Consider the following 121,896-nt stretch of genomic DNA (forward strand, 5'->3'; position numbering starts at 1 on the left):
CAGAAATGCTGCTCAAGTCAACTAGTTCCCAGAGAGAACTCGGAAAGGCCAAACAGGTGGTTCACTGCTGCTCAGCGATAAAACATAAAAATATCATATATACTCTTGAGAAGCATTAAGAAGTAGTAGAAATACTGGAGCCATGATGATTATGATGGCCTCCGCTGGACAGAGGGAATTATGTTGTTCTCCTGTTAAGGATCCGGCCTGGACACTGGGTTGAAGGGCCTCTGCTGGTAGCTCTGGATCACGCCAGTCTTTAACTTCTGTTATCTTTCACCTGGCCATGTGGGTTCTGGCCCAGCCCCTTTCCTTTTTGGAATTTCTCCAATTACCTGCTCGTCTCCTCATTTGCGCCCACCTGTTTCTAATTTTCACTCATTACCCCGCCCATTTCAACCCCGCCTTGACTAGCATTCTCTGCCAGTTCGTCCCAGTTCTGACCTGTGTCGTTCCAGCCCGTCATCACGGCCTCTGCCAACCGATTTTGCCTGATTCTGAGTCTTGGATTTTGCCCGTTCTTGGACCTGATTTTTGCCTGTGCGCTCTGGATTTGTCTGCTCTCGCCTGACTACCTTTTCTGGTTAAGACCTCTGCCTGCCATTTCGGATTCGTGTCTGCATTCTGTTTTTGAAAGACTGTTGCCTTTGTGGTCGCTAATAAATCCTGGTGAAAAAGTATTCATTGGTCTACACTTGAGTCCCACCGAAACCCGACACGTCCATAATTCAAAGAAATTGAAGGATAAGTTTTTAGGGCGACAAAACGTGACGGGAGCACTTGGAACTAACAACTAATCCCTATCGGGAGAAAACAGCACCTGTTTTTTTGTTTTTTTTTCCCGCACTTTTTTCCGGCAGTTTAAGGATTAAGTCCAGCCGGAACATAACTCACAAGCGCTCTTGAAAGTCAGGTATTAACCCTACCTGCGAAAAACCAAGCATTGCCATCCGGGTCCCCTTCATGATCGCTTATGAAGAAGCATGTGACTTCCCTCCCAGAGAGGATAGGAGTTTGTGCACCCGGCTCTTGAAGGCTTGGACCATCGTCGCAGTTGTTTCCAACCACAGCATCTGGAAGGCTGTTCCACATTCAGATCGCACAGTGAAGGAAGCTTCTATCCAGTGTCTCGCATCAGGCACAGAAAGAGCATGAACATGCACAGATAAACTAGATCGTGCGGTGCGCCGTCTCTCAGAAGCTGAAGACAGCATGACGCGAGGTTCTGCAGGGCTGTGGCTGGTCTGCATTTCGTATAACACAGCAGCTGCAGCAGGCTGTCGTCTGTGCTGGAAGCTGCTGACAGATAGATTCTCTCGAGCTGTTCTGACTAGAGATAATCGGCCCTTAGGACTGTGTGGCCTCCCACGATGGGGATGGTTTAATTTCTTGTGTGTCCGGGAGCCTGGGTTCGATGGCTTTTGTTCGAGAAAAGATGCCGAGAGACGATGCCAGAACGGGGAAGGCGGAAACTGCAGGCTTGAGCGGACTTGGAATGGCGTCGAGAGGTGACGACGCCCGTGGGAAATCGATGGAGAACGAACAGACGGGAAAAGAGTGAGCTACAGCGAGCGCTTTAGACTGTTTCGTTAAAATGTGCGCTTTTTCTCTTTGTTTTCGATGTTAACCCTACAGTTAAATTAAGAACCCTGAAGCTCTATCGTTTAATTGCATACGGTGCACTGCTCGCTATTTCGTGGGATTGATTTGTAACCGGGCAACACACGTCAAAATACCCTCGTCAAAATCAGAGCAAAACCCTCTCCCTCCCCGGCTCTCCGCTTCCACCAATCCTCAGCATGATTTTTGTCTCAATATTTTGTGTGCGTGGACTGGATGTGATGACTCAGCACACACATGCTGTCAGTCCTAATCACCAACTCCAAATCCTGGGATATCACATCTTTCAACACATTTCTAGCTATTTATTATTTTTAGTAAAGCACCTTAATTTTACATATTTGCGCCATACTGATGCTGTAAAAGAACGCATTTCAGGCCATATAAATCAAAGCTAATAAAGCGGATCGTGATTCCGGTAGAAAACATGCGACAAGGGGGATCGTACATCGACTCGCTGGCCTACATCAGTCAGGACACTGAGCACGGGAGTCCGGAGGTCACGTTGCAGTTGTACGAGACGTCGGTGCGGCCACACTTTGGAGTACGTTCAGTTTTGGTCGCCCTGCTGTGTGAAAGAGGCCACTGAGCTGGAAAGAGTGCAGAGGGAGATTTACGAAGATGTTGCCGGGACTCCGGGAACTGAGGTATAAAGAGCGGGAAGGAAGTTTGGGACTGAACCCCCTGTGATGGAATGAAGGGATAGGTAAATAGGGGGGAAAGCAGAGGACAACAATTAACTTATAATCGATCAACCTGTAAGCGCCTTAGCTTACTGCTTTGGACAAGTTTGGACAAGTCAGAAAGAAGCTTCACTCTGCAACGGGTGACGTACCAGTCATTATTGTCTAAAGCTCGGCAAGGGCTCAAATAAGGAACTATCCTCTCTTCAGAAGCAGCTCACGGTGTAGCTAAATATGGGAAGTATACTGTAAGGGCTGGAATGTTCTGGAGAACAGGGGAAGGGTCCGAATGAGGAACTGATGAGCTAGCTTTGGCTTAGAATAATTATAACTAACTGACCAATGATTATTTTACATCTAGTTGTATCTTAGCATGTGATTGAAATGATTCTAATATTGTGTAATCTTGCAATCGTAAGATTTTCTTCTACCTGATCAGTGTTATAAATTGTGGGGAATTGTGTAATTCGGGGGCAGTGTCTGGACTGGTTCTTTTGGGAGATCAGTCTGTAACTTGCCCTATGGCATGTTATGAGTAGAGAATGAAGGTTTGAAAAGAATTACGTGTGTCAGTGTATTTGTGGTACAATTGCTATTGCATCGGCTCCGATCGAGAACGACACCTGGAGCGTATTTGTAACCTCACAGATTTGCGTAAAGAGAGGGAAATCAGGGAGACGGAGGGGTGAGGGAAAACGGAGAGCGGAGTAAGAGAGTGGGGTAGAGCGTGAGGAGAAAGGGGGAGAGATAGGGGTGAGGGTTAGACAGAGGGAACGGAGAAAGACAGCGGGATTAAAAATGCGAGGAAACAGTGGGAGAGGTGTGGAGAGAGAGGTAGAGGGAGAGGAGAGGAGCGGGACCAGGGCGGTGGAATGACGGGAAAGAATGGGATAGCTGGGGAGAGCTCTGTAGGTGTGTAGTGGGGAGAATTGGGGTGAACAGGAGGAGAGGTATGGAGTAGGGGGAGGGTCAGAGAGGGTGAGGATGGAATTTGAGAGGATGGAGGAGTGAGAGTGGACGAAGGGAGAATGGGGAGAAAGAGGGGTGGTCTCTTGTTTCAAATCGGCCCCACTGTCTGTTGACAGAGACCCTGGATCTTTCCAGGAACATTCGGGAACAAAGATACCGACTTCTCGCAGATGAAACCGTGATATCGATTGCAAATGTCATTCTCTACGTGCGAGCCGCAGTCACTGCAGGCGTACATTCGATCATACACCACGTCCGGGAGACCAGAGGCCACTTTCCTGTCAAAGAGCGTTAACTAATTTCAACAGAGACAAAACAGCTCTAGCAGTCAATCCGCAAAAATAATCCCATCAAACAGCTCTCTCCCCACAGCCTGTGTCATCAGTAAAATAATCCCTGGGCACTGATCCTGCCAGTCCGCAAGATATCCAGTATGCAGGGATATGCGTGACATGAGAGTGGTAAACAAAATTCTGTGAAATTAAATTCCTTTGTTAAATGCCTAAAATGGAAAACAATCTACGGAGCCTCCCTTGGAAGATTACAACAGGAATGTGTGAAGGCAGAGTGCGGAGAGAGCTGCACTCTCTGTCTGACACCAAATTCTGTGATCGGACGGTCTGGAGAGGGCTTCATTCTGTGTCTGACCGCGGGACTGTGTGTTGAGACGGGGTGGAGGAAGCTTCACTCTGTGTCTGACTCCGGTAGTGTTTGATGGGAAGGTGCGGAGGCAGCTTCACTCGATGTCTGACCCCGGGAGTGTGTGCTGGGACGTTGTGGGCGGAGATTCACTCTGTGTCTGACTCTGGGATTGTGTGATGGGACGCTGTGGAGGGAGGTTGATACTGTTTCTCACCCCGGGACTGTGTGGTCAATCCGTGTTGTGGAAAATTCGCTCTGTGTCTGACTCCGGGAGTGTGTGATGGGACGGTGTGGAGGGAGCTTCACTCTGTGTCTGACCACGGGAGTGTGTGGTGGGTCGGTGTTGTTCCGAACTCGCAGGTTTCGTTTACTGTGGACTGTCGCTTTAAGAGCGCCAGAGGGAGGCGGGGCAATGACGTCAGTCACTGGCTGCCGTGGTTTGTGAAGATTAAACCCAGTGAGACAGAGAGGGAGAGAGAGAGAAGGAGAGAGAGAGAGAGAGAGAGAGAGAGAGAGAGAGCGAGAGAGAGAGAGAGAGAGACGGAAACAGTGGAAGCCGATACCTCAGCTTGTCGCAGCTAAGACTTCGAACTTTCCTCTGACCACAAGAGGGGGTTAAACATCGGAACACGGTGCACAACGAATGTGTGACCGTCACTTTGTCGGATCCATAGGAGTGGATTTTAGATTGCCTGGGTATGCTGTGTGGTAACCTCTGGAAGACGATATTCCCGTGACAGGTCACTTTCGGTGATAATTCGTATGTGCATTTGGAACGTCATGTCAGACAAGACCTACGGCGACTGTCATCTCGTTTTACCAGCGTGAAGCCTGTGGAATATTTTGTACTCTCTCCCATAATTTATTTCGTAGATTACTGAACATTCCTACTTTAACACCTCAAGACATTAAGACTTCCCACGCCCCACGCTCCTTCCAAGCTGAATAGTTATATTTACTCACACACCTACACATAACATCGTTAACTTTTGTTCATCTTGTTAAAGTTACTATATTATAGGTAGCCACTAATAAAGATAGTGGTTTTAACATCAAAACCGGACTCGCACATTTCTAGGGATGTACGGTGTCAGCATTTTGTCTTGTCGCATGGTCGCGTGGTGTGGAGGCTGCAACGCAGAGGGTCGCCATGGACCATAGAAGGTTCTAGACTCAGCCAGCTCCATCACGGACGCAACCCTCTCCTCCATCGTGGACATGTTGAAGAAGGAATGACTTGGGAAGACCGCATCCAGCAGCGAGGACCATCTCCCGCCGGGAAATGCCCTGTGCTCATCGGTACCACCGGGGAGGGGTACAGGAGCCGGGAAACTCAACAATTTACAAGCAGTTGCCTCCCCTCCGACATCAGATTGCGAACGCTCCCTGAACACTTAAACACTCCCTCGGTATTCACCTTTTTGCAGTATTTATTAATTTTCCCAATTGTCGTGAGTTTTATATCTTTGTACCGCGCTGAAGCCACGTTGTGGTTGTACAAAAGGTCGGTGAGGCCGCGCTGGGAGTTTGGTGTTCAGTTCTGGTCGCGCTGCTGTAGGAAAGATGTCACTGAGCTGGAAAGAGTGCAGAGGGAGATTTACGAGGATGGTGCCGGGACTCGAGGGTCTGAGTTATGGAGAGAGAGCAAGAAGGATGGGACTTCGTTCCTTGAAGCGTAGGTATGAAGCCAGGAGAGGCACATACAGGGTGAATGTGCACAGTCTTTTTCCCCCGGGTTGGTGAACTGAGGGCCAGTGCGCACAGAATTGAGGCGAGAGTGGGTGGAGGGAACCGAGAGAGGAGAGGCGGAGAATGGGGTCCGAGGAGGAGAGGAAGAGGGAGAAAGGGAATGAGTTAGAGAGAAGAAGGGGAAGAAGAGAAGAGGATTAGAAAGGGGGTGTAACTGCGCGGGGGCGGGGGAGAGCGGCACAGGGAGGGGAGAAGTGTGGAGCAGATGGGGAGAGTGTGAGTAGTGGGGGAGAATGGCGATGCGAGTAGAGGAGGAGAATAGGATAGGAGGGAGGGTAGAGAGGGAAGGAATGGATGAAATTATGGGGGAGTGAGAATGGGGTAGATTGAATGCGGAGACGTGGAGTGTCGTCACATGATTGAAGTCGGCCAGTCAGGTTCTGGACAGAGACGTTGGATCTCTTCAGGAATATCAGGGTATAAAAGTGCAGACTTCTCGCAGATGAATCTGTGTTTCCTTTCGAAAATGATACTCTGTTGGTACGAGTGGGACTTACTGCAGTTGGGTGATCCATGGGACATCTCGTAGAGAAGATAAGAGGTCACATTCCTATGAAAGAGGGTTAGACAGTTTCAACAGAGACAAAACAGATCTAGCAGACAACCGGAGACCGTCGCCAAACTAATCCCACTAATTTGCGCTATCCCCACAGCTCCATGTCAGTCTCTAACTAATCCCATAACACCGCGCTCACCCCACAGCCCTGACTACATCGCCGTGCGAATCCCACTGCATCACTCTCTCCGACAGCACCGAGTCAGTTTCCAAACTAATCCCACTCTACCACCCTTTCCCGCCAACCTTGCATCAGTCAGCAGACTAATCCCACTGTCGCACTCTCTCTAAAACCCTGCATCAGTCTCCAAACTTCTCTCACTGACCCACTCTCTCCCCACAGATCTGTGTCAGTACTCAAACTAATATCAGTGCCCGACTCTCTCCCCACGGATCTGTGTCAGTACTCAAACTAATATCAGTGCCCGACTCTCTCCCCACGGACCTGTGTCAGTCTCCAAACTTATCCCACTGACCCACTCTCTCCCCACGGCCTTGTGTCAGTCTGAAAACTAACCCCACCGTCCGACTCTTTCCCTACGGCCTCGAGTCACTCCCACACCAACGACCCGTAACAGTCCAAACCTCACCCGTCTGCGCATTTTCCAATCCAGTAGGAGCCGTGTTCATCGTCGATAAAATTGGAAACAAAATCCTGTGAAATAAAATCTCTTCGATTACTGTGCATGTAACGCCCTGGGAAATGTTACTGCTGATGCAATGGTTTCTCTGCAGCAGCAGTGTTTTGGGGTTTTATTGTTGTTTAGTGCGATCGTGAACAATAGCCAGATCAGAAATGCTGCTCAAGTCAACTAGTTCCCAGAGAGAACTCGGAAAGGCCAAACAGGTGGTTCACTGCTGCTCAGCGATACAACATAAAAATATCATATATACTCTTAAGAAGCATTAAAAAGTAGTAGAAATACTGGAGCCATGATGATTATGATGGCCTCCGCTGGACAGAGGGAATTATGTTGTTCTCCTGTAAAGGATCCGGCCTGGACACTGGGTCGAAGGGCCTCTGCTGGTAGCTCTGGATCACGACAGTCTTTAACTTCTGTTATCTTTCACCTGGCCATGTGGGTTCTGGCCCAGCCCCTTTCCTTTTTTTGGAATTTCTCCAATTACCTGCTCGTCTCCTCATTTGCGCCCACCTGTTTCTAATTTTCACTCATTACCCCGCCCATTTCAACCCCGCCTTGACTAGCATTCTCTGCCAGTTCGTCCCAGTTCTGACCTGTGTCTTTCCCCATGTCATTGCGATTTCTGCCAACCGATTTTGCCTGATTCTGCGTCTTGGATTTTGCCCGTTCTTGGACCTGATTTTTGCCTGTGCGCTCTGGATTTGTCTGCTCTCGCCTGACTGGCTTTTCTGGTTAAGACCTCTGCCTGCCATTTCGGATTCGTGTCTGCATTCTGTTTTTGAAAGACTGTTGCCTTTGTGGTCGCTAATAAATCCTGGTGAAAAATTATTCATTGGTCTACACTTGAGTCCCACCGAAACCCGACACGTCCATAATTCAGAGAAATTGAAGGATAAGTTTTTAGGGCGACAAAACGTGACGGGAGCACTTGGAACTAACAACTAATCCCTATCGGGATAAAACAGCACCTGTTTTTTTTTTTTTTCCCCGCACTTTTTTCCGGCAGTTTAAGGATTAAGTCCAGCCGGAACATAACTCACAAGCGCTCTTGAAAGTCAGGTATTAACCCTACCTGCGAAAAACCAAGCATTGCCATCCGGGTCCCCTTCATGATCGCTTATGAAGAAGCATGTGACTTCCCTCCCAGAGAGGATAGGAGTTTGTGCACCCGGCTCTTGAAGGCTTGGACCCATCGTCGCAGTTGTTTCCAACCACAGCATCTGGAAGGCTGTTCCACATTCTGATCGCACAGTGAAGGAAGCTTCTATCCAGTGTCTCGCATCAGGCATAGAAAGAGCATGAGCATGCACAGATAAACTAGATCGTGCGGTGCGCCGTCTCTCAGAAGCTGAAGACAGCATGACGCGAGGTTCTGCAGGGCTGTGGCTGGTCTGCATTTTGTATAACACAGCAGCTGCAGCAGGCTGTCGTCTGTGCTGGAAGCTGCTGACAGATAGATTCTCTCGAGCTGTTCTGACTAGAGATAATGGGCCCTTGGGACTGTGTGGCCTCCCACGATGGGGATGATTTAATTTCTTGTGTGTCCGGGAGCCTGGGTTCCATGGCTTTTGTTCGAGAAAAGATGCCGAGAGACGATGCCAGAACGGGGAAGTCGGAGACTGCAGGCTTGAGCGGACTTGGAATGGAGTCGAGAGGTGACGACGCCCGTGGGAAATTGATGGAGAACGAACGGACGGGAAAAGAGTGAGCTACAGCGAGCGCTTTAGACTGTTTCGTTAAAACGGGCCCTTTTTCTCTTCGTTTTCGATGCTGACCCTACAGTTAAATTAAGAACCCTGAAGCTCTATCGTTTAATTGCATACGGTGCACTGCTCGTTATTTCGTGGGATTGATTTGTAACCGGGCAACACATCACGGTACATCCACACAAACGAGATTTCTCAGTTTGGCCGGGCCGGAGGCAGTGTTGCCCCCGACCCCCAGCCAAACGCATGCTGGTCGAACCTGAGGGTAACAATTACCCTCTCTCCATGCCTGACGGCAGGAAAAAGTGAAGAGATGGGACAGAGATGGAATGACCCAGCGTCTGATCCTTGGACTGTGTGATGGGACTTTGTGGAGGGAGATTCACTCTGTGTCTGACCCCGGTACTGTGTGATGGGGCGGTGTGGAGGGACTTAATTCTGTCAGACTCAAAAAGCTCTATATTTGTACCGTGTAGAGCATTCTGACAGGCTGTATCACTGTTTGGTATGGAGGGGCTACTGCACAGGACCAAGAGGAGCTACAGAAGTCCGTAATTCTAGTCAGCTCCATCTTGGGAATTAGCCTACAAAGTACCCAGGACATCTTCAGGGAGCACTGTCTCAGAAAGGCAGCGTCCATTATTAAGGACCTCTACCACCCTGGGCATGGCCTTTTCTCACTGTTACCATCAGGTAGGAGGTACAGAGGCCGGAAGGCACACACTCAATAATTCAGGAGCAACTTCTTCCCCTCCACGATCCGATTCCTGAATGGACTTTGAGGATTTGGACATTACTTCACTTTTTACAACATTTTTTCTACACAATTTAAATAATTAATATACGTGATTGATTTGTTGTTGTTTTTTTCATTATGTTTTATATTTTTATTATTCTCTCTCTCTCTCTCTGCTGGATTATGTGTTGCATTGAACTGCTGCTGCTAAGTTAAGTTTCACGTCACATGCCGGTGAAAATAAACCTGATTCTGATTCTGATTCTGGAGGGAGTTCCACTCCGTGTCTATCCCCGGGATGTGTGGGTGACGGTGTGCAATGATTGAATCTTTGTTAAACCCCGGGAGTGTATGATTGTTCTCCATATCGCTTCTCACGGTGTGACACATACCTTTTCCTTGTTTGAATTGATTTCGAGGAGACTTGCATCAACGTTTGAACAATGATTCCTCGCTGCATCATAAGATTTCTCCAAGGTGGATATGAAATAACACCGATCTGCGCTTTCGGTCCAGTTCCCAGGACACCTTTCCTCTGCAAATCAGGAACGAAGAACAGTGAATCTCCCTCCATTGCTCCCATCGCACACTCCCGGAGTCAGAGGTGGAGTGAAGCTTCCTCCACACCGTCCATTACAGACTCCCAGGATCACACACAGATTGAGGCTCCCAGTGAACTGCCCCAGTACACGTGCCCGGGGTCTGATACAAACTCCCCGCACAGCCTCCTATCACGCATTCCCGTGGTCGGACTGAAATTGAAGCTCATGCGCAATGTCCCATTACACTCTCCTGGTGTCAGACTCAAATTAAATCTCCCTACACGACACCCAATTACACACTCTCGGAACCCGTCACAGGGTGTCGGTCCCTCAACTGCTTCCCATCACAAACTTCAGGAGTCAGTTACGTGCTCCTTCCCGCCATGCTGTCACAGATTTCCTGAGGGATAGACACAAATCGAATTTGAATCCACAGCGTCCGGTCACACACTCTCGGAGTGAGAGCAGACTTTAGCTCCCTCCGCAACTTCCAATCATGCAACTCGTTGCCAGACACCGAAGGAGTCTCCTTCAGCACTGTCCCATCACAGAATCCAGTGGACAAACACAGAGTAGAACTCCCTTACACTGTTACATCATACCCAGCCAGGGTCAGGCACAGAGTGAAGCTCCCTCCACTCCGTCCCATCACTCACCACCGTGGTCAGACATAGATTAAGATCCCTCCACACCTTTCCATCACACACTTCCGGGATCAGACATGGAGAGAAGCTCCCTCCACACCGTCCCATCACACACTCCCGGTGTCAGACACAGAGTGATGCTCCCTCTGCACCGTCCCATCACACACTCCCGTGGTCAGACACAGAGTGAATCTCCCTCTGCACCGTCCCATCACACACTCCTGGGGTCAGACACAGAGTGAAGCCCCCTCTGCACCGTCCCGTCGCACACTCCCGGATTCAGAGTAAAACTCTCTCTCCACGGTGTCACAACACCATTCATTGATTAGACATGGGGTGAAGCTCTCTGGATCCTGTCATATCATACAACCCGCCTGTCAGAAACAGGGTGAAGCTGGATCCATACCGTCACATCAGTGATTCCCGGAGCCAGACATAGCGTGAAGCAGTAATGTTACGTCTCACAATCCCGTGGGGAGACACAGAGTGACACCACCTCCACAACGTCCAATCACACTCTCCTGGGTTCAGTAATAAAGTGAAACTTCCTCCACGCAACACCATCACACACTCACCGGTCAAACACAGAGTGAATCCCCTTCCATAACATCTCTTCACTCACTCCCGATGTCAAGCACAGAGTGACGCTTCCTCTCTCTATGCCTGGTCTGTGGTGAAGAGCGGGTTAATGAGGGGGATGACGCCTCACCTCTTCTGCTGATCAAGAATTCACAGATTTGAGCCATGCTGTTCTTGACGGATCTGAGCTTCGTTTTTATCTCAGTGATCTGGTGCCGGAGATCGTTGTGCATTCGTACAAGAACGGACAGATTGGTTTTGAGCGCAGTAAGATTCTTGAGACAGGTTTTCTCGGAGTGATTCAGGTGGGATATCTCAGAGACCTTGGTTTGAAGGGTTGAGTTTAACTCATGGCAGTTTTGGTCGAGGGCGGTCTGAGACTGACGAATCTGTGATACTGAGAGAGATGGTGAAGGATGTTTAGCGTTTACAGTAACACGTGAGTCAGCATCATGCTACCGAGCGGGTCACAGAGAGTGTTATGCCAGTGTCACGGTGAATGGTGTCACAGTGAGAGGCGTCGGCGTGTCGTTTCACGCTGAGGGGTTTATCAATGCCCCAGTGAAGGTTTTGTTGTTATATTGGGTGTCTGCGGCAGTATCGTGAGGTGCATATTCGAGTTGCAGTGAGGGACGTGTCGGTGTCACTGTGATAGGTGTTTCTGAGCCCCGGCGAGAGTTGTGCCGGGTCACAATGAAGTGAATCCCGATGTCACGGCGAGGGAAATGTCAGAGTGAGGGACCTTGTGACGTCACGGTGAGTGGAGTAACTGTGTCATGGTGTGGGGTGTGCTACTCTCACAGAGAGGGGTGTGTCTGTGTCACGGTGAGAGGCATGTCATGGCCACGGTGCGTGTGACAGTGTCAGAATGAGGTGTGGGAACTGTGTCCAGTTCTGGTCACCTCACTATAGGAAGGATGTGGAAACATTGGAAAGGGTACAGAGGACATTTACCAGGATGCTGCCTGGTTTAGAGAGTATGCATTATGATAAGAGATTAAGGGAGCTAGGGCTTTACTCTTTGGAGAGAAGGAGGATGAGAGGAGACATGATAGAGGTGTACAAGATAATAAGAGGAATAGATAGAGTGGATAGCCAGCGCCTCTTCCCCAGGGCACCACTGCTCAATACAAGAGAACATGGCTTTAAGGTAAGGGGTGGGAAGTTCAAGGGGGATATTAGAGGAAGGTTTTTTACTCAGAGAGTGGTTGGTGCGTGGAATGCACTGCCTGAGTCAGTGGTGGAAGCAGATACACTAGTGAAGTTTAAGAGACTACTAGACAGGCATCTGGAGGAAATTTAAAGTGGGGGCTTATATGGGAGGCAGGGTTTGAGGTTCGGCACAACATTGTGGGCCGAAGAGCCTGTACTGTGCTGTACTAGTCTGTGTTCTATGTTCTATGTTCTGTGTAATTGCCTCAGTGAGCGGTGCATCGGTGTTATGTTGAGCGGTGATACTGTCTCGGTAAGGGCTGTTACAGTGACGTGTGGGTCTTTGTCATGAGGCGGTGCTGAGAGGATCACGTTGAGGAATGTGAAGGTGCCACGGTGTACGGTACCTCAGTGTCAGAGTGAAGAGGGTTTCGGTGTCATTGTGAGGTGCGTTTCGGTGTCGCCTTGAGGAGTTTATCAGTGATACGGTCAGGGGCATGTCGATGTTACAGTGAGTGTTACGTTGCGGTCAGTGTGACTGCCACGTGTTGTCACGGCGATGTTCCGCATCCGTGCTGCGGTCAGCAGTGTATCTGTGTCTCGTGGATGATCGTGACAGTGCTACAGTGACAGCATTGTTCATGTTATGGTGAATGGCGTGACGGTGTCAGGGTGTGTCTTCATTGTGTTCAGGTGAAGACCGTGTCTTTATCACGGTTAGGGATGTGTCCGTGATATGGTGGTCGGTTTTAATCCTTGTTACAGTAAGGGACGTGTCGGTGTCGCTGTGGTGTTTTACAATAACAATTTATTCCACTCTCTTTATTTATGGTCTGACTCCACACGGAGATCGTTCCACTCACCATGGATCGAGAGTCCGATCACTATCAAGATGAGGGCGGACGTGACTAGACAGAGTAGGCAGATCAGACGGAACGGTCTATTTCCGATCTTCAGTTTCGACTCCTGTTCATGCGCACCTGTGGAGAGACCATACGGCCATAGGACCATATGATATGGGAGCAGACGTAGGACATTCGGACCTTCGAGTCTTCTCGGATATTGAATCATGGGCTGATCTAATTCTACCAGTCATCCCCACTCGCCTGCCTTCTCCCCATACCCTTTGAAACGTTAGCTAATCAAGAACGTATCTATCTCTACCTTAAATGCACCCAATGACTTGGCTTCCACAGCTGCTTGTGGTAAAGAAAATCCACGGATTTAACACCCTCTGACGAAACGAATTTCACCGCATCTAAGTTCTAAAAGGACGCCCTTCAATCCTGAAGTCGTGCCCTCTTGTCCTAGACCCCGCTACCATGGGAAATAACATTTCCATATCTAATCTGTTCAGGCCTTTCAACATTGGAAAAGTTTCAATGAGGTCCCCCCTCATTCTATTCAGCTCCAGGGAAGGCAGCCCAAGAGCTGCCAGATGTTCCTCATCGAGATCTTTTCTGAACCATGTCTTATGTCAGTATATATCAGGAGCCGAAAACTGCACACAATACTCTAACTGTGGTCTCAGGGGTGCTTTTTGATGCCTCAACATCACATTGCAGTTCTTACATTCTAGACCTTTAGAAATGAATGTCAACATTTCTTTCGCTTTTTCCACCACCCAATGAACCTGGAGATTACCCTTTAGGGTACCTTGCACCAGTACTTCCAAGTCCCTTTGCATTTCGGCATTTTGAATTCTCTCATCATTCAAATAGTAATCTGCGTGCTTATTTCATCCACAATAGTGCATGATCATACAGTTTCCAGCATCGCATTTCATTTGGCACGTCTTTTTCCATTCCTTTAAACTGTCTAAGTCTCTCTGTTTCCTCAACACCAGCTGCTCATCCACATATCTTTTTATCATCGGAAATTTATACAAGAAATCCATGAATCCTATCGCCTAAATCATTGACAAACATCGTAAAGATCAGCCGTCCCAACACCGCCCCCTGTGGAACTCCTGATGCCTCGGCAATCTCTCCGCCCAATTCCTTCACAGCCCGAGGGTGTATTCCATCAGGTCCAGGAGACCACAAGATTATGATACATGCGATCTACGGACTATTGGCCGTCTGGATTCAGAGATTATTATTTGTTCACAGTTCTATTACTGTTTGCCCGCTTTGTTCTTTTTTTCACACTTTGGATACATGACGGACTTAACTCTGTCATTTCTCCAACCGTATCTGTGACTGATTTATGTCCCATTGAATATTTTTGCCAGTTTTCAACACGATCCACAATGACACCCATAGAACATAGAATAATACAGCACAGTACAGGCCCTTCGGCCCACAATGTTGTGCGACTCTCAAACCCTGCCTTCCACATAACGCTAAACATTAAATTCCGCCATATACATGTCCACTAGTCTCTTAAATTTCACTACTGTCTGCCTCCACCATTGACTCAGGCAGTGTATTCCACGCACCAACCACTCTCTGAGTAAAAATACTTCCTCTAATATCCCCCTTGAACTTCCCACCCCTTACATTAAATCCATGACCTCTACAATTGAGCAGTGAGGCCCTGGGGAAGAGGCACTCCATCTATTCTTCTTGATATCTTGTATACGTCTTTCATATCTCCTCTAATAGTCCTTCTCTCCAAGGAGTAAAGCCTTAGCTCCCTTCATATCTGATCATAATCCATACTCTCTGAACCAGGCAGCATCCTGGTAAATCTTGCCCGTACCCTTTCCAATGCTTCCACGTCCTTGCAGTAGTGAGACGACCAAAATTGGACACAGTACCCCAAGTGTGGCTTAGCCAAAGTTTTATAGAACTGCATGGTTACCTTACGACTCTTAAAACTCTATTCCTCGACTGATGAAAGCTAACACCTCATACGCTTTCCTAACTACCCTATCTACCTGTGAAGCAACTTTCAGGGATGTCTGGACATGCACCCCCAGAGCCCTCTGCTCCTCCACACTATCAAGTTTCCTGCCATTTACTTTGCACTCTGCCTTGCTGTTTGTCCTTCCAAAGTGTATCACCTCACACTTCTGCGGGCTGAACTCCATCTGCCTCTTCTCAGCCGACTTCTGCATCCCATAAATGTCTCTCTGCAATCTTCGACAATCCTCTACACTATCTACAGCACCTCCAACCTTTGTCTCGTTTGCAAACTTGCCAACACACCCTGCTACCCCAACATCCATATCGTTATCACGAAAAGTAGAGATCCCAGAACCGATCCTTGTGGGACACCACTAGTCACAACCCTCCAATCAGAATGTATTCCTTCCATTATGACACTGTGCCTTCTGCAGGCAAACCAATTCTGAATCCACCTGGTAAAACGTCCTTGGATCCCATGTCTTCTGACTTTCTGAATAAGCCTACCGTGTGGATCCTTGTTAAGTGCCTTACTAAAATCCATATAGATCACATCCACTGCACTACCCTCATCTATATGCCTGGTCACCTCTTCAAATAACTCTATCAGGATTGTTAGACACAATCTATCCTTCACAAAGCCATGCTGACTCTTCCATGATTCTCTAAATGCCCATAGATCCTTTCTCTAAGAATCATTTCCAATCGTTTTCCCACCACCAACGTGAGGCTCACTGGTCTACAATTAACCGGACTATCCATACAACCTTTTTTGTACAAGGGGACAAACCTCATTGCCTCCAATCCTCCGGTGCCATTCCCTTAGACAACGAGGACATAATGTTCCTCGCTAAAGGCTCAGCAATCCCTTCCCTCGCCTCGTTAAGCAGCCTGGGGAATATTCTGTCAGGCCCCAGGGACTTATCCGTCCTAATGGATTTTAACAACTCCAACACCTCCTATGCCTTGATATCTACATACTTCAGAGCATCAACCTCCCTCATGTTGTCCGCACCGTCATCAAGTTCCCTCTCATTGGCGAATACCGTCGAGAAACATTCATTGAGGACCTCTCTCGCTTCCACAGACTCCAGGAACATCTTCCCAACTTTATCTCTAAACGGTCCTGTCATCCTGTTGTTCTTCATATCACTGAATCGTCGCATCGTGCAACTCATGAAACTGAGCAACGCACCCATCTACAAATTAATCCCGATTATTTATAAACAGCACAGTCTGGAGGTGCAATGAGCTCCCAGGAAAGTGGTCGAGGCAGATGAATTATTCCAGTCAAAGGGAAAAGAATAGAACAGAATAGAATAGAAAACCTACAGCACAATATAGGCCCTTCGGCCTACAAGTTGTGACGTACATGTCCTCCCTTAGAAATTTCTGGGCTTACCTATACCCCTGTATGTTACTGAGCTCCATGTCGCAATCCAAAGGTCTCTTAAAAGACTCTATCGTATCCGCCTCCACCACTGTTGCCGGCAGCCCATTCCACGCACTCACCACTCTCTGAGTGAAAAACATAGCCCTGACATCTCCCCCGTACTTACTCCCCAGCACCTTAAAACTGTGTCCTCTTGTGGCGACCATTTCAGCCCTGGGGGAAAAAGCCACTGACTGTCCACACCATCAATGCCTCTCGTCATCTTATATACAAGATAATAAAGGGAACGATTACAAAAGGTTCAGAGAGCTCGGTAATGTTAGAGCTCGAGAAGATTATAAGTCTGATAGGAAGAATCTTAAGAAGGAAATTAGGAGACCCAGAAGGGGGCATGAGAAGGCGCTGGCGGGCAGGATCAAGGAAACGCCAAAGGCATTGTCCAAGCATGTGAAGAGCAAGGGGTAAGACGCGAAAGAAAAGGACCTATCAAATGTGACAGTGGGAAAGTGAGTATGGAACCGGAGGAAATAGCAAAGGAAGTTACTGAAAACTTTATTTCAATATTCACTACGGAAAATGACCTCGGTGATTGTAGTGATGACTTGCAACAGGCTGAAAGGCTTGAGAATGTAGGCATTAAGAAAGAGGATGTGTTGGAGCTTTTGGAAAACACTAAGTTGGATAAATCGCCGGGACCAGATGAGATGTACCCCAGGCTACTGTGAGGCGGGGGAGAAGATTGCTGAGCCTCTGCCGATGATCTTTGCATCATCAATGGTGAGGGAGAGATTCCGGAGGACTGGAGCGTTGCGTATATTGCTCATTTATTCAAGAAATTGAGTTGAGATAGCTCAAAAAAATTATAGACCACAGAGTTTGACCTCAGTAGTTGGTAAGTTGATGGATAAGATCTTGAGAGTCAGGAATTATGAACATTTGGAAACGTACAACATGATTAGGTGTAGTCAGCATGGATTTGTCATAGGCAGTTCATACCTTACAAGCCTGATTGAAATTTTTGAGGATGAGACTAAACACATTGATGAAGGAACAGCAGTAGGTGCAGTGGAAATGGATTTCAGCAAGGCCTTTGATAAGGTACCGCATGCAAGGCTTATTGAGATAGTATGGAGGCATTGTATCCAAGGGGGCATTGTTTTGTGGATCCAGAAATGGCTTGCCCACAGAAGGAGAAGTCAGGTTGTAGACGGGTCACATTTTGCATGTAGGTTGGTCACCAACCGTGTGCCTCAGGGATCTGTGTTGGGTCCCCTGCTATTGGTGAATTATATAAATGACCTGGATCAGGAAATGGAGGGAAGGGTTAGAAAGTTTGCTGATGTCACAAAGGTTGGAGGTGTTGTGGATAGTGTGGACGGCTGTCAGAAGTTACTGCGAAGCATTGATATGCTGCAAAACTGGGCTTAGAAGTGGCAGATTGAGTTCAACCCAGGTAAGTGTGATGTGGTTCATTGTGGTAGGTCAAATATGATGGCAGAATATGATATTAATGTTATGACGCTTGGCAGTGTGGAGGATCGGAGGGATTTTGGGGTCCGGGTCCATAACAAACTCCAATGAGCTGCGCGGGTTGACCCTGTCGTTAAGAAGGCGTATGGTGGATCGGCCTTCATCAATAGTGAAATTTAATTTAGTAGCTGCGAGGAGTTGTTGAAGCATGTATTGGACCCCGGCCAAACTTGGAGTACTGTGCTCAGTTCTGGTCGCCTCAATACAGGAAGGATGTGGAAGCCCTAGAAAGGGTGCAGAGGAAATTTACAAGGATGTGGCCGGGATTGGGAAGCATGCCGTATGAGAATAGGTTGAGTGAACACGACCTTTTCTCCTTGGAGTGACGGAGGATGAGCGGTGATCTGAGAGAGGTGTATAGGATGATGAGAGGCATTGATCGTGTGGATAGTCAGAGGCTTTTTCCCAGGGCTGAAATCGTTGCCACAAGAGGACACATGTTCAAGGTGTTGGGGAGTAGGTACAGAGGAGATGCCAGGGGTAACTTCTTTACTCAGAGAGTGGTGAGTGCGTGGATTGGGCTGCCGGCAACGGTGGTGGAGGAGTATACGACAGGGTATTTTTAGAGACTTTTGGATAGGTACATGGAGCTTAGTCAATTAGAGGGGTATAGGTAAGCGTAGTAATTTCTAAAGTAGAGACATGTTCGGCACAACTCTGTAGGCCGAAGGCTCTGTATTGCGCTGTAGGTGTTCTATGTATTTATGTTTCTAATTATAAATTTGAATATCTTGAGCGAATGACATCACTACTGTGAACTCTGACCTGTTTGTGCAGTGGTTGGCATCCCTCCGGATCCCGAGGCAATGGGAGGATCCTCGCGCTCATCGATGTCTTCCCCAATGTTCAACTCTGGGCTGGTGGCGGTCAGGCCGTCTGGGAGAGAAAGTCAGACAGGCAGATTAGGGAGAGATTGAGAAAGGGGTAGAAAATGGGGGAGAGAGTCGCGGAGAGAGAGAAGAGACAGCAGAAGAGAGAGGGGGTAAGCGAGGAGGATGGGGGCTGAAAGAGAGGGTGATTGAGAAGGGAGAGTGTGCGGAGAACTGTGGGAGAAGGATGGAGAAGAGAGAGAAGATAGTATTAGAGAGGGGAAAGAGCGAGAGGAGAAACCATCGGGGAGAGGGAGATAGAGCTGGATAGAGCGGAGCGGAAAGCGTGGAGGGGAGATGAGCGGAATACAGGCACACAGAGAAGTGGGAAGAACGAGTGTGGTTCAGGAAGGGATGACAGTGAGCGGAGAGGGTGAAGATAAGGGAACAGTGTGAGACAGTAGGGGAAAGAGTTTGAGAGAGGGACGGGGTGATAAAGGAGGGGGAAAGGGAGAGAGGGAGAGAGGGTAGGGAGAGAGAGGTAAAGAGTGAGAGAAAGGGACAGTGGCAAGTGAAGGAGAGAAAGAGAATGAGGTTAGAAAAGGGAGAGAGTGTTTTAATTTATACTGTGCTCCCTCCTCACCGTTTCTCCCACTGTCCTCACTCCTCACCACCCCGGCATATACATCACAGACAGAAGAGGTCCCAGCGGAATGCCACAGATATAGATCCCTTCATTGGAGTAGAACAGGGTAAAAGAGTAACAGAATGCAGAGTAAAGTGTCACAGTTACAGAGGAAGTGCAGTTCATGCAGTCAATAAGGTGCAAGGGCGACGGCGAGGTAAACTTTGAAGTCAAGAATACAACTTATCAGAATAGTGGTCTATTAAATTGTCTGATGAAGCAGGTTAGAAACTGTCTTTGAGGCTGGTGAAACGTGCTTTACTATCTTCCACCGATAGGTGGTGATATAGGGTAATACAATTATCCAGGGTGGATGGGAATCTTTATTCGGCTGTCTGCTGTAGCGACGCAGCGGGAAGTGCCGAGAGAGTCCGTGGAGCTGAAACTGGTGCCCCTGATCTGCTGAGCTGTTTCCTGGACTCTCTGCAGTTTAGTTGCGGTCACGGACGGAGTAGTTTCCCTCAAGTCGAGCTGCATTGTGATTGGATGCTTTCGGTGGTGCCTCGAGAAAGATGGGCGAGGTCCTACAGGAACATACCAAGCTGACTGAGGAGCCAAGAAGGCTGACGAGGGCAGGGCAGTGGAGATAAAGTATAGGGACTCTAGTAAGTCTAACTAATTCCTCCTCTTGATAGGCTATTCTGTATAATGGTGTGGAGCCCAGGAAGATTTGACTGACTAATTTGTTTTCATATTCCAGGAAGACAAACAAAGGTAAAGGTTCACACTGAACTGGAGGGTCCCTGGAGAGAGTTGAGGAGCAAAGAGACACGGGTCTGCAGGTACATGGATCTCTGAAAGTGGAGTCACAGGTACACAGGGCGGTGAATAGGGCGTCTGACACGCCGATCTTCATCAGTAAGGACACCGAGTAGAGGAATGGGGAGGCCCCGTTGCAGATGAACATGGTGTCGGCGAGGCTGCACTTCGAGGACGGGGTCCAGTTTTGCTCGCCCTGCTGTCGGAAGGATATTATTTGCTGGCCAGAAAGAAATGCAGTTGAAGATTGGTGATATCAAATGAATCAGGGACAATAGATGCAGCTGGCTTTGCTCCTGTCACGATGGAGGAGAGGGAGGCTGCCATTTCAAGAAGAGATTGTGTTCTCCATTTTGTGTGTTAGTCGCTTGGTTGATGCGAAATTTAAAGTAGACACAGTGATGTCACAGGCAATCTCCTGAACTAAGGGATCATTTCCAAATAAGACGTCATTTGTGAGGCGTTATTTGATTGGGTAGAACACGCGGAATTGTGAATGTTGGTCTGCGAGCCATAAATTACAGATTGTGACTTGCTGCTAAATGGAGATTAAATGGAGTAGGGCCAATGGAAATGTGTTAAAGTCAGACACGTGACCACTAGCCAATGACACTGGAATGCAATTCATGATTTCGGAAAAAAAGACGTTTCAAGTTTGCTGCCAGAGGTCACTGAGAAACAGAACAACTAAATCTTGGACATGTGGAAAGTCAAAACGCCTACGAAGAACATGTGGCCAGCAGCAAAAACTCCTTTGTACCTAGTAATAACTTTTCTGTACTTTGACCGAGCATGAAAGGTCAGGATAACTTCGCTGGTACGGCGGCCGGCTAGTGACGCAATAGCATCAGCGCCGGATCCGGAGCGAAAGTTCCCGAGTTCGAATCCAAGACGGGCCACATCCACCAACACCCCACCCCCCGGGCACGCTTTCCATCCGTGCCGGGTTGAGGGTGAAAAAAAAAGGCTCGAGGCCTGGTTAATCTGAAAGGAGACCAATCCTGACACCACGCCAAACAAGAATGGCTGACTGCCAAACAAGAATGGCTGGCTGAAAAATAAGCTGGTGCGGAGGAAATATTTCGTATTTTATCTATTTGTCAGATTAGACAATACGGGTACTTGACGGCAAATACAGATCGCCCTGTGCCTCCCTGATCATTATTAGCTGAGTCTTGCAACACTTTGAGCTGGAAAGAGTTGCAGATATTGACTGGACGCCAGGGACTGAATTACTGAGAGAAGTCGGGCAGGTTGGGTCTTTATGTTGAGCTCAAGGATGACCTTACTGAGGTGTACAAAGCACGAGGGGCACAGATCGAGTAAATGAGCACAATCACATTCTCCAGGCCTGGAGAATCGAGGACCACAGCGTCCAGGGCGAAGATGAGAGGGGAAACAGATTTACTTGGGCAGCCGAGTGACAACTTTTTGTTACCCAGATGGTGGTCCGTCTATGGAACGAGTGCTCTGTTCAGAAGCATTAGGTATTGGAGACTTGGGTGCATGACTCGTGAAACGCTCCAGAATGACGTCATTACTGCGACCTCTGACCTGTCTGTGCAGTGATTGACAGTTCGCCGGGCCCCGGGGCGGTGGGAGGATCCTCGAAACCGGGGAATTATAGACCGGTTCGCCTAACATTGATGGTGGGGAAAATGCTAGAGTCAGTTATCAAGGATGTGATAACAACACAGTTGGAAAGCGGTGAAATCATCGGACAAAGTCAGCATTGATTTGTGAAAGGAAAATCGTGTCTGACGAATTTATAGAATTTTTTTGAGGATGTAACTAGTAGAGTGGATAGAGCAGAAGCAGTGGATGTGGTATATTTGGATTTTCAAAATGCTTTTGACAAGGTCCCACACAGGAGGTTAGTGTGCAAACTTAAAACACACGGTATTGGGGGTAGGGTATTGATGTGGATAGAGAATTGGTTGGCAGACATGAAGCGAAGAGTGGGAACAAAAGGGACGTTTTCAGAATGGCAGGCAGCGACTAGTGGGGTACCGCAAGGCTCAGTGTTGGGATCCCAGTTGTTTACAATATATATTAACGTCTCAGATGAGGGAATTAAATGCAGCATCTCCAAGTTTGCGGATGACACGAAGCTCGGCGGCAGTGTTAGCTGTGAGGAGGATGCTAAGTGGATGCAGAGTGACTTGGATAGGTTGGGTGAGTGGGCAAATTTATGGCAGATGCAATTTAATGTGGATAAATGTGAGGTTATCCACTTTGGTGGCAAAAACAGGGAAACAGTTTATTATTTGAATGGTGGCCGAAAGGAAAAGGGGAGGTGCAACGAGACCAGGGTGTCATTATACACCAGTCATTGAAAGTGGGCATGCAGGTACAGCAGGCGGTGAAAAAGGCGTATGGTATGCTGGCATTTATAGCAAGAGGATTCGAGTACAGGATTAGGGAGGTACTACTGCAGTTGTACAAGGCCTTGGTGAGACCACACCTGGAGTATTGTGTGCAGTTTTGGTCCCCTAATCTGAGGAAAGACATCCTTGCCATAGAGGGAGGACAAAGAAGGTTCAGCAGATTGATTCCTGGGATGTTAGGACTTTCATATGATGAAAGACCGGATCGACTAGGCTTATATTCGTTGGAATATAGAAGATTGAGGAGGGATCTTATCGAAACGTATAAAATCCTAGAGGGATTGGATAGGCTAGATGCAAGAAGATTGTTCCCGATGTTGGAAGTGTCCAGATCGAGGGGTCACAGTTTGAGGATAAAGGGGAAGCCTTTTAGGGCTGAGATGAGGAAAAAACTTCTTCACACAGAGAGTGGTGAATCTGTGGAATTCTCTGCCACAGGAAACAGTTGAGGCCAGTTCATTGGCTATATTTAAGAGGGAGTTAGATATGGCCCTTGTGGCTAAAGGGATCAGGGGGTATGGAGGGAAGGCTGGTACATGGTTCTGAGTTGGATGATCAGCCATGATCATACTGAATGCCGATGAGGCTCGAAGGGCCGAGTGACCTACTTCTGCACCTATTCTCTATGTTTCTGTGTTTCTATGAATACAGAATGGATCTATCTCTCCACACCCCCCCCCCCGCCTCCGTTTTACTGCCCCACTCACCGTTTGAAGGAGACTGCGGGCCCATTTCGGCGAGCTCCACATTCACGTCCATCTTGTTCAGGACTCTCTGTGTCTCTGAGCTCACGAAGGGGAAGGAGCCGTTATTAGAGGAAGTCCGTGTCGATAAGGCGGTCCGACTCCAGCAAACACCAGATGGACAGCTGACACAGAGATGAAGGCAGAGCAGGGAGAGGAAGTGCGGGGAGCACAGAGAAAGAGGATGTTGGAGAGGGAGGCCGAGCGATATTAGACTGGAGGGGAGTGGGGAGTGTTGAAAGTGTGGAGTAAGGGGAGGGAAGGGAGGAGACCGATTGGGAATCTGCAGAGACAGAGAGAAGTGGGCGGCAGTGTACAGATGCTACAGGAGCTGAGAGGAGGGAGACTGTGGAGTGAGAGATGGGAAAGAAGGGAAAGTAAGTGTGTAGAAGATGGTAAACGGGAGGAGGACGGAGTGAGGTAGAGAAATAGAGGGTGAGGAGATTTGGAGAGATTGGGAGAGAGAGAGAGAAAAGATGGCGGTGAACTGGAGAACAAGAGGGAGAGAGAGAAACGGAATGAGAGGGAGCGGGGAGGAGCAGAGGGAGGGGCAAATGGAGCACTAAAGAGAGGGCAGAGAGATGCGTGGGGAGGGTTGAAGGAGAGAAATGTAGACGAAGGACGTTGAGAGGAAAAAAATGTGTAGGGAAGGAGAAAAGAAATGGAAAGGAGGGATAAGATAATAAGGACAGTAGGAAATGAAGGAGAGACTTGTGTCACTCATATCGAACCTGTGTTTTCGGGGAGATGTGCATCCACCGTTGGTTCCTGGTTTACGCGTCCGACGCAGCCACTGCTCCTGCTAATCGCCGGACCGTCAGATCTGCAGTCTGCGAGAAAGCACGGCCCCAGGTCAAACCCCCACCGTGGTGAATAAGCCCTCCTCCTCCGAGTGGGGTAACATCTCCCCTCGAAACTAGTTCCCTCCACAGACTTTCTCCGCCTTCCTTGTCCAGTGGCGCACTCTCTCTTTCCTACTTTATACCATGGCATTCTCTCTCTCCCCTCTCTCTCTCTCTCTCTCTCTCTCTCTCTCTCTCTCTCTCTCTCTCTCTCTCTCTCTCTCTCTCACTCTCTCTCTCTCTCTCACTCTCTCTCACTCCCTCTCTCTCTCTCTCTTCTTTTTCTGTCCTCTCTCTCCTTCTCCTGTATCTCACTCTTGTTCTTCTCCAACATCTCCTCACTCTCCGCTTTCCCTCCCAGCATTCCTCCCTCTCTCTTTCCCTCCTACCTCTCTCCCCTCCTGAGTGAATGAGTGAATACAGTCCCAGGTGACTCAGTCTCCCCTTATTGTCTTATCCCCTCATCTCTGGAATTAACCTGGTGAGCTTCATCTGCACCGCCTCCAAATCCGCTACATTGTTCCGCAAGTACGGCGACTGGTACTGCACGCATACTACAGGTGTGTCCTCAGTAGTACCGTGAACAGTTGCGGCATAACGTCCCTGCTCTTAAATTCAGCCCCTCTCGCTATGAATGCCAGCATTCCATATAACCATATAACTATATATGGTTATCTGCCTTCCTGACAGCCTGCTGCACCTGCAAACCAGCCCTTTGTGATTCATGCACAGGAGCTTGTGAGTCCCTCTGCACAGTAGCAAGCTGCAATTTTTACCATTTAAATAATAAACTGCTCTCCCATTTTTCCTTCCAAAGTGGGTGACATCCCTTTTACCAACGTTGTACTCCATCTGCCAGACCCTCACCCACGCAGCTTAGCGATTAATGGGTCCCTTTCGGAATGGCAGGCGGTTACCAGCGGGGTACTGCAGGGTTCAGTGTTGGGCATGCAGCTGTTTACAATATATACTAATGATTTAGATGAAGGGATTAAAAGTAACATTAGCAAAATTGCTGATGACACAAGCTGGGTGGTAGTGTGAAATATGAGGAGGATGTTCTGAGAATGCAGGGTAGTTGGACAGGCTGGGTGAGTGGGCAGGTGCGTGGCAGATGCAATTTAATGTGGATAAATGTGTAGTTATCCACTTTGGTGGTAAGAACAAGAAGGCAGATTATTATCTAAATTGAGTCAAGTTAGGAAAAGGGGAAGTACAACGAGATGTACGTGTTCTTGTACATCAGTCACTGAAAGCAAGCATGTAAGTACAGCAGGCAGTGAAGAAAGCTAATGGCATGCTGGCCTTCATAGCAAGGGGAATTGAGTACAAGAGCAAAGAGATCCTTCTGCAGCTGTACAGGGCCCTGGTGAGACCACACTTGGAGTACTGTGTGCAGTTTTGGTCTCCAAATTTGAGGAAGGACATTCTTGCTATTGAGGGAGTGCAGCGTAGGTTCACAATGTTAATTCCCGGCATGGCGGGACTGTCATATGCCGAAAGATTGGAGCTACTGGGCTTGTATACTCTGGAATTCAGAAGGCTGAGAGGGGATCTTATTGAAACATATAAGCTCATTAAGGGATGGGACACGCTGGAGGCAGGAAGCATGTTCCCACTGATGGGTGAGTCCAGAACCAGAGGCCACAGTTTAAGAATTAGGGATAGGCCATTTAGAACGGAGTTGAGGAAAAAACTTTTTCACCCAGAGAGTGGTGGATGTATGGAATGCTATGCCCCAGAAGGCTGTGGAGGCCAAGTCTCTGGATGCTTTTAAGAAAGAGATGGATCGAGCTCTTAAAGATAGCGGAGGCGAAGTATATGGGGATAGGGCAGGAACTGGATACTGATTGTGATTGATCAGCCATGATCACAGTGAATGGCGGTGTTGGCTCGAAGGGCCGAATGGCCTACTCCTGCACCTATTGTCTATTGTCTATTGTCAACCTATCTATATCTCTCTGCAGACTCTCAGTATCTTCTACACACGTTGCTTTTCCAATCAATTTAGTATCATCAGAAAACCCAGATTCACGACACTGGATCCCCTCTTCCAGACTATTAATGTATATCGTGAACAGTCGCGTACCCAGCACCGACCCTCGCGCACACTGCTCATCACTGATTGCGAAACAGAGTGACACCCATGTATCCCATTCTCTGTTTTCTATTGGTTAAGCAATCCGATACCCATGGGAATCGCTCCTGCAGCCATCATTCAGTAATGCATGCAACATCATATTTCCCAGTCTGCAACAGCGCTAAATTCATCTTCTTATTCCGTGTACCGTGTGCATTCAAATATAACACCTTCAGTCCTGAAATCATCCGCGATTGTGTCCACCTTCTACATTGCAACTCATCCTATTGACTGCAAATTTGCCGTCAATAGCCTCTCCTCACGACACAAAGCCTCTGTTTGTAAACAGTTGCCTCATCTTCAAACCAATTATCCGCCTCTCCTGCCGCCTTCATTTATTGAAATATATGCAGCTCGGCACACTATTGAGAACATGTTTAACCGTTCTATTGCTAACTGTGTATTAGTTCTGACCACCATGATTCTGTAAGCCTCTCTAATAAAGTCTCTTACATTTCCCGGGTGATAGCATCTCTGAGGATTTATACTGGGCAACACATTGTCCCGCTGCGCTCTGTCTCTCTCCACAATAGGAAGACAGAGGCTGCAAATTCACTCGGTCTCCACCAGGCCTTGGACCAACTGGGAAAAAACAATACCTACGTCACGCTGCGATTTATTGACAACAGCTCAGCGCTCAGCACAGTCACGTCCTCAGTTCTATCCAACAGGCTGCAAAGCCTGGGACAGGCTATCTCCCTCTGCAACAGAACGTTTGAATTCCTCATCGGGAAACCGCAGTCAGTGCAGATCGCTCGTAGCATTTCCAATCTGCAGGTGGTGTTGAAGCCAGATTAGGGAACTGAGCAAAGCAGTAGCAGATGGAGTGTAGTGTGGGGAAGTATATTGTCACGTACCTTCTTAGAAAAGAAAAAAAAAATTATAAACGTTTTTTTCTAAACGGAGAGAAAAAAAATAGCTGAGGCGCAAAGGGACTTGTGGATCCTGTTGCACGATTCTCTGTTTGTTCACTTACAGGAGTCGGTGGTGAGAAAAGCAAATCAAATGCTCGCATTCCTTTCCAGAGGGCGAGATTATAAATGCAAAGGTTTGATTGTAAGGTTTTAAAAGACACTGGTGAGGCCTAAGTTGGGGTATATTGTGAGTCAATTTGTGCTCCTTTGACGAAAAGGATGTGCTAACTTTCGACGCTGTTCCATGGAGGTGAACGAAAATGATTGGAAACGTAGAAACATTGAAAACCTACAGCACAATACAGTCCCTTCGCCCACAGTGTTGTGACGAACATATCCCTGCCTCAGAAATTACTAGGCTTACCAATAGCCCTCTATATTTCTATGCTCCATGTATCGATCCAAAAGTCTCTTAAAATACTCTATCCTATCGGCCTCCACCACTGTTGCCGGCAGCCGATTCCACGCACTCACCACTCTGAGTGAAAAACTTACTACTGACATCTCCTCTTTACCTGCTCCCTGGCACCTTAAACCCCTGTCCCCTTGTGTCCCTTTGTCCGCTTTCAGCCCTGGGAAAAAGCCTCTGACTGTCCACGTGATCAATGCCTCTCATCATCTTATACACCTCTATCAGGTCACCTCTCATCTCCGTCGCTCCAAGGAGAAAAGTCCGAATACACTCAACCTATTCTCATTATGGATGCTCTCCAATCCAGGCAACATCCTTGTAAATCCCCTCTGCACCCTTTTGTTCCGGCATTGAAACACTTTTCACAGGAGGAGCATTTGATCTGGATCTGTACTCAATGGAATTCTGGAAAATGAGTGGAGACCTCACTGAAACCTATCAAATGTTCAAGATCCCCAATAGATTAGCTGTGGAGATAAGGCTTCCTACGTTGTGAGCGGAGGCGATAATAAAACTAGTCAACACGGCCTCAGGATGGAGGAATGTCCGTTTAAAAAGGAGATTGGCTCTCTTGGTCTAGTCCGTGAAGTCCACATTCCGCTTCACAGTCCGGTTCATCGTTCCTTATTCCAGGTTTTCTGGTTTTCCCTTTTTCTGTTTGCTGCTCTGATTGAAGAAGCTTATTCTAATTTTGGACTGGCTACATGAATAGCTCCTGGGTTCAGCTTCATTTAGACATAGACATAGAAGAGTACAGCAGAGTACAGGCCCTTCGGCCCACTATGTTGTGCCGACCATCAAACGCTGCCTCCCGTATAAACCCCGACTTAAATTTCATCATGCACCTGTCTAGCAGTCTCTTAAAGTTCAGGTGTGTATCTGCCTCCACCACTGACAGTGGCAGCGCATTCCACGGACGAACCAATCTCTGAGTATAAAATAAAAACTTCCTCTAATATCCCCCTTGAACTTCCCACCCCTTACCTTAAAGCCATGTCCTCTGGATTGAGCAGTTGTGCCCAGGGTAAAAGGCGTTGGCTATCCACTCTATAAATTCCTATTATTATCTTGTACACGTCGATCATGTCACATCTCATTCTCCCTCTCTCCAAAGAGGAAAGCCCTAGCTCCCTTAATCTCTGATCATAATGGATACTCTCTAAACCAGGTAGTATTTTGGTAAATCACATCTGTACCCTTTCCCATGCTTCCCCATCCTTCCAACAGTGAGGCGACCAGAACTGGACACAGTACTCCAAATGTGGCCTAACCAGAGTTTTATAGAGCTACATCATTACATCGCGAATCTGAAACTCTATCCCTCGACTTATGAAACATAACACTTCTTAAGCTTTCTTAACTGCCCTATCTACCTGTGAGGCAACTTTCAGTGATCTGTTGTCATGTAGCTCCAGATCCCTCTATTCCTCCACACTACCAAGAATCCTGCCATTTTCTTTGTACTATGCCTTGGAGTTTGTCCTTCCAAAGTACACCACCTCACACTTCTCCTGGTTGAACTCCGTTTGCCACTTATCAGCCGATTTCTGCATCCTATCAATGTATCTCTGCAATCTTCGACAACCCTCTACACTATCTATAGCACCACCGACATTTGGGTCGTATGAAAACTTGCCAACCCACCCCTCTACCCCCACATACAGGTCGTTAATAAAATGACGAAAAGTACAGGTCCCAGAACAGATCCTTGTAGGGCACCACTAGTCACAATCCTCCAATCTGAATCTACTCCCTGTACCACGACCCTCTTTCTTCTGCAGACAAGCCAATTCTGATTCCATCTGGCCAAACTTCCCCGGATCCCATGCCTTCTAACTTTCTGAATAAGCCTACCGTGTGGAACCTTGTCACATGCCTTACTAAAATCCATATAGATCACATCCACTACACTACCCTCATCTATATACCTCGCCACCTCCTCAGAGAACTCTATACGGCTTGCTAAACACGATCAGTCCTTAACAAAGCCATGCTGCCTATCCCTGATCAGACCATGTTTCTCTAAACGCTCACAGAAACTATCTCTAAGAATCTTTTCGAACCGCTTTCCCACCGCAGTCGTAAGGCTCACTCTTCTATAATTACCCAGACTATCGCTACTACCTTTTTTGAACAAGGGGACAATATTCGCCTTCCTCCAATCCTCCGGCACAATTTCCGTGGACAACAAGGACATAAAGGTCCTAGTCAGAGACTCAGCAATCTCGTCCGTCACCTCATGGAGCAGCCTGGGGAATATTCCGTCAGGCCCTGGGGACTTATCCGTCCTAATATATTTTAACAACTCCAACACCTCCTCCCCCTTAATATTAACATGCTCCAGAACATCAACCTCACTCATATTGTCCTTACCATCATCAAGTTCCCTCTCATTGGTGAATACCGGATAGAAGTATTCATTGAGGACCTCGCTCACTTCCACAGCCTCCAGGCACATCTTCCAACCTTTATCTGTAATCGGTCCTACCTTCACTCCTGTCATCCTTTTTTTCTTCACGTAATTGAAAAATGTTTTGGGGTTTTCCTTTACCCTACTCGCCAAGGCCTTCTCATGCCCCCTTCTTGCTCTTCTCAGTCCCTTCTTAAGCTCCTTTCATGCTTCCCTATATTCCTCAATAGACCCATCTGATTCTTTCTTCCTGAACATCATGTATGCTTCCTTCTCCCACCTGACTAGATTTCCACCTCACTTGTCACCCATGGCTCCTTCACCCTACCATTCTTTATCTTCCTCACCGGGACAAATTTATCCCTAACATCCTGCAAGAGATCTCTAGACATCGACCACATGTCCATAGTACATTCCCCTGCACAAACATCATCCCAATTCATACTCACAAGTTCTAGCGTTATAACCTCATAACTTGCCTTTCCCCAATTAAACTTTTCCCTGTCCTATCTGATTCTATCCTTTTCCATGATTATGCTAAAAGCTAAGGTGCGGTGGTCCCTGTCCCCGCGATGCTCACCCACTGAGAGATCTGTGACCTGACCCGGTTCATTACCTAATACTAGAACTAGTATGGCATTCCCCCTAGTCGGCCTGTCCACATACTATGACAGGAATCCGTCCTGGACACACATAACAATCTCTGCCCCCATCCAAATCTCTGGAACTAATCAGGTGCCAATCAATATAAGGGAAGTTAAAGTCACCCATGGTAACAACCCTGTTATCTTTGCACTTTTCCAAAATCTGCCTCCCAATCTGCTCCTCTGACTCTCTGCTGCTTCCAGGGGGCGTAGTGAATACCTCGAATAGAGTAACTGCTCCCTTCCTGTTCCTGACTTCCACCCAGACTGACGCAGAAGAGGATGAGGTTACATTACGCACTCTTTCTGTAGCTGTAATAGTATCCCTGAATAGTAATGTCACCCCTCCTCCCCTTTTCCCACATCTCTATCCCTTTTAAAGAACTGAAATCCAGGAATATTGCGAATCCACTGCTGCCCTGGTGCCAGCCAAGTCTCTGTAATAGCCACTACATCATAATCCCATGTATGTATCCAAGCAGTCAGTTCATCACCTTTGTTCCTGATGCTTCTTGCATCGAGGTACACACATTTCAGCCCTTCTGCCTCACTACCTTTACACCGTTTATTCTGCTTCTCTTTCCTCAACGCCTCTCTGTATGTTAGATCTGGCTTTACTCCATGCACTTCTTTCACTGCTCTACCGCTGCGGGTCTCATCCCCCTCGCAAATTAGTTTGAACCATCCGAAGCCATGCTGGCAAAGCTACCTGCAAGGATATTGCTCCGCCTCGGGTTCATGTGCAACTCATCCCATCTGCACAGGACCCACATTCCCCAGAAGAGATCCCAATGATCCAAAATCTAAAACCCTGCTCCCTCCACCAACTCCTCAGCCACGCATTCAACTGCCATCTCCTCCAATTCTTACCATCACTATCACGTAGCACTGGCAGCAATCCTGAGAACGCCACCCTTGAGGTACTGTTCTCAGCCTTCTGCCTAGTTCCCGAAACTCACACTTCAGAACCTCATCCCTCTTCTTGCCTATGCCGTTGGTCCCAACATGTATCACGACTTCTGGTTGCTTACTCTCTCGTACCAGGATGTCGTGCACCCGGTCAGAGACATCCCGGACCCTGGCACCCGGGAAGCAACAAACCATGCGGGTGTCCTTCTCACGTCCACAAAATCTCCTGTCTGCTCCCCTGACTATAGAGTCTCCAATGACGACAGCTCTCCTCTTCTCCGTCCCACCCTTCTGCACCACAGGGTCAGACTCAGTGTCGGAGGCCCTGCCAATGTGGCTCACACCTGGTCGGTCGTCCGCGCCTACAGTAACCAGGACGGTAAACTTATTATTCAGTGGAATGGCTACGGGGATGTTCTGCGCTACCTGTCTGCTCAGTTTCGCTTTCCCCCCTCTGACTGTTACACAATGACCTGCTTCCGACAGCCTAGGTGTGATTACCTCCCTGTAGTTCTCATCTATGACTGCCTCATTCTCCCTTATGAGTCCAAGGTTATCCAGCTGCTGATCCAGATTCCTTACATGGTCTTCAATATCGCCCAGCCGTTTGCACTTCTGGCAGATGTGACTCTGCGGGAGATGGGCGTCCCCGCAAACTACCACATCTCACATGAGAGGCACATCACCATCGCAGAAGACATTGTAAAAACTAACTGCGAGCAAACTTGTCCTCCGTCTCTTCATTGCTTTAAGTATTGCACGTTGGAAGGACAAGCCAGGGTAGAACATACAGGGTTAATGGTAAGGCACTGAGGAGTGCAGTGAAACAGAGGGATCTGGGAATACAGACACAAAATTCCCTAAAAGTGGCGTCACAGGTAGATAGGGTCGGAAAGAGAGCTTTTGGTACATTGGCCTTTATTAATCAAAGCATTGAGTATAAGAGCTGGAATGTTATGATGAGGTTGTAAAAGACATTCATGAAGCTTAATCTGTAGTATTGTGTTCAGTTTTGGTCACTAAATTACAGGAAGGATATTAATAAGTTGGAAAAAAGTGCAGAGAAAGTTTACAAGGATGTTGCCGGGACTTGAGAAACTCAGTTACAGAGAAAGGTTGAATAAGTTAGGACTTTATTCCCCGGAGCGTCGAAGAATGAGGGGAGATTTGATAGAGGTATATAAAATTATGATGGGTATAGATAGAGTGAATGCAAGCAGGCTTTTTCCACTGAGGCAAGGGGAGAAAAAAACCAGAGGACATGGGTTAAGGGTGAGGGGGGAAAAGTTTAAAGGGAATATTACGGGGTGCTTCTTCACACAGAGAGTGGTGGGAGTATGGAATGAGCTGCCAGACGAGGTGGTAAATGTGGGCTCTGTTTTAACATTTAGGAATAAATCGGACAGATACATGGATGGGAGGTGTATGGAGGGATATGGTCCGTGTGCAAGTCAGTGGGACTAGACAGAAAATGGTTCGGCACAGCTAAGAATGGCCAAAAGGCCTGTTTCTGTGCTGTAGTTTTTTCTATGGTTTCTATGGTTTCTTCTAAATACTATTAGTTAATAGCAATACTGGACTCCGAGGTGTTTTCCATTTCTGCTGATTCTTTAACCCGTCGCGGGTTACGTGACCGTAGCCACATTCAGGGAGCTTCCAACACGGACCGCAAGATCCGTCTGCTCATCAAAGCTGCTTCAGCTTTAACAGCAAGCTATCTCTTAGTATTTAACCGGTCTAAACACCGTCTGCTGTTTATCCACCACCGTCTGCAAGGGATGACATCAAAGCCGCAATGACGTGCGTTTCTCAGGAAAATAAAAATGAGGAAGGTGCAGGACATGTGTATTCCAAAAATGAAGAAGTTCGCAAATAGTAAAATAGTACAGCTGTGGCTGACAAGGGAAGTCAAGTCGATAGTAGAAGCAAAAGAAGGTGGGGGGGGGGGTGTGAAGGGACGGTGTGGAGGGAGATTCACTCTGTGTCTGACTCCGGGGGTGTGTGATGGGATAGTGTGGAGGGACATTCACTCTGTGTCTGACCCCGGGAGTGTGTGATGCGACGCTGTTGAGTGAGATTCACTCTCTATCTGACCCAGGAGTGTGTGATGGGATGGTGTTCAGGAAGCTGCATTCTGTGTCTGACCCAGGGAGTGTGTGATGGGACGGTGTGGAGGGCGTTTCACTCTGTGCCTGGCTCCGGGAGTGTGTGATGGGAAGGTGTTGAGGGAGCTTCATTCTGTATCTTACCCCGGATGTGTGTGATGGGACGGTTTGGAGGGAGATTCACTCTGTGTCTGACTCCGGGGGTGTGTGATGGGATAGTGTGGAGGGACATTCACTCTGTGTCTGACCCCGGGAGTGTGTGATGCGACGCTGCTGAGTGAGATTCACTCTCTATCTGACCCAGGAGTGTGTGATGGGATGGTGTTCAGGAAGCTGCATTCTGTGTCTGACCCAGGGAGTGTGTGATGGGACGGTGTGGAGGGCGTTTCACTCTGTGCCTGGCTCCGGGAGTGTGTGATGGGAAGGTGTTGAGGGAGCTTCATTCTGTATCTTACCCCGGATGTGTGTGATGGGACGGTTTGGAGGGAGCCTCGCTCTGTCTCTGATTCACAGACATAGGTTCGGGGATTTTGGCGTTTAAACAGACTCCAGACAGAAATGGGCGGCAGGAAAATGTGTACAAGTTAATAAGAGGAATAGATAGAGTGGATAGCCAGTGCCTCTTCCCCAGGGCACCACTGCTCAATACAAGAGGACATGGCTTTAAGGTAAAGGTTGGGAATTCAAGGGGGATATCAGAGGAAGGTTTTTTACTCAGAGAGTGGTTGGTACGTGGAATGCACTGCCTGAACACTGGTGGAGGCAGATACACTCGTGAAGTTTAAGAGACTACTAGACAGGTATATGGAGGAATTTAAGGTGGGGGGTTATATGGGAGGCAGTGTTTGAGGGTCGGCACAACATTGTGGGTCGAAGGGCCTGTACTGTGCTGTATTATTCGATGTTCTATGTTCTATTTAAATGGTGTCTCACACGTTCTGCTCCAAAGGCGGCAAGCTGAACACCCTTTCTGTGGCCTCCACTCTCCTCTCCTTCCTTCCTCTTCCCTCAGCACACCATTCCTTTCCTATGATTCTTAAGTGGGTGAGTGAGCGGGGGCGTTTCCTGGTCCATATACAGAGACGTACAAAAGTTTGGGAACCCGTGGTCAAAATTTCTGTTCCTGTGAATAGCTAAGGGAGTAAGAGATAACTTGATTTCCAAACGGCATCAAGTTAAAGATGGCAGTTTCTTTAATATTTTAAGCAAGACTACTACTTTTATTTCATCTTTTACTGCTTCTAAATCACAAAAAAACGAAAAGGATCCGAGGCAAAAGTTTTGGCTCACAGTATGGTCAGTACTTGGCAACACCCCCTTAGGCAAGTATCACAGCTGCTCAATACAAGAGCACAGCACAGCACAGCATCGTACCAGGGGTCGGGGTGAGGAAGCTTTAATTTGAGTCTTGACCATTGGAGTGTGTGATGAGATGGTGTGGAGGGAACTACCCTCCATGCCTGACCCAGGCAGTGCGTGAGGGGACGGGGTGGAGGGAGCTTCATTTTGTGTATCACTCCGGGTGTGCCGGAAGGGACGGTGTGAAGGGAGCTTCACTCTGTGTCTGAACCCCGCAGTCTGTGATGGGTTTGTGCGGAGGGAGATTCCCTCAGTTTCTAACCCTGTGAGTGTGTGATTGTGCAGTGTTGAGGGAGATTCACTCTGTGTCGTTATGGGAACCAGTGGCATCGATAGGAAAGGGAGGCGAATTTGCAAAGTTATGTATCTGCAGGTGTGGCCGGAAATACAAAGAACATCCAGGTTAACACGTGGCCAAGGAGTTGGGATCGGAACGAATGCTTCAGGTATGTGGAGCATTGGGCTGTCTTCCAAGGAATGTGCGACCTCTACAGAGAGACGGTTGCATTTCCTTTCAATTCAATTTAATGTAAGTTTAATTGTAATTCCACCATACGTGAATACCCATGAATACAGCCAGGACGAAGCTGATAAACACAACGCCAACAATCACACACGGCACAGTGCACTCAAAATGTGTATAAGAGAGAAAGATAGCAATCACATGTAGTATATCAGTTAACCACATTCACGCAATATTTACACATGCGCGCGTGTTCACACGCACGCACACACATATACACTTGTGTATACACACACACACACACACACACACACACACACACACACAGACACACAGACACACACACACACACACACACACATACACGCGGTCGCGGGCATATATATAAACAGCTTGAGGACTTGGGCAGTTTGCATGTCACCAAAATCGGCTATCTACAACAGAGCCTGTCTTCTACTGAGCGAACACTAGGGGGCAGTATAGACTCCAGCCTCGAAGCCGCGCAGCACCGCCGCACGTTGTGCACCTCCATCAAATTCCAGCATCTGCAGATTTCCTCCTGGTTGTGCACCTCTCTCTCAGTTTATGCCTGAACTGCAGTGGAACTAATATCCCAGTGGGAAGGTTTGTCATAAAAAGGGGTCGGTGTGGTGTTTAAACTAGAGTTGCGGGGGGAAAAGAATCAGAATGCCTTAACAGATTGTGGAGTCATTGTCGGGACAGATGTTGTTCAGACCTCAGACAATGTCAGGAAGCAAAAGGTTGAGCCTGCCGGGATTCATAATCTGATCTGCGTACGTCTCAATACAGAAAGTATTGTACGAAAAGCAGGTGATCTCAGGGCAGGGTTCAACGCCTTGAAGCATGATATTTTAGCCATTCGTAAGACTTGGGTGAAGGAGGGGCAGGTCTGTTAGCTCAACCTTCCTGTTTACCGCTGTTTATAGTCGAGCTAAGGCATATTTCACTTAGGCTGAGGAGCTGCTTTACTAGTCAGGGAAACCATCACAGCGGTGCTCAGTTAGGGTACACTGAAGAACTCGTCTAGGTGAGGCTTTAGATAGATAGATAGATATACTTCATAAATCCTAAGGGAAATTTGGTTTCGTCACAGCCGCACCAACCAAGAACAGAGTGTAAATATAGCAATACAAAATCCCCAACAATAAAACAACAAAATGCAAACTATGACAGATGGAAAATCAGTCCAGGACCAGTCTGGTGACTCAGGGTGTCTGACCCTCCATGGGAGGAGCTGCACGTTCCATGGCAATAGGCAGGAACGGCCTCCCGTGCCGCCAGCGCTGTATGACGGTGGAATGTGGCCGAAGTCCAACAGTAAAAAGTTCAATATCCAGTTTGCAAACACGTTCCTCGATCGTAATATACCCCGGATGACACTATCCGTTGTTAGCCAGAACAGTAAGCACCCAGCTCCTTAACCCTTACCACTCTCAGTGCACTCTCGGTCAGCCGGAACGGTAATGCCCACCGAACTCCTCTTCTCCAAAAGTCTCCGTTGTCTCGACCCGATCCTCTGTCCTCGGCTTTGCGATCCCCCTCTGCATCTTCTGCGTGTTTCCCTCCGGATTTCAGCAGGGGTGTCCGCCGCTCTGCTCGCTAAACTGGCCGGCATTTGCTGGTCCGTGGAATACACAATGCGACCTTGCTTCTGTCCCGCGTGTCGGGATGCAAACCGCAACCATTTCCAGCGCCAAAGAAAACCCAAATAAAACTCTCTCTACCAGCATGTTAGAGAGGGTGCAACTTCGACGTGTTACCGTGAGAAAAAATATAAAATAACGTAAATTAAAAAGTAAGAAGAAGAAAGTAAGAATAGATCGGAACGGCTGGACCAAGCTGCATGCAGGACCGGCGCATGCGCACTAGGATGTGTGGAGCTGAGGATTAAGAAAAGTATGAACTCACTCATGGGGCTACATTAACTACCACCTCAGATTCCCAGCGATTCAGAGGAACAAATCTGCAGAGAGTTCGGAATCTGTTGAATGAACCATCAGGTTGTGATATTGGGTGATTTAAACTTTGTTGGTATTGACTGTGAGCCTCACACTGTGAAAGGACCAGTGCAACAGTTTGTCAAATGTTTTCAAGACAGTTTCCTTAATCAGTAGGTATAAAGTCCCAACGAGAGAGTGAAGTACTTGATATGCTCCTGCGGAATGGAACAAGGCACGGGACAGAAATGTGTGCAGATGGCCACTTTCCATCTAGTGATGGTAATGCCATTAGATACAAGGTTATTATGGAAAGGGACAGACATGACTTGAGGTTTAGATCCGTATTGAGTTTTAGAACAATACGTGACGCAAATAGACCAGATAGCGTGTGTCTTTCACACCGGAATGGAAATGCCCTAGACGTGACATTAAAGAGGGGTATTCGCAGTATACCTGCCCGGGAGTATGCGCTTGCATTGGGCGGCGATGGTTGGGGTGTGCTGTGAGTGCTGGGAAGGCTTCAATATGAGCCGGGCACCGAGAATGTGTGATGGGACGGTGTAGAGGGAGCATCGCTCTGTCCTTGACTCCGGGATATTTTCATGGTTTGATGCGATGGGAGCATCCTTCCGTGTCTAACTTCGGGTGCGTGCAATGGGACGGTGTGGAGGGAGATTCACTCTGTGTCTGACCCCGGGAGTGCGTGATGGGACAGTGTGGAGGGAGCTCCACTCTGTGTCTGATCCCGGGAGTGTGTGATGGGACGGAGCGGAGGGAGCTTCACTCTGTTTCTGATCCCGGGAGTGTGTGATGGGACAGTGTGGAGGGAGCTTCACCATGTGTCTGACCCAGGGAGTGTGTGATGGGATGGTGTTGAGGGAGATTCACTATGTGTCTGACCCCGGGAGTGTGTGATCGGACGGTGTGGAGGGAGATTCACTCTGTGTGACCCCGGGAGTGTGTGATGGGACGGTTTGAGGGACCCTCACTCTATGTCTGACCCTGGGTGTGTGTCATAAGACGTTGTGAAGGGAGATTCAAACCGTATCTGATGCAGGATCTACGTGATGGTTCGGTGCTGATGGAGATTCACTTTATTTCTGAGAGTGGAATTATATGATGAGATGGTGCAGAGGGAGCAGCACCCTGTGAAGACCCCAGAGGTGCGTGATAGGACGGAGTGGAGTGAGTTTCACTCTGTGTTTGATCCCGGGAGTGTGTGATGGGACGGTGGGCGGGAACCTCATTCTGTGTCTACGCCGGTAATACGTGATGGGACAGTGTAGAGGGAGTTTCACTCTACCTAACACTGGGAGCGTGTGTAGTGACGCTGTGGAATCAGGCTTCACTCTGCGTCCTGTTCTGGGAATGTGTGCGTCGTGGGGCAGCGACACCTAGTGACTGAAATTGGGAATGTGCTATTCCTCGCGAGAAAGCTCGCTTCACTCTGAGGATCCTGACTGTGTGATGAGATGGTGCAGAGGGAGTTTGTCTCTGCATTTCCATCGGGTGTTTGTGATAGGACCCTGTGGAACCAGCTTTGCTCTCTATCAGACACTGAGTCTGTTTCACGTGACAATTAGGAGGGGTTTGACGTGACAATGACAAGGGGTTTGACATGACAATGAGGAGGGGTTTGGCGTGACAATGAGGAGGGATTTGACGTGACAATGAGGAGGGGTTTGACGTGACAATGAGGAGGGGTTTGACGTGACAATGAGGAGGGGTTTGACGTGACAATGAGGAGGCCAGTGATGTTGTGGGGATGGAACTGGACTCTCTGACGGTGGAGTCTGAAAGGAGGATGCTGTCTAAGTTGCATGCCATCTTGGACAATGTCTCCCATCCACTAAATAATGTACTGGTTGGGCACAGGAGTACATTCAGAGACTCATTCCTCCGAGATGCAACACAGAGCGTCATAGGAAGTCATTCCTGCCTGTGTCCATCAAACTTTACAACTCCTCCCTTGGGGGTTCAGACATCCTGAGCCAATAGTCCGGTCCTGGACTTATTTTAAAATTTACTGGCATAATTTACATATTACTATTTAACTGTTTATGGTTCTATTATTATTTATTATTTATGGAGCAACTGTAACGAAAACCAATTTCCCCTGGGATTAATAAAGTCTGACTATGACTAGTCGCACTGTATCTGGCCCCCTGTAGAGTGCACATGGATGCTGCAGCGGTGGTGGAGGGAAGGGGTGGTGTTGGGGGGCAGCAGCTTCAATCTGCATCTGACAACGAGACTGCGCGATGGGACAGTGTACATGGAACTTCATTTTGCACCTGACTCAGGAAGCGTGTGATGGTTTGGTGCACAGAGAGATTCACATTTTTTTCTGACCCCCGTGTGTTTGTGATGGCACAGTTTGGATGGGGCTTCACTCTGTGTCGATACATGGAGTGGAGTGATGGGATGGTGTGGTGGTAGACGCTAGAAGTGTGTGATGGGACAGTATGGAGGGTGCTTCATTCTGTGTCATTCCCCGGGAGAGTGTGATGGGACGGTGTGGAAGGAGTTTTACTGTGTCGGACCCCGGGAGTGAGTGATGTGACGGAGTAAACGGGAGCTTTAATCTGTGTCTCACACCGGGAGTGTGTAATGATGTAGGTGTTTGAAAAATTCCCTCTCGCCAGACTCCAGGAGTGTGTTATGAGACGGTGTGGAGGGAGCTTCACTCTGCGTCTGACCACTTGTAACTTACTTTTGAGGGAATCCTGCAATTCCATAAATCCCTTTGCACCGTAGAATTTCGATGTTTTTTTTTCTGCATTTAGAAAGAAGTCTACACTTTATTTTCTTCTGTCAAAATGCGAGGTCACGCACCTCTAGACACGGTGTTACATCAGCCACTAGTTTGCCCATTTATCTCTGCTACTTCAGCACTGTCTGTAGATGGGAAATGTTATGACCGAGCTGCACTGACTGTGGTTTCCCGATGAGGAAGCAAAACATCTGCTGCAGAGGGAGATGCACTGCCCGGGATTTGGAGCTTGTGGATAAGAACTGAGGAAATGATTGTGCTGAACTCTGAGCTGTTGTCAATAAACCACAGCCTGATGTCGGTATTGCAATTGTACAGATGGTCCAAGACCCACTGGGGAGCAAGTGTGGTCGTGTTCGATTTGGCTACGAATAGCATGGGGAGGATACGTGACGAGGGATACAGGGAATTAGATTAAAGGGCAGGATCTCCACGTGTTGCTACACGTGCCACTGAACCCGGGGGGGGGGGGGGGTTGCGATGCAGTGGAAGGGTCTTCACTGTCTCTAATCCTGGCAATAAGTGATGGGACTGTGAGTGGGGGAGCCTCACTCTCTGTCTGACACGAGGAGTCTGTGTTCAGACGGTGTGGAGAGAGCTTCAATCTTTTTCTGACCCTGGAGGATGTGCAGTGATGGTGTGGTGGGAGATTCACCGTGGATCTCACCACCGGCGTTTAGATTGGTGTGGAGGAAACTCAGTCTGTGTCTGACCAAGGAAAACTGTTTTGGGATGGTGTGGACGGACCTTCACCCTGAGCCTCAACTCGTGAATTTGTGATTGGTGTGGAGGGAGCTCACGGTGTGTCTGATTTCACAGAGTGTGTTGAGTGGTTGCTGAGTGAGCCTTACTCTGCCTCTGATCACGAGAGTGTGTGATGGCACAGCGTGGGACAGTGGACGGTCTACACTCTCCGTCTAAACACATGCGGGTGAGTTGGTACGGAGAGGGAGATTTACAGTTCCTTATTCCTGATTTCCACTACAAACGTGTTCGAAGGATTGGGTCAGATAGAAAGACCGGTTTTATTTCCTGTCCACGTTAGAAACATCTTACGCTGGAACGACGCAACAATGTTTAAACTTTAATTCAAGTCTCCTCGAAATGAGTTCAAAGCATGAAGCGATATGTGTCACACCACGACGAGAGATATCCACATGTCTCCCACGTCTACCAGGATGAGACAAATATTGATGGGTCACTCTGCGCCGACCCATCACACACTCCCGGGGTTCGACACAGAGTGAAGCCTCCTCCACACCGTCCCATCACACACTGCCGGGGTCAGACACAGAGTGAATCTCCCTCCGCAATGTCACAACACACACTCCCGGGGTCAGACACAGAGTGAAACTCCCTCCACACCGTCCCATCACACACTGCCGGGGTCAGACACAGAGTGAATCTCCCTCCACACCGTCCCATCACACACTGCCGGGGTCAGACACAGAGTGAATCTCCCTCCGCACCGTCCCATCACACACTCCCGGGGTCAGACACACAGAGTGAATCTCCCTCCACACCGTCCCATCACACACTGCCGGGATCAGACACAGAGAGAAGTTTCTTAATCACCGTTCCATCACATACTCCCGGGGTCAGGCACCGAGTGAGGCTCCCACCGCACAGTCCCTTCACTCTCGCCAGGCCTCATACTCTGAATAGAGCTACATCCACCCCTGTCCAGCACACACTCCCGGGGCTAGACATAGAGAAAACCTCCTTCCGCACCGTCCAATCACACACTTCAGGGATGAGAGACTGAGTGAATCTCCCTCCACACCGTCCCATCACAGACTCCCGTGGTTTGATTGAGAATGAAGCTCCTGCTAGGCAATAATACACTAATTTTAATTCAACAGAATTTTGTTTCATTGTTGTCCGCTGTCCATACGGAAATTACTGGAGTGGAAAATGAGAATGGGTGAGGTTTGCTCTGACAGGGCACCGCTTTGTTGGAGTGTGTCAGCGACATTATGTTGGAGACTGACGTAGATCTCTGGGGAGCGAGTGGGTCGGTAGGATTAGATTGGAGACGGAAGGAAGAGTATCAGTGGGATTAGTATGGAGACTGGCACAGGGTCTGTGGGGAGAGAGTGGGTCACTGGGATTTGTTTGGAGACTGATACAGGTGAGAAGAGGGAGGCTCAATGAGAATAGTTTGGAGACTGACAGGGGGTTGCGGGGAGATCGCGGTGCAGTGTAATTAGTCTGGAGACTGACACGGGACAGTGCAGAGAGAATGGAGTGGTTGGAATATTTCGAGAAAACTCTTGGGGTTGTCTACTGGGTCTACTTTGCTTCTAGTGAGTCTGTTTAAACCTTCTTTGATAGGAAAGCGACCTTTAATGTCCTGTACAAGACATACTCCGGAAACATCGAATATATTGAATGTAAATCGTCCAGTCAGCATTCCTTTTGCAGTCGTGAAAAACACCATTTCATCTGCGATTCATCTGCCATTTCGGCTGCATCCTTGTTCTCGGATATTTCTGAAGAAATCCAGGATCTCTGTCGACAGCCACTGGGGGCGATTTGAATCAATTGACAACCCCTCTTTCATCCCGGTCTCTCACTCCCACTCTCACTCCCCCTTCATAACTGCCCTTCGCCCCTACTTAACTTCCCACTTCCTCTATCGCACCCTCCCTCTCAATCTGGCCCTCTCTTTTCTTTGGTCCTCCGACGTCCCTCTCTCAACCTATCTAGCCCAGCTCGCTCTCCCTCTCTCTCTCCCACTCACATCTCAATCCTGTGACCTCTGATTCTCGATTACCCGACCCTGGACAGAACGACTGTGCATACTCACCCTATCTGTGCCCCTCGTGGTTACATACATCTCTGTAAGGTCACCCCTACATTCCAAGGAATGAGGTCCTGACTTACCTCATCTGTCCATAACTCAGTTCCTCGAGTCCTGGCAACATCCTCGGCAATCTCCACCTGCATTGTTTCCAGCTGAATGGCATCTTTCCTGCAGCAGGGCACCCAAAACCGAACACCCTACTCCATGTGCGGGTTCACGGACGTCTCATACATCTGCAGCGTGAACCCCGCCCACCCCCCGCCACTCCAGTACTCAGTGTCCTGACGGATGACGGCCAGTGTTCTAAATCTCCTGTCCACCTGTATCGCATGTTTTGTCCCAGATTCACGATCTGATTTATTGTCTGCGACTTGTACCACCTAAGATTTGCTCTTCTGCAGCATCAGTACGGCGCAAATAAGTAAAATTAATGTAAATTACAAAATAATAATAAATACCTCTAAAATGTCGAGTTTGTGCTTATGTAATGGAGCAGGAGAAGAAGGTGTTCCGGTGTTCCTGACTCATTAAGTTTTCACGCTTCCCCGATGGCAGTAATGAACACAGGCCATTTCCCGGGGGTGAGGATCCTCAGTGATGGATGCCGCCTTCTTGAGGATGGCATCGGCAGTGGGAGCGGTGGTGTTCGTGCCGGGGCTGGCTGAGACTACATCCCTCTGCAGCCTCTGGCCACCCCGGTCGTTTCCGACTCCACACCAGGCGGTGATGCGATGGTCAGAGCGCCCTCCAGCGGACATCCGCAGAAATTTGCTCCTGTTCAATGAGAGACCAAATCGTCACAAACTCCTGACGTGGCAACACCTTCTGTAACGAGGGAGCTCTGGATGATGGTCAACACAAGTGCAGAGTAAGGTCGGAATTAACTCAAACTGAGACTCAAAATAAACTAGACGGTAGTAACGAGATACAAACTGTAAACCACAAACCACAGTACTACGGTTGAGCACTGAGTGCTCAGCACAAGCCCTTTAATTACAGACATTCCAGGAAGGAATGTGACAGGAAAACATTGGCAGTCCGATTCTTAAAGGGTAGGTGACAGCTACGCACACTCCAAGTGAGTCCACACCAGAGCCCTAATATAAAATCTTTGCTCTGGAAATGAATGCTAACCTTGTGTGTGCCTTCCTCACCCCTCGGAGAATCCAGCCTGTTGGTCTGCAAAGGTTTTCAGAGTTCTTACAGGTACTCCTTCGGAACCCGATGCCCTGCGAGATTTCACCCACCTGAAAGATGATTCCTACATGGGCCGTCGAGACAAAGGTCACAGAAGAGAAGGGGGCGAGCAGAGCCAAACAATGTGCCCCTCTCCAACGTATTGTTCAACTGCAAGGTGACTTCCCAGCTAGAGTACTTACTCACCCGTAGCCCTCTCTGTCTCCGTCACCTCCTACCTCTCCGACACCTTGACCATTTTCTCACCCTATCCCGCCTCTAAAATACACCCCGTCTCCGTGACTCCCAACCTCCTCTGCACCAATACCCATGTCAATCACTCCTTCTTCCCCTACTCACCCCCTTCCCGGTCTCTTTCAATCCTTCGCTCTTTGGCACCACTCACTGGTCTAGTCAACCTATCCCTTCTCTTCACCGTTGTCGGTCTCCCTGATCTGCTCGATCTTCTAAACCCCGCCAGTCTTTGTTATTACCAGCAGTCCCTGCACATTGTTACCAGCAGTCCCTGCACCCTTCGCTTCCTCCGTCAGCACCGTCCTCCCGTACGACCCACTTCGTCGTTAACCCCTCCTTCCCTGACGGCCAACATCACCGCAGTTATTCACGACGTACCCTTACTCCCCACCCTGGTTTCCGTCACCGCCTTCATTTTTCTACACACCCCGTTTTCACTCTGTTTCTCAACCCGGGAGTGTGTGTTAGGACGGTGTGGAGGGAGGTTCGCACACACTCACACACACACACACACACACACACACACACACACACACACACACAGACACACACACGCACACACACATACACACACATACACACACACGCACACACACATACACACACATACACACACACACACACACATACACACACACACAGACACACACATACAGACACACACACGCACACACACATACACACACAAACACACACACACACAGACACACACACGCACACACACACACACACAGACACACACACGCACACACACATACACACACAAACACACACACACTCATGCACATACACACACACACATACACACACACACACAAACACACACACACACACACACACACACACACACACACACACACACGCACGCACATAGATTTAGAAACATAGAAACAAGAAAAACACAGAACACCTACAGCACAATACAGGCCTTTCGGACAACATATTTGTGCCAAACATGTCACTACCTGAGATATAACTAGGCTTGCCTATAATCCTCTACTTTTAAGGTCCATATACCCATCCAATGTCTCTAAAAGGCCCCTTCGTATCCGCCTCCACCACCGTTACCGGCAGCTCTTTACATTCACTCATCACACACTGAGTTAGAAAGAATACCCCTGACACTCCTCTGTACATACACCCCAAAACCTTAACCCTGTGCCCTCTTGTGGCAACCGTTTCAGCCCTGGGGAAAAAGCCTCTGACTATCCACACGATCAATGCCTCTTATCATCTTATACACCTCTATCAGGTCACCTCTCATCCTCCGTCACTCCAAGGAGAAAAGGCCGAGTTCACTCACCGTATTCTCATAAGGCATGTTCCCCAATCCAGGCAACATCCTTGTAAATCTCCTCTGCACCGTCTGTATGGTTTCCACATCCTCCCTGTACTGAGGTGACCAGAACTGAGCACAGTACTCCAAGTGGGGTCTGACCATGGTCCGATAGAGCTGCAACATTACCTCTCGACTCCTAAATTCAATTCCACGATTGATGAACCGTATCCCGTTTTAACCACAGAGTCAACCTGCGCTGCTGCTTTGAGCGCCCTATGGAGTCGGACCCCAAGATCCCTCTGTTCCTCCACACGGCCAAGAGTCTTACCATTAATACTGTATTCTGACATCATATTGAACCACTTCATGTTTTTCTGCGTTGAACTCCAGCTGCCACTTCTCAGCCCAGTTTTGCATCCCATCAATGTCCCGCTGTAATCGCTGACAGCCCTTCACACTATCCACAGCACCTCCAACCTACTTGAGTCCCTGGGCTCTTGGAATCCCAACGTAATCTACAACAGAGCTTGACTTCTGCCGTGTGAACACTAGGGGGCAGCACAGACTGCAGGCCGCGCCACTCCGCCCCCACGTCGTGCAGCTCCTTCATTTCCTCTGCCAGCGAGCAGCTCTCCCTGTTTACACCGGAACGGGAGTGGAACTAATATCCCAGCGGGAAAGTTTGTTATTTGAAAGTGGGAGTGGAGGGGTTTAAACTAGAGCTTCAGGGGGATGAAAACCAGACCGCCTTAGCAGACAGCAGAGTGGTTGTTGGGGCAGATATTGTTAAGACCTCAGACAAAGTCAGAAAGCAAAGGGTTGAGCCTGCTGGGACTCATGTTCTGAGCAGCGTACATTTCAATGCAGGAAGTGTTGTACGAAAGGCAGATGACCTCAGTGCAGGTGCCAACGACCAGAGGCGTGATATTTTAGCCGTTTGTGAGAGTTGGTTGCAAGAGGGGCAGGTCTGTTAGCTCTATATTCCAGTTTACCACTTTTTGTTTTGTTGTCATGCTAATTCGGAAATAGTTCAGGGTGAGGAGCTGCTATACAAGTCGTTAACAATAGGACGGCGGTGCTCCGTTATTACAGCCTGGAGAACTCGTCCAGGTGAAACTTTGAAGTTGGAACTAAGGATTAAGAAAGTTATGAACTCGGACATTGGGCTACATTGGATACAAGGTAATTCGGGAAATGGATAGGTCTGACCTCGGGTTCAGTTTCGACTTCAGGTTTATATCAATAGGAGACGCAAACAGACGAGATAGCGTGTAACATTTACCCCCCGGGTGGCCCAACGTCGGTGGTGGGGAAACTGCTGGAGTCAGTTATCAAAGATGTGATAACAGCACATTTGGAAAGCGGTGAAATCATCGGACAAAGTCAGCATGGATTTGTGAAGGGAAAATCATGTCTGACGAATCGAATTGAATTTTTTGAGGATGTAACTAGTAGAGTGGATAGGGGAGAACCAGTGGATGTGGTATATTTGGATTTTCAAAAGGCTTTTGACAAGGTCCCACACAGGAGATTAGTGTGCAAACTTAAAGCACATGGTATTGGGGGTAAGGTATTGATGTGGATGGAGAATTGGTTAGCAGACAGGAAGCAAAGAGTGGGAATAAACGGGACCTTTTCAGAATAGCAGGCAGTGACTAGTGGGGTACCGCAAGGCTCAGTGTTGGGACCCCAGTTGTTTACAATATATATTAATGACTTGGATGAGGGAATTAAATGCAGCATCTCCAAGTTTGCGGATGACACGAAGCTGGGTGGCAGTGTTAGCTGTGAGGAGGATGCTAAGAGGATGCAGAGTGACTTGGGTAGGTTGGGTGAGTGGGCAAATTCATGGCAGATGCAATTTAATGTGGATAAATGTGAAGTTATCCACTTTGGTAGCAAAAATAGGAAAACAGATTATTATCTGAATGGTGGCCGATTAGGAAAAGGGGAGGTGCAACGAGACCTGGGTGTCATTATACACCAGTCATTGAAAGTGGGCATGCAGGTACAGCAGGCAGTGAAAAAGGCGAATGGTATGCTGGCATTTATAGCGAGAGGATTTGAGTACAGGAACAGGGAGGTACTACTGCAGTTGTACAAGGCCTTGGTGAGACCACACCTAGAGTATTGTGTGCAGTTTTGGTCCCCTAATCTGAGGAAAGACATCCTTGCCACAGAGGGAGTACAAAGAAGGTTCACCAGATTGATTCCTGGGATGGCAGGACTTTCATATGAAGAAAGACTGGATGAACTGGGCTTGTACTCGTTGGAATTTAGAAGATTGAGGAGGGATCTGATTGAAACGTATAAAATCCTAAAGGGATTGGACAGGCTAGATGCAGGAAGATTGTTCCCGATGTTGGGGAAGCCCAGAACAAGGGGTCACAGTTTGAGGATAAAGGGGAAGCCTTTTAGGACCGAGATTAGGAAAAACTTCTTTACTCAGAGAGTAGTGAATCTGTGGAATTCTCTGCCACAGGAAGCAGTTGAGGCCAGTTCATTGGCTATATTTAAGAGGGAGTTAGATATGGTCCTTGTGGCTACGGGGATCAGGGGGTACGGAGAGAAGGCTGGGGCGGTGTTCTGATTTGGATGATCAGCCATGATCATAATAAATGGCGGTGCAGGCTCGAAGGGCCGAATGACCTACTCCTGCACCTATTTTCTATGTTTCTATGTTTCTATGAGCTGTCTCATACCGAAGGGCACTGATTAAGATGAGAGGGGGTACGTTCAATGGAGATTAGTTTGGCAAGTTTATTTTTCACAGAGATTGCTTGGTTATTGGAACGTGCTACCAGCGCTGGTGGTGGAGGGAGATTCATAGACGTTCTAATTCCCTCTTTAACCAGCATGTGGGTGTGCAGAGAATGGAGTGAGATGGATATTGTGTGGGCAGAAGGAAATCTGTTTAACTGGTATATCACAACCTTTGGACCGAAGGGTCTGTTATGTTGTGTGATTTACGTTTTCTGCTTTGTAGAAAGAGCGGAGACTGATTTGATCAGATCGGGTGGGAAGAGAAGGGGGTTGGGTAGAACAAAGAATTTGATGATGTATCGACAAACAGAGGGAACGACCAGTTCACAGGAGGCATAGCCTATGAATAAGACACACATCGACATCGTCTTCAAACGGGCACTGAAATACCCCTCGTAGTCTTTTGATGTCACCGAGCAAACCCACTTCGTGACACGAACACGCCCCCCTCGTCACACCGACACAGCGTCAGACCCGGCACGGCAAAACAGAAACTTCCTCGCCGTGTGCATAACACCCTCCCTCAACAGAACCCCTCTCCATATCAGTCAAACATTTCCTCTCCTCGTCACCGTCACACATTCCCTTCACTACGCTACTCTTGCCTCCGTCACCCCTCCGCCCCTTACAAGCTACCCCGTCTCCGGGACACACTCCCTCCCCTGTACACTTCACTGTCTACTTCATCCCCTACCGTCACTACGCCGCTCCCTGTCCGTGTGACCTACTCCATCCATTGAAACCCCAACCCGACTTCGTCAACCTCTCCTTTTCCTATATTACTCCCTGTCTCTGTCACACGCACAATTCACAGCACCCATACCCTTTCCGTCAGCCCTCCCTCCCTTACAGGCTACACCCGGCACCATCACTCATTCCCTCCGCAACACACCTCCGTTCTCCCTTATGCTATACCTTCCTTGCGCCCCAGCCTGCTCAATCCCCTAAAATTGTCCCCATCTCCGTCGCCACCCCATTCGTCTTCCTTTCTGTGTCACAGGCAATTGTGGGGACTGTGAGTGAGAGGTGGCGTCTGGTGTTACACCTCTCCCATTCCACCGGATATCTATCACCAGGTTCTGAGCCTCGCCAAGCTCTGCGTGCACAGGGCGGTCATGCGGTGGAACAACACTTACATCAGTGACTGCAGTTTCACCACCCTTTACCTGGCCTCCTCTCTCCTCCCCTTCCTTCCTCTTCTCGCAGCACACCGCCCGGTCACACACACACACCATCTCCGAGAAACACACACAAATCGAGAGTACTGGAACGCCGAAGTGCTGGGTATTGGTGAGTGGGGAGACGGGGGGGTGGAGGGAGCTGCACATTTTTTCTGACTCCAGTACAGTGTACTGCGAAGGTGCGGGAGGTACTTCACACGTCTGACACCTGGATAATATTTTGCGTTTCAATGGTTGTCTGGCCAAGGTACTGTATTTAGTTCGGTGTGGAGGGAGCTGCACTCTGTGTCTGAACACGGGAGTTTGTAATGGGACGGTGTGAAGGGAGCTTGACTCTGAGTCTGACCCCGGGAGTGTGTGATGGATCGTTGCGTCGGGAACATCACTCATTGTATGTTTCCCGGAGTGTGTGATAGGATTGTATGGAGGGTGCCACCCTCAGTCTCTAACTCATAGTCATAGGTCAGAGGACTTCGGCGTTTAAACAGACTCTAATCTGAGATAGGGGGCAAGAAAATGGTAACTCACACTTTCTGCTCCACTGTCCTCCCCTTCCTTCTCTATGATTCTAAATTGAATAAGTGAGGAGACGGAGATCCTGGTCCATATAGGAACAAAGGACTTCGGTGAGTAATGTCAGGTAGTTCTGCAAAGTTAGGTCAGGGATTTAGCCATAAAATTAAAGAACATGACCATTACCCCACCCACTGAGATCAGACTCAGGAAGACCATACAGTCCAGCAAGTGGTCAAGAGTTGCTTTAGCTGGGAGGGCTTCAGAATTTGGGATCGGTGTGTCTTTTCCGAGGAAGGTAGGATCTGTACAGAAGAGATGGCAGACGGTTTACACCTAAATTGGAGGAGTTCACACGAGCGGGAGGAGTTGCCAGGACTGTGCCTGAGAGTTTGGTGGAGAGTTGTTAAACTGGAGTTGCAGGGGGATGGGACTCAGGGCTGCAGAGCAGAAAACGAGTCAGCGTGGAGACAGATATTGTTAAGGCCTCAGACAAAGGCAGGAATCAAAAGGTTGAGCATCATGCGATTGGTGCCCTGAGCTGTGTATAGTTCCCTGTAGGAAAATTTAAAGAAAGGCAGGTGAGCTCAGCGTATGAATCAACACTTTGAATTATGATATTGTAGCCATTATTGAGAACTGGTTGTAAGAGGAGAAAGTAGGTCAGCACGATATTTCTGGGTGCCCTATTTTTAGACGTGAGAAACCGGAAGGCTAAAGGACTGGGCAGAGAAAATGTCACCGCAGTGCACAGTCAGAACAGATAAGAGAACTCGTGTCAGTCAGGCTTTGTGGGTGGAAATGAGGCATAAGAAATGTATGATCATGTTCAAGGGGCTACATTATAGACCAGCCAACAGTCCGCTGGGTTAGGAGGAATAAACCTGAAGAGAGATCGTCGACTGTCAACGAAACAAAAGATTGTGAGAGCAGGTGATAATTCACTTTCCCCGTAAAGCCTGAGTCGGATACTGCAAAAGAACAACTGGGAGAGAGGTTTTTTTTTTCAAAAATGTTCAATACGTAGAGGTCTCAACGAGAATGAGAGACAGAGAGACAGAGAGAGAGAGAGAGAGAGAGAGAGAGAGAGAGAGAGAGAGAGAGATACTTGATTTCCTACTGCGGAATGAAACAGGTCGGCCCTCCAGACTATCCACAACACCCCCAAACTTCGTCTCATCAGCAGATTTACTATCCCATCCCTCCACTTCTTCATCCTGGTCTTTTGTAAAAATCACGAAGGGCAGGGGTCCCAGAACAGATCCCTGAGGCACACCAGTGTCACCTGCCTCCACGCAGAATATGATCCGTCCACAATCACTGTTTGCTTTCTGGGCAAACCAGTTCTGGATCCACAAAACAGTGTCCACTTTGTCTCCCACATAACCATATATCAATTACAGCACAGGAAGAGTGCATTATCTGCCCTTCTACTCCGAGCCGAACTCTTACTCTCACCTAGTCCAACCCTTCAATCAGCCCATAACCCTCCATTTCTTTCCTGTCCATATAGCTATCCAATTTAACTTTAAATGACATTATAGAACCTTTCTGAACCACTTCTGCTAGAAAATATTTCCATACAGCTATCACTGTCAGAGTAAACAAGTTCCCCCTCATGCCTCCTTACTTTCTCAGTAAGCCTTGCATTGGATACCTTATCAAATGCTTTGCTGAAATCCATATACACTACATCCACTGCTCTACCTTCATCAATGTGATTAGTCACATCCTCAGAAAATTCAGACAGGCTCGAAAGGCACGACCTGCCTTTGACAAAGCCGTGCTGACTATTCCGAGTCATATTCTGCCTCTCTAAATCTTTTCCAAAAAGCCCCAGGACATCCTCTTTCTATATACCCATACGCTTTAGCTTTTCCGTCCGCTGTAAGCCATCCCTGCAATCGTCAATATCCTTTTCTGTAGAGAATACTGAAGCACTGTATTTGTTAAGTACCTCTGCTATCTACTCCGGCTCCAGACGCACTTTTCCATTGTCACACTTGATTGGTCCTATTCTTGGTGTTAACCTATTATTGGTCTTAACCACACCTACTAAGAGACCTGACACCTGACCAAGTACCTTTCCCAATACCAGATCAGTACAGCCTCCCCACCTGCAGCGGTGGCGCTATGCCTGATCAGCAGTGTCACGCCCCCTCCTCTGTTGCCTCCCTCCCTGTCATTTCTGAAATTTCTAAAGCCCTTCGTTCCAAGTACCCATTCTTGACGTTGAGCTTCCAAGTCTCTGTAATGGCCACGATAGTAACCCTTTTGACAAGGATCCACACGGTAGGCTTATTCAGAAAGTCAGAAGGCTTTGGATCCAGGAAAGGTTAGCTAGGTGGATTCACAAATGGCTTGCCTGCAGAAAGCAAAGGCTCGTTGTAGAGGTCGTGGAGGGTTGATACTAGTGGTATCCCACCAAGGATTGGTGCTTGGAACTCAACTTCTCGTGATTTTTATTAGCAACCTAGATGTGTGGGCCGAAGGCTGGGTTTACAAGTTTGCAGAAGACACAAAGTTCGATGGTGTTGTGGATAGTGTAGAGGATTGTCGAAGATTGCAGTGAGACATTGATACAATGCAGAAGTGGGCTGAGAAGTGGCAGATGGAGTTCAACCCGGAGAAGTGTGAGGTGGTACACTTTGGAAGGACAAACTCCAAGGCAGAGTACAAAGTAAATGGCAGGATACTTGGGAGTGTGGAGGAGCAGAGGGATCTGGGGGTACATGTCCACAGATCCCTGAATGTTGCCTCACAGGTAGATAGGGTCGTTAAGAAAGCTTATGGGGTGTTAGCTTTCATAAGTCGAAGGATAGAGTTTAAGAGTCGCGATGGAATGATGCAGCTCTGTAAAACTCTGGTTAGGCCACACTTGTAGTACTGTGTCCAGTTCTCGTCGCCTCACTAAAGGAAGGATGTGAAAGTAGTGGAAAGGGTACAGAGTAGTTTTACCAGGATACTGCCTGGTGTAGAGAATATGCATTATCATCGGAGATTAAGCGAGCTAGGGCTTTAATCTTTGGAGAGAAGGAGGATGAGCGGAGACATGATAGAGTTGTACAAGATAACAAGAGGAATAGATAGAGTGGATAGTCAGCGCTTCTTCCCCAGGGCACCACTGCTCAATACAAGAGGACATGGCTTTAAGGTAAGGGGTGGGAAGTTCAAAGGGGATATTAGAGGAAGATTTTTTACTCAGAGAGTAGTTGGTGCGTGGAATGCACTGCTTGAGTCAGTGGTGGAAGCAGATACCCTAGTGAAGTTCAGGAGACTGCTAGACAGGTATATGGAGGAATTTAAGGTGGGGTGTTATATGGGAGGCAGTGTTGGAGGGTCGGCACAACATTGTGGGCCGAAGGGCCTGTACTGTGCTGTACTATCCTATACCCTATGTTCTAATGAAGTAGATTTTGAACAGTGCAGTGTAGCTTGCAGAGAGATTTAGGCCAGTTAGAAGAGTGGACTGAAAGATGGCAGATGGGGTTTAACGCTGATAAATATGAGGTGCTACATTTTGGTGCGGCTAATCAAAATAGGACATACATGGTAAATGGTAGTGCATTGAAGCATGCTGTAGAACAGAGGGTCTAGGAATAATAGTGCATAGTTCCCTGACTGTGGAATCACATGTGGATAGACTGGTGAAGAAAGCTTTTGGTATACTGGCCTTCATAAATCAGAGCATTGAGTATAGGAGATGGGATGTAACGTTGAAACTGTACAAGGCATTGGTAAGGACAAATTTCGAGAATTGTGTGCAGTTCTGGTCATTGAATTATGGGAAAGATATCAACAAAATAGAGAGAGTACAGAGAAGATTTACTCGAATGTTACCTGGGTTTCATCACCTAAGTTACAGAGAAAGGTAGGTCAAATATGATGGCAGAATATAGTCTTAATGGTAAGACTCTTTGCAGGGTGGAGGATCAGAGGGATCTTGGAGATCGAGTCCATAGGACACTCAAAACAGCGGCGCAGGTTAACTCTGCGGTTAAGATGACATACGGTTTATTGGCCTTCATTAATCATGGAATTTAATTTAGGAGCAGAGAGGTAATATTGCAGCTATATAAGGCCCTTGTCAGACCCCACCTGGAGTACTGTGCTCATTTTGCGTCGCCTCACTGCAAGAAGGATGTAGAAGCCATAGAAAGGGTGCAGAGCAGATTTACAAGGATGTTTCCTGGTTTGGGGAGCATGCCTTCTGAGAATAGGTTGAGTAAACTTGGCCTTTTCTCCTTGTAGCGACGGAGAATGAGAGGTGTCCTGATAGAGGTGTATAAGGTAATGAGAGGCAGTGATCGTGTGGATAGTCAATGGCTTTTTTTCCAGGGCTGAAATGATTGCCACAAGAGGACACAGGTTTAAAGTGCCGGGTAGTAGGTGGGTAGAGGAGATGTCAGGGGTAAGTTTTTTTTTTTTACTCAGAGAGTGACGAGTGCTTGGAATGGGCTGCCGGCAACGGTGGTGGAGGCGCATTCGATATGGTCTATTCAGAGACTTTTTGAGCTTAGAAAAATAGAGGGCTGTCGGTCGGCCTAGAAATTTCAAAGGTAAAAATATTTTCGGCACACCTTTGAGGGCCGAGGGCCTGTTTTGTGCTGTAGGTTTTCTATGTTTCTATCTCTAAGCGCACAATTACACCCAACCCCTGCTCCTGTTTTTTTTCTCTTCATCAGCTGTTCTTCTGCTGTTTTTTTTTGGTGTCGGTCTGACTCCCAGGTCAACACGGGCTTCCTCTGACAATGGTGGCTTTCACTTCTGAGCTCAGAGAGGCAGATAATTCTCGACAGGATGGACGGCAGCGAGACTTACATGAATGTGAATGTGAAGTTCGCAAAGACGGACACACCGTCTCCTTTCCGAGGTGAAAGGGGCAGAAATGACGGAAGGAGGGTGTTTAAATCTATGTTTGTCCACGAGGGCGTGTAACGGGAGAGTGTGGAAGGAGCTTGCCTCTACGTCTGATCATGGAGGAGGGAGTGGTGTGATGCAAAGTGCAGAGGGAGATTTTCTCTGTCTCTGACCCCAAAGGTGTGAGAACAGTCGGTGTGGAGGGAGCTTTTTCTCTGTGTCTGACCCAGAGGGTGTGTGATGGGATGGTATGGACGGAGCTTTATTCTGTATCTGACCAAGGAAGTGTGTGATAGGACGGTGTGGATGGAGATTCAATCTGTGTCTGAACCCGGCAGTGTGTGATGGGACGGTGTGGATGGAGATTCAATCTGTGTCTGAACGCGGCAGTGTGTGATGGGACGTTGCGGAGGGAGCTTTTCTCTGTGTCTGACCCGAGGGTTTTTGGAATGGGACAGTGTGGAGGGATCTTCGCTTTGTTTCTGAGGCCGAGAGGGTGCGATACGGCATTGTGGAAGAAACATCACTCTGCGTCTGACCCTGGGTTTGAGTGATGGGACGAAATGGAGGGAGCTTCACATGTCGTCTTACTCGGAAACTCTTGGATGGTCCGGTGTGGAGGGCGCTCCACTCCATGCCTTACAACGGGAGTGTGTGACTCGACCGGGCGAAGGGAGCTTCACTCAGTGTCTGACCGCAGAAATGAGTGCAGAGGGGGCTTCACTCTGCGTCTGACCTAGGGAATGGGTGATGGGACGGTGAGGAGGGAGGTTCACTCTGCTTCTGAGCCCGGGAATATACGATGGCACTTTATGGATTTAGCTTCACTCAGTCTTTGATCAAGAACTGTGCGATGCGACGCTATAGAGGGAAGATCATTGCGTCTGATCCCGGGAGTGTGTGATCGGACGGTGTGGAGGGAATATCACTCTGCATCTGAACCCGGAAGTGTGTGACTGGACCGTGTAGAGGGAGCTTCACTCTAAGTCTGTCCCCGGAAGTGTGTGTTTGATTGTTGCGTTGGGAACGTCACTCATTGTATGTTTCCAGGAGTGTGTTTAGGGTTGTATGGAGGGTGCCTCCCTCAGTCTCTGACTCATAGTCATAGGTCAAAAGATTTCGGCGTTTAAACAGACTCTAATCTGACATAGGGAGCAAGAAAACGGTAACTCACACTTCCTGCTCCAAAGGCTGCGATCAGTGAACCTTTTCTGTGGCCCCTGCCTTCCTCCCCTTCCTTCCTCTTCTCTCAGCACATCATTCCTTCTCTATGATTCTAAATGGAGTGAGTGAGCGGCCGGAGATCCTGGTCCATATAGGTAACAATGACCTCAGTAAGTATAGTCAGGTGGTTCTGCAAAGTGAGGTCAGGGATTTAGCCATTAAATTAAAGGACAGGACAATTACCCCACCGACTGAGTTCAGACACAGGAAGACCATACACTTTACCAAGTGGTCAGGAGTTGGTCTTGGGTGGAGGGCTACAGAATCTGAGATGAGTATGTATTTTCCAAGGAAGGTGGGAACTGCACCGAAGAGACGGAGGACGTTTTACACGTAATCTTGAGGGTACTTATGTTTGAGCGGAAGGACTTCCCAGGACTGTGCATGAGAGTTTGGTGGAGAGTTGTTAAACTGGAGCTGCAGTGTGATGTGATTCAGAGCTTCAGAGCAGATAACGAGTGGGTGTGGAGACAGATGTTGGAAAGGGCTCAGACAAAGGTAGGAATCAAAAGGTGGAGCATTATGCGACTGGGGCACTAAACTGCGTATAGTTCCATGCCAGGAAAAAAATAAGGAAAGGCAGGTGAGCTCAGGGCATGAATCAACAGATCGAATTATGATATTGTCGCCATTATTGAGAACTGGTTGTAAGAGCAGAAAGTAGGACAGTACGATATTTCTGGGAAACCTATTTTTAGACGCGAGAAAGCGGAAGAATAAAGGAGGAGTGGTAACATTACTGGGCAGTTAAAAATGTCACCACAGTGCGCAGTCAGAACGATTAAGAGAACTCGAGTAAGTGAGGCTTTATGGGTGGAAATAAGGAATATGAAATGTATGATCATGTTCATGGGGCTACATTATAGACCAGCCAACAGTCCGTTGGATTAGGAGGAAAAAAATCTGCAGATGGAACATAGAACATAGAACATAGAATAGTTATACCAACACTCAAAGCCTGCATCCCATATAACCCCCCACCTTAAATTCCTCCATAAACATGTCTAGAAATCTCTTAAACTTCACGAGTGTATCTGCCTCCACCACTGACTCAGGCAGTGCATTCCACGCACCAACCACTCTCTGATGGAAAAACCTTCCTCTAATATCCTCCTTGAACTTCCCAGCCGTTACCAGAAAGCCATGTCTTCGTGTTTTGACCAGTGGTGCCCTGGGGTAGAGGTGCTGGCTATCCACTCTATCTATTCCTCTTATTATCTTGTACACCTCTATCGTGTCTCCTCTCATCCTCCTTCCCTCCAAAGAGTAAAGCCCTAGCTCTCTTAATCTCTGATCATAATGCATACATTCTAAACCAGGCAGCATCCTAGTAAATCTCCTCTGTACCGTTTCCAATACTTCCACATCCTTCCTATAGTGAGGCGACCAAAACTGAACACAGTACTCCAAGTGCGGCCTAACCGGAGTTTTATAGAGCTGCATCATTACCTCGCAACTCTTAAACTCTATCCCTCGACTTATGAAAGCGAACTCCGCATAAGCAGTCTTAACTACCCTATCCACCTGTGAGGCAACTTTCAGGGATCTGTGGACATGTACCCCCAGATCCCTCTGCCCCTCCACACTACCAAGTATCCTACTATTTACTTTGTACTCTGTCTTGGAGTTTGTCCTTCCAGAGTGTACCATCTCACACTTCTGCGGGCTGAACTCCATCTGCCACTTCGCAGCCCACTATGCATCCTATCAATGTCTCTCTGCAATCTTCGAATCTGCACTATCTACAACAGCACCAACCTTTGTGTCGTCTGCAAACTTTCCAACCCATCTTTCTACCCACACAACCAGTTCTTGAATAAAACTCTGAGTAGTAGAGCTACTAGAACAGATCCCTGTGGGACACCACTAGTCACAACCCTCCAATCTGAATGTACTGCCTCCAGTACGACCCTCTGCCTTCTGCAGGCAAGCCAATTGTGAACCCACCTGGCCCAAACTTCCTGAAGGAGCCCATGCCTTCTGACTTTCTGAATAAGCATACCGTGTACAATATTGTCAAATGACTGACGAAAAACCATGTAGATCACATCCACTGCACTACACTCATCTATATGCCTGGTCATCTCCTCAAATAACTCTCTCGGGCTTTTTTGACGTGATCTGCCCTTCACAAAACCATGCCTGATCAGACCATTATTCTCTAAATGCCCATATATCCTATCTCTAAGAATATTTTTCAACAGCCTTCCCACCAGAGACAAAAAGCAAGCTTGTCTATAATTACCCGGACTATCCCGACTACCTTTTTGTATAAAGGGAAAACATTCGCCTCCCTCTAATCCTCCGTCACCATTCCCGTGTACAACGAGGACATAACGATCGTACTCAGATGCTCAGCAATCTCTTCCCTCGCCTCGTGGAGCAGTCTGGTGAATATTCCGTCAGGCCCCTGGGACTAATCCGCCCTAATGTATTTTAACAACTCCAACACCTCCTCTCTCTTAATATCAACATGCTCTAAAACATCAACCTCACTCATATTGTCCTCACCATCATCAAGTTCCTCTCATTGGTGAATACCGAAAATAAGTATCCGTTGAGGACCTCGCTCACTTCCACAGCCTCCAGGCACATCTTCCCACCTTTATCTCTGATCGGTCCTACCTTCACTCCTGTCATCCTTTTTTCCTTCACATAATTGAAGAATACCTTGGGGTTTTCCTTTACCCTACTCGCCAACGTCTTCTCATGTCCCCTTCTTGCTCTTCTCAGCCCCTTCTTAAGCTCCTTTCTTGCTTCCCTATATTACTCAATAGACCCACCTGATCCCTGCTTCCTAACCCTCATGTATGCTGCCTTCTTCCACCTGACAAAATTTTCCACCTCACTTGTCACCCATGGTTCCTTCACCCTACTATTCTTTATCTTCTTCATCGGGACAAATTTATCCCTAACATCCTGCAAATTTATCCCTAAACATCGACCACATGTCCATAGTACATTTTCCTGCAAAAAAGCAACATCCCAATTCACACTCGCAATTTCCAGACTGATGGCCTCATAATTTGCCCTTACCCGATTAAAAGCTTTCCTTACCTCTCTGATTCTATCCTTTTCGATGATAATGCTATATGCCAGGAGATCGCAGGCAAAAGATTGTGAGAACAGGTTATTATTAACTTTCCCCGTATAGACTCAGTCGCATACTGCCAAAGAACCACGGGAAGTGTTTGTGAAAGATGTTCAATACGTCGAGTTCCCGAAGACAGAGAGAGCAATACTTAATTTCCTTCTGCGGAACGAGACAGGACAGCCCTCCAGACTATCCTCAACACCTCCAAACTTCATGTCATCAGCAAATTTACTATTCCATCCCTCCACTTCCACATCCAGGTCATTTATAAAAATCACGAAACGTAGGGCTCCCAGAACAGATCCCATAGGCACAGCACGGGTCATCAAGTCTATAACCACTCTCAGCCGTCTGTGAGCAAGCCGGTTCTGGATCTACAAAACAATTCCCCTTTGTCTCTCATGCCTCCTTACTTTCTCAATAACCCTTGCATTGGATACCTCATCAAATGCTTTGCTGAAATCCATATACACTACATCCACTGATCTACCTTTATCAATGTGTTTAGTCATATCCTCAAAATAATTCAATCAGGCTCGTAAGGCGCGACCTGCCTTTGACAAAGCCGTTATGCCTATTCCGAATCATATTATGCCTCTCCAAATCATTTCCTAAACTACGGGACATCCTCTTTCGATATACCCATATGCCCAATCTTTTCGGTCCGCTGAAAGTCATCCCTGCAATGCCAAGTATCCATTAAGTACCTCACTGTATCCTCCGGCTCCATACACACTTTTCCATTGTCACACTTGATTGGTCCTATTCTTGGTCTTATCCTATGATTGGTCTTAACCTCACCCACTGAGACACCTGGCACCCGACCAGGTGCATTTTCCAATACTAGATGAAGTACAGCCTCTCCTTCTGCAGCTGTGGCGCTATCTCTGATCAGCAGTGCCACGCCCCTCCTGTTTTGCCTCCCTCCCTGTGACTTCTGAAGCATCGAAAGTACTGCTCTATAACTAACCATTCCTGACGTTGAGCTTCCAAGTCTCTGTAACGACCACCATAGTAAGGCATTTGACAATGTTCCACACAGTAGGATTATTCTGAAAGTCAGGGACGTTTGGCAAGGTGGATTCACAGTTGGCTTGCCTGCAGGACGCAGAGTGTCGTGGTGGAGGGGGCACATTCGGTTTGGAGGGTTGTGTGTCGTGGTGTCCCACAAGGATTGGATCCTGGACGTCTGCTTTTCGTGATTGTTATTATCGACCTGGATGTGTGGGTAGAAGGGAGGGTTGGCAAGTTTGCAGACGGCACAAAAGGTCAGTGGTGTTGTGGAGAGTGTAGAGGATTGTCGCAGATTGCAGAGACACATTGATAGGATGCAGAAGTGGGCTGAGAAATGGCAGATGAAGTTCAACCCGGAGAAGTGTGAGGTGGTACACTTTGGAAGGACAAACTCCAAGGCAGGGCGCAAAGTAAATGGCAGGATACTTGGAAGTGTGGAGGAGCAGAGGGATCTGGGGGTACATGTCCACAGATCCCTGAAAGGTGTCTCACAGGTGGATAGGGTGGTTAAGAAAGCTTAATAGAAATACTATAATCCTAATCCTCTCTCTTTCCCCAGTCTCTGCCGTCACTCTACCCCTATTTCCCTCAATATTTTCCTATCCCTCTCACATTTCCCCAGTCCATCCTCATTCATAACCTCGCTCCCTTCTTTCCTTTCGCCACTCTCTTGCTCCTTTACCGGTTCTCTACCCCCCATTCTATCCTATTTTCCCGCCCACCGCCGTAATATCTCACCTTCCTTCTCCCACCCCTCCCACTATACATTACACCCTGTGTCTCCACGTCTTTCTCCCCGCACTTGCCCCTCTTCATCACTTTTTCCCCCACTTAAGAGCGCGCTCTCTCCCCATATCTTACCCCCCTCTCTGCCTACTATCAATTCTCCTCTCCATCCTCAGTCTTTCGGCTCGCCCCCTTCCGTTCCTCTCTCTCCCTCATTCTCTCTCTTTCACTCCCAGCCGGTCTAACATCAGCCCACTCAGTGCTGAACGGTCGGAAAGAGGGACTTCTCATCAGTGATTTTGAAGATCCGCCCATTGCCTCGGGAACCGCCGAACTATCAGCGACTGCACAAGCAGGTTAGAGTTCACGTTAATGACGTCATTCCGAAGGGGTCACGTGCTGTACGTACAAGTTTTCAATTCCAATACATCTGCATCGCTGCTTCCTCTGGCAGCTCGTTCCATAGACGGACAACCATCTGGGTAAAAAAAAAATGTCACTGAGGTCCACAATTAAATCTCTTTCTGCTGTCACCAAACCCTGTGCGTTTTGATACTCGATTCTCCAAGCGTAATTAAATTGACTCTGCGCATTTACCCTATCTGTGCCCCTCTTGGATTTATACTCCTCTGTAAGGTCACCCCTGAGCTCCAAATTGTAAATTCCCAACCTGTTTGACTCATCTCCATAACTCATCCCTCGGGTCCCTGCAGTATTCCAGTAAATGTCCCATCACTCTTCCCAACTCAGTGGTATGCTATCTCGAGCAGGGCGACCTGGACTGCGCACTGTACTCCAAGAGCGGCCTCACCAACGTCTTGTACAACTGCAACGTCACCTCTCGACTCCCGTACTCAGTGTCCGGACTGATAAAGTCCGGCGCTTCAGGCGCCTTCTCCACCGTGCTGATAACAAATGTCTTCATATTTTGGGAACCGTGTACCTGTAGCCCCGTGTCCATCTGTTCTATAACACTTCCCGGGGTTCCTCCATTCAACGTAAATGCCCTACCCTGTTGTTTGTCTGTCTGAACTACGATAGCTCGCATTTATCCGAACTGAATTGCAATTGCTCCTGCTCGGCCACTTCACCAGCTAATCGAGATCCCACTTTAAGAGAAAACTGTCTTCTCTATTTACCACCGACGTTAGTGTTCTCTGCAAGCTCACCAACAGCATCTTGTATAATCTGCTACAATTATTCCATATAGTTGACAAAGAATACTGGTCCCGCCACCTTGGTGAACATCGCTAGTGACGGGCTTCCAGTCTGAGAAACGAACGATAACATTAAACATTTCCTCCTACCGCCGAGTCAATTGTCTCTCCAATCAACCATCCTTCCCAGCGTCGCACACCATCTTCCAGAGCTGTGTAAGTTACATTTATCACCCCGTCTTGATCGGTCATCCACAATCAAACTGGTCAGACAGATCTCCTTGGATGCCACATCATCCCCAGACCAGTCTATCATCTGAGCCCTTCTTGATAGCCTTGTTCAAGCCGCTTAAATCTTTGTTAAATTCCATGTACGGTAAATCTAATACCTGTCAAATCATCTTGACAAGACTCCATGGGTCTCACGCCATCGAGTTACATTCTTCCTCTTCTGTTTTCTACTCTCCCTATCTTCCTCTCCCCTCCCATATCACCGCTTCGATCCTTCTTCTTCGTTCTCCACCTCCCTTTCATCAATCTTCAATCTGCCATCTGGGTCTTCACTATGAACTTGTTAAAACCAGCGTAAATTTTATCTTCCAATCTGAACACATCAAATTCCCTGCAACCCTCACCATTACACAGAGTAGGCTACCAACTGGAAGCATTAAATGCCTAATCGATTTTTCCAATACCTCACTTCGACTGCACTGCTCTAGTGGGCTGCCCTGGTTCCTCACTCAAAAAATAGAAACTGTTCTGCCCGTGACCGCAAGATTCTGCAGACCGTTGTGGACAGAGCTGAGCACAGCTCTGAAACAGCTTCCCCTTCATGAATTCTGTCTACGCTTCCTGCCTCGGTAAAGCAGCTAGCAGCATCAGAGAACCACCTCCAGCTACACCGGAAATTCTCTCTTCTGCACCCTCCCATCGGAGGGAACATGAGAATGCAGGTCTCACTAGGCTCAAGAACAGCTTCTATCCCACTGTTATCAGAATATTGAACGGTCACCTACTGTGATAAGATGCACTATTGACCTCACAATCTACCTCTACCCGGACCTTGCCCCTGTTGTCTGCCGGCACTGCAATTTCTCTGTAACTGTGGCACTTTTTTCTGCATTCTGTGATTGATTTACCTTGGTCTATTTCAATGATGTGATCTGTATCCCAGTGGCCACACATTTTAATTCCACAACCCATTCCGATTCTGATATGTCTATTCTCAGCCTTCTCTACTGTAAAGGTGAAGCCACACTCAGGTTGGAGAAACAACACCTTATATTCCGTCTGGGTGGCCTCCAACCCGACGGTATGAACATTGACTTCTCAGACTTCCTCTAATGCCCCAACTCACCCTCGTACCCCATCCGTTAATTAATTTATATACACACATTCTTTCTCTCTCTCTCTCTCCTTTGTTTCTCCCTCTGTTCCTCTGACTATTTTATGTTAAGATGGAGTGGTAAATTGGATTCGTAAATATGCAGAGAATGCTAAGGTAGGTGGAGTTGTGGATAATGAACTCCCTCTGTCCCTCTGAATATACCTCTTGCCCATCCTCTGAGTTTCACCCCCCCTTGTCTTTCTTCCCGGAACTCCTGTCCCATGATCCTCTCATATCCCTTTTGCCTATCACCTGTCCAGCTCTTGGTTCCATCCCTCCCCCTCCTGTCTTCTCCTATCATTTTGGATCTCCCCACCCCCCTCCAACTTTCAAATCCCTTACTCACTCTTCCTTCAGTTAGTCCTGACGAAGGGTCTCGGCCTGAATAGTCGACTGCATCTTTTCCTACAGATGCTGCCTGGCCTGCTGCGTTCACCAGCAACTTTGATGTGTGTTGCTTGAATTTCCAGCATCTGCAGAATTCCTGTTGTTTGTGGATAATGAAGTAGGTTTTCAAAGCTTAGAGATAGATTTAGGCCAGTTAGAAAAGAGGGCTGAAAAATAGCAGATGGAGTTTAATGCTGACAAATGTGAGGAGATATATTTTGGTAGGACTAATCCAAATAGGACATACGTGGTAAATGGTAAGGCATTGAAGAATGCAGTAGAACAAAGGGATCTCGGAATAATTGTGCATAGTTTCCTGAAGTGGAATCTCTTGTGTATTGTGTGCTGAAGACAGCTTTTGGGATGCTGGCCTTTATAAATCCGTGCATTGAGTATTGGAGTTCGGACGCAATGTTGAAATTTTACAAGGCATTGGTAAGGGCAAATTTGCAGTATTGTATACAGTTCTGGTCACAGAATAATAGGAAAGATATCAACAAAATAGAGATAGTACAGGGAAGATTTGCTCGAATATTACCTGGGTTTCAGCTCGGTTTTATGGTTTCAGCACCTAAGTTGCAGAGAAAGGTTAAACGAGTTCGGTCTTTATTCTTTGGAGAGCAGAATGTTGGGGGTGACTTGATAGACGCATTTAAAATTAGGAGGGGGATACATAGAGTTGACAAGGATGTGCTTTGTTGCATTTGGAGGTGGGGGGATTCAAATAAGAGGACATGAGTTGAGAGTTGTAGGTCAATAGTTTAGGGGTAGTATGAGAGGGAACATCTTTACTCAGGGAGGGGTAGCTGGGTGGAACGAGTTTCCAGCTGAAGTGGTTGGGACAGGTTCGCTGTTGTCATTTAAAGTTAAATCATATAGCTATATGGAGCGGCAATAAAATGGAGGGTTTTGGACTGGGTGCAGGACGGTGGGACTAGGTTCGGCACGGGCTAGGAGAGCCGAGATGGCCTGTTCCCGAGCATTAATTGTTATATGGTTATATAGATAAGTGGCTCATTTTGGTAGATCAAATATGATGGTAGAATATAGCCATGGCCATAGTCATAGTCATAGTCATACTTTACTGATCACGGGTGAAAATGGTTTTCGTTGCAGTTGCACCATAAATAATAAATAGTAATAGAAATAGTAGTAGTAATATTACTATTAGTAAATAGTAAATAGTAATAGTCATAGAAATAATAAATAGTAAGAGAATAGTAATAGGCAATAGTAATAAATAGTTAAATAGTAATATGCAAATTATGCCATTTAAGTATGAAATAAGTCCTGGACCAGCCTATCGGCTCAGGCTGTCTGACCCTCCAAGGGAGGAGTTGTAAAGTTTGATGGCCACAGGCAGGAATGACTTCCTATGACGCTCTGTGCTGCGACTCGGTGGAATGAGTCTCTGGCTGAATGTACTCCTTTGCCCACCCAGTACATTATGTAGTGTATGGGAGGCATTGACCAAGATGGCATGCAAATTAGACAACATCCTCTTCTCAGACACCACCGAGAGAGAGCCCAGTTCCATCCCCACAATATCACTGGCCTTACGAATAAGTTTGCTGATTCTGTTGGTGTCTGCTACCCTCAGCCTGTTGCCCCAGCACACAACAGCAAACATGATAACACTGGCCACCGCAGGCTCGTAGAACATCCTCAGCATCGTCCGGCAGATAAAAAGGACCAATGTCTCCTCAGGAAATAGAGACGGCTCTGACCCTTCTTGTAGGCCTCCTCACTTTCTGGGACCAGTCCAGTTTATTATCAATTCGTATCCGGAGGTACTTGTAATCCTCCACCATGTAATACCATTAATGGTTATACACGGCAGTGTGGAATATCAGATGGATCCTGGAGACGGGGTCCATATGACACTTAAAACAGCTACGCAGGTTGACTCTGTCGTTAAGTAGGTATATGGTTTATTGACCTTCATTAATCGTAGAATTGAATTTTGATGCCGAAAGGTTATATTGCAGCGATATAACATAGAAAATAGGTGCAGGAGTAGGCCATTCGGCCCTTCGAGCCTGCAATGCCATTCAGTATGATCATGGCTGATCATCCAACTCAGAACCCTGCACCAGCCCTCCCTCCATACCCCCTGATCCCTTTAGCCACAAGGGCCATATCTAACTCCCTCTTAAATATAGCCAATGAACTGGCCTCAACTGTTTCCTGTGGCAGAGAATTCCACAGATTCACCACTCTCTGTGTGAAGAAGTTTTTCCTCATCTCGGTTCTAAAAGGCTTCCCCTTTATCCTCAAACTGTGACCCCTCGTACTGGACTTCCCCAACATCGGGAAAAATCTTCCTGCATCTAGCCTGTCCAATCCCTTTCGGATTTTATACGTTTCAATCAGCTCCCTCCTCAATCTTCTAAATTCCAACGAGTATAAGCCTAGTTCATCCAGTCTTTCATCATATGAAAGTCCTGCCATCCCAGGAATCAATTTGGTAAACCTTCTCTGTACTCCCTCTATGGCAAGGATGTCTTTCCTCAGATTAGGGGACCAAAAGTGCACACAACACTCCGGGTGTGGTCTCACCAAGGCCTTGTACAACTTCAGTAGTACCTCCCTGCTCCTGTACTCGAATCCTCTCGTTATAAATGCCAACATACCATTCGCCTTTTTCACCGCCTGCTGTACCTGCATGCCCACTTTCAATGACTGGTGTGTAATGACACCCAGGTCTCGTTGCACCTCCACTTTTCCTAATCGGCCACCATTCAGATAATAATCTATTTTCCTGGTTTTGCCACGAAAGTGGATAACTTCACATTTGTCCACATTAAATTGCATCTGCAATGAATTTGCCCACTCAGCTAACCTCTCCAAGTCACCCTGCATCCTCTTAGCATCCTCCTCACAGTTAACACTGCCACCCAGCTTCGTGTCATCCGCAAACTTGGAAATGCTGCATTTAATTCCCTCATCTAAGTCATTAATATATATTGTAAACAACTGGGGTCCCAGCACTGAGCCTTGCGGTACCCCACTAGTCACTGCCTGCCATTCTGTTAAAGTCCCGTTTATTCCCACTTTTTGCTTCCTGTCTGCAAACCAATTCTCTATCCACATCCATACCTTACTCTCAATACCGTGTGCTTTAAGTTTGCACACTAACCTCCTGTGTGGGACCTTATGGAACCCAGCTCAGACCCCACGTGGAGTAATGTGCTCTGTTTGGGTCGCCTCACTGCAGAAATGATGTGGAAACAATCAGAAGGGTGCAGAGGAGATTTACAAGGATGTTGCCTGGATTGGGGAACATGCCTCATGAAAACAGATTGAGTGAACTCGGCCTTTTCTCCCTGGAGCGTCGGAGGATGAGAGGTGTTCTGATAGAGGTGTATACGATGCTGAGTCGCAGTGATCGTGTGGATGGTCAATGGCTTTTTGCCAGGGCTGAAATGTTTACCACAAGAGGACACAGGGTTAAGGTGCTGGGGAGTAGCTACACAGGAGATGTCAGGGATTGTTTTTTTTTTTTTTTTTTTTACTCAGAGAGTGAAGAGTCCTTGGAATGGGCTGCCGGCAACGGTAGTAGAGGCGGACACGATAGGGTCTTATAAGAGACTTTTGGATAGGTACATGGAGCTTAGGAAAATAAAGGATATGCAGGAAATGGGTCAGCCTTGTTATTTCAAAGGTAGTGACATGTTCGGCACACCTCTGAGGGCCGAGGGCCTCTTTTGAGCTGTAGGTTTCTATGTTTCTGTCTCTAAGCCCAGAATTACACCCACCCCCAGCTCTTGGTTTCTCTCTTCATCAGCCTGTTCATCTGCTGTTTTTTGGTGTCGGTCTGACTGCCATGTCAACACGGACTTACTCAGACAAAGAACCCTTCCCCTTTGGAGCTCCGAGAGGCAGATAATCCTCAACAGGATGGACGGCAGCGAGACTTACATGACTAAGAATTTAGCTTAGACGGACACACCGTCTCTTTTCCGAGTGGAGAAGAACAGAAAGAAGGAACGAGAGAGTTTAAATCTAAGTTCGTCCACGAAGGCGTGTAATAGGAGAGTGTGGAAGGAGCTTCTCTCTACGTCTGGCCATGGAGGAGGGTGTGGTGTGATGCAATAGTAAGGAGGGGTATTTTCTCTGTGTCAAACCCCGAGGGTGTGTGATGAGGCAGTGCGGAGGAAGCTTCATTCTGTGTCTGATCCCTGGAGTGTGTGATGGGACAGTGTGGAGGGAGCTTCACTCTATGTTTGACCCAGGGAGTGTGTGATGGGACGTTGTGGAGGGAGATCCACTCCCTTAGTGACTTACGCTCCCTGCTCTGTGGAGGAACAAAAAAACAGAGAGCGGTTTGGACTTTACGTGTGGGACGAGCAGGGTCCTAGGCAGATCAGGGAATCTGGCGAATCTCCGTCACCCCTCCCTCCCTTGCGAGCTACCCCGTCTCCGGTACCCACTCCCTCACTTCGCCGTCTCCATCATCCACTAACGGTCCACCCATTCTCCGTGACACGCTCCATCCTGAAAAGCCCTGACAATCCCCGTCGCTCCCCCGTCCCCACACGGCTCCCTCTGTGTTCACAGGCAATTGTGGTGACTATGTGGGAGAAATTACGCGTTGTGCTACACTCCCCCCCCCCCCCGCCCTTATAACGGATATCTGTCACCAGGTTCTGAGCCTCTCCACAGCTCGACATGCACAAACCGGTTGTGTGTTTCCACCACCAGCGGCTGCAGTCTCATCACCCTTTCACTGGCCTCCTGTCCCCTCCCCTTCCTTCCTCTTCCCTCAGCGCACCAGCCGGTCACATACACGCCATCTCCGAGAGACACACACAATTCGGGACTACTAGAAGGCCAACGTTCTGGGTATTGGTGAGTTGGGAGACTGGGGCAGGGAGGGAGCTTCGCGCAGTTTCTGACTCCAGTAGAGTGTGCTGCCATGGTGCGGGGGTTAATTCGCTTGTCTGACTCCAGAGGTGCGGTGGGTCGGTGTAGAATGAGTTTCTGTCCGAGTCTGTCCCCGAGACTGTGAGATGGGGGCGGTGTGAAGGGAGATTCACTCTGTGTTTCACCCCCAGAGTGTATGTTGGGACGGTGTGGAGGGAGATTCGCGCTGTGTCTGACCCCGGGAGTGTGTGATGGGACGGTGTGGAAGGTGATTCACTCCGAGTCTGACCCCGGGAATGTGTGATGGGACGGTGTGGAGGGAGCGTCACTCAGTATGTTATTCCAGGAGAGTGTGATGGGATTGCATGGAGATAGCCTCGTTCTGTCTCTATGTTGAGTCATAGAGATAAGTCGGAGAATTTCGGCCTTTATGCAGACTCCAGTCAGAGATAGGGTGCAAAAATGGTAACTCACACGTTCTGCTCAAAAGGCTGCAATCTGAACACCCTTTCTGTGGCCTCCACTCTCCTCCCCTTCCTTCCGCTTCTCTCAGCTCACCATTCCTTCTCTATGATTCTTAACTGTGTGAGTGCGCAGCCGGAGCTCCTGGTCTACATAGTTACCAATGAAATCGATATGTATAGGGAGGTGGTCCTGCAAAGTGAGGTCACGGATTTAGCAATTAAATTAAATATATTGAATTTAAAGCTGTTAAATATAGCTATTGAATTTAATTTAATTAAATGACAGGACCACTACCAGTCCCAGTGAGGCCAGACAAAGGAAAGTCATGCAGCTTAACACGTGGTTCAAGAGTTGGTGTAAGTGGGAGGGCTTCAGAACTTGGAATCATGAGAAAACTATTGAAAATCATTGAAAGTTTACAGCAAAGAAACAGGCCTTTTGGCCCCTCTTGCCTGTGCCGAAACATTCTTCTGCATAGTCCCACTGACCTGCACCTGGACCATATCCCTCCATAAACCTCTCAGCCATGTACCTGTCCAAGTGTTTCGTAAATATTAAAAGTGCGACCGCGTTTACCACTTTATCTGGCAGTTCATTTCACACTCCCGCCACTCTCTGTCTGTAGAACCGTCTCCATAATGTTCCCTTTAAACGTTTGTCCATTCACCCTTAACCCTTGACCTCTGGTTTCTCTCTCCCCGAGCTTCAGTGGAAAAAGCCTGCTTGCATTCACTCTATCTATACCCATCATAATTTTATACAGCTCTGTCAAATCTCCCTTCATTCTTCTACGCTCCAGGGAATAAAGTCCGAACCTATTCAACCTTTCTCTGTAACTCTTTTTTTCTCTTGTCAACATCCTTGTAAACCATATTTGCACTCTTTTAACCTTACTAATATTCTTCCTGTAAATAGGTGACCAAAACTGCACACAATACGCCAAAATCGGCCTCACCAATATCTTATACAACCTCACTATAACATTCCAACTCTTATACTCAATACTTTGATTTATAAAAACCAATGTACCAAAAACACTCCTTATGACCGTATCTACCTGTGACGCCACTTTGAGGGAATTTTGTCTCTGTATTCCCAGACCCCTATGTTATACTGCACACCTCAGTGCCCTACCGCTTACCTTGTATGTTCTACCTTGGTTTGTCCTTCCAAAGTGCAATACCTCACACTTGTATGTATTAAACTCCATCTGACGTTTGAAGCACATTTTTTACAGCTGGTCCAAATCCCTCTGCTAGCTTTGAAAACCTTCCACACTGTCCACTACTCCTCCAGTCTTTGTATCATCAGCAAATTCGTTGATCCAATTTAGCAATTATCATCCAGATCGTTGATACAGATGACAAATAACAATGGACCCAGCACTGATCCCTGTGGCACACCACTAGTCACAGGCCTCCATACTGAGAAACAATCCTCTACTACCACTATCTGCCTCTTTCATTCACCCAATGTCGAATCCAATTTACCACCTCTCCCTGTATAACAAGCGACTGAATATTCCCAACTAATCTCCCATGCGGGACCTTGTCAAAGGCCTTACTGTTGTCCATATAGACAACATTCACTGCCTTCCCTACACCCACTTTCCTGGTAACCTCCTCGAAAAGCTCTAACAGATTTGTTAAACACGACCTACCACGTACTAAGCCATGTTGACTCTCCATAATAAGTCCCTGTCTATACAAATACTTGTAGATCCTATCTCTTAGTACTCCTTCCAATAATTTACCTTCTAGCTATGTCAAATTTACTGGTCTGTTATTTCCCGAATTACTTTTTTTTTGCCTTTTTTGAACAAGGGAACGACATGAGCTATTTTCCAATCCTCTGGCACTTCACCCGTGGATAGAGACATTTTGAATATACCTGCCAGGTCCCCTACAACTGCAACAAAGTCTCCTTCGAGGCTATACCCTGTCAGGTCCTATGGATTTATCCACTCTAATTTGTCTCAAGATAGCAAGCAGCTCCTGATCTTCATTTTGTATAGATTCCATGACCTCACTACTTGTTTGCCTTATTTCTATTGACTCTCTATCAATTTCCTTCATAAACACAGACGCAGAAACCTATTTAAGGTCTCCCCCACTTATTCAGTTTCCATACATAGCCGATCACTCTGATCTTCAAGAGGACCAATTGTATCCCTCCCTATCCTTCTGCTCTTCATATACCTGTAGAAGCTCTTTGGATTAATCCTCCACCTTGACTGCCAAAGCAACCAAATGTCTTCGCTTAGACCTCCTGATTTCTTTCTGAAGTTTTTGTTGCACTTTTTCTGTTCATCAAGCACGCTGTTTGCTCCCTGTTTCCTCTGAATGTTGTACATCTCTCCAATCTTCCGGCACCTCACCCGTAGACACCGACATTTTAAATATTTCTGCCAGGGCCGCTGCAATTTCAACACTAGTCTCCTTCAAGGTCTGGGGGAATACCCTGTCAGGTCCTGGGGATTTATCTACTCTGATTTACCTCCTCCTCTTCAATCTGTATAGGTTCCATGACCTCACTACTTGTTTCCCTTATTTCCATTGACTCCATGCCAGTTTCCTTAGTAAATACAGATGCAAAAAAAAAAAAAAAACATTTAAGGTCTCCCCCATTTCTTTTGGTTTCATACATAGCCGACCACTCTGATCTTTAAGAGGACAAATTTTATCCCTTACGGTCCTCTTCCTCTTAATATACCTGTAGAAGCTCTTTGGACTAACCTTCACCTTGACTGCCAAAACAACCTCATGTCTTCTTGTAGCCCTCCTGATTTCTTTCTTAAGTTTTTTTTTTTGCACTTTTTTTAACTCCTCAAGCATCTTATTTGCTCCCTGTTTCCTCTGCATGTTGCACATCTCTCTCTTCTTCCTTATCAGACTTCCAGTATCCCTCGGCAGCCAGGCTTCCTTACTCTTTCTCACTTTGCCTTTAATCCTGACAGGAACCCACAAACTCCGCACTCTCAAAACTTCTCCTTTCAAGGCTTCTCACTTACCAATCACATCCTTGCCAGAGAACAACCGGTCCCAATCCACGCTTCTTAGATCCTTTCTCATTTCTTCACATTTGTTTTTTTTTTTTTTTTTCCAGTTTAGAACCTCAATCCAAAGTCCAGATCTATCTTTATCCATGATCAAGCTGAAACTAAAGATGCTACGATCACTGGAACCAAAGTGTTCCCCTAAATACACTTCCGTCACCTGTCCTAACTCGTTTCCTATTAGGAAATCTAATATTGCGTCCTCTCTAGTTGGTATCTCTACATATTGGTTTAGAGAACTTTCCTGAACACATTTTACAAACTCTAACCCGTCTAGACCTTTAGCCGTATGGGAGTCAAATCAATATGTGGAACATTAAAATACCCTACTATCACAGCTTTCTGTTTCCTGCAGTTGTCTGCTATCTCTCTGCAGATTTTCTCCTCCAATTCTCGCTGACTACTGGGTGGTCTATAATGTAACCCCATTAATGTGATCATACCTTTCCTGTTTATTGCCTCCACCCATATGGCCTCGGTAGACAATCCCTCTAATCTGACATGTCCGAGCAGTGCTGTAAATTTTTCATCTTCCCCTTGTGTCATTGTTTCTTTGTCAAGGAAGGTGGGTTCTGTACAGAAGAGATGGAACTCTTACAGCTAAACTGGAGGGCTGCTAATGTCTGAGTGGGAAGATTTGTCAGTATTTTGGGGAAAGTTTGGAGGGCTTTGGGGAGAGTTGTTAAACTTGAGTTACAGGGGGAGGGATTCAGAGTTCTAGTGCAGATAGCAGAGTCGGTGTGGAGACAGATGTTGTAAAGTCCTCAGACGAAGGCAGTAATCAAAAGGTTAAGCAGGATGGACTGGTGCCCCTGCGCTGGGTACATTTCAATGCAGAAAGATTTAAAGAATGGCAGGTGAGCTCAGGGCACGAATCAATACATTGAATTGTGATAATGTGGCTATTATTGAGACTTGATTGCAAGTGAAGAAAGCTGGTCGGCATAATATTTCGGGGTTCCGTATTTTTATCGTCAGAAAGTGGAAGGATTTAAAGGAGGAAGAGCGACATTACTAGCAAGAGAAAATGTCACGGCAGCTCACAGTCAGTATAGATAAGAGAACTCGTCGAAGTGAGGCATTATTAGTGAAAATGAGGAATAACAAGAATATGACTATGTTCATGGGGCTACATTACAGTCCGCTGGATTAGGAGGAGCCAGATCCCACTCTCCAGCGACCTGCGACCTCCAACTATCTCTCTCCAGCACTTTCTCCCCACTCTCACTGCTCTTCCTCCAGGCGCTCATATCCCTCTCGAACTCCGTTTCGCACAGCATCAATCCCACTCCATCCGCAACAACCCCCTCACCTCCCTTGCCTTCTCTCTCTCTCAGCTGCACATCTGCTGTTTGATGGTGTCGGTCTGACTTCTCTGTCTCCCCGACAACGGTTGCCTCCCTTTCCTGAGCTCAGAGACGCTGAGAATCCTCGACAGGATGGACGAGAGCGAGACTTACATGAACTTCGCAAAAACGAACTCAGGCATCCTGAGAAAGGCATCCCGAGGTGAGTGGTGCACAAAAAAAGGTGGCGCGGGGTGGGGGGCGGAGTGGAGGGTGGCACTCTCTGTGTGTGACCACGAGACTGTGTGCTGGGACAATATGGAGGGAGATTCAGTCTGTGTCTGACCCTGGCAGTTGTGATGGGACGGTGTGGAAGGAGCTTCAATATGTGTCTGACACCTGAAGACTGTTTTGGATTATTGACTCCGCGCTGGTCTCCTTGAATGTGTGATGGGGCGGTGTGGAGGGAACTTCACTCTGTTGCTGACCCCGCACCTATGCGATGGACAGTGTGGTGGGAGCTTCACTGTGTCGGACTACGGATTGAGTGATGCAGCACTGTACAGGGAGTTACACTCTATACCTGGCCCCAGGTGTGTGTGATCGGACGGTGTGGAGGGAGCTCATCTCTCCCCACTCTATCTTCAATCTGCAACTCTCTATCCTCCATTCTCTACCGCTAACTTTCCCCGTTCTCTACTTCTTTCTCCCAGATATTCTGAGCTCCACCTATTCAGAGCTGAAAACTGGGAAAGAACAACCCCTCAGCAATAAGGAACAAGATCCCCCCGTTGCCTCGGGGCGCGGCGAATTGCCAATCACTGTACAAACAGGTAAGAGTTCGCGCTAACGTCATGCTGGAGGAGTCTCGAGTCATCTGCCCAAGTGCCCCGCTTTCTAATGTATCCGCCTCGACTAATTCTCTGTCAACATGTTGCATAGACTGACCATCATCTGGGTGCAAAAGATTATCACTCGCTCCCCAATTAACTCTCTTTACCTTCGTAAATCGCCCTCTACACTCTTTCCAGCTCAGCGGCATTTTTCCTACTGCAGGGCGAAAAAAAACTGTAAACCGAACCCCAAGTGCACCGAACACCGACGGCTTGTACATCTGGGACGTGACCTCCCGATTCTCGTACTCTGTGCCCTGGCTGATGACGATCAGTGTGTCAAACGCCCTCTTCACCGCCCTGCCTACCTGTGACACCTCTTTCTTGGACCGTGTTCCTGTACCGTGTGTCTCTCTGTTGTACAACACTCCTCATGATTCCTCCCGTTCACTGTGCAAATCATGTCCTTTTGTTTGTCCTCCTGAAACACGATAGCTCGCACTTATCGGATCTAAATTTCATTTCCTCCTGCTCGGCGCACTTTCCCAGATAATCGGAATCCCACTGAAACAGAAAACTGTCTTCATCGTTTAGTAGGCTACTAACGTTAGTTGCATCTCAGAGCATACGAACCGCGTCTTGTATAATCTGTTTCAAATGGTCGATAGAGTTGACATTGATCAATTGTCCCACCATCGAGCCCTTGCTGAACATGGCGGGTGACGGGCTCTCTGTCTGAGAAACGAACTTCAACGCCAAACCTCTGTTCGTCAGGCCGAGCCAATTGTATATCCAGTCAGCCATTCCTCCCAGCGTCGCCCATCATTCTCCAGAGCAGTATGTCATCGAGCCCTAATCTGTCTTCCCCGGTCAAATCAACCCGGGAACTCACCCTGGGTCTCATACCATCTCGAATCTCTCTCGTCATCTATCTTCCACCCTTCCTATCTTCCCCTCTCCCGCCCTCTATCACTCCTCCGTTCCTTCTCCATCTCTCCCTACCTCCATCTCTTCCACCTTCTACAGCGATCTTCTATTTGGAACCTTGTGAATGGACTTGTTAAAGTCAGCGCACATTATGCCTACCAATCTGCACAAATCAGTTAGTCAAATCTCCCTGGGGACCACACCATTATGCAGAGTAGCCTACACATTTGAAAAATAATTTTAAAAAAATGCCACATTGAGTTTCCTATAAATCACATCTGTTACAATGCTGTCATGAACCGTCCTGGTTCCTCAATCCAAATATAGAAAATGCTCCCCACGTGACAGCAAGAAACTGCGGAACGCTGTGGACACAGCTGAGCAGATCTCGGAAAGCAGCCGCCCTTCCAGGGACTCTGTCCACACTTCCTTCTACCTCGATAAAGCAGCCAGTATAATCAAAAAAACACTCTCGGACATTATTTCTTCTGCACCCACCCCATGGGAGAGACGATACGAAAGCATGTCTCACTGGAACATGGAAAATCGAAATCTACAACACATTACAGACCCTTCGGCCCACAATGCGGGGCCAGCCATGCAATCTACTCTAGAAACTGCCCAGAATTTCCCTCCCGCCTCGCCCCCTATTTCTCTATCTAAGAGTCTCTTCAAAGACCGTATTGTATCGGGTCCCAACACCGCCGCCTGCTGTACATTCTACGCACCCACCAGGTTATGTGTGAGAAAACTTACCCCTCGCAATCCCTCGGTACCTATTTCCAAACACCTTAAAACTATGCCATGATCAAGGCCTCCCTTCATCTTATGCACCGTTATCGGGTCACCTCTGATCCTCGTCGCTTCATGGAGAAATGGTCAAATTCATGCAACCCATTTTCATAATTAAGGCAACATCCTTGTAAATCTCCTCCTGATTATCCACATCCTTGCTGTAGTGAGCTGACCAGAAATGAACACATGTGGGGTCTGGGGTCTGACTAAGGTCTCATATAGCTGAAACTAGTCTCAGAGAATGTTTTTATCCCATTGCTTTCTGACTATTGACCGATCCGCCATTACGAAATTAGGGAGTATCGACCACATAAATTCGGTACTCGTGGCGTTTGCATTTTGTTGTTTGCCTGATCTGCACTTTCTCTGTAACTGTGACATTTTATTCTCCATTATGCTGTTGATTTGCCTTGTTCTACACCAATGAAGTGACCTGTATCTCTCGATGCAGCTGGGAGCTCTTCTGTTTGTGATCAATATAGAAAATAGAACATAGAATAGTACAGCACAGTACAGGCCCTTCGGCCCACAATGTTGTGCCGACCCTAAAACCTTGCCTCCCATATAAGCCCCCACCTTAGGTACTTCCATATACCTGTCTAGTAGTCTCTTAAACTTCACTAGTGTATCTGCCTCCACCACTGACTCAGGCAGTGTATTCCACGCGCCAACCACTCTGAGTAAAAAAAACCTTCCTGTAATATCCCCCTTGAAAATCCCACACCTTACCTTAAAGCCATGTCCTCTTGTATTGAGTAGTGGTGCCCTGGGGAAGAGGCGCTGGCTATCCACTCTATCTATTCCTCTTATTATCTTGTACACCTCTATCATGTCCCCTCTCATCGTCCTTCTCTCCAAGGAGTAAAGCCCTAGATCCGTTAATCTCTGATTATAATGCATACTTTCTAAACCAGGCAAAGTCCTGGTAATTCTCCTCTGTACCCTTTCCAATGCTTCCACATCCTTCCTATAGTGAGGTGATCAGAACTGGACGCAATACTCCAAGTGTGGCCTAACCAGAGTTTTATAGAGCTGCATCATTACATCGCGACTCTTAAACTCTATCCCTCGACTTATGAAAGCTAACACCCCATAAGCTTTCTTAACTACCCTATCCACCTGTCAGGTAACGTTCAGGGATCTGTGGACATGTACCCCCAGATCGCTCTGCTCCTCCACACTACCAAGTATCCTGCATTTTACTTTGTACTCTGCCTTGGAGTTTGTCCTTCCAAAGTGTACCACCTCACACTTCTCCGGGTTGAACTCCATCTGCCACTTCTCAGCCCACTTCTGCATCCTATTATTGTCTCTCTGCAATCTTTGACAATCCTCTACATTATCTACAACACCACCAACCTTTGTGTCGTCTGCAAACTTGCCAACCCACCCTTCTACCCCATATCTAGGTCGTTAATAAAAATCACGTAAATTGGAGGTTCCAGTACGTCATGCAGGAGGAGTCACGAGTCATCTGCTCACGTGCCCCCGTTTCTAATGCATTCGCCTCGACCAATTCTCTGTCAGCACGTTGCACAGACTGACCATCATCTGGGTGTCAAAAGGTTGTCACTCGCTCCCCAATTAATTTTCTTTCCGCTGTCACCTTAATCTTCTGCGCTCTGATCCTTCAGTCTCCATCTCTGGAGAAAATGACTCTGCGCATTCACCTGGTCTGTGCTCCTCGAGGCTCGATATATCCCTGATGTGTCACCCCTGCGCTCCATGGAATAAAGTGGCAACCAGCACAACCTCTCTCCATAACTCAGTCCCTGGAGTAACTGCAGCAGCCTCGCAAATCACCCTCTGCACTCTTTCCAACTCAGCAGCATCTTTCCTACAGCAGGGCGAAAAATAAACTGAACACCGAACTCTAATTGCACCGAACACCGACGTCTTGTATAACTGGGACCTGACCTCCGACTCCCGTACTCTGTGTCCTGACTGATGAAGGCCGGCGTCTCAAACGCCCTCTTCACCGCCCTGTCCACCTGTGACTCCACTTTCTAGGACTGTGTTCCTGTTCCGTGTGTCTCTCTGTTGTACAACACTCCTCATGATTCCTCCCGTTCACTGTGCAAGTCATGTCCTTTTGTTTGTCTTCCCGAAACACGATACCTCGCACTTATCCGATCTCAATTTCATTTGCTCCTGCTCGGTGCACTTTCTCAGGTAATCGGAATCCCACTCTCAGAGAAAACTGTGTCATCGTTTAGCGCGCTGCTAACGTTAGTGTCATCTGAAAACTTACCAACAGCGTAGTGTGAGATCTATTTCAAATGGTCGATAGAGTTGACAATGATCAATTGTCCCACCACCGAGCCCTTGGTGAACATTTCGGGTGACGGGCTCTCTGTCTGAGAAACGAACTTCAACGCCAAACCTCTGTTCGTCATGCCGAGCCAATTGTATATCCAGTCAGCCATTCCTCCCAGCGTCGCCCATCATTCTCCAGAGCAGTATGTCATCGAGCCCTAATCTGTCTTCCCCGGTCAGATCAACCCGGGAACTCACCCTGGGTCTCATACCATCTCGAATCTCTCTCTGTCATCTATCTTCCACCCTTCCTATCTTCCCCTCTCCCTCCCTCTATCCCTCCTCCGTTCCTTCTCTATCTCTCCCTACCTCCATCTCTTCCACCTTCCACAGCGATCTACTAGCTGGAACCTTGTGAATGGACTTGTTAAAATCAGCGCACATTATGCCTACCAATCTGCACAAATCAGTCAGTCAAATCTCCCTGGGCACCACACCGTGAAACAGAGTGGCCTACACATCTGAAAAATATTTTTTTTTTAAAAAAATGCCACATTGAGTTTCCTGTAAATCACTTCTGCTACAATGCTGTCATGAACCGTCCTGGTTCCTCAATCCAAATATAGAAACTGCTCCCCACGTGACAGCAAGAAACTGCGGAACGCTGTGGACACAGCTGAGCAGATCTCGGAAACCAGCCGCCCTTCCAGGGACTCTGTCCACACTTCCTTGTGTCTCGATAAAGCAACCAGCATAATCAAAAAAAAAAAACACTCTCGGACATTCTTTCTTCTGCACCCTCCCCATGGGAAAGACGATACGAAAGCATGTCTCACTGGAACATGGAACATCGAAATCTACAGCACATTACAGACCCTTCGGCCCGCGATGCTGTGTCGACCATGCAATCTACTCTAGAAAATGCCCAGAATTTCCCTCTCGCCTAGCCCCCTATATCTCTATCTAAGAGTCTCTTCAAAGGCCGTATTGGATCAGGTCCCAACACCACTGCCAGCTGTACATTCTGCGCACCCACCAGGTTATGTGTGAAAAACTTACCCATCGCAATCCCTCTGTACCTATTTCCAAACACCTTAAAACGATGTCTTCTCGTGTGAGCTATTTTCGTCCTGGGAAAAAGCCTCTGGCTATCCACATGATCAAGTCCTCACTTCATCTAATGCACCGTTATCAGGTCACCTCTGATCCTCGTCGCTCCAAGCGGAAAAGTCAAATTCATGCAACGTACTTTCATAATTAATGCAACATCCTTGTAAATCCCCTCCTGGTTATCCACATCCTTGCTGTAGTGAGGGGACCAGAAATGAACACAAGTGGGCTCTGACCAAGGTCTCATATAGCTGAAACTACTCTCAGGGAAAGCTTCTACCCCATTGCTTTCTCACTAATGAACGATCCCCTATTACGCTATTAGGGAGTATTGACCTCATAAATTCGGTGCTCGTGGCCCTTGTACTTTATTGTTTGCCTACTCTGCACTTTCTCTGTAACTGTGACATTTCATTCTGCATTATGCTGTTGATTTGCCTTGTTCTACACCAGTGAAGTGATCTGTACTTCTGGATGCATCTGGAACCTCTCCTGTTTGTGATGAATCTAAGTAATCTGCAAGAAATAGTCGATCGGTCGGTTAGTAACTCTGCAGATGATACAAAGACTGGGGTGTTGTGGATCGTGTAGAAAACCCTAAAATAATCCAGCGGGATATGGATCAGTTACAGATATGGGTTGGAGAAACGGCAGATGGCATTTAACCCGGCCAAAAGTGAAATGTTGCACCTTATAGGTCAAATGCAAAGAGATCTCACACTCTTAATTGTTCGGGCCTGTGCTACACATACCTCTCACATCTAACTCTCTGTTCCCCTCTCTCTGCTCCATTTCTCTGTCCTCACTCCCCTCATTCTCTACCCGTCTCTACTCCTTCTATTTCTCTATTTCTCTCTCACATTCTCTCGCTTTCTCTCCCAGAAGGTATGAACTCCACCTACTCAGTGCTGAACCTTCGGAAAGACGAACCTCTCATCCATGAGTATGAAGATCCTCCCATTGCCTCAGGACCCGCTGAACTGTCAGTGACTGCACAAGCAGGTCAGAGTTCATTGTACTGACGTCATTACGTAGGGGTATGTGCTATACGCACAAGTGTTCAAGTTCTAATGCATCTGCAACGACCAATTCCTGTGGCAGCTCGTTCCATAGACGGACCACCGTCTGTGTAAAAAAAAAAATGTTCTCAAACATGTCCCCAGTAACATTTCTTTCTACTCTCACCTTAGACCTGTGTGCTCCGGTTCTCGTTTCTCCAAGCTTACAGAAAATTAGTCCGCGCATTCACATTGTCTGTGCCCGGCATGGTTTTACACAAATCTGTAAGGTCACCCCTGCTCTACAAGTTTGAAATCCTAACCAGCCTGACTTATCTCCATATCGCAGTCCCTCGAGTCCCGGCAAAAGCCCCGTGAACTCCTTCTGCACTCTCTCCAGCTCAGTACCGTCTACCTGTAGCCCTGTGTTCCTCTGGTCTACAACACTCCGCAGGGTCCCTGCCCACCTTCACTTTCTGGGAACTGTGTTCCTCTCCCGGGGATCCTCTGTTCTATAGCATGCCTCAGGGTCCATCCCGTTCACCGTGATAATCCGACTCTGGGTTGTCTTATTGAAGTACCATAGCTCGGACTTATCCGACGTAAGTTGCTTTTGGTAGTTTCCCAACTAATCGAGATCCCACTGTAAGAGATAACTGTCTTCACTGCTTAAAAAGATCACTGTTCCCGCCACCGACCCCCTTTTCCCCCGATGAACACCGCTAGTATCGGGCTTCCAGCCTGAGACACGACCTTCAACCCTAAAGCTTTGTTCCTACAGCAAAGCTAACTGTATATCCAGTAAATCCAGTGTGGTGTCGCTCACCATCTTCAAAAGCGGTGTACCTTCTCGGACCTTGTTAATAGCCTGGTTCCAGTCTATGTACGGTACAACTATTACACGTGGCTGGCTTGTCCCACCCCCCCCCCCGGTCAAATCAGCCAATCAACTCTCGCTGGGTCTCTGGCCATCTGGCATCTTCCTCCCACTTCTATCTTCCACGCTTCCTACCATCCCCTCTTCTTCTCTCTGTCTCCGTTCCTTCTCCGTCTCTCCCTACCACCCACTCCTCTATCTTCCAGAGCAATCTACCATCTCAGATCTTGGAGATGTACTTTTTAAAGTCAGCATACATTTTATCTGCCAGTCAGGACAAAATAATCAGGCAAATCTCCCTGGGTCCCACACCATTACACAGCGTAGCCTACCAAGTGGAACAATTTAAAGCCTTATTGAGTTCCCTACTGATTACTTCTATCCCCTGTTCTCACGACCCGCCCTAGTTCCTCACTCAAAATATAGAAACTGCTCCGCCCGTGACCGCAGGAAGCTGCAGATGCTGTGGACACAACTCTGAAACCAGCCTCCCCACTATGAACGCTGCCTACACTTTGCTTTTCGAAAAAGCAGCCAGCATAATCGAAGTTTGCCCTAAATCACCTGAATTTTCTCTGTTCTTCACCCACCGCATGGGAAGGAAGGTCGAAAGCATGTCTGACTGGAATTTAAACCATCGAAATCTACAGCACATTACAGGCTTTTCGGCCCACAGTATTGTGCTATCCATGTAACCTACCTTAAAAAGTGCCAAGATATTCCCTAGCACATAACCCACATTTTCTTTTTCCTGATCTCCATGTACCTATCCAAGAGGCTCTTTATAGACCCTTATTTTATCGGCTTCCACCACCGCCGCTGGCAGTGCATTCCACGCACCCACAATCTCGGTGTGAAAAACTTAGCCCTGACATCCCCTCGGTACACCTTAAACAATGACCCCTCGTGTTGGCCCTGGGAATTAACATCTCGCAGTCCATGAGATCAACGCCTCTCATCATGTTATACATCTCTATGAGGTCACCTCTCACCTTCCGTCGCGACACGGATAAATAACAAATTCACTCAAACTATTCTCAGAAGGAAAGCCTGTCCAGGCTACATCCTTGTAAATCTCCTCTGCACTCTCTCTATAGTATCCTCATCTTTTCTGTAGTGAAGTGACTGGAACTGAACACGGTACTCCAAGTGTGGTCTGACCATTATCGCTAAAAATAGTCTAAGCGAGTGCTCCTACCTCACTGTTACCAGACGATTTAACAATCTATTTTTACGTTATTAAATAATCTTCATCTCATAATCAAGGTTTTCTGGCCCTAGCACTTTATTGTGAACCTGCACTGCACATTCTCTGTGACTGTGACACTTTATTGTAACTAGTGGTGTCCCACAAGGATCTGTTCTGGGACCTCTACTTTTCGTGATTCTTATTAATGACCTGGATGTTGGGGGTAGAAGTGTGGGTTGGCAAGTTTGCAGTCGACACAAAGGTTGGTGGTGTTGTAGATAGTGCAGAGGATTGGCAAAGATTACAGGGAGACATTGATAGGATGCAGAAGTGGGCTGGGAAGTGGCAGATGGAGTTCAACCCGGAGAAGTGTGAGGTGGTACACTTTGGAAGGACAAACTCCAAGGCAGAGTACAAAGTAAATGGCACGATACTTGGTAGTGTTGAGGAGTAGAGGGATCTCGGGGTACATGTCCACAGATCTCTGAAAGTTGCCTCACAGGTCGATAGGGTAGTTAAGAAAGCTTACGGGGTTGTTAGCTTTCATAAGTCGGGGATGGAGTTTAAGAGTCGCGATGTAATGATGCAGCTCTATAAAACTCTGGTTAGGCCACACTTGGAGTACTGGGTCCAGTTCTGGTCACCTCACTATAGGAAGAATGTGGAAGCATTGGAAAGAGTACAGAGGAGATTTACCAGGATGCTGCCTGGTTTAGAAAGTATGCATCATGATCAGAGATTAAGGGAGCTAGGCCTTTACTCTTTGGAGAGAAGGAGGATGAGAGGAGACATGATAGAGGTGTACAAGATAATAAGAGGAATAGATAGAGTGGATAGCCAGCGCCTCTTCCCCAGGACACCACTGCTCAATACAAGAGGACATGGCTTTAAGGTAAGGGGTGCAAAGTTCAAGGGGGATATTAGAGGAAGGTTTTTTACTCAGAGAGTGGTTGGTGCGTGGAATGCACTGCCTGAGTCAGTGGTGGAGGCAGAAACACTAGTGAAGTTTAAGAGACTACTAGACAGGTATATGGAGGAAACTAAGGTAGGGGCTAATATGGGAGGAAGGGTTTGAGGGTCGGCACAGCATTGTGGGCCGAAAGGCCTGTACTGTGCTGTACTATTCTATGTTCTATGTTTGTTCTGTATTCTGTGATTGATTTTCCTTGTTCCACTCTAGCGTAGTGATCTGTCTCTCTGGATGTAACTGGGAGCTCTACTGTCTGTGATGTATAGAAATGATGCAGATGAAAATATCGATGGGTGGGTGGTAACTCTGTAGATGATACGAAGATGATGTGTGTCGTACATCGTGTAGAAGAACTGCGAAGATTTGGTGGGATATGTCTCAGCTTTAGATAGTTGTTGGAGACATGGCAGATGGAGTTTAATCAGGACAAAAGTGAAATGCTGCACCTAGGTCGGTTAGATGCAAGGAAATAACATACTATTAAATCCAAGACCCTCAAAAGTTTTGATTCGCAAAATAACTCTCTCTCGCTCCTTTTGTCCTTCTACCTCCCTCACCCACTTTTATCCTTCCCTCACTCTACCCTCTCTCCCTCATGCTCTACCCCTCTCACATTTCTCTCTCTACCTTCACTCAGCTCGCTCCCTCCATTCCCTCCGCTACTCGCTTTCCCATTCTCTCCCTTTTCTCTCAGCGCAATTCTACTCCATTTTAGCGCATCACACCAGTCGCTCAACCTCTCTACTCTCACCCTCTCCATCTATCCCTTCCACCCTCTCACTCCTACTCGGACTCCCTGTATTTCCCCATCAATCCGCCTCTTTCGTGTGGAGAGAGTGTCTAACCACTGATGTATTTGAGATGACTGTATGGAGGGTGCTTCAATCTGTTTCTGACACCGAAATTGTGTCCTGAGACAGTGTGGATGGAAATTTACTCTGTGTCTGACCCCGGGAGTATGCGATGGGACGGTGTAGAGGGAGATTCACTCTGTGTCTGACCCCGGTGGTGTGTAATTGGACGGTGTAGAGGGAGATTCACACTGTGTTTGACCCCTGAAGTGTGTGATGGGACGGTGTCGAGTGAGCTTTACTCTGTCTTTGACCCCGGGAGTGTGTGATGGGACAGTGTGGAGGGAGATTCACTCTGCGTCTGACCCCAGGAGGGTGTGATGTGACGGTGTGTAGCGCGTTTCACTCGGTGTCTGACCCCGAGAATGTGGGATAGATGGTTTGGAGGGAGCTCCACTCTGTAACTCACCCCGGTAATGTGTGATGGGACAGCTGTGGAGGGAAATTCACTCTGTGTCTGACCCCGGGAATGTGTGATGGGACGGTGCGGAGGTAGCTTCACTCTGTGTCTGACCTCGTATGTGTATGATAGGACGGTGCAGAGGGAGGTTCATTCTGTATTTTAACCCGGAAGTGTGTGGAGGGTCACTGCGGATGAAGATACACTCTGTGCCTGACCCCGCGAGTGTTTGATGCGACGCTGTGGAGGGAGATTCCCTCTGTGTCTGATCCCGGGTGTGTGATGGGACGGTGTGCAGCGAGTTTCACAAGGTGACTGACCCCGGGAGTGTGTGATGGGACAGTGTGGAGGGAGATTCACTCTGTGTTTGACCCCGTGAGTGTGTGATGGGACGGTGTGGAGGGAGATTCACACTGTGTCTCACCCTGGGAATGTGTGATGAGACGGTGCGCAGGTAGCTTCACTCTGTGTCTGACCCAGGGCGTGTGTGATGGGACGGTGCGGAGGGAGATTCTCTCTGTGTCTGACACCGGATGTGCATGATAGGACGGTGCAGAGGGAGCTTCATTCTGTGTCTTAACCCGGAAGTGTGTGGAGAGTCAGTGTGGAGGGAGACTCACTCTGTGTCTGACCCCGGGAGTGTTTGATCGGACGGTGTGGAGGGAGATACTCTCTGTGTCTGATCCCGGGAGTGTGTGATTGGACGGTGCGACGAGTTTCACGCGGTGACTGACCCCGTGAGTGCGTGATGGGACGGTGTGAAGGGAGATTTGCACAGTGTTTGACATAGGGAAAGGTTGATGCGAGGTTGTTGGGCGACATTCACTTTGCTTCTGACCACTTACGTTTCTGGTGGTAGGGTGTGGAGTGAGATTTACTCTGTGTTTTTCCTAGGTATGTGGGATGGGACAATGTGGTGGGAGCTTCACTCTGTGTTCGATCCCGGAAGTGTGGGATAGGACAGTGTGGAGAGAAATTCTGTCTGTTTCTGACCCCAGGAATCTGTGATCGGAGGGTGTGGAGAGAGTGCCTGACCACTGATGTATTTGAGGTGACTGTATGGAGGGTGCTTCAATCTGTTTCTGACACCGAGATTGTGTCCTGAGACAGTGTGGATGGAAATTTACTCTGTGTCTGACCACGGGAGTGTGCGATGGGACGGTGTAGAGGGAGATTCACTCTGCGTCTGACCCCGGTGGTGTGTGATTGGACGGTGTGGAGGGAGATTCACTCTGTGTCTGACCCCGTGAGTGTGTGATGGGACGGTGTGGAGGGAGATTCACTCTGTGTTTGACCCCGGGAGGGAGTGATGTGATGGTGTTGAGCGCGTTTCACTCGGTGTCTGACCCCGAGAGTGTGGGATGGATGGTTTGGAGGGAGCTCCAATCTGTAACTCACCCCGGTAATGTGTGATGGGACAGTGTGGAGGGAGATTCACTCTGTGTCTGACCCCGGGAATGTGTGGAGGGTCACTGCGGATGAAGATTCACTCTGTGCCTGACCCCGGGAGTGTTTGATGCGACGCTGTGGAGGGAGATTCTCTCTGTGTCTGATCCCGGGTGTGTTATGGGACGGTGTGGAGGGAGATTCACACCGTGTCTCACGCTGGGAATTTGTGATGGGACGGTGTGGAGTGAGCTTTACTCTGTGTCTGTTTTTTTTTTTTTTTTTATTAATATTTAAACAAAATTCTTTATTACAAATGTCGGTGCTATGCAATATTTACAAACCCAGTGAATAACACATTTACTACACTACAAACAGACAATACATGTTAAACCAGTATATTGCCATCCTCATCAATGATGGCATTTACACCCCGCGGAGCCCAACGGTCCCGGAACATCTCGACGGTCGCCGTGGACTGCGCGTATTCCTTTTCAATGTTCACCCGGGCTCGAACATACCCCCTAAACATAGCCAGGCAGTCCGCCCGGGGAGAACCTCCTGCCACCCTTTTCCAGGAGCCACGGATGGCAATTTTCGCCAGCCCCAGGAGCAAGTTGACAAGGACATCCTCATCCCTCTGTGCCCCCCTCCTTACTGGATGACCATATATGAATAGGGTGGGACTGAAATGCAACCAGAAGGCGAGAAGCAGCCCACGCAAATACGCGAAAAGGGGCTGCAGCCTCACACACTCCACGTACATATGGTACACGGTCTCCTCCAGCCCGCAGAAGTGACACGCGGCTGGGAGATACGTGTACAAACTAAAGAACTTATTGCAGGGCACCGCTTTATGCAGCACCCTCCAGCCGAGATCCCCAAGGTGCATGGGAAGGACTCCCTTGTAGAGGGACTTCCACTGGGGACCCCCCTCACCTCCAGGTGGAAAGACCGACCGCCATGGCGTGTCGGGACGGTGGACAAATGCTAGGAAGTGGAGGGTGTGGAGCAGCAGCCCATAAAGGTACCTCCTGCCTGCATCCCTGAATGGGATTGTGGGTGTTGATGAAAGACGGCTCAAGTTGTGTGGATTCGTCTCTCGGGCAAGGCTGCGGGGCCTGGGCCCGACGAGCAGCTCAGCCCGAGTCGTTCCACACACCTGAGCCGCACTGACATCCGTTGAGACAGGGCAAGGGTCGGCCAGGACCCCGCCCTCTGCCAGAGGAGGGGATTCCCGGCCTGAGGCAACCATGTTCCAGACTCTCAGTAGGTCCTGATAGAAGCCGGGCAGCCTCTGCAAAGCAGCACGGCTGACGCCCGCCGGTGGTAGCTGCATATCTTCGGCAAGACAGCAGCCCCTCCGGAGGAAGAAAGTCGCCAACACGTGCCACCTGGGAGGGTGCTCGGCGTACAGGAATTTCTGCAGCGTCCTGAGGCGGAGAGCCGCCAGTCGTGTGCGTACACACACCAGCGACTGTCCGCCCTCTCCTTCTGGGAGACTCAGAACCGCTGCAGAGACCCAGTGCTTCCTGTTTCCCCAGAAGAAGTCCACTAGCTTCCTCTGCATTCTTGCGACAAAAGGGGCAGGGGGGGCCAAGGTGACCATCCGGTACCACAACATGGAGGCCACCAGCTGGTTTATGACCACCACCCTGCCTCGATAGGAAAGCACCCTGAGAAGGCCTGACCAGCGCCCTAGCCGGGCCATGACCTTTGTCTCCAGGTCCTGCCAGTTCGCCAGCCAGGTCTCCCCAGAAGGACTCAGGTAGACTCCCAGATAGAGAAGACGTCTGGTGCTCCACTCAAAAGCTCTCATCTCCTCCGGCAGGGAGTCCACCTGCCACTGGCCTACTAAGAGTCCGGAACATTTCGCCCAGTTGATCTTGGCAGAGGATGCCGCCGAGAAAACATCTTGGCACTCGCGCATCCTCCGCAGGTCACAGGGGTCTGTCATCATGAGGAGTACGTCATCGGCGTAGGCCGAGAGGACGACCCCCATGTCCGGTTCGCGCAGAACCAGACCTGTCAGCTTTCGCCGAAGAAGGCTGAGGAATGGCTCGACACAGATCGCATACAGTTGACCGGACATGGGGCACCCTTGACGCACTCCTCTTCGGAAGTGGATAGGTCCTGTCAATGATCCATTAATCTTAACTAGGCACTCTGCGGCAGAGTACAGGAGCCGAACTCGGGCCACAAAGTGTGGTCCGAGCCCAAAAGCCTGCAGGGTGCCCACCAGGAAACTGTGGTCCACCCGGTCAAAAGCCTTCTCCTGGTCAAGAGAAAGAAACGCTGCCGGGGTCCCAGTCTCCTGGAGTAGGTGGATCAGGTCCCGTACTAAGTGGACATTGTCCTGGATGGAGCGGCCCTGGACTGTGTAAGATTGGTCAGGATGGACCACCTGTCCAATTACCGAACCCAGACGGTTGGCCATTGCCCGGGCGAAGATCTTGTAGTCCACGCACAAGAGGGAGACCGGCCGACAGTTCTTTAGCAGGCGGAGGTCTCCCTTCTTGGGCAGTAGGACCACAACAGCTCTCCGCCATGAGAGGGGCATTTCTCCGGTGGCTAGGCTCTCCCCTAGGACAAGGCTGTAATCATCCCCCAGGACATCCCAAAAATCCTGATAAAACTCAACACTCAGTCCATCCAAACCAGGGGACTTGCCCCTACGGAGTTGCCGAAGGGCAGTGGACAGCTCCTCCCGAGTCAGGGGGGCATCCAGACGCACTGCGTCCTCTGGGCTGACCTTCGGCAAATCCTCCCAGACCTCATTACACGCCTCCGCATTTGACGGATCAGGCGAGAATAAGGACCGATAGAATGAACGGACCTCGTTGTTAATTCCATCAGGGTCCGTGATGGAGGAGCCATCGGCAGCCAGCAGCTCCACTAGCTGCTTTTGAACTCCCCGCCACCTTTCCAACGAGTAGAAGAAGGGTGAGCCACGGTCCAAATCCTGCAACATCCCACCATAGCCGTAGGGAGCAGAACTCTCTCCGCCTCTCCTTCCAGGAGACCCAGAAAGCTCGGAACGAATCCCGGAATCGGCTGTCCTCCAGCAGCCGGTTGTTAAAATGCCAATACCCGGATCCCACCCGAGGGTGTAGTGGAATAAATTCCATCCACACAAGGTGATGATCCGAGCACGACACCGGCCGCATGGAGGACGCCGACACGCGGGAGACGTAGGCCCGAGAGATGTAAATGCGGTCTATCCTGGAACCTCCTTCTCTAGACCTTCTCGAGAAGGCGCTAGAGTTGGGGTGAAGATTCCGCCAGCTGTCCACCAAGTCAAAGGAGCCGACTAGCTCCTTTAACTTTTTTGCCGATGCTGGGTCGCGTTGGAGGCCCGAACGGTCCTCCGCCTCGAGGGTACAATTGAAATCTCCCCCGAGGATGACGCAATCCTCAGGATCGATGGAGCTCAGCAGGGTGGACAGCTGGCAGAATAGGCGCGTCTGCATCACCCCGCGCCTGGGAGCATACACATTGATAAAATGCAATGGTACGCCATCCAGGCGCACAACCAGGTGGAGCAGACGGCCGGGCACAACGTCCTGGACTCTTTCAATTACTGGCTGGAAGGTCGGGGCCAACAGGATCGCCACCCCGCTAGAAATGGAGCTGAGGTGGCTCATGTAGACCCCGCCCCACCACTCCAGGAGCCAAGCAGACTCGTCCCCAGCGATGGTATGGGTTTCCTGCAGGAAACTCACCGTATACCGCCCATCCCTGAGGGCTGAGAGATTGCTATGCCTGCGAAGAGGACCCCTGCTGCCGTTTACATTGAGACTAGCTATGGTAAGCTTCATGGCGGGAGCACACTAGGGCTCAGCAGCTGTGCCCATTTCGGTGAGAGCGGAGGCGCCCTCCACCACACTGTCCGGAAAGAAGCAAGGTTACTTTTTGCCTTCCGGGCTCGAGCGGTACCAGCGACACCCTGTGACCCACCATCCCCCGTAGGAGCGAGGCTGCTTCTCCCTCTAATGTCCCTTACTAGGTCATCTAGGAAAGATTTTAGTTGCCGTCTGTCGTTCCCCGCCACCGCATTCCTCTTTCCCTTTCCCTTTCGTCCGAGGATGACTCGCAGGGACCTCACCAGCCTCGGCATGCTGGGTCAGCGTAGCGAGGCTAGTTGAGGCCGGTGCTTGGCACCCTCAGAGGTGAGAATAAAATGCTTAATTTCCTCTACAGGTATCAATGGGGACTTCTCAGGAGGGGTGAGGATGTCCATTATTTCACTATCGAAAGAGTCCCCCTCCAACCCGTCACTGCAGACAGAATCCCCATCGGCCTCCCCGCATGTTCCAAAAGATGGCTGCGCTTGTGACCCATACCGCGCAGCGGGCACCTCGCTCTTACCTGTCCGCTCCACCGTCGCATCAGCCTCATCCACATTTGCGACAGTGGAGGGACAATCCCCAGGGACTCCCTGCAAGTCATTAATTGCTGGGGTCGACGTGCACAGAAAAACGCCCTCCCCAGGGGGCAGGCATAGAGGGGAACCCGGCACCTTTGGTCCAAGGGATTCACAAGCAGCCTGGTGCTGAGAATGAGAGAGCTTTGTCTCGTCTCCTCTTACATTATTCGGTACACTGGCCTCCAGAGAGGCGCTGACTTGTAGGTCCTGGGTGGAGGCCTCCAGGGCTGCCTCATTTGTGCAAACAGGGCTATCACAAGCTTTTTGCACAACCACACCATCTACCCCAGGACTGGTGGCTACATCTGGGGACTCAGGTTTAGAACCAACCCCTACCCGGATTCCCACCCCTTCCTGGGACTCCTCCGCATCTACATCCCCTGCCCTCTTGCGGGAACGTTCCCTTCTCCTCTTCACACCGGAGGAGCACACAGGTGCAGGCTTCACCGATGGGGCGGCGCTCTCTGTTTCCATCGCCCCGTCTGCTTGCGCACCTCCCCGAGCCCCACGCTCCACTTCAGGCGAAATGGGCGTGAGCTCTGCAGCCTCAAAGGCCCGCTTCTTACTGTGTTTGGATTTTCCCTTTGCCTTCTTACTCCGCACAGACTCCACCCCGTCCCCCACCTGAACCACAGGGAGAGGAGCAGGGACCGACCCAACCGTAGGAGTAGGGGTAGGGGCAGGGGCAGGGTGAGGGGCTGGGGCAGGATCACGGGCGGGGGCAGGGTCAGATGCAGGCTCAGACGCACGCGCAGGAGTAGGATCAGGGGCAGAGGTAGCTGGGGCACTGGTGCCCGAAATGGGCTCTCTCGGGTTCCGGGCGGCAGGACAGTCCCTCCGAAAGTGCCCCACCCCCCTGCACGCATGGCACCGCGGGCGCTCGGAGCTCCAGTACACCTGATAATCCACTCCCTCGTGCCGGACAGTAAACCGGCCCTCAACATCGTCCTCCCTTTCCAGCTGCATGAATACCTGACGCCGGAAAGAGTTTACGGTGCGGAGGGTGCGTCTCTTAAATTTGTGTCGGATGGCAGTGATCTCCGACCTTACTTGCCCTAAACGAGCCAGTGGAGGTAGCAAGTCCTCATTTGGAATGAAAGGCTTAACATGTCCAAGCACGATACGTTGCGTGGGGGCCGTCACCAGCTCCATGGGTAAAAAGATGTTGTCTACCGTGACTCCCCTGCTTAGGGCCCGGTGCACTAGCTCTTCATTCGCCAGATAAAACACCGCCTTTCCGAACTCCTTCTCGGTGGCCAGAATACCACCTTTCCCAACAAGGTCCTCCATTGCCTCCGTACACTTTTCTAGTGTCATTCCAGGGCGCAAAATACATTGCACCCCACGTTCCACCTTCACCGACCGAAAAAGGGCGTTGTCCGAGGCCGGGGAGGCAGCCGCCCTTGCGTAACTCCCCGAAGGCCCGCGACTCCCTGGAGACCGGTCCGGCATGCTGGCGCTCTTTCCAGTCCGAGAATCCTACAGCGGTGCCGGTTAGAAGTCCTGGAACGAGTCGAATAACTGGCCGGGAAAGTTTGCAGTCGACAGTTCCTCACTGGCTCGACGCCAGGAAAGGCTCCGTCGGACTTGCAGAGACCCAGGCCGGGAGAGGCCGAAACGTCCTTCCAGATGCTCCGGCACCAACACCGAACGAAAATCAGGAAAACAATGGAGGAGGAACGTTACCCCGCTGTCAATGGGGGGGGGGGGGGAACGACGGCGTTTGCCTCCGGTTTTGGAGCGAACCGGCTTCCTGGCGAGTTGCCAGCGGCCGCAGCTGGGAGCTACGCAGTTAGCAGCCGCCAACAAACCCAACCCAAATCGGCAGTAAAACTCCACACCGAGTTTCCACACCAGCGCCGTCAGTCATTCGGTTGTCCAAGAGACTTTTAGAGCCACCTCCAAAGTATTCCACGAACTTTATCCAGTAGTTTTGCCTCGATTTCTCCCAGCTCAGTCAGCACAGCTCCTCTCTGTGTCTGACCCCGGGAGTGTGTGTTGGGACGGTGTGGAGGGAGATTCACTCTGTGTCCGACCCCGGGAGTGTGTGATGGGACGGTGTGAAGGGAGATTCACTCTGTGTCTGACCCCGTGAGTGTGTGATGGGAAGGTGTGGAGGGAGATTCACTCTGTGTTTGACCCCGGGAGGGTGTGATGTGACGGTGTGGAGCGCGTTTCACTCGGTGTCTGACCCCGACAGTGTGGGATGGATGGTTTGGAGGGAGCTCCACTCTGTAACTCACCCCGGTAATGTGTGATGGGACAGTGTGGAGGGAGATTCACTCTGTGTCTGACCCCGGGAATGTGTGGAGGGTCACTGCGGATGAAGATTAACTCTGTGCCTGACCCCGGGAGTGTTTGATGCGACGCTGTGTAGGGAGATTCTCTCTGTGTCTGATCCCGGGTGTGTGATGGGACGGTGTGGAGGGAGATTCACACTGTGTCTCACGCTGGGAATGTGTGATGGGACGGTGTGGAGGGAGATTCACTCTGTGTCTGACACCGGGAGGGTGTGACGTGACGGTGTGGAGCGCGTTTCACTCGGTGCCTGACCCCGGGAGTGTGGGGTGGATGGTTTGGAGGGTGCTCCACTCTGTAGCTCACCCCGGTAATGTGTGATGGGACAGTGTGGAGGGAGATTCACTCTCTGGCTCACCCTTGTAATGTGTGATGGGATTGTGCGGAGGGAGCATCACTCTGTATCTGACCCTGTTTGTGTGTGATGGGACGGTGTGGAGGGATATTCAATCTGTGACAGACCCGGGATTGCGTGATGGGACGGTGTGAAGGGAGATTTGCACAGTGTTTGACATATGGAAAGATTGATGCGAAGTTGTTGGGCGACATTCTCTTTGCGTTTATCTCTTGCGTGTTTGGTAGTAGAGTGTGGAGGGATATTCACTCTGTGTTTTTCCTAGGTGTGTGGGACGGGACAATGTGGTGGGAGCTTCACTCTGTACCCGATCCCGGAAGTGTGCGATAGGACAGTGTGGAGGGAAATTCAGTCTGTTTCTGAGCCCGGGAATCTGTGATCGGAGAGTGTGGAGCGAGTGTCTGACCACTGATGTGTTTGAGGGGACTGTGTCGATCATGCTTCAATCTGTTTCTGACACCGTGATTGTGTCCTGAGACGGTGTGGAGTGAGCTTTACTCTGTGTCTGACCCCGGGAGTGTGTGTTGGGACGGTGTGGAGGGAGATTCACTCTGTGTCCGACCCCGGGAGTGTGTGATGGGACGGTGCGGAGGGGGATTCGCTCTGTATCTGACCGCGTGAGTGTGCGATGGGACGGTGTGGAGGGAGATTCGCGCTGTGTCTAACTCCGGGAGTGTGTGATGGAACGGTGTGGACGGAACTTCACTCTGTGTCTGAACACTGGAGTAAGAGATGGGACGGTGTGGAGGGAGATTCAGAAGTTACGACAGGACATTGATGCGATGCCAAACTGGGTTGAGAAATGGTAGATGGAGTTTAACATTGATAAGTGTGAGATGGTTCCTTTTGGTAGGTCAAATATCATGGCAGAATATAACATTAATGTTTAGACTCTTGGCAGTGTGGAGGATCGGAGGGATCTTGGGGTCCGAGTCAATCGGACACTCAAATCCTGTGTAGGTTGACTCTCTGGTTAATAAGGCGTACGGTGTATTAGCCTTCAACAATCGTGGAATTAATTTTGGGAACCGAGTGGTAATATTGCAGCTATAAAGTGCACTGGTCAGACCACACCTTGTGTACTGTGCTCAGTTCTGGTCGCTTCACTACAGGAAGGATAGGAAGCCACAGAAGGGGTGCAGAGGAGATTTACAAGGATGTGGCCTGGATTGGGGAGCATGCCTTATGAGAATAGGTTGAGTGGGCTCGGCCTTTTCTCCTTGGAGCGACGGAGGATGAGAGGTGACCTGATAGAGATGTATAAGATTATGAGAGGGAATGATCATATGGATAGTCAGAGTATTTTTTTTTCACAGTCCTGAAATGATTGCCACAAGAGGACGCAGGCTTAAGGTACTGGATAGTAGGTACAGAGGAGATGGCAGGGGTAAGGTTTTTACTCAGAGAGTGGTGGAGGCAGATGCGATAGGGTCTTTTAAGAGACTTCTGGATCGGTACATGATGTTTAGTAAAATAGAGGGCTATAGGTAAGCCTAGTAATTTCTTCGTCGCTCCAGCACACCCTCTTTCTTAATATCTACATGCTCAAGCTTTTCAGTCCGCTGCAAGTCATCACAACAATCACCAAGATGCTTTTCCATAGTGAATGCTGAAGTAAAGTATTCATTAAGTACCTCTGCTGTTTCCTCCGATTCCATGCACACTTTCCCACTGTCACACTTGATAGGTCCTATTCTTTCAAGTCTTATCTTCTTGCTCTTCACATACCTGTAGAATGCTTGGGCTTTCCTTAATCCTGCCCGCCCAGGCCTTCTCGTCTTCCCTTCTGGCTCTCCTAATTACCTTCTTAAGCTGCTTCCAGTTAGCCTTATAACTTTTAGGTGTCTAACATTCCCTGGCTCTCTAATCCTTCTGTCAGCATTTCTTCTCTTCTTGACTAGATTAATTACAGCCTTTATACACCAGTTTTCCAAGCTTCAAGTAGCCATCTGTGAGTCTCTTAGAAAACAAAACCATCGTTTCCGTATCCACTACAGCCACCGGCAGCCTATTCCACATACTCACCACTCTCTGCGTAAAAAAAAAGGAAAAAAAAAAAAACAACTTACCCCTGAGATCTCCTCTGTACCTGCTTCCAAGCACTTTAAAACTATGCCCTGTCGTGGCTGCCATTTCAGCCTGTGGAAAAGCTTCTGACTCTCCACACTATCAATGCCTCTCATTGTCTTGTACACCTCTATCAGGTCACCTCTCGTCCTCCGTCGCTCCAAGGAGAAAAGGACAATTCTCTCAACCTTTTCCCATAAGGCATGTTCCACAGTCCATGCAACATCCTTGTAAATCCTCTCTGCACGGTTTTTGTGGCTTCCTCTTACTTCCTCGAATGAGGTGACCAGAACTAAGCACAGTACTCCAAGTACGGTTGACCAAGACCCTACATAGCTGCAACTTTAACTCTCGGCTCTTAAACTCAGTCCCACGATTGATGAAGGCCAATACACTTCATGCGTTTTTAACCATGGTGTCAACTTGCAGAGCAGCTTTGAGTGTCCTATGGACTCGGACCTCAAAATCCCTCTGATCATCCACAGTGCCAAGAGTCTTGCATGAATGCTATATTCTGCCATCATATTTGGCCTACCAGAATAAACCACCTCACACTTATCTAGGTTAAACTCCATCTGCCACTTATAGCCCAATTTTACATTCTATCAATGTCCCGTTTTAAATTCTGACAGCCTTCCACACTATCCACAACACCCTCAACCTTTGCGTCATCAGAAAATTTACTAACTCATCCCTCCACTTCCTCATCGAGATCATTTATAAAAATAATTGCCAAGTTTTTTGAACCTTTCGTAAGTTCTTCTTTTCTTCTGGACGAGATTTAAAACAGCCTTTGTATTCCACGGATCTTGTACCCTACCATCTTTCCCATGTCTCATTGGAACCTACCTACTCAGAACCCCACGCAAATATTCCCTGAACGTTTGCCAGATTTCTTCCGTACGTTTCCCCGAGAACACCTGTTTCCAACTTATCTTCCAACTTCCTGCCTAATAGCCTCATATTTCCCCTTACTCCAATTAAACGGTTATCTAATTTGTCTTTTCCTATCCCTGTGTAATGCTATGGTAAAGGAGATAGAATTGTGATCACTATCTACAAAATGCTCTCCCACTGAGAGAACTGATACTTGACCAGGTTCATTTCCCAATACCAGATCAAGTGCAGCCTCTCCTCATCTAGGCCTATCTACATATTGTGTCAAGACACCCTCCCGAACACACCTAACAGACTGTACCCCATCTGAACCCCTCACCCTAGGGGGATGCCGATCATTATTTGGGGAATTAAAATCTCCTACCACAGCAACCCTGTTTTTATTACTCCTTTCCAGAATCTGTCTCCCTATCTGCTCCCCGATGTCCCTGTTACTATTGGGTGCTCTAGTAAAAATATCCAGTGGAGTTATTGACTCCTTCCTGTTCCTAACTTCCATCCACAGAGATTCCGTAGACAACCTCTCCATGAGTTCCTCCTTTTCCACATCCCTGCCGGTGTCTCTGATCAACACCCACCTCTTTTGCCTCCCTCTCTATCCTTTCTGAAACATCTAAAGCTCGCACTTGAAGTAAGCTATTCCTGCCTCTGCACTCTGCAAGTTTATGTAATGGCAACAACATCGTAGCTCCAACTGCCGATCCATGCTCTGAGCTCATCCGCTTTATTCATAATGTTCCTCGTATTAATTTAAACACATCTCAAGCCATCAGTCAGAGCGCGTACCTTCTCTATCACCTGCGTATCCTCCCTTTCGCAATGTCTCCAAACTTTCTCAGTTTGTGAGTCAAAATCCCTTTCCTCCATCTCTTCAGTTTGGTTCCCAACCCCTGGCATTCTAGTTTAAAATCTCCCCAGTAGCTTAGCAAATCTTTCCGCCAGGATATTGATCCCCCTCGGATTCAAGTGCAACTCCTCATTTTGGTACAGGTCACACGTGCCCCAGAAGAAGTCCTAGTGATCCAGAAGTCTAAATCCCTGCCCCCCTCCTCCAATCTCTCAGCCACTCATTTATCCTCCACCTCATTCAATTCCTATACTCACTGTCACGTGGCACAGGGAATATTCCCGAGATTCCTACCTTTGAGGTCCTGCTTCTCAACTTCTTTGTGAAGTTAAGAAATGGCAAGGATAAAAAGCCACTAACAGCAGCAGTTATATACATGCCTCGAAACAACAGCCGGGATGTGGACTACCAGTTAGAGCTGGAAATACAAAAAGCGTGACAGAAGGAAATCGTCAAGATAATTATGGGGAATTTTAATATGAAAGTGGATTGGGAAAGTCAGGAAGGTACTCGATCTCAGGAAAGGGAGATTATAGAATGCCCACGGGATGGCGTTTTGGAGCAACATGTCCATACGTCCACCAGGGGATCGGCTGTTTTGGATTGGGTGCTGTGTAATGAATCTGAGGCGATTAAGTTCAGTTTCAAATTTGAAAAGGAGAAGTTGGTGCCAGGTGTAACAATATCTCAGTGGAACAAAGTTAATTACAGTGGTATGAGTGATGAACTGGCCCAAGTCGAATGGAAAAGTAAGCTAGATGGAAGGACGGTAGAGCAGAATTGGATGGAATTCCTACAACAAGTATACCGAGTTGGATACTGTTGCGGGGGATGGCTTACCTGGGACAAGCTGAGGCAGCCGGATCTCTGGCACTGGGTCTGGTTCTTCAGTGCAGAAGGGAGGGTTGAAGAAGATGAGAGCGGTAGTGATAGGGGACGCGATAGTTATAGGTACAGAAGGGCGGTTCTGTGGTCGTGACAGAGACTCCCGGATAGTTTGCTGCCTCCCGGGTGCCAGGGTCAGGGATGTCTCTGATCGCGTGCACAGCATTCTAAAGTGGGAGGGTGAACAGTCAGATGTCATGGTGCACATCGGTACCAATGACGTAGGAAGAAAGAGAGAGGAGGTCCTGAAGAGTGAGTATAGAGAGCTTGGTAGGAATTTAAAATGCGGGACCTCAAGGGTGGTAATCTCAGGATTGCTACCTGTGCTACGTGACAGTGGGGGAAAGAATAGGATGCTATTGCAGATTAACAAGTGGCTGAGGTAGTAGTGTAGGGGGCAGAGTTTCAGAGTTCAGTATCATTGGGACCTCTTCTGGGGCAAGTGGGATCTGTACAAGAGAGACGGGTTACACCTAAACTACAAAGGGACCAATATCCTTGCAGGGAGGTTTTATAGTGCGATTGGGGAGGGTTTAAATTAGATTCGCCAGGGGATGGGAACCAGAGTGTCAGAGCAGATAGTGGAGCGGGGGTGAAAATAAATAATGTTAAAGTTCATACAAAGTCACAAATAGAAGGGTTGTGTAGGAGAGTAGGGGAGATTCAAACAAGCAGACATGACTTGAGAGTTAGGGGGCAAAAGTTCAGGGGTAACACGAGGAGGAACGTTTTTACACGGAGAGTGGTGGCTGTGTGGAACGAGCTTCCAGTAGCAGTGGTTGAGGCTGGTTCGATATTGTCATTTAAAGAAAAATTGGGTAGGTATATGGACAGAAAAGGAATGGAGGGCTATGAGCTGAGTGCAGGTTGGTGAGACTAGGTGAGAGTAAGCGTTCGGCATGGTCTAGAAGGGCCGAGATGGCCTCTTTCCGTGCTGTAACTGATATATGGTTATATGGTTATATGTGTGTGGTGGTAATAATATTCGGAGGTGTGTCTATTTTACGGATGACACCATGATATGTGGAGGAGCAGGAAGTGTTGAACAAACGGAAAAGTTGCACAGGGACATGGTCAGTTTTGGAGAGTGGGCAAAAAAAAATAATGGCAGATGAGATACTATGTTAGGAAATTGTCGCGGACAAACGATGCTCGGACCCGGAGTGAGAGAGCCGTAGAAAATTCTTTATTTGTCACATGATATCATGGGGAGCACAGCCCCTAAAATCGGGATCCTGGAGCTCCCTCAGACAAGAAAACTCAGTGATATTTATACATCAACGGTACGTGACAAGAGACACTTGTGTGGAATTTTTGTTTTACAGAAGTAAAGGTCACGTGCTTCAGGACATTGTATGGTCAGATAATTCCTTGTTTGAACTTTTGTCTAGCATTTTCAGAGAACGCTACCGAATAGCAAAGTAGCAAAAATATGTGCCTGAGCAGCTACACATTTGACTGAAGTGTTAGTTCTCAGGCCAGCTGGCTCAACCGCGGACACATAAAAATTCTCAGAACAAGGAAGTACAGATGCAATTATTTTTATATCTCGGTTGCGAGGCACAGTTCAGTCACACAGAGTACATTAGTTACAGATAAATGATTGTAAACTTCGAATTCACATTTTAAAACAAATCATTAGCTCCCTCAATGCCCATTACAATGTAAGGCCTTGATATTTTCTTCCACAGAAGTGTACGGCTGTACAGTTTGGAAGAAGAAATAATCGAGCAGATTATTGTTTAGATGGGGAGAAAATTCAAAAAGTGCAAAGGGACTTGGTGGGGGGGGGGGTCCTCCTGCAATACACCCTAAAGGTTAACCACCAGCTTGGATCGGCTGTGAGGAAAGCGAATGCTATGTTAGCGTTCATTTCAAAAGAAATAATGCGTAAGAGAAAGGAGGTGTTGCTGAGTCTCTATGGGGCACTGGTGTGACCTCATTTGGAAAACTGTGTGCAGTCTTGCGCCCCCTATCTTAGAAGGGATGTACTGATGTTGGAGGAAGTTCAGGAAAGATTCACCAGGATTATTCCTGGAATGCAGGGGCTAAGATAGGAGGAACTTGTGTCGGCTCTTGTACTGTATTCATCAGCGTACAGAAGAATGAGTGGGGTTATCATAGAAACATTTCGAATGTTGAAAGGGTTGGACAGAGTAGATGTGGAAAGGCTGTTTCCCTTGGTGGGTGAGTCCAGGATAAGAGGCCGCAGTCTTAGGATAAGAGCATATCCATTTGAAACAGCGATGAGGAGAAATGTTTTAGCCACAGGGTCCTGGACCTATGGAATCCGTTGCCACAAACAGCTGTGGAGGTCCGATCATGGAGGGTGTTTCAGGAGGAGATTGATAGGTATCTGATTTGTCAGGGTATTTGTCAGGGTGGGAATCAAATTAAAGAGGCAAGGCGAGAGGAGGTTAGTTCACTACAGGGGGATGGGAACCAGTGCAGAGAGACAGAGGGGTGTAAAGTGAGGGTAGAAACAAAAAGTACTGCGGAGAAAAGTAAAGGTGGCAGGTCGACAAATCCAGGGCAAGCATTAAAAAGGGCCACTTTTCAGCATAATTGTATAAGGGCTAAGAGAGTTGTAAAAGAGCGCCTGAAGGCTTTGTGTGTCAATGCAAGGAGCATTCGTAATAAAGTGGATGAATTGAAAGTGCAGATTGTTATTAATGATTATGATATAGTTGGGATCACAGAGACATGGCTCCAGGGTGACCAGGGATGGGAGCTCAACGTACAGGGATATTCAATATTCGGGAGGGATAGACATGAAGGAAGGGGAGGTGGGGTGGCTTTGCTGGTTAAAGAAGAGATTAACGCAATAGAAAGGAAGGACATAAGCCGGGAAGATGTGGAATCGATATGGGTAGAGCTGCGTAACACTAAGGGGCAGAAGACGCTGGTGGGAGTTGTTTACAGGCCACCTAACAGTAGTAGTGAGGTCGGAGATGGTATTAAACAGGAAATTAGAAATGTGTGCAATAAAGGAACAGCAGTTATAATGGGTGACTTCAATCTACATGTAGATTGGGTGAACCAAATTGGTAAAGGTGCTGAGGAAGAGGATTTCTTGGAATGTATGCGGGATGGTTTTTTCAACCAACATGTCGAGGAACCAACTAGAGAGCAGGCTATTCTGGACTGGGTTTTGAGCAATGGGGAAGGGTTAATTAGCAATCTTGTCGTGAGAGGCCCCTTGGGTAAGAGTGACCATAATATGGTGGAATTCTTTATTAAGATGGAGAGTGACATAGTTAATTCAGAAACAAAGGTTCTGAACTTAAACAGGGGTAACTTTGAAGGTATGAGACGTGAATTAGCTAAGATAGACTGGCAAAGGACACTTAAAGGATTGACGGTGGGTATGCAATGGCAAGCATTTAAAGATCGCATGGATGAACTACAACAATTGTTCATCCCAGTTTGGCAAAAAGAATAAATCAAGGAAGGTAGTGCACCCGTGGCTGACAAGAGAAATTACGGATAGTATCAATTCCAAAGAAGAAGCATACAAATTAGCCAGAGAAAGTGGCTCACCTGAGGACTGGGAGAAATTCAGAGTTCAGCAGAGGAGGACAAAGGGCTTAATTAGGAAGGGGAAAAAAGATTATGAGAGAAAACTGGCAGGAAACATAAAAACGGACTGTAAAAGCTTTTATAGATATGTAAAAAGGAAAAGACTGGTAAAGACAAATGTAGGTCCCCTGCAGACAGAAACAGGTGAATTGATTATGGGGAGCAAGGGCATGGCAGACCAATTGAATAATTACTTTGGTTCTGTCTTCACTAAGGAGGACATAAATAATCTTCCAGAAATAGTAGGGGACAGAGGGTCCAGTGAGATGGAGGAACTGAGCGAAATACATGTTAGTAGGGAAGTGGTGTTAGGTAAATTGAAGGGATTGAAGGCAGATAAATCCCCAGGGCCAGATGGTCTGCATCCCAGGGTGCTTAAGGAAGTAGCCCAAGAAATAGTGGATGCATTAGTGATAATTTTTCAAAACTCGTTAGATTCTGGACTAGTTCCTGAGGATTGGAGGGTGGCTAATGTAACTCCACTTTTTAAAAAAGGAGGGAGAGAGAAACCCGGGAATTATAGACCGGTTAGCCTAACGTCAGTGGTGGGGAAACTGCTGGAGTCAGTTATCAAGGATGTGATAACAGCACATTTGGAAAGCGGTGAAATGATCGGACAAAGTCAGCATGGATTTGTGAAAGGAAAATCATGTCTGACGAATCTCATAGATTTTTTTGAGGATGTAACTAGTAGAGTGGATAGGGGAGAACCAGTGGATGTGGTATATTTGGATTTTCAGAAGGCTTTTGACAAGGTCCCACACAGGAGATTAGTGTGCAAACTTAAAGCACACGGTATTGGGGGTAAGGTATTGGTGTGGGTGGAGAGTTCGTTAGCAGGTCAGAGTTCGCCGTAGTGACACCATTCTGCAAGCGTCAGGTGTCATTCGCCCAATATTTTCAAATTGCTAACTCATCTGCCTCGAACACCTCTCTGGAAGTTCATTCAACCTCCTGTCTGTGATGTATAAAAATGATCTTAATGAAATTGTAAATGGGTGCATTCGTGAGTTGTATCAGATACGAAGATGGGCGGTGTTGTGGATCATGTCGAGAACTGGCAAAAAAAATCTCAATGCGACATAGATCAGTCACAGATACAGTTGGAAAAACGGAAGAGCTTAGCCCGTCATGTATCCAATGTTTGAAGAAAAGAACAAAGCAGGCGAACAATAACACAGCTGTGAAAAATAATAAACTCTGAATCCTTCATAGAAACATAGAAACATAGAAAATAGGTGCAGGAGTAGGCCATTCGGCCCTTCGAGCCTGCACCGCCATTTATTATGATCATGGCTGATCATCCAACTCAGAACCCCGCCCCAGCCTTCCCTCCATACCCCCTGCCCCGTAGCCACAAGGGCCATATCTAACTCCCTCTTAAATATAGCCAATGAACTGGCCTCAACTGTTTCCTGTGGCAGAGAATTCCACAGATTCACCACTCTCTGTGTGAAGAAGTTTTTTCCTAATTTCGGTCCTAAAAGGCTTCCTCTCTGTCCTCAAACTGTGGCCCCTCGTTCTGGACTTCCCCAACATCGGAAACAATCTTCCTGCATCTAGCCTGTCCAATCCCTTTAGGATATTATACGTTTCAATCAGATCCCCCCTCAATCTTCTAAATTCCAACGAGTACAAGCCCAGTTCATCCAGTCTTTCTTCATATGAAAGTCCTGCCATCCCAGGAATCAATCTGGTGAACCTTCTTTGTACTCCCTCTATGGCAAGGATGTCTTTCCTCAGATTAGGGGACCAAAACAGCACACAAAACTCCAGGTGTGGTCTCACCAAGGCCTTGTACAACTGCAGTAGTACCTCCCTGCTCCTGTACTCGAATCCTCTCGCTATAAATGCCAGCATACCATTCGCCTTTTTCACCGCCTGCTGTACCTGCATGCCTACTTTCAATGACTGGTGTATAATGACACCCAGGTCTCGTTGCACCTCCCCTTTTCCTAATCGGCCACCATTCAGATAATAATCTGTTTTCCTATTTTTGCCACCAAAGTGGATAACTTCACATTTATCCACATTAAATTGCATCTGCCGTGAATTTGCCCACTCACCCAACCTATCCAAGTCACCCTGCATCCTCTTAGCATCCTCCTCACAGCTAACACTGCCACCCAGCTTCGTGTCATCCGCAAACTTGGAGATGCTGCATTTAACTCCCTCATCCAAGTCATTAATATATATTGTAAACAACTGGGGTCCCAGCACTGAGCCTTGCGGTACCCTACTAGTCACCGCCTGCCATTCTGAAAAGGTCTCGTTTATTCCCACTCTTTGCTTCCTGTCTGCTAACCAATTCTCCACCCACACCAATACCTTACCCCAAATACCGTGTGCTTTATGTTTGCACACTAATCTCCTGTGTGGGACCTTGTCAAAAGCCTTTTGAAAATCCAAATATACCACATCCACTGGTTCTCCCCTATCCACTCTACTAGTTACATCCTCAAAAAATTCTATGAGATTCGTCAGACATGATTTTCCTTTCACAAATCCATGCTGACTTTGTCCGATCATTTCACCGCTTTCCAAATGTGCTGTTATCACATCCTTGATAACTGACTCCAGCAGTTTCCCCACCACCGACGTTAGGCTAACCGGTCTATAATTCCCCGGTTTCTCTCTCCCTCCTTTTTTTAAAAAGTGGAGTTACATTAGCCACCTTCAGGTTCAGTCGGTGGTGAAGAAAGCGAAATAAATTAGGTGTATTATAGACCACCCAATGGAGAGCGAGACTTGGAGGAGCAAATTTGTAAGGAGATGGCAGATATTTGTTGTCAGAACAAGGTTGTGATTGTGGGAGATTGCAATTGTCCACACATTGACTGGGAAGCCCATTCTGTAAAAGGGCTGGATGGTTTGGAGTTTGTAAAATGTGTGCAAGATAGTTTTTTGCAGCGATACATAGAGGTACCAATTAGAGAAGGGGCAGTGTTGGATATCCTGTTAGGGAATGAGATAGGGCAGGTGACGGGGGTATCTGTTGGAGAGCACTTCGGGTCCAGTGATCACAAGACCTTTGGTTTCAATGTGATTATAGAGAAGGATTGGACTGGGCCCAGGGTTCAGATTTTTGATTGGAGAAAGTCTAACTTTGAGGAGATGAGATAGGATTTAGAAGCAGTGGATTGGGACAATTTGTTTTGTGGGAAGGATATAACAGCTAAATGAAGGACATTTAAAGTTGAAATTTTGAGGGTACAGGATCTTTATGTTCCTGTCAGGTTGAAAGGAAAGGGAAAAGTTTGAGAGAGCCATGGTTTTCAAGGGATATTGGAAACTCGGTTCGGAAAAAGAGAGATATCTACAATAAATATAGGCAGCATGGAGTAAATGAGGTGCTCGAGGAATATAAAGAATGTAAAAAGAAACTTAAAGAAATTAGAAAAGCTAAAAGAAGATATGAGATTGCTTTGGCAAGTAAGGTGAAAATAAATCCAAAGGGTTTCTACAGATATATTAATAGCAAAAGGATAGTGAGGATAATATTGGTCCCTTAGAGAATCAGAGTGGACAGCTATGTGTGGAACCAAAAGAGATGGGGGAGATTCTGAACAACTTCTTTTCTTCGGTATTCACTAAGGAGAAGGATACTGAATCGTGTAAGGTAAGGGAAACAGGTAGGGAAGTTATGGAAACTATGATGATTAAAGAAGAGGCAGTATTGGCGCTTTTAAGGAATATAAAAGTGGATAAGTCTCCTGGTCCTGACAGGATATTCCCTAGGACATTGAGGAAAGTTAGTGTGGAAATAGCAGGGGCTCTGACAGAAATATTCCAAATGTCATTAGAAACGGGGATGGTGCCGGAGGATTGGCATATTGCTCATGTTGTTCCATTGTTTAAAAAGAGTTCTAAGAGTAAACCTAGCAATTATCGGCCTCTGAGTTTGACGTCAGTGGTGGGTAAATTGATGGAAAGTATTCTTAGAGATGGTATATATAATTATCTGGATAGACAGGGTCTGATTAGGAACAGTCAACATGGATTTGTGCGTGGAAGGTCACGTTTGACAAATCCTATTGAATTTTTTGAAGAGGTTACTGGGAATATTGACGAGGGTAAAGCGGTGGATGTTGTCTATATGGACTTCAGTAAGGCCTTTGACAAGGTCCCACACGGAAGGTTGGTTAGGAAGGTTCAATCGTTAGGTATTAATATTGAAGTAGTAAAATGGATTCAGCAGTGGCTGGATGAGAGACACCAGAGTGTAGTGGTGGATAACTGTGAGCCAGATTGGAGGCCGGTGACTAGTGGTGTGCCTCCGGGATCTGTACTGGGTCCAATATTGTTTGTCATTTATATATTAGTGATCTGGATGATGGGGTGGTAAATTGGATTAGTAAGTATGCAGATGATACTAAGATAGGTGGTGTTGTGGATAATGAAGCAGGTTTTCAAAGCTTGCAGAGAGATTTAGGCCAGTTAGAAGAGTGGACTGAAAGATGGCAGATGCAGTTTAATGTTGATAAATGTGAGGTGCTACATTTTGGTAGGACTAATCAAAATAGGACATACATGGTAAATGGTAGGGCATTGAAGAATGCAGTAGAACAGAGGGATCTAAGAATAATGTCGCATAGTTCCCTGAAGGTGGAATCTCATGTGGATAGTGTGGTGAAGAAAGTTTTGGTATGCTGACCTTTATAAATTAGAACACTGAGTATACGAGTTGGGATGTAATGGTGAAATTGTATATGGCATTGGTAAGGGCAAATTTGGAATATTGTGTACAGTTCTGGTCACCGAAATATCGGAAAGATGTCAATAGAATTGAGAGAATACAGAGGAGTTTCACTAAAATGCTGCCTAGGTTTCATCTTCTAGTTAATGAGAAAGGTTGAACAAGTTAGGTATTTATTCTTTGGAACGTAGAAGGTTGTGGGCTGACTTCATATAGGTATTTAAGATTATGAGGGGGATAGATAGAGTTGACGTGGATAGGCTTTTCAATAAGAAGGCATGAACTGAGAGTTAAAGGACGAAAGTTTAGGGACGGGGGGGGGGGGGTTCTTTACTCAGAGGGTGGTAGCTGTGTGGAAAGAGCTTCCAGAAAAAAATGGTCGAGACAGGTTCGATGTTGTCATTTAAAGTTAGATTGGATAGATATATGGACAGGAAATAAATGAAGGTTATGGGCTGAGTGCAGGTCGGTGGACTAGGTGAGAGTAAGAGTTCGGCATGGACTAGAAGGGCCGAGATGGCCTGTTTCCCTGCTGTAATCGTTATATGTTTATATATGTTTATAAGTGTTGACATTCATTTATAGAGCTATAGAATAGAAGAGCAGGGATGTGATGTTGAGGCAGCAAAAGGCACTCGTGAGACACACTTAGAGTAGTGTGTGGTGATTTGAGCTCCTGGGATAAACTGACATAAGACAGGGTTCAGAGAATATTCACGAGAATGACTCCCGGAATGAAAGGGTTGCTGTATGAAGAACATCGGGAAGCTCTTGGGCTGTATTTCCCGGTGATCAGGAGAATGAGAGGCGATCTCATAGTAACTTTCCGAATGCTCAAAAGCCTCAACAGATTAGACATGGACATTTTATTTCCCATGGTAGGGGATTCTAGGACAAGAAGGCACGACTTCAGGATTGAAGGACGTCCTTTTAGAACTGAGTTGTGGGGAAATTACTTCAGTCAGAGAGTGAGAAATCTGTGGAATTTGGTGCCACAAGCGGCTGTGGAGCCAAGTCATTGGATGCATTTCAGGCAGAGATAGATAGGCTCTTGATTAGCCAGCGTTTCAAAGGGTACTGGGAGAAGGCAGGGGAGAGAGGATGACTGGAAGAATGAGATCTGCCCATGATTGAATGGCCGAGCAGACTCGATGGCCGAATAGCCTATTTCTGCTCCTATATCTTTTGGTCTTATGGTCCTGTGGTCGTTGCACAGGTGCGCATGATCAGGAGTCGAAACTGAAGATCGGAAAGAGACTGCACTGTCTGATCTGCCTACTCTGCCTAGTTACGTTCGCACTCATCGTGACAGTGACAGCATTCTCGATCCATGGTGAGTGGAACGGTCTCCGGGTGGAGGCAAACCATAAATAAAGAGAGTGGAACAAACTGTCATTGCAAAACACCACAGTGACACGGACACCCCTCTGACCGTAACACGGATTAAAACCTACCACCATAAAACAGACAAGCCTCTAACCGTGATAAGGACACGGCCTTCACCGTAACACAATCAAGACTCATCCTGACACTGACAGGCCATTCACCATAACATGAACAATGCTGTCACCGTAGCACGGTCACGACCTTCAACGAGACACAGATAGACTCCTAACCACGACAAGGACGTGAACATCGCCGTGATACACACATGGCCGTCACCCTGACCGCAACCAACCCCTCACTGTAACATCGACAAGCCTTTGACCGTGTCAATGATAAACTGCTCAAGGCGACACCGAAACATATCTCACAATGACACCGACACGCTCTTCATCGTGACAACATCACATTCCTTAAGGTGATCCGCTCAGCACCGCCTCGTGACAAAGACTCAGATGCCAATGTAACAAACCTTACCGAGGCAGTATCGCCGAAAATAGCGATGCACCGCTCACTGAGGCAATTACCCACACCTCATCCTGACACAAGCAAACCTGTTAACGTGCTACCAAATCACTTTAGCCTGACACCGTCACACCCACCGTGGAAATGACACGCCTCTTACCGTGCCAAAGACACACCCCTCTCTGTGAGACCAGCACACCCCACACCATCGCACAGATACTCACCATGACACCACCAAGCCCCTCTGACATTTCTCTCGCCCTGACATCGAGATACACTTCATTGCGGCCTGGAGCAACTCTCGCCGGGGCACAGAATCACCTATCACGGTGGCACCGCCACGTCCTTCACAGCAACTCGAATATGCCCCGCATGATATTGCCGGAGACCCCCACTGGAACAACAACATAACCTTCACCGACACATTAATATACCCCTCAGCGTGACACGACAGGCCGACGCCACTCACTGTGACGACCTTCAACGTGACACTGACACAAGACTCTCTGTGACCCGCTCAGTAACGTGATGCTGACTCACGTGTCACTGTAAAGGCTAAACATCCTTCACCATCTCTCTCAGTATCACAGATTCGTCAGTCTCAGACCACCCTCGACCGAAACTGCCATGAGTTGAACTCAACCCTTCAGTCCGAGATCAACGAGATGGAAACGAAGTACAAAGCTGTGAACGAAACCAAGGCTCAAATCTGTGAATTGTTGACCAGCAGAAGAGGTGAGGCATCATTCTCATCTTTAACCCGCTCCTCATCACAGGGCAGCCACAGACAGGGGAGGCGTCACTTTGTGTTTGACATCGGGAGTAGTGAAGAGGTGGTGTGGAAGGAGATTTCCTCTGTGTTTGACGCGGGAGTGTGTCATGGTGCTGCGTGGAGGAAGTTTCACTCTGTCACTGAACCCAGAAGAGTGTGACGGGACGGTGTGGAGGTGGATTCCCTCTGTGTCTGACCACGGGATTGTGTGACGTAACATTACAACTTCTGACTCCGGGAAATTCTGATGTGACGGTGGATCCAGCTGCACTCTGTGTCTGACAGGCGGACTGTGTGATCGGACAGGGCCCAGAGAGCTTCACCCCATGTCTGACCCCTGAATGGTATTATGGCACCGTGGAGAGAGAGTTTCACTCTGAATCCGGGAGTGTGTGAGGGGACGGTGCAGAGGGGCGTTCACTTTGTGTCTGATGGGATCGGAGAGAGAGAGAGAGAGAGAGAGAGAGAGAGAGAGAGAGAGAGAGAGAGCGAATGTGTCTGACTCTGGGAGTGTGTGATGGGACAGTGCAGAGGGGAGGTCACTTTATGTTACATCAGATTGTGTGATTGGATGTTGTGAAGGTAGTCTGACCCCGTGAGTGTGCCATGGGAAGTGAGGGCGGAACTTCGCTTTGTGTGTGAACACAAGGGGGTGTGATGGGACGGTTCAGATACAGTTGCCAGGGAGTGTGTGATGAAACGTAAGGAGGGAGAATCACACTTTGTTAGACTCGGTGGTGTGTGATGTGGCCGTGCAGAGGGAGATTCATTCTGTGTCTGACCACGTGAGTGTGGTACTGGACGTGAGGAGGGAGATTCGCACTGTGTTATTCTCGGGAGTGTGTGATGGGACGGTGAGGAGGCAGCTTCCCTCTGTGCCAGACAGTTTGCTCTGTGGTGTGTTGAGAAGATGTAGAGGGAGAATCAGTCTCCCTCTGACATTTGTCGTGTGCGCTAAGGGAATTTCTTTCCGTGTCTAACCCCTGGAGTGTGTGATGGGGTTGCAGAGAGAGAGAGATTCAGAGTGTGTCTGAACAAGGCTGTGTGAGATTGGACTTTGGGGAAGGATCTATATTCTGATATCTTACTCAAGGAGTGTATGAGCGGCCGAGGGGAGGTAGCTTCACTCTGTGTCTGACCCAGAGACTGTGTAATGAAACGGTGGGGAAGGAGTAACACCCAGAATCTGACACGGGAAGAGTGTAATTGGACAGTGTGCAGGAAACATCACTCCACGTCTGACCGCTGGAATGTGTGATAAGCCCATGAGAGAGAGATTCACTCTGTTTCTGACGCAGGGAGTACGTGACGAGGCTTTGTAGAGGGAACTAAACTCGGCGTCTGATTCCCGGAGTGTATGATGTGACAATGTGGACGTGAGCTTCACTCCACGTCTGACGCCTAGAGTGTGTGCTGAGACCGTGGAGAGAGAGATTCCATTTGCGCCTGACCGTTTTAGTCTGTGATCTGATCGTATGCAGGGAGCTTAAATCTGTGTCTCACCCCGTGTGTGTATCATTGGACTCTGTGACACGATGTGCGTGTGATGGGAAGGAATAGCGGAGGTGGGGTGGTGGGTGAGTGCGTTTGGGAGGGAGGTCATGTGTGTGACTGACAGCGGGAACATTGACGCGTGCCTGGATGGTGTTCCGCTCTGTGTCTGATAACAGAGGTGTGAGATAGAACGATGCAGAGGGAGCATCTCTAGTTTTCTGACCCCTGTGTTGTGTGATGTGACGGGGTAGAAGAAGCATCATACTGTGTCGGACCACGGGAGTATGCGGTCGGGTGGTGCCGAGAGCATTTCATTTCCTATCTGATCACGGGCGGGTGTAACGGGGTAGTGTGGGCGGAGGTTGACTCTGTGTGTGCCCGCAGGACTGTGTGATGTGACAGTGTGCAGGGAGCTTCACTCCATGTCTGACCCAGGCGTGTCTGATAGTGTGGTGCAGAGAAAGCTTCAGTCTGAGGCTGAACCCGGGACAGTGCGGAAGGAGCATAACTCTGTGTCTGACACCGGGGGAGTATGATGGGCCCGTGAGACAACAGCGTCATTCTTCGTCTCTCCCCGAGAGCGTGTGACGGGTCATTGCGGATGGAACGCAATGTGTGTCCGACCCATCAGGAAGTCTGTGACTGAATGGCGTGCGGAGACCAACACTGTATAACTGACTCCGGGTGTCTGTGATGCGTCTGTTTCTGATCCTGCTCGTGTGTCACGGGAGAGTGGAAGAGAGCTTCACTCCATGTCTTTCACAAGGTGTCAGTAATCAGACGGTGCTGAAGCAGCTACACTGTGCCTGATCCCTGGAGTGTTCTCTATGCCTTACCGCTCGATTTTATGGTGGGAGGGTATGGAGCAGACGTCTCTCTGTTTTTCACCCGGGAGTGTGCGATAGGATGGTGTGGAGGGAGCTTCTTGCGTATCTGACCTCTGTGTTGTGTGATCTGACGGGAAAGAAGAGCAGCAGACTGTGTCTGACCACGGTGAGATAGGGCTGAAAGTGTTTCGTTTTCTGTCTTATCACGGGAGAGTGGAATGGGGAAGAGTAGACGGAAATGTACCATGGACATGTGGTCGATGTTTAGAGATCTCTTGCAGGATGTTAGGGATAAATTTGTCCCGGTGAGGAAGATAAAGAATGGTAGGGTGGAGGAACCATGGGTGACAAGTGAGGTGGAAAATCTAGTTAGGTGGACGAAGGCAGCATACATGTGGTTGAGGAAGCAACGATCAGATGGGTCAATTGAGGAATATATGGAAACAAGAAAGGAGCTTAAGAAGGGGCTGAGAAGAGCAAGAAGCGTGCATAAGAAGGCCTTGGCGAGTAGGGTAAAGGAAAACCCCAATGCATTCTTCAATTATGTGAATAAAAAAAGGATGACAGAAGTGAAACATAGAAACATAGAAAATAGGTGCAGGAGTAGGCCCTTCGGCCCTTCGAGCGTGTACCACCATTCAGTATGATCATGGCTGATCATCCAACTCAGAACCCTGTACCAGCCTTCTCTCCATACCCCCTGATCACTTTAGCCACAAGGGCCATATCTAACTCCCTCTTAAATAGAGCCAATGAACTGGCCTCAACTGTTTCCTGTGGCAGAGAATTCACAGATTCACCACTCTCTGTGTGAAGAAGTTTTTCCTAATCTTGGTCCTAAAAGGCTTCCCCTTTATCCTCAAACTGTGACCCCTCGTTCTGGACTTCCCCAACATCGGGAACAATCTTCCTGCACCTAGCCTGTCCAATCCCTTTAGAATTTTATACGTTTCGATAAGATCTCCCCCTCAATCTTCTAAATTCCGGCGAGTATAAGCCTAGTCGATCCAGTCGTTCATCATATGAAAGTCCTGCCATACCAGGAATCAATCTGGTGAACCTTCTTTGTACACCCACTCCGGCAAGAATGTCTTTCCTCAGATTAAGGCAGTGGTCCCCAATCACCGGGCCGCAAAGCATGCGCTACAGGGCCAGGAGAAAACGATATAATTTAGCGACAGGAGTCATCCGAGCTTGTCCTCATTTACTGTCTCGGTCACTGAGGAGCTTGAAAGCACACGACGTCATTACCCGCGCGTCATGCATGTCAGCGCGGGAAGGAGATCAACTCCTCAAGCTTACAAATGACGGCGGGCTGAAAAGTATGTTTGATATAACATCTCTGCCGGCATTCTAGATCAAAGTCACCGCTAAATATCCTGAGATATCATTAGGGTACCAAAACTGCACACAATACTCCAGGTGTGGTCTCCCTAGGACTTGTACAGCTGCAGTAGTACCTCCCTGCTCCTGTACTCGAATCCTTTTGCTATGAATGCCAGCATACCATTCGCCTTTTTCACCGCCTGCTGTACCTGCATGCCCAGTTTCAATGACTGCTGTATAATGACACCCAGGTCTCGTTGCACCTTCCCTTTTCCTAATCGGCCGCCATTCAGATAATAATTTGTTTTCCTGTTTTTGGCACCAAAGTGGATAACCTCACATTTATCTACATTAAGTTGCATCTGCCATGAATTTGCCCACTCACCCAACCTATCCAAGTCACCCTGCATCCTCCTCACAGCTAATACTGCCGCCCAGCTTCGTGTCATCCGCAAACATGGAGATGCTGCATTGAATTCCCTCATCTAAATCATCAATATATAATGTAAACAACTGGGGTCCCGGCACTGAGCCTTCAGGCACCCCACTAGTCTCTGCCTGCCATTCTGAAAAGATACCGTTTATTCACACATTTTGCTTCCTATCTGCCAACCAATTCTCTATCCATAGCAATACCATACCCCCAATACCGTGTGCTTTAAGGTTGCACACTACTCTCCTGTGTGGGACCTTGTCAAAAGCCTTTTGAAAATCCAAATATACCACATCCACTGGTTCTCCTCCATGCACTCTACTAGTTACATCCTCAAAAAATTCTATGAGATTCGTCAGACATGATTTTCCTTTCACAAATCCATGCTGACTTTGTCCGATGATTTCACCGCTTTCCAAATGAGCTGCTATCACATCTTTGACTCTAGCATTTTCCCTACCACCGAAGTCAGGCGAACCGGTCTATAATTCCCCCGTTCTCTCTCTCTTTCTCTCTCTCACTCTCTCTCTCTCTCTCTCTCTCTCTCTCTCTCTCTCTCTCTCTCTCTCTCTCTCTCTCTCTCTCTCTCTCTCTCTCTCTCTCTCTCTCTCTCTCTCGTTTAAAGCGAGGTTGCATTACCCTCCCTCCAATCCTCAGGAACTAGTCCAGAATCTAAAGAATTTTGAAAAATTATCACTAATGCATTCACTATTTCTTGGGCTACTTCCTTAAGCACTCTGGGATGCAGACCATCTGGCCCTGGGGATTTATCTGCCTTTAATCCCTTCAATTTACCTAACACCACTTCCCTACTAACATGTATTTCCCTCAGTTCTTCCATCTCACTAGTCCCTCCGTCTCCTACTATTTAGGGAAGATTATTTATGTCTTCCTTAGTGAAGACAGAACCAAAGTAGGTATTCAATTGGTCTGCCATTTCCTTGCTCCACGTAATCAATTTATCTGTGTTTCGTCTGCAAGCTTGCCAACCCAGCCTTCCACCCCCACATCCAGGTCGTTAATAAAAATCACGAAACGTAGAGATCCCAGAACGGATCCTTGTGCGACACCTCGAGTCACAACCCTCCAATCCGAATGTATGCCCTCCACCACGACCTTATGCCTTCTGCATGCAAGCCCTTTCTGAATCCACCTGGCCAAACCTCCCTGGATCTCATGCCTTCTGACCTTCTCAATAAGCCTGCCGTGTGGAACCTTGTCAAATGTCTTACTAAAATCCATAGAGATCACATCCACATCGATACCCTCATCTATATGCCCGGTCACCTTCTCAAAAAACTCTATCAGGCTTGTTAGATACCATCTGCTCTTCAAGAAGGCTTAAGGAATTCTTGTCTTTATTAGTCGAGGCATTGAATACAAATGTCAGGGAGTTATGTTGCAACTTTATAAACATCACCAGTTAGTATGAATCAGGCGTTTCGTATGCAGCTCTGGTCACCAGATTATCGGAAGTATGTCAAGGCGCTGGGTACCCACCAGAGAGGTGTAACAGGATGCTGCCTGGATTCGATGGCATGTGTTACAACGAGAGGTCGGACACATGGGTTGCTTCCTATAGAGCGGAGGAGGCTCCGGGGAGATCCGACTGATCTCTGGAATCCGTCAGACTCCTGTCAGCCAAACACAAGCCAAGGAATTTGGACTCTCAGCGACGACGGCTGACAATAGCTGAGATTGAGAGAGGGAGAGGGTGATCGTGATGGAAGGAGACAGCGTGGATCGTGGGTGGAAGCGAGTCCCAGTGGGAGTCACGGCTGAATTCACGCACAAACTGAAAGTTCTCTCTACAGGTCCGCATAAACAAAAGTCGAAAGAAAACATCGGAAATAGAGCGTACCATAAGATCTGCCTACTCTGCCTCGTTACATCCATCCTCGTCGCGATAGTGGCCGGCCTCTCGATCCATGGTGAGTCGAACGAGCTCCGGCAGGAGTCAGACCATAAACAAACAGAGTGGGATGAAATGTTAGCGCATAACCTCACCGTGACACCGACACGCCCCCCACAGTGACACCGACACACCCCACATCATAAGACTGAGTCTCCCCTCACAAGGATACAGTAACACCCTTCACCGTGACACCGGCCGTCCCCACACCGTGAAATTCTCACGGCCCACACCGTAATACTGACACTCCCCCTCACTGTGACACGGACACTTCCCTCACTGTGACACCGCCTCTCTCTTCACCGTGACACTTATACACTGCACATAGAAACACTGACACGCCCTCCACCGTAACACCGACCCTTCACTCACTGTGACACCGACACAACTCTCTCCGTGACACTGTTACACCCCTGTGCGTGAAGCCGATACTCCGCTCACCGTGTCCCAGTGAGGCCCCTCACTGTGAACCACACACCCCTCACTCTGACAGGGACACACCTCACACCGTGCCACTGACACACCCCTTACCATCACCCTCAGTATCACAGACTCGTCAGTCTCTGATTGACTCCGACCGAAACTACCGGAGACTTTGGGAACAACATAAGGAGATGAACAGGAGCCAACGCCAATGTCAACAGCGAGTTCGTGAGTTGAACTCAACCGTTAAATCCAGGACATCTGAGAATTCCTGCCTGGATCTCTCCCAGAGAAACTGTCTGAAGAATATTTCCGTCCTCAACAACAACCTCTCCAAACTCGAAAACAACATTACCGTCCTCAACTCCGATCTCTCAGAGCTGAATCGAACGCAAATCGATCTCCGTCATCAATTCCAGCAGCTCAAAACGAAGTACAGAACCATCTCCGAAAACAAAGCTCAGATTTGCCAATACTTCACCAGCAGAAGAGGTGAGATAACGTCCCCCGCTTCCCCTTGCTCCTCATCCGCGGCGGTGAGAGACGGGGAGGGAGGAGGCGGAGAGCTGTGTGATGGGACGGTGTGCGGGGTGATTCCCTCTGTGTCTGACCCGGAAATCAGTGATGTTACTGTTTCAAAGGATCTACACTGTGTTTTACCTTGGGATTGTGCAATGGGACGGCGTGGAGTAACATGACACTATGTCTGACCCAGGAAGTTTGTGATGGAACGGCGTGGAGGGAGATTCACTCTATGTCTGACCCTGGGAGTGCGGGATCGGACGGTGTGGAGGGAAATTCACACCATGTCCGATGCCCGGAGTGTGTGATGAAACAGTGTAGAGGGAGCTTCACTCTGTGTCTGATACCGGGAGTGTGTGATGGGACGGTGTGGAGGGAACTTCACAAAGTGTCTGATGCCGGGAGTGTGTGATGGGACCGTATGACAGCAGCGTCACCTGCTGTGCTTACTGCGACATTTGGAGGGAGATTCTCTCCCTGCCTGACCCGGAAATCCTTTGATGTTACGGTTTCTAGGAATCTGCACTTTTTTTTTTAACCATGGGATTGTACAATGGCACAGTATGGAGTAAGCATGCCGCTGTAATTGACCACGGGAGTGTGTGATGCGACGGTGTGGAGGCAGCTTCACTCTGTTACTGACACCGGGACTGTGTGAAAAGACGTTGCGGAGGGTACTTCACTGTGTGTCTGATTCCGGGATGTGTGATGTGACGGAGTAGAGGGAGGTTGCCTTTCTCCGAGCCCTGCTGGTGAAATGAGCGTTCTGGCAAATTATTCACTATTTCCTGATTTGCAGGGCAAACGTGTCCCCAGTACTGGCACAGAAATAAAGACCGGTGTTATTTCATATCCACGTGGGGGAAATCTTATGATGAAGCGAGGGAATATTGCTCAGACCTTGATGCAAGACTCCTCGAAATAAATTCAAAGGAGGAAAAGGTATGTGTCACATCGTGAGAAGAGATACCAATAACAATCACATACTCCCGGGTTCTAACATGCAGTAAATCAGTCCACAGCGTACCATCACACACTCCCGTGGAAGACTCGGTGAATGTCCTTCCACACTGTCCCATCACACACACTCGCGGTCAGCCAGAGAGTGAAGCTCTCTCCACATCGTCCCATCACACACTCCCGGGGTCCGACACAGAGTGAAGCTCCCTCCACACCGTCCCATCACACACTCTCGAGGTCAGACACAGAGCGAAGCTCCCTCCACACCGTCCCATCACACACTCCCGAGGTCAGACACAATGTGAAGCTCCCTCCACATCGTCGCATTACACACAGCCGAAGTCCAACACAGAGTTAAGCTCCCACGACACTGTCCCATTACAGACTCCTGGGATCAGACACAGAGTGATGCTCCCTCGACACCGTCAAATCACACATTCCAGGAGTCAGACACAGAGTGAATTTCCCTCCACACCGTCCCATCACACACTCCCGGGATGAGACACTCAGCGAATTTCCCTTCACACCGTCCCATCACACAGTCCCAGGGTCAGTCACAAAGTGGAGCTCTCTCCAAACCGTCCCACAACACACTCCCGAGGTCAGACGTAGAGTGCAACGCCCTCGACACCGTCGCTTCACACACTCCCGGGGGCAGACACAGAGTGAGGCTCCGACCACAATTTCCCATCACACACTCCTGGGGTCAGACAGAGAGTGAAGCTCCTTCCACACTGTCCCATCACATACTCCGGAGATCAGACGTAGAGTGAAATTCCCTGCACACCGTCCCATCATTCATTCCCGGGGTTAGACATAGAATGGGACTTCCTCGACACCGTCCCTTCACACACTCCCGGGGTCAGACACAGAGGGAAGCTCCCTCCACAACGGTCCCATCGCACACTCAAGGGGTCCGAGACTGGGCAATTCCCTCTTTGTACCAACGCTTCACATGCTCTCCTGTTCAGGCATGGAGAGAGGCCAAATGTAACCCTCAGGTTCGAGCATCATGCGTTTGTCTGGGCGGGGTCGAGGCGAGACTGTGCACGGCCCGTCCATGCTGTGAAATATCATTTGTATGGATGCTGCGTGATGAGTTCCCCGGTTACAAATTGCTCGCACAAAGTAACGAGAAGTACACCATATGCAATTTAACCTGTGAGCTTTATATTTCTTCATTTGACTGCAGGGTTAGTGTAGAAAACAAGGAGAAAAAAGGCCCATTGTAACTAATCTGTCTAAAACGCTTGTTGTATCTTACTGCCTTCCCGTCCGTTCGTTCTCTATCGATTTCCCCCGGGGTGTCGTCGACTCCCGACACCATTCCAAGTCCGCTCAGGCCTGCAGTCTACGACTTCCCCGTTGTGGCATTTCCTATCTGTATCTTTTCTTGAAATAAAGCCCGAGGAACCCTCGCTGTCGGACACACAAGAAAGAAACCTCCTCCCATCATGGGACGCCGCACATTCCCAAGGCCCCCGTTATCTCTGGTCATAACCCAAACACACTGCTGCTGCAGAGAAACCATTACATTAGTAGTGGAACATTTCCCAGCGCGTTACATGCACATTAATCGAAGGAATTTAATTTCACAGGATTTTGTTTCCAGCTCTATCGGCTATGCAGACAGATCTTACTGGATTGGAAAATGCAGAGACGGGTGAGGTTTGGACTCTTGCAGGTCGGTGGTGTGCGAGTGACACGAGGATGTGGGGAGAGCGTTTGAAATTGAGATTAGTTTGTTGACTGATACTGGCTTGTCGGGAGAGGCTGGTGCAGTGGGATTAATTTAGGAACTGACTCAGGATTGCATGGGACAGCACTGTAGTGGGATTCGTACGGCGTTGGACCTGGCTCTGTACGGAGAGCGCGGTATCATGGGATTAGTTCAGAGTCTGACAAGGGGCTGTGGGGAGAGCGCAGGTTAGAGGGATGAGCTTGGCCACGTTCTCCGGTTGTCTGCTGGGTCTGCTGGGTCTCTGTTGAAATTGTCTAATCCTCTTTGATAGGAATGTGGCCTCTTATCTTCTCTACGAGATGTCCCAGGGATCGCCCACCTGCAGTAAGTGCGACTCGTACGGATGGATTTACAATTGCAAAAGTAAATATGAATTCATCTGCGAGAAGTCTGCATATTTATACCCGGATATTCCTGAAGAGATCCAGGATCTTTGTCAACAGCCTGACGGGACGACTTCAATCAAGTGACTACACCCAACTTCTCCCCATTCAATCTACCCCACTCTCACTCTCCCATCCCTTCAATCCCCTCCCACCCTCTCTTCCCCTCCCTTCTACCCCATTCTCCTCTTCTTCTCGCATCCACATTCTCCCCAAATACTCTCCCTCTCCCCATCTGGAGCACTCGTCTCACTTCCCGGCCCCGCTCCCCCCATTTATTCCCCCTTTCCACCCTCTTCTCTCTCCGCTCTTCTTATCCCCAACTCATTCCGCTTCTCCTCCTTTCTCTCCCCCTCGGACCCCATTCTCTGCCTCTCCTCTCTCTTTTCCCTCCAACCACTCTGGCCTCAATTCTGTGCGCACTGGCCCTCAGTTCACAACGGCGGTGGGGCGGGTTGGGGAGTGGGGGGGAAGAATATTCACGTTCACCCAAACTGTGCCTCTCCTGGCTTCATACCAACGCTCCAAGTAACAAAGTTCCATCCTTCTTGCCTTCTCTCCATAACTCAGACCCTCGAGTCCCGGTAACATCTTCGTGAATCTCCCTCTGTACTCTTTCCAGCTCAGTGGCATCTTTCCTACAGCAGCGCGACCAGAACTGAACACCGTACTCCTCGCCGACGTTTTGTACAACTACAACGTGACCTCAGTGCGGTGCAAAGATGTAAAATTAACGTAAATAAGGAAAATTAATAAATACTGAAAAATAGGTGAGCACCATGGGAACGTTCGCAAACTGATACTGACAACACCCTGGAGAAATGCAGCAGGTCGGGCAGCATCCGTGGAAAAGATCGGTCGACGTTTCGGGCCCGAAAGTGAAGGGGCAGATGCCCTATAGAGAAGGTGGGGGAGGGTGGGAAGGAGAAGGCTGGTAGGTTCCAGGTGAAAAACCAGTAAGGGGAAAGATAAAGAGTTGAGGGAAGGGAGGCAGGGAGGTGACAGGCCGAAAAGGTGAAGAAAGAATAGGGGAAAACACAATGGGTAGTAGAAGGAGGCGGAACCATGGGGGAGGTGATAGGCAGCTGAGGGAGGGGGCAGAGTGACATAGGCCTAGGGGAAGGGAGGGGGAGGGAATTACCAGAAGTTGGAGAATTGTATGTTCATACCAAGGGGCTGGAAACTACCTAAACTGTATATGAGGTGTTGCACCTCCAACCTGAGTTTAGCCTCATCAGGGCAGTAGAGGAGGCCATGTATGGACATATCTGAATGGGAGTGTGAAGGAGAATTGAAGTGGGAGGCTACTGGGAGATCCTATCTGTTTTGGCGGACGGTCCGGAGGTGCTCGACGAAGCGGTCCCCCAATCTGCGCCGGGTTTCACCGATGTAGAGGATGCCACACTGGAGTACCGGATGCAATAGATGACCCCAACAGACTCACAAGTGAAGGGTTGCCTCACTTGGGAGGACTGTTTGGGGCTCTGAATGGTGGCAAGAGAGGAGGTGTAGGGACGGGTGTAGCACTTGCGCTTACAGAGATAAGTGCCGGGTGGGAGATCCGTGGGGAGGGACATGTGGACCAGGGAGTCGCGGAGGGACCGATCCCTGTGGAAAGCTGAGAGGGTGGAGAGGGTAACATGTGCTTAGTGGTGGGGTCCTGTTGAAGGTGGCGGAAGTTGTGGAGGATAATGTGCTGGATCCGGAGGCTGCTGGGGTCGTAGCTGAGTAGAAGGGCAACTCTGTCCCTTCCGTGGTGGCGGGAGAATGGGATGAGGGCTGAAGTGCGGGAAATGGAGGAGATGTGAGTGAGGGCATCATTGATGACAGCAGAAGGGAAACCACGATCCTTAAACAAAGAGGACATTTGAGATGTCCTAGAAGTGAAAATCTCATCCTCGGAGCAGATGCGGCGAGACGGAGGAACAGGGAACAGGGAATTGCATTTTTCACGTGGCGGGGTGGGAAGAGGTACGATTGAGGTAGTTATGAGAGTCAGTGAAGATATCAGTGGACAGTCTGTCTCCAGAGATGGAGGCCGAGAGATCGAGAAAGGGGAGAGAAGTTTCCGCGATAAACCAAGTGAATTTGCAGGCTGGATGGAAGTTAGAAGTAAAGTCGATGAAATTGACGAGCTCAGCATGGGCGCAGGAAGCAGCACCAATGTAGTCGTCAATGTCCGGAAGGAAAAGTTGGGGAGCAGTACCAGAATAGGTTTGGAGCACAGGATGTTCAACATAACCAACGAAGAGGCAGGCATAGCTGGGGCCCATGCGAGTTCCCATAGCTACACCGTTAGTCTGAAGAAAGTGGGAAGGGCCAAAAGAGAAGTTATTAAGTGTAAGAACCAGTTCTGCCAACCGGAGGAGGGTAGTGGTGTTGGGGAACTGGTGAGGTATATTATCTAGAATGTAGCGGAGGGCTTTGACGCCTTCTTGATGGGGAATGCAGGGGTACAGGGATTGGACATCCATTGGGAAAATGAAGCGGTTGGAACCGGGGAACTGGAAGTTATTGAAGAGGTGGAGGGCGTGGGATGTATCCTGGATGTAGGTGGGGAGGGACTGAACTATGGGTGATAAAATGGAATCCAGGTAGGCAGATACAAGTTCGGTGGGATAGGAGCAGGTAGAAACTATGGGTCTACCGAGACAGCCAGGCTTGTGGATCTTGGGGAGGATGTAAAACCAAGCGGTACGGGGTGTGGGAATTCAAGCAACACACATCAAAGTTGCTGGTGAACGCAGCAGGCCAGGTAGCATCTCCAGGAAGAGATGCAGTCGACGTTTCGGCCGAGACCCTTCGTCAGG

At 48.3% G+C, this 121,896-nt stretch overlaps 2 protein-coding genes across 7 annotated transcripts; one reads left to right on the plus strand and one right to left on the minus strand.

Annotated features, from left to right (window-relative positions):
* Positions 1 to 5,424: 5,424 nt before the first annotated feature.
* Positions 5,425 to 23,809, minus strand: LOC140207247 (oxidized low-density lipoprotein receptor 1-like). Of its 2 annotated transcripts, XM_072275690.1 has the most exons (7): positions 23,342 to 23,809; positions 18,760 to 18,870; positions 13,086 to 13,202; positions 11,201 to 11,467; positions 9,698 to 9,840; positions 6,810 to 6,874; positions 5,425 to 6,213 (listed from the first exon to the last, which is right to left on the minus strand). In XM_072275690.1, the coding sequence occupies exons 1-7, from the start codon at positions 23,391 to 23,393 to the stop codon at positions 6,015 to 6,017; spliced, it is 954 nt and encodes a 317-aa protein (XP_072131791.1). In that variant the 5' UTR covers positions 23,394 to 23,809; the 3' UTR covers positions 5,425 to 6,014. The 2 variants fall into 2 exon arrangements, with proteins under 2 accessions (XP_072131791.1, XP_072131792.1); XM_072275691.1 differs by lacking the exons at positions 5,425 to 6,213; positions 6,810 to 6,874 and adding an exon at positions 7,565 to 8,091.
* Positions 23,810 to 49,789: 25,980 nt separating this feature from the next.
* On the plus strand, positions 49,790 to 119,855 carry LOC140207244 (uncharacterized). 5 transcript variants are annotated; one of them, XM_072275682.1, is made up of 13 exons: positions 49,796 to 49,878; positions 61,437 to 61,556; positions 62,411 to 62,573; positions 73,855 to 74,026; positions 74,517 to 74,636; positions 80,607 to 80,726; positions 107,662 to 107,778; positions 108,876 to 109,028; positions 114,960 to 115,076; positions 115,601 to 115,972; positions 116,802 to 116,944; positions 118,561 to 118,625; positions 118,975 to 119,855. In XM_072275682.1, the coding sequence occupies exons 4-13, from the start codon at positions 73,957 to 73,959 to the stop codon at positions 119,171 to 119,173; spliced, it is 1,476 nt and encodes a 491-aa protein (XP_072131783.1). In that variant the 5' UTR covers positions 49,796 to 49,878; positions 61,437 to 61,556; positions 62,411 to 62,573; positions 73,855 to 73,956; the 3' UTR covers positions 119,174 to 119,855. The 5 variants fall into 5 exon arrangements, with proteins under 5 accessions (XP_072131785.1, XP_072131783.1, XP_072131784.1 ...); XM_072275683.1 differs by lacking the exon at positions 62,411 to 62,573; XM_072275684.1 differs by lacking the exons at positions 61,437 to 61,556; positions 62,411 to 62,573 and having other exon boundaries at positions 49,790 to 49,878.
* Positions 119,856 to 121,896: the final 2,041 nt, after the last annotated feature.

This window comes from Mobula birostris, chromosome 13, assembly GCF_030028105.1.
Source record: "Mobula birostris isolate sMobBir1 chromosome 13, sMobBir1.hap1, whole genome shotgun sequence".
Lineage (NCBI taxonomy): Eukaryota > Metazoa > Chordata > Chondrichthyes > Myliobatiformes > Myliobatidae > Mobula > Mobula birostris.

Coding starts and splice junctions, on each gene's coding strand:
- LOC140207244 (XM_072275684.1), top strand. CDS start 73,957: ATGGACGAGAGCGAGACTTACATGAACTTCGCAAAAACGAACTCAGGC. Junction 74,027..74,516: donor CCTGAGAAAGGCATCCCGAG/GTGAGTGGTGCA, acceptor TCTTTCTCCCAG/ATATTCTGAGCTCCACCTAT. Junction 107,779..108,875: donor GACAGCATTCTCGATCCATG/GTGAGTGGAACG, acceptor CATCTCTCTCAG/TATCACAGATTCGTCAGTCT.
- LOC140207247 (XM_072275690.1), bottom strand. CDS start 23,393: ATGGACGTGAATGTGGAGCTCGCCGAAATGGGCCCGCAGTCTCCTTCA. Junction 18,871..23,341: donor CCCGCAGTCTCCTTCAAACG/GTGAGTGGGGCA, acceptor TTTCTCTCCCAG/ACGGCCTGACCGCCACCAGC. Junction 9,841..11,200: donor ATTCTTGATCAGCAGAAGAG/GTGAGGCGTCAT, acceptor CCTGATTTGCAG/AGGAAAGGTGTCCTGGGAAC.